Source organism: Oryx dammah, unplaced genomic scaffold, assembly GCF_014754425.2.
Source record: "Oryx dammah isolate SB20612 unplaced genomic scaffold, SCBI_Odam_1.1 HiC_scaffold_8, whole genome shotgun sequence".
NCBI lineage: Eukaryota > Metazoa > Chordata > Mammalia > Artiodactyla > Bovidae > Oryx > Oryx dammah.
The window spans coordinates 25,289,065-25,397,555 of NW_024070192.1; the positions used below are offsets into that span (position 1 = coordinate 25,289,065).

The 108,491-nt window shown below is 41.3% G+C and overlaps 1 protein-coding gene across 3 annotated transcripts; it reads right to left on the reverse strand.

Annotated features, from left to right (window-relative positions):
- Positions 1–12,191: 12,191 nt before the first annotated feature.
- On the reverse strand, positions 12,192–96,767 carry LOC120867312 (speckle type BTB/POZ protein). Of its 3 annotated transcripts, none has more exons than XM_040245648.1 (11): positions 96,496–96,767; positions 51,256–51,301; positions 34,210–34,353; positions 33,458–33,579; positions 31,413–31,564; positions 31,161–31,288; positions 23,440–23,617; positions 20,419–20,474; positions 19,793–19,915; positions 15,103–15,245; positions 12,192–13,849 (listed from the first exon to the last, which is right to left on the reverse strand). In XM_040245648.1, exons 3-11 carry the CDS (start codon positions 34,285–34,287, stop codon positions 13,705–13,707), a joined length of 1,125 nt encoding a protein of 374 aa, XP_040101582.1. In that variant the 5' UTR covers positions 34,288–34,353; positions 51,256–51,301; positions 96,496–96,767; the 3' UTR covers positions 12,192–13,704. The 3 variants fall into 3 exon arrangements, with proteins under 3 accessions (XP_040101582.1, XP_040101584.1, XP_040101585.1); XM_040245650.1 differs by lacking the exon at positions 96,496–96,767 and adding an exon at positions 53,722–53,750 and having other exon boundaries at positions 12,479–13,849; XM_040245651.1 differs by lacking the exon at positions 51,256–51,301 and having other exon boundaries at positions 12,479–13,849; positions 96,496–96,745.
- Positions 96,768–108,491: the final 11,724 nt, after the last annotated feature.

Here is a 108,491-nt window from a genome sequence, read left to right on the forward strand (position 1 = left end):
CCTGTATCCCTGTCTGAAAGGCCCCTCATCCCCAAATTTAGTCCCCATGTGTCTGAGTCCCTGTCCACATTCTGAGGTTGGTGACATACAATCGTCGTTAAGGGCCTGACTGGTCCCAGCCAGATGGGATCCTAATTTAATTAAAACCTTTTAATTACCTGCAACAACACAGCTCTGGAAGTCCAGTGCAGAAGGGGGCATGTAATGGTAGGGGGATTGTTGACAGAGTAGGGGCTGCCCTTTCATCACTCTGGGGACCTGGGCTTGTAGAGCGTTTCTCCCACAAGGGTGGGCACAAACTGGATGGAGCAGCCTGTGCAGCCCATGCTTCTGGCGTGGTGAGTTGACTGCCAAGCGGGGAGTGAGGCAAACCAGGCCCTTGGGGACAGAGTACCAGGCTCCTGATCCTGAAGCTGTCAGTGTTGGTTTTGTGTTTATACTGAGACCAGCACAGGCTGTATAAGCTCAGGTTTGAGCTCCCCAAACCAGTCTGGGTAGGAGCAGGCATGGTTCTAATTTCTCCTGAATTGGCCTGGCTTAAGAAACAGTGGCACTTCTGCTTCCACCCAGGAAAAGCAATGCCCCTGTGAACTCAAGAGGTGTTATTCACCTGGGGAGGGAGATGAAAGGGGGTGACTTTGGTAGGCTGCAGAGGGACCATGTGGTTTCTTGGGATCTAGCAAGGAGCCCCCTTCCCCCAACTTGGTGCTGGCCCTCAACTGGCTTCTCCCTGTGAAGGCAGAAGGCACTGGCCCAGGCCAGGCTGGAGCCTGCCAAGCCTTGGCGGGGCAGACTCAGAAACCTAGACTCCGTGAGTTGGGCTGTTTTTAAGCCTTGTGGATATAATACATTAATACCCTTCTGTTCTCCCTTAGTATTTATTCATTCAACAAATAATGTTTAATAAAGCCTCTGAAAGTTCCAGCTGGTCTCCATGGGGCCAGATCATCAGGGGAAGAGGTTTCAGTTCACACTTGAACCAGAGCCTTAAAGGACATATTCTACTGTGGTCAGCATGATGTCAATGGCTAGGACTGAAGCAAGAAACCTCAAGAAGAGGAAAAAACTCAAGGAAAAAAGTGGGAGCCATGAGTCCCCACCACTCCATACCCAAAAGTTCTCCTTTTGAAGCTGAAGCCAAGAGCACTGTCGTTGAACATGTTCCCCAGTACCCAGGCTCTGGCCTTCCCATCTTCCTCCTCCCGTCCAGCATCCAGCCTCAACTCTCCATTCCACCTTGCTTCCTCTCTTATCCCCCGGCATCCACGGTCCTCTCAAAAGAGCCTGCTTCTACCTTTGACTCAGGTTGAGTCTGGAGTGCTATGTAACTGCCAACTTGGGGACTGTCCCAGCAGGAAAGTAGGTGTCGGCCCAGGTTAACTGGAAACTGGACACAGGAGCTGTCGTTCCCCATCAGATTGGAGACTCGTGAGGGCAGGTGCTGTGTCCCTGTCCACCTGGCCTGGAGGCTCCCCAGAGGCAGGAAGGCCTTCCTTTGAGGCATATCTGCTCAAAAGTGTCCTGCACACATCCTCTCCCTGGGAGGTCATCCCTGAAGGCCCTCATTGGATGGTGCGCTGAGGCGTGATCACAGCCTTCGCTCTGCCAGCTTGGGAGAGGAAGTGACAACGGGGGGACAAGCTGCCGCACTGTTCTCACTCCAGCAGCCTGGGTCCTCCTGGCTGGGGGAGAGGGTATGCAGGGAAGGTGAGGCAGCATGTCAGTGCTGGCACACCCCTCCTCCCACCTGTCCCGTTAGCTTATGCTGTCTTCTCTAGAACGGTCTTCAGAGACCTGGGTTAGCTCCGGGGACTCAGTGAGGGGCATTGTGCGTCACAGGAAAAGCCAGGGTCTTTCAGCTCTTAACCCAGTACCTGCTCTTTCCTGACACCAGGCTTCTTCACCCCTGATCCTCTTCGTGACTTGAGGAGTGGTCCCACCTGGGGAAGGATGGCCTGTCCAGCCCTAGGGAGACTGGGCTCCCCCACCTTGGGGTCAGAGCAAGGCTATTCCCCAGTCAGGATGTGATTGGCTTGGTTGCCATGTGACCTTGTTCTGGTCCCCTCAGCCCTCTGGGCCTGATGGCAGTTCTTTCCCCCACCTGCTCACAAGGTTCCTTCAAGGAGCAGCTCTGGTGCAATTGATCTGGTTCATGTAGGACTGTTGCCATCTGGCTGGGCTCACAGGCATGGGGGAAAAGGGTTGATTTTTCGTCTGTCCAGGGAAGGCTGTGGAGGGCAGCACTTGAGCACACCAATGCTGGAATCAAGTTGCCTGGATTCAAGTCCTTGCTCTGCCACTTCCTAATTGTAGAATTTTGGCAAGTTATTGGACACCTTTTTGCCTCCTTTCCCCATCTGTAAAATGGGGGTGATCTTTACCTGTCAGAGGGCTGCTGTGAGCTGGAAGACGTAAAGCAGTTGAACTGTGTTTGGCACAGCTGCCCTGAGCACAGTCCAAGCCTGTAGCCCTCTTTGAGCCTGGCCAAGCGTGGGTATGAGGGAGGGAGAAGAATGGCCATGGGCAGGAATGTGCAGGAAGAAAGATCCACAGGGAAGGTCAGAAGTCTGTCATGTCTACAAAAGATGACACACACGAAGGCATCTACTGATTCTGGTTGGGAAGCAGAGCTCTTGGTTGCGTTCCTACTGCTCCTTGGGTCTCAAACCCCCCTTCCACACTCCTGAAGCCCTGGGGTATTTCCCCTGGGACTTCGATTGGTAGGTACAAGGCTTGGGGAATGCAGGTGGCCAAAGGGTCTTTATTTAGAAGCAGAGTTAAACTCCCAGAGCAGTCAGCCAAGCATGCTCCCAGGGCTGATGCAGCCTCCTTGGGCCTCTCCTACCTTACTTTGCCCCACCCCCATCTCATCTGTCTTGATCACCTCCACCCAGTGGATCAATTTCTCATCAGCTTGGATGGTGTGTGGTCCCTTGCTGGTACTCCCGGGAACTGGGTGTGTGAAACGTACCCATTTCAGACTGTACCCTGAGGGTGAGTCCCTGAGGACTGGGCCTGTGTGACCCCTTTCTTCCACACTTCGAGAAGGTCCAAGGGCATGGGGTAGACATGGGGCCTGGCCGTAAATCTTGTGCCTCACAGACAGCTCAGAACTCTATCATGGGAGTCTTTCACAGGAACAGAGAGGAGGAGAAGGGAAGACACAGGTCAAGAGGCAGCTGAAACCCTGCCCTGTGGCATCTGCAATAAATGAGGAGGATGCTGTTTGGGGAAATCAGGGGTAGGTGGAGGATACTGGAGTGTGGAAAGGTATATAAATGCCCCATTTACCAGTCTTGGCAGCTCCCAGGCCAGGGGTAGGAGGGAGCCTGCTCTGCTCAGTCAAGCTCTGCCATCTGCTGCATCTCAGTGGAGATCAGCACTCGAGGGCTCATTGTAGGCAGAGTTTCTTTTTTTTTTTTTAATGCGACAGGATCAGGCTCAAGATGTCACTCTAGTGAGTGGTACTGGAGACAGGGGAGAGAAATGTCTAGGAAAACAGGGGAGAAATAATAGAAGCTTCCATGCTCCAGGAGGAGGGAAGGTCAGAGCAGAAAAGGAAGGGAAAAAGAAAAGAAGCCAAAATGGAAAATTGTGTTAAAAAAAAAAAAAAAGGCGGGATTGGATTAGCAGGTACGCATCATCCATCACTCCCTGGCCCTCACGAGGCAGCAGCCATCCAAGACCAGGGCTCCAGGGGCCCCAGGTTACTGACATCCTCTCCCCAAGCCCTGTTTCACACCCCCAAGCTGAAGTGCTTCTGTCCTGCCTCTTCCCTTCCTCTCTGGAATGCCCAATATCAAGCACTCCTAGCTTTTGCAGTTATAACAATGACAGTGGTGACTGTAAACGAAGAATGGAAGAGCTGATCCAGGTGACTGAAAGGCTGGTGCCGGCAGGCTCTCCTGAGACTCCCCCCGTTACAACAGGTGAGGGCTTCAGAGCTTGCAGGATGTGGGGCTGGCCAGTCCACGCAGGATGCTCTTCCCACAGGTAATTCTCCCTCAGAAGATCCCCACACTCTCAAAGGGGCCCACTTCAGGGTCCCGCTGCAGACTGACATTCCATTTCAAGAAATCCTAAACAGCAATGGACTTAAAAGGCTACATATGGCTTAGGGTAGGACCAACAACAGTACCCAGCAATAACAACGACAGCAGCAGCAGTTTACTTTCCTGGAGCCCATGAATGGCAGTCCCCATGTTAAGGAGTTGATATATATTTAACTCATTAATTTCCCATGGGAACTGTATGAAATATACCCATTTCACAGATTAAAAACAACAACTAAGGCTTATACCTGCAGGTACTTTGGCCAAGATCATGAGTGGTGGCAAGAGATCAGAGCCAGGCTCCTGAACACCAACCCTGGCTGGACCCCCAGTGCTGCCTCGACTCTCACCAACTCCTCCCCAGCAACTAGTTCCAATCACACCCCCACCCCCTTCCCAGGAATTCTCCGCCACTAACCTTATCTCCTACTTAATACATGACAACATGTAAGTCACCAGATACCACCTTGCTCAACTTCCCACTATGAGACAAACCCCCTTTCTGCAGGACTCTCCTCCCACCCAGAAAGGGTGTCCCTAGTCTTCCTACCCGTGCCCACCAGCCTGCTTCTCCTCCCAGCTCTCTTGGACTTCCTGCCCAGATGATCCTTTCTCTGCTGGATCACAAAGCTTTAACTGCTTCCTCTCTACTGGATCCCTCCTGGCGACTTGAAACATGCTTCTCTCTCTCTTCCACACAATAGGAGAAATGGAACTCCTCCCTCTACTAATTTTCTTTTTTCAGTTTTGCCCCAACTTCTTTTTTCCATCACAGCCATACCTTGAAGACTTGCTGTACTCTCAGCTCCCCATGACCCACCACTTCTCACCTCGCCCCAGTCAGGTGCCTTCACTGAAATGGACCTGGCTGAAGTCACTAATGACTTCCATGTTGCTAGCTCCAACGGGCAATTTTATTCTTATTCTATAGCATTTGACACTTTTAACAGTTTTGTATTTGTCCCTTGACATGTATTTCAATTTCTAGCCAATTCTTCTCCTCCTTTGTGGTGTTATTTTTTTTTTTTTTTTTAAACCAGCCCTAAAATATAAGCGCTTCTTAGGGTTTACTCCTGGACCTCCTTCTCTCTTCACTCTGTACTCCTTGATGATCCAACACACCGAGGGCTTCACAACTACACCTCTAAACCAGTATATTCCAGAACCTTCTCTCCTCTGAATCCTAGGCTTGTAAATTCAATAGCTGGCAAGATACCTCCATTTGGATTTCTCAAGGCATCTCATGTGAAACTCGGGCTTCCCTGATAGCTCAGTTGGTAAAAAATCTGCCTGCAAAGCACAAAACCCCAGTTTGATTCCTGGGTTGGGATCTGCTGGAGAAGGTATAGGCTACCCACTCCAGTAGTCTGGAGCTTCCCTTGCGGCTCAGCTGGTAAAGAATTCGCCTGTAATGCGGGAGACCTTGGTTCCCAGAAACTTCTCTCCTTGGAATCCTAGGCTCACAAATTCAATAGCCTGCATGACACCGCCATTTGAATTTCTCAAGGCATCTCATAATCAAGTAAAATGAACTTGATCATCCAGTTTCCCTGCTTATTTTTCCACTGGTCTCTATTTGGGTTACCTAATCACCTTTGTCCTTTCTCTATCCAATCATCAAGTTCTGACAGATCTGTCCCCTAACCTCTCTCAAAAGTATCTCTTCTCCAGCTCTGCCATCTCTGTGGCTCAAGTTCTATTTCTTGCCTTCCTCCATCCCCACTCACATTGTTAACTTTTCTACACTCAAGCCAAAGTTCTATTAAAATGAAAATCTTATCATTCCCTCCTCCTTAATAAAGTGCTTCCAAGATTTCCCCACTGTTCTTAGCATAAACACCCAGACTCTGAATGTGACCTTTGAAGGTCCTGCCAAGGTCTGGCTTCTAACTTGCTGTCACACTTCTCCATATTCCAGCCACTCAGTCTTCCCTGGGTTCCCAGAGTGCAAGCACCATGCTCCCTCCTGACTCTGGGCTTCACATAGGTGACTTCTTGTGTGTGGAATGTCTCTCCAACTTTACCAAGTTGACAGCTCTTCATCCTGCTGCTCTCACTTTCAAAAGTCGTCGTAGGGAAGCCTTTCTGGATCCTCCAGAAGAGATTAACTGCCTACTCCAGGCTCTCACAGTGCCTATACATTTCTTTCAGAGCCCTCCCCGTGGGTTGGTGTTATGGATTTGTGAGATTATTAACGGCCTTCTCTCTCCATCAGACTGTTAGGTCCAATGAGGGCAGGGAGCAGTTAGTTTCCTACTGTTTATCCCTAGAAACTAGCATAGCTTCTGGCACATCACAGATCAAATTTTTAGCAAAGAAAACAAAAAGGGCTCTAAAAATTGATTTTTAAAAGGCCAAACCTATGCAAGGTTCTTAAATTTTGTGAGTGCAGAAGACCCTGGGGACTATCCATTGTATGCTGACCATGCTCAAATGCCTCTTTAACTTTTGTTCAGAGATAATGGAGACATGAAGGATACCGCGTGGAGACCACATCCCTGGAATGACTTAAAATTACATTGGAAAATTTATTGAGGGGTGTGTGTGCGCCTATTTTCCATTAGTGTGTCGATAAACACTTTCAATACCTCTGAGAGATAGAAATAAAAGTATTTATTTACCCAGAGAGATTAAAATGTGTAATATGACTATTGGTTCATGTATCAATGTCAATCTATCTATAAATTTCCAGAGGCAGTACTTCATTTTACCATTAAACTATTAAGTGCATTCTAGAGTGCTGCAGGATAACAGGAAATAAAGCACGTAGAAGTTGCAGGACAAGCTTGAAATCACACCAGTGGTATGCTGGGAGCTGGTTCACACTGGCTCTATAGAGCCAATTGTTGAGGGCTGGTTGTTAAACGGTCAATTAAAAATCAAATTGTATTAATGTACAACTAACAGCAAAAGTAGTGAATACTCAGAATTCATCTTATTTATCTTACACTTTACCATTGCCTATGGATTGAGGAGGAAGCACAAGCTGGAATCAAGATTGCCTGGAGAAATATCAATAACCTCAGATATGCAGATGACACCACCCTTATGGCAGAAAGTGAAGAAGTGAAGAGTCTCTTGATGAAAAGTGCAAGAGGAGAGTGAATAAGTTGGCTTAAAGCTCAACACTCAGAAAATGAAGATCATGGCATCTGGTCCCATCACTTCGTGGCAAATAGATGGGGAAACAATGGAAACAGTGGCAGACTTTGTTTTTCTGGGCTCCAAAATCACTGCAGATGGTGACTGCAGCCATGAAATTAAAAGACGCTTACTCCTTGGAAGGAAAGTTATGATCAACCTAGACAGCATATTAAAAAGCAGAGACATTACTTTGCCAACCAAGGTCCGTCCAGTCTAGGCTATGGTTTTTCCAGTAGTCATGCATGGATGTGAGAGTTGGACTATATAGAAAGCTGAGTGCCAAAGAATTGATGCTTTTGAACTGTGGTATTGGAGAAGACTCTTTGAGAGTCCCATGGACAGCAGGGAGATCAAACCAATCAATCCTAAAGGAAATCAGTCCTGAATATTCATTGGCAGGACTGATGCTGAAGCTGAAGCTCCAATACTTCGACCACCTGATGTGGACTCACTGGAAAGACCCTGATGCTGGGAAAGATTGAAGGTGGGAGAATGGGACGAGAGGATGAGATGGTTGGATGGCATCACTAACTCAATGGACACGGATTTGGGTAGACTCCGGAAGTTGGTGATGGACAGGGAGGCCTGGTGTGCTGCGGTTCATGGGGTCGCTAAGAGTCAGACACGACTGAGTGACTGAACTGAACTGATGGATTGAGGTTATATACATCTACCGTTATCTGTATGGTGGCAGTAACTGATAACAGGGAGCTGCACTTCCCCTTCCAAGTCTGCATCCAGCAGTATCACTTTGAAGCTTGAAATGGCCACAGTGGGAGTATTTACACTGGAAACTGGCAAGTGCTACCAACCAGGACCTGTATTTTGGGTAAGTAAATATTATACTTTTAGTAGCACACCACTGAACCAAACCGCTACCCACAGAAACATTTTAAGGGTCTATAATAAATGTGAAGCCAACTTTTACTTGGAGGATAGACAGGATAAAGTATAGAAACATCTGTCTTCAGGAAATCATTCTCAAAGCTGTGGGCTTCCCTGATAGCTCAGTTGGTAAAGAAACTACCTGCAATGCAGGAGACCTTGGTTAAATTCCTGGATTGGAAGGATCTTCCCAATCCCCTGAAGAAGGGATAGGCTACCCACTCCAGTATTCTTGGATTTCCCCCTGGTGGCTCAACTGGTAAAGAATCCACTTGTGATGCAGGAGACCCAGGTTCAATCCCTTGGTTGGGAAGATCCCTGGAGAAGGGACTGGCTACCCACACCAGTATTCTGGTCTGGAGAATTCCATGGACTATATAGTCCACAGGGTCACAAAGAGTCAGACACAATTGAGCAACTTTCACTTTTCCCGAAACTGTGTAAGGGTTGAAGGTAATTGTTTTCTCAATTTGAGGCTGTAATTATTCTACAGACATGATTTTTGTTATAAGCCATCAGCCACTAAAGTGTCTGTAATTTTATGGAACCTGTACACCATTACTTCTAGACAAAAGTGTTGACTAAATTGAGATGTAAGTTCTTTAGAGTGAGTGGGAGAGATTCCCTTCCTCTCCCCCTGTGGAACTTCTAGAAAGAGTAGCTTATACTCAAGCCACGTTTGCTTACCTTCTCATCAGTCTTGGCTTCTGCTTCCACTTGACAGACACTGCTCTAAGGGAACTGCTGGCCTTACTGCTAAATTCAGTAGTTTTTCAGTCCTCGGTGCTTTGACATTCCGGCTTTGTTTCTGTGGGCCATTCCCCTCTCTTCTCCGTTAGACTGGATTACTGTAGTGAAAATTCTACTCGCCCGCGAGCCTCGCCTAGCACAGTGTTTGGGACTTTCTAGATGCTTAGGCATCATTTGTTCAGTCAGTGGCTTCAGTATCTCACTTCTCTGGATATGTTTATCTCACACATGGAAAGAAGATGAATTACGTGGGGACCCCCTTTTATCCCAGCAGTTTGTCAAGAGCTCATCTTTTAGGGTCTTGAGTTGGCTAAAGCTCACCCCATTTCAACTGAGCATTATGAGCTGGTGTGTCCACTGAGGCAAATTCTTAGATTTTTCACTTTTTCTTTGGTCTGCAGGCCTATGCCCCAAAACTATTCCTTTGCCTTCTGCTGCTTCTTGGCCAAAAGCCAGGGAGAATGACCTTGAGGATGTTACATTATCACCTTGGGATGAATGAGAGCGGCACAAGACAACCCCCAAGGCAAGACGGCAAGTGCTCAGAACTCTGCTATTCCCATACTTGAGTAATGCTTATTTCATCTTAAAATGTTTTTCCCCCAGAGTTGATCCCCTTCAACTCCTTAGTCATTTCGGTTGCTTGTACTGAATTCCCTCAAGTCTAAGATTCTCTTTTCCTAGAGCTGCAGGAATCAGAACCAAACTATTTCAGATGCCACTTTCCACTCCAGCATTACAGGATTTACAGAGGGGGAGTGATTATCTTGCTAATGGCTTAGTGGCATAAAGATCCCATCAGTCAACAACATTCAAGTTTCTGCTCTCATCTGGAGGTGAAAGCTGCTCATTCTCCCAGCTCATTTCCCCAAATATTGATCATCCTACATTTGCTTCCACGCTCACTGTCTCCAGGAGGTGTCCACCTACTGGGTCAAAGGGCCCAATGTGGCACAGTCATTTCTGAAATCAAGAGGGGAAACACATCCACTTTGTGCATAAACATTCATAAAGAGCAATCTAACACTCACCTGAATGTTGGATTAGTCAGCTAGCCATTAGAAATGAATCTAAATGATCTAGGGCAGAGTTCAGGGAAAAGTCATGAGATAAAGGAAACACACAGGCCCAAGCTGATTAAAAAGATAATTAGTTGTGGAAAATAAGGTTGGGTTCCAGCCAAGAATGTTTCTTTGACAACGATAACCCAAAGGATCCAATATAGTCATGTTGGGGGGATTTAGCTGCTGTTCTTTTATAGGAGTTGAACAGCCAGAACAAAGCAACAGTCAGTTTCAAAGTGCAGCTCAACTCCCCACACCCCCACCCCCTGCCAGTTTGTTGTTTTGCTCATAAACATACAAGCTGTTTCCTTTCATCTGCACAGGCTCATACAATATGGAGAACCCACAATAGGTTTAAGCCAGAATTATACATGACTGTGCAGAGTGCTGGTCAAACCAAAGATCTTTTGGCCTAAGAAAGAATCTTGAGGTCCCTGGCTGGAATCTAAAAAAGAAGAGATAGAGAGAGAGGAACCTTTTAAAGACCTAAATAGGCCAGCAGACAAGTAAGTGATAAGGAAAAGCAAAACATCTCTTACCTAAATTATTAAATGCCATAAAGGTGCCTGAGATGCCTAATAATCAATACAGGTTTAACCTTCGCTTAAGGAACAAGAAAAATGTTTCGTGAATGGCCAGTTAGAGGGAGCTGACAACAAGGAAGGAGGGGAGCTGGGGAATGATGCCAGATAGTATTTGGACCTGAAACTGCAACTCCAAAGGTTCTGTGAAACTATGTGCTTGAAATACTGTTTTGATAAATAAGCCATATCCTAGTGGAATTTAAATCTCCAACTGTTCCACTGGCACGGACATCCCTGCAGTGACAGCACATGCCCCAGATTGTGGAGTTAACTTGAATTAAATTTCAGATGTGGGGGAGCTAAAGGAGAGGGTGGTGGCAGTGGGAGGTTTACAAACAGTATGCTGGGGCTCTGATGTTGTCATAACCAGATGGCTTCAACTGTATCATTTAAACAAAAACAAACACGTCCAGAAAGAATGATGACAGCAGAAGCATCGAACCACTTCACCTACACCCCAAATCCTAACCGCTCTGTTTCCATAGTAAAGCCCATAGTGGAAATCCCATAAATACTGGGAAATCTCAGAAGAGACCTTTATCTTGCCAGGAGCCTGGTGCCCAAATTGCTACCCTCCTGAAGACACAGTCCCTAAACCCACCAATCCCCCAATCCACAGCTTTCTGTGAATGGAGAAAAGCAAATCTGAAGCCTGGTTTGTCTTCCTGGATCCTCTGAGTAACAGGCCAGCTGAGGCACCTTTATATAGCTTTTGCTCTTGTTATTCCCACACAAAGCTTTACCTCAGATTTCAGATATGGAACTTTCCCCAGTTACTTACATAATCTTTTCAGGGTATCATTAGAACTCTTATTCAAGTTGTGTGACCTTAAGCATGTCCCTCAGGGCTTCAATTTCTCTCATCTATAAAATGGGAAGATGCTCTCTCTCACTTGTCCTACCAAACCCTTCAAGTTGTTGGGAAGTTCAAATGAGATGCGTTACAGGAAGGTTTGCTGAAACCTGAGCAGTGTTGAGCCAGTGCAGTTACCTGAGCGATAACGTGGGTAGAGGAGATCCTGGGTACACCTCAGCCCCCTGCTCCGTGTGCTCATCTGAAAAATGAGAACTCAGGAGGCACAGGAAGGCAGCCAGGACATGGAGAACTGGGCACTTGCTCACACAGGTGACACTTAGGAGGAAACCAAAAAGTGCAGAGGAGTGGTTTCTAATGAACAAATCCTGCCTTTGATTATACTGATAATATGAAGTGAAGTCGCGTTGCTCAGTCGTGTCCGACTCTTTGCGACCCTGTGGACTATAGCCTACCAGGCTCCTCTGTCCATGGGATTTTCCAAGCAAGAGTACTGGAGTGAGTTGCCATTTCCCTCTCCAGGGGATCTTCCTGACCCAGGGATCGAACCCAGGTCTCCTGCATTGTAGGCAGACGCTTTAAAGCCACCAGGGAAAGATATACTGATAATAGTCGTATCTATTTCATTCCAGGAGGGGCAAGATAAAATGAAAACTGGAAAGTTTTCGAAGGCTAAAGTCACTGGAGAACAATGGAAGGTGAAATGCTTTGAGTCTCCATCTAAGGTCAAATAATACACACCTTGGCCCAATGGCTAATGATTCTCCAGCGTACCCCTCTGCCCTTTCCAACACTGCCATATGAAAGCAGAGGGTGAGCTCCAGAGCACTCCTGTGAGCTCAGTGGGAATTCAGATACTAAGTTTTCTGAAAACACATTCAGTCAGTGACAGAACCAGTCAGAGATAAAAATTTCCCTTTATTAAATCTCCACATTCATGTCCCCTTGATATTCTATAGTTAGTTAAGGGAGATTGGGAGTTAGGTCTTAAAACACGTAGGGTGCAGAAAAGCCCACTTCTATTACTTGCCTTGGCAGTAGGAGCCTGATCCCTCATTAGGATGTGGACTGTGAGATACTCAGGAAAGACAAGGGACTGGCAGATGCCGGAAGCTCACAAAGGAAACTTGAGGTTAGGGACACACAATGAATCCCTATTGGTTAGACATTTTGAGCGTAACCTCTGCAAGTTAAAGGATCAAACTAGGCCTTCAAAATCCCTTAAGGAATTCGGACCCAAAAGACAAGCCAGGTGAGTCAAACAAAAGACCAGAGATACCACACAGTACAAAATAGTAATTATTTATATTTTCAAAAAGAAAAAAAAAATTAACATTTGGAAGTTCTCCCCTGCAGGAAGGGGGCTGAATTGGAAGGGACAGGACTGGCTCCTATGCAGGCGGCAAGTCAGGGACAAACAGCTGAGCAATCCTGGGCTGGGAGGCTTTTCACACAGCATTAATAATAAAATTTCCTTTTCTTTTCTCTTCTTTTTGCTCTGTTGTTGTTGTGTGTGTATTTGTGGTTTTTTTTTTTTTTAGAAAAAGGAGTGGGGGAGACGAAATAAAATCAGAGAAAAATGCCAAAAAACATTTTCCACAATATCTAAAAACAGAGAACCATAGTTCTTGTCAAGACAGTATGATTCTGGATAAACTATTTTTTCCAGTTTCAACACCAATAAAGATTTTTTTCCAAAAGCTACCACATCAGAACACTCATCTTCTAGATCAAATACTCTCCTTCCCCTTTCACCTCGGCTGGCCATTTTTCATCAAAGGGCAACAGGACACATTCTGTTCTTGCAAACAATAAGTGCTAACCACAAGAGAGCTCTTCTGATAACTTGCATGTGAGGAGTTTTCACAAATATCCAAGTTTTAGCACAGCTGGATGGACTAAAATTTCTCTCAACATAAATACTACTAGAATCCACAAACTGATTTTTTGAGAAATTCTGCAAAAATCCTTTCTTCTTTCCTTTTCCCTTCTCTTAAAACTACATGTCCTTTTTAAGTTTTCTTTTTGCTCCAGGCACCTGACGATTTGTTCTGCTCAGTCAGATGCAGACAGGTTTCTCCAAAGTACCACCACGGGGATGTCCTCAGGGCCAGCGCCTAAACTGAATCCCCACAGTATCAACCTTGGCCGGGCCAAAGGGGACACAGTGGCGCAGCAACAGGGTTTTCATTAGGTAGAACAGCCCAGAGTCTTGGGCCCTTCCCTCCCCCCACCCCCATTTCCCCCAAGTTTATTTAGTGCTGTATTAAAAGTCTGGGGCCACAATGCAGTCTTTTCCCCCCACAACAGAGTAAAAGCTCCACAGATTGCGCTGTCTACCTGGTGGTCAGTGGCAGCCATGATGGCTGCTGCTTCTGGAAAATAAACGGAGTCTTACAACGGGCAGGATCTTAGGACTGCTTCAGGCGTTTGCGTGGGGGTCCCAGAAACGGGCACTGTGCTGAAGCCAGAGAGCGGTACGCCTCAGCCACCAAATGGGGATGTGACACCACCATTGACTTCCACCCGGAGGTCTCCAAGACATCCGAAGCATGGCTAGGAGAAATGTGAGAGGTGGGTTACCAAAGGAGTACATGAAGGATGAACTCAACAGCCATCTAGAGAGCCCAGTTTCCCAGGGTTTGCTGTCTGGGTGTCAATGCAAGACACACTCAGAACCCTTAACATGCAAGAGAATTTGCTTGTTAGACAATAGGTAGAAGGTGACCAGGTTATGGCTCTTGTAAGTCTAAAAACCAGAACTTTGAGCCACTATATTCTCAATTACAAAAGAGGAAATGTTCTTCAGGCTTTTCTGTAAATCATCAAGGCTCTTTATATTCCTGATAAAGAGCAGGAGTTCTCTGGGTCAGACAGCTCTGAGTTTCCATCTGGCTTTGCCATTTACTAGTCCCATAACCACAAAGAAGATCACAGCCTGGGGTTTATTTGATTATTGAAAAAGAGAGGCCAATTCCCACACTTCATTGAATGGTTAACATCTAAAAAGCACCAAGCAAGTGTCCAGTACAGAGTGAGCACTCAGGATAAGGAACATTTTGCCTCCATTTGGTAACTCCTTCAAAATAGTCCTTCAGCCTTACAGAACATCTTTCCTTGTTTCAGGGCATTTTCTGTGTTAAATAATGTTTACTCATCTACCCTGCAACCTCTTAGACCTGTCTTACTCCAGTACAGCTATTGTGGGGGCTTCCCTTCTTGGGTGTTTTTTCCCCCAACTTTTGCCCCCCATTAGGCAAAGCAGAACGTAACCTACTGAGAATTACTTCCCACTGAGAAAGTAATATGGCCAGGTCACTTGTCATTTAAGAAGAAGGAACAGATGTACTGGAATGGATACGTCTTTCTCAAAACAGTATTCCACAACCTCATCTCCTAATTATGTTTTCTCTTTTCCCCATCCTGCAGTCAACCATTGGACACTCTTACTAATTCATAAAATCCATTTTTGTTTTCCCACAGATCTGCAAGTCTTTTTGTAATAAGCTGGTGAATGTGAAGTAAAGATGCTATTGCTTTGGGGAACAAAGGTTTTTCAGACTAGCGAGTTGTCATTTTCATCAATTCTCATCCTGCAAGGTAGTAAAACACTTCACTCACCAATCAGATTAGACTGATGAAAGCAAAACCATTTTTCACACTGTCAAGCTGAAGGAAAAGATAGACACTCTACTTACTCCTGAAAGCTTAAAGTTACTCATCTGTTTCACTCACCAATTCAAAGTCTTTCTTTTTTACTCGCTAGCTAACCCAACTATGCTGAAAGAACTTTGAAGATGGCAACTCACTAGTTGATGAAATCCACTGCCTGAGTTTTCAACTGATCTGCGCTGTGGAGGTCAGCCAGGATGAGAATTTCTGCGGCGTTCTCCACGGAGAGATTACTGCAGAGAGCATCCTCACACATGACCTTTAAACGCTCCAAGGCGTACTGTAAAACACAAGTGTGCTGCTGTCAGAACAGGAAAGGCTCTGGGCTGACTGCTACTGAAGTAGTTTTCTTCAACCATACCATCACGTAACTGGATACCGGAATAAAACTCCACAGACCATGAAAAGGCAATTATAAAACATAACCATACGCTGAAGGCTGAAATGAAGATGGCTAAAATAACTTGCAGAGCTGCCATTCAAGTTCTAAAGTCTATTAGAAAAACAGCAATATGGGACTATGCAACAGACCCACATCTTCAAGTTTTCCCTTACCCTGACTACGATTAAAGTCTCTCTTAAACAATCACCACCTACCCTTACAATGAGGCATTTCTCTGCTTCAAGTCAACAAGGACATTACATTTTAAATTTCTGCAATCCTTTTATTTAGAGCCAGACTAGGGTGCAGCACAGCCCTTTTTACTTAAGTACTGTCACCAGCCCAGCAGGATATCGGGCTGTGAAAAGGAGCCCTGTGGTGACTTTTACCAGCATCTCTGCCGGTAGTTGTTCCTGTCAACCAAAGGCCTCCTTTTCAATAGAAAAGGACAAATGGAGCCCTATTTTATTGGGGTTGAGGTTAAGATTCTGAGGGTAGAAGAACAAAGCAACAGAGAACCTGGATTTAGTTTCAGTCTTAAAAAACTTCCTATTTTTCAAGTAAAGGGTATAAGTAAATGTTCTAGAAATGAAGGTCTAGGTTAATATTGGGCACATCTAATCTACTTGATATGTTTTGATGCAACTGTACTACCTGCTCTCAAATATATCATGAACTTACTAAGGAACTTCAGGGCAAAGAGGGAAGACGGGGAAAAAAGGAGGCACAAAATAAAACTGTCACTAATTAGTTCACAGGAGAATGATTTGGTCTAAGGGAATCCACAGTCTCTGTACAGGTCCCATTTTAACGGCCTCAGAACTCAATGACACAATACTCCTCTGGGCTGAATCATGACAATCAAACCAGGACAATTTTATTTTTATGAGTTCTGGGTGAGGAGGCATATCTGCCGGCACTGTGATCTCCTGCAGCAAAAAGAGAGTTTTATTGGTTTTGGTGCAGCTTTAATTTCTTACATTTGAGTAACTGGAAAACAGTTTCCATGGAAAACAGGAATGACACTAGACAAGAAAGAAATTAGGTTGCCATTTTTGTTTTAGAAGACTGGAAAAAGTTGAGTAAATATTCAGTCTTCACTCAGTGCTGTGAAGAATATTCATCTTATCCTTTTTCTCAATATATTCTTTTAAAAGGACTTTTGCTGTGAATAGCTCTGATCCCTACTGCATAATTAGACAAAAGTAGCCATTTTTGTCCCTTGGGGACAGCTTTTTTTCCTTAATTATGCTTCTGAAAAACCTGCCTAATGGCAGTACTTACCCAAGAGGTTGAAATTTTGTCTCCTAGGCCTGGGCAACGTGTTTTGTTTTGTTTTTGGTCTAATTACACATGTCCCCAGGAGACTGGAAAAGCTCAGAAGAAGCTGTTTTAGTCTCTTGGGTAAATTCTAGATGTTTAGATCCTTCCGTGAAAATTTATTATTCTGTTTTCCTGAAGCTCACAAGGAGGTGTAAAGGTAAAAATGTTTTAAAATAAACTTAGAGCAAAGATTATCTTATCTAATGCGAAATTCTAAAAGGAACTTGAAAAATGAACTCTTCAGTTACTTCTCATTCATAAACTTAAAGCACTGCTGTGATTCAACTGCTTTTCTTACACATTGCACTGAAAATACCACCCTTGGAATGTCAGTTCTGGCTGATCCCATGCTCTCTATACTTACAGTAGGTTCCCAGTAGGCTCTCTGGCTGAGGAGCAGGAATGAAAGCCCAGGGACACAGCTGTCTAAACCTGGCTCTGAGAATGTACAACTCTTAGTACTTCTGTCTAAAAACTGGACCTTGTGCTACTATTCATCTTTACAGGAGCTGTTTAATGAGAGGGGTAAACGCCTGCTGTGTGTAAGCACAAGTGACTGCTTCACTGAAAATCAGAGGGCAGGGAATTCCTTGGTGGTCCAGTGGCTAGGACTCCAAGCTCTCAGGATGTGTCCAGTATTAATCCAGATGTTCAAACATTTATTTATACCCTCACCCAGAACTCTTCCTGAGGTCCTGGGTTCACAATCTGATTGGGGAACTAAAATCCCACAAACGGAGTGGTGTGGCCAAAAAACTGCTGCTGCTGCTGCTAAGTCCGATTCTGTGCGACCCTATAGACGGCAGCCCACCAGGCTCCCCCGTCCCTGGGATTCTCCAGGCAAGAACACTGGAGTGGGCTGCCATTTCCTTCTCCAATGCGTGAAAGTGAAGTCGCTCAGTCGTGCCTGACTCTTAGCGACCCCATGGACTGCAGCCTACCAGGCTCCTCCGTCCATAGCATTTTCCAGGCAAGAGTACTGGAGTGGGGTGCCATTAGAGGGGAAATGAGGCATAATCACTATAAACTCAGTTTATGAAAAACAGCCATTTGGGCCATGTGTTCTACTTTCCCAGACCTCACAGCGAATGTTTCCTTTCTGTTTCCACTGAAAGCCAAGTTTTCTCTGGTTAGAACTGAGCTAGCCTAGAAGGGTACAGGATGTTTGCAAATGCCTAATCATACTTAAAGTTTTGCAAGTTGATAAAACAATACAGTTATTATTCAATCCTCTCCACTGGAGGCACTGATTGGGTTTATATGCCTCATCCTCTATAAACACGGCAAAAAGATCATCAGTAAAGATAAAACCACCACTGTAAACACATTTTCCTCAGGCGTGCAGAGGGAGGAGGAAGGAGATGACTCCCCTGAGTGAATCCTGGGAAGGCTCTAGTGCCTTCAGGTCAGAGAAAGCTGGGACCCTCAGGCAGCTACTGCAGCAGCAGGGCAGGAAAAGGAGGCACTTGCAGCAGAGAACCACCTCTCAGAGTCTACTCCTGGCTGGGCTTATGCCCTTTAACACTCTTGCCTCAACTGCTCCCCAACAGAAGAAAAGTTTCCACAGGATAAACAGCAACTGTTTCCCCCACCCAATACCCCCATTTCCTCACACCACAGGGCCTTGGAGGAATAGGTCACTGCTCTCGCTGGTGCATCTACACAATGAAAGTCAGTTTCCCAAACTGTGTTTTGGGGAACACTAATCCCTGGAAGTGGTCCTTGAGAAAAGTGATTCTGGGTTAATGAAATTGGAGAAATCTGTTTACCGTATTCTTTTTTAGAAAACGCACAGTGCACACTAACATACTAAAGGTCCTGAGAAATCTGGTTGTAAAAGAGCAACATAAAAACCCCAGTTTGACTTAAGAGTTTCATTAACCTTTTCCCCACTCAATCTTGGGAATCACCTGCCTGTTGTTTTAGTAATTACTACAATTCATTAAGGCTAAGATCTACATTATTATTTTTACACTTTAACATTTCTCAAATCAAAAATGTGTCTCACCATGTACCCCAATGTTCATTGCAGCACTGTTTATAATAGCCAGGACATGGAAACAACCTAGATGTCCATCAGTAGACGAATGGATAAGAAAGCTGTGGTACATATACACAATGGAATATTACTCAGCCATTAAAAAGAATACATTTGAATCAGTTCTGCTGAGATGGATGAAACTGGAGCCGATTATACAGAGTGAAGTGAGCCAGAAAGAAAAACACCAATACAGTATACTAACACATATATATGGAATTTAGGAAGATGGCAATGATGACCCTGTGTGCAGGACAGCAAAAAAGACACAGATGTGTATAGCGGACTTTTGGACTCAGAGGGAGAGGGAGAGGGTGTGATGATTTGGGAGAATGGCATTGAAACATGTATAATATCATGTAAGAATCGAAATGCCAGTCTATGTCTGATGCAGGATATGACACGCTTGGGGCTGACGCGCGGGGATGACCCAGAGAGATGTTGTGGGGAGGGGGCTGGGAGGGGGGCTCATGTTTGGGAACGCATGTAAACCTGTGGTGGATTCATGTCAATCTATGCCAAAACCAATACAGAATTGTAAAGTAAAAATAAAAAAAAAATTATGACTCACAAAAAAAAAAAAGTGTCTCACAATCAAAGTGTATGTTTATGGTAGAAGTATCTCTCTTACAATTTTGAATATATTTCAATAACTTCTCAGGGAAAAGCTGCAAATGACCAGAACACTATGTAAAAGTTATTCTCTTATTGACAAAACTTAAGTAAAAGTTAATGAACTCAAGAACATTTTTGTAAACTACAAAGCCAAATCATAAATCCAAATGTTAATCTGAATCTTTCAAATCACTGAGTTAAATTTGAGATGGGCAAGAGAGAGAGGTAAACCTCACTTCTTTTCCATGGTGAGGGTGACCATATGATTTACCATTAAAAGGAGGACACTTTTGAAAATAAAAAGGGTGCTATCGATAACTGCTGGAACACGAGTATGAACCAGGATTGTTCTGACCATACTAAGATACATGCTCATCCTGCCCACAAAGCAACATAAAAGCGCAGTCACGAAGCTCAAGAGGCCACCAAAACTCCTAGTCTTGTTATTATTTTCCTATTCCTATCTCACCTTGTCAGCAGCTGCCAGCAAATCATCAGCCATTTTGTCGAGGTTTGGCGCCTTCCCCGTGTAAATGAAGCACATCATTTCCTTAAAAACTTCAGGCTCCACATCATTGATTTCAACCCGATTCTATGCCAAAAGAATTAAAAATGAGAAACATTCCAACAGAACAAACTTCCTAAACAATCTTCATGATTTTAAGTTCTGAGGAAGAGAGGAGTTCGTATCATTTTAAATCTAACATCAATAGAAATTCCTCTTTGCTCTATTTGATTCTTAATAGCCTTTTCTGCCATCTTATGTACTACCTCTGCTTTCTCAAATACACAGCAAGACAACTATATCTTTGATTTTTCACATTTCTTTTCAAAACACATGCCTAATACCCCAACTCAAGACTATCTGAATGATCTGCTTGGAACAGTGAGTCTGCTTTACCCGGAATGCTTCCAGACCACCTCTCTGCTTTTAGAAATTGTCTGTTCAGGGTACTGTACTCCATTTTAATCACATACTAAGGAAAAAAAAAAAAAAAAAAAAACCAACCAGGAAAATAAATCTGCTTCCAAATTGGGAAATAATCTGATTCTAGCCACCTAGCTAAAAAGACATATTTCTAACCTGTTACATACCTTTTTGCTTTCCTCCATTTCATGTTCAAACATGGCACTAAAAACTGGAGAACGAGCTACAAAGTGAAAGGAAAACAGACACAGATATGGTTATCACACCAAAAGCTCTTGGTTCATCTGTTATGAAGGAGAGATTTTTTTTTGGCCATGCAAAGTGGCTTGCAGGATCTTAGTTCCCCAAACAGGGACTGAACCCAGGCCCACAGCAGTGAAAGCATCAAGTCTAACCACCGGACAGCCACAGAACTCCAGGAGAAGAGACCATTTTCTTTCCTATCCCACCGCTACAGAAATGGTCTTTTATATTCATTATGCCAAAACTGTAAAATTCCTTTCTTTTTATATCAATGAGTGAATAATTATACATAGGGGAAAAAAAGAATCACTCCCTTCAAAGTAATTTATTAGCTCCACTGCAACTATGATATTTCAAAGAGATTACTCAAATTACCTATGTTAGATGACAATGATATCCTCTGGGTAGATCTGGGGGTTCAAATGGAAGGTCCTTCAGGGTCTAAGCAGGGTGTCCTGATACCTACGTTTTTGTTTGGAACAGTGATACCTACTTTCTTCAGTTCCAGAGTCCACACAGCAAGGAGGTCAAGAACAGGACTAAAAGGCATTCATTAACTACATGAAGTACAGACTTATTTATGACTGCTCCTTAAAGCCATGCATTATCAACAGAGATTATCACCCAAAAAGGTGAAAACCATCTCAGGTACCACAGTCATTTATGGCCCTTCAGATCTTAACCCAATAGGACAAAATCTTATTCCTTAATGTCTCTTAAATGTTTTCCTCAGGGGTGGGAATCACAAAGAAAGGTTCAGAAACAGTGTTCTAAACAGTGTGTTCTGATCCCTCTAGACATCCCTCTTTGGACACTTCCTCTTTATTAAAAGCACCAGCCCTTTAGTCTTCAGCTTCTGTATGTATTTATATAGTGTCTCACAGTACTATATATATATATATATATATATATATATATATATACACACACATATAAATGTATGTGTGTATATATATATAATACCATGCCCATTCTAGTCTAATGAACACTATGAAAAATAAATAAATGCAATTGCAACCATGAGAGTAATGAAATGGCTGGGAACTCAAATTTTATCACGTTGTCCAATAAATCAAGGATTTTGGTGAAAGTTGAGACTTTCCATCTCTACCTAAGAGAGAAGGAACAGATGAAATACAGGAGTTTCAGCTAACAGGTACCCAGAACTTTGACCTAATTTATGACAGAAAAGATTAATTTTAAATTTGCCATTTTCTAACCATATAATCTTAACCCTCTGAACCTAAGTATTTTAATCTAATTCCAAAAGAATATCAATTCTCACTGTTCTTATCTCTGAAAGGTTATAGACTATATGGTACTATATAAATACATCACAGAAGCTGAAGACTAAGGATTGGTGCTTTCTGGAAGGATCCAAAGCCAAGAGATGCCTATAGGGGTCAGTGGATAGACAGAAGCTGATGTTAATTCACCTAGGGAGATTAAGTAGAGTGAAAAGAGAACTAAGGCAGACTTTTAGGGAATAACAATATTTAAAGGGTGGGTGAAGAGGAACTGAACTGAACTGAAGAGGAAGGTCACACATTAGAAGCAGCCAGAGAGCCAGCAAGAGAAATCAGGCGTCAAATAATACAGAAACTGAAAAGTTCCTCAAATTTAGGAACTAGCAGGTCAATATAACTTTGGGAAACTGCTTTTGCGGCATGCAGGTGAACTGAGGATAAGTGTGAAGAAAGAGTTGAGAGAGGTAATATGCTAACTCAAGAAACTTAGCTCTGGAAAATAAGAGACTAACTAGAGGGAGAAACTTGAGCATGATTTAGCCTGAGGGCGAACAGGCAATAGGAGAAAGAGATGACGAAGATATCATATAACAAGGGTGTAACTGGCAGAGTAAGGCTTCTGGAAAGGCAGTGTGTGAAACACAACAGCCGCAGAAAGTGCAGTTTGCTTTGGACACTCCTCCTCCACTGAGAATGCAGAGAAAACGCAGGTAAGGGGAGAGCCAAGAGCCAAGAGATACAGGCCTCAATTTTCTCCTGGAAGAAGTGGCAAGGTCATTTTTCAGGAAGGGGAGACTAAAGGAGAGTGGTAAAGGTCTGAAGTGTCTATTGTTGAGAAAAAGAAAGGGAGCTGAATAATATCTGTGTAAAGAGGTCTTGGCAGTAATACGGGTCTGGCTGAGTGTGGAGACACTAACATAAGCGTTAATGACTTCCTTTAGCCATTCTCAGTACCATTCAGTTGAGAGGGGGCACAGCAGGATGGTCAGACTGAGCCAGACTCAGGTTTGGCCAGGTGTGCATTTTAGAATGACAAGGCCAGGGGTCTTGGTAAGAAATCTGTTGCCTGAAGGTTCATGCGATTTCCTCTCACTTGTTATGGCCTGAATATAAGTTTGAAAGCTATGCTTCCCTGTGAGGTAAAGGCCATCAGTCTGCTTTATCAGTTCCCTCCTGGGAGTCAGTCTTTCTGGTCTTAAAGACCAAGGGCCTATTATTAGAACAAGACCTGATGTTCCATGTCACTGGCAACATTCTCATTCTTCTATTGTTTGTATGGAAGAGACGGCTAAAACCTCCAGGGTTGGGGACTTGGCTATGTGGTGGTTTAGTCCTGAGTCTAGAATCTTCTCCATTACATCCTAAGTCCTTGTCTAGGGGCTAATACTTGCTCTTAACCAGTGTTTGGACATCTAACCTCGAGGTGCAAAGGCATCTAATACACATCATCATCCGTTCCTTGAAAATGGTGGTCTAAGTCCACTACAGAGAGAAAAGCAAGGTAGCACTTTTATGGAAAGCCTTTTTGGTTTTGACAAGTAATGTCACCACAATATAAAAATATGTTTAGCTGAAGTTTTTCTGTACTAGTTCAGAAAGTTCAAGTTCAAAAAGTTTAAGTTATTCAACAGGTGATTATGCAGTCTACTGTTTTTCCCTGTTTAACCAAAACGAAACTCCCCATGAATAAATACCAACCTGCTAAGATAGCTTTGTGAGCCTGGAATTCCTGGCCAGCAACACACAAACAACAGTCTGTGAACCGGGAGTTCTCCCACAGTCCTCCTAACTCATCTGCCAACCGGCACTCAGGAACCTTCACCATATTCATGGTATTCTGGCCAGAAATATTGACGGAATCTTGCACCACACTCACCTGCGAAAGACAAGAAAACACAGTCCAAAGCTTTTGTTACCAGGAATTTCCGTCCCAGCAGAAGAGATGACTTTCACCTTGCTGCCGCAGTACATTTAGAAACTAAATAAAAATTTAGTCATATTCTCTTGGTTTTTAATCACGGATTTATCCTATTGATGAAGTAGTTCTAAACTGTCATAATCATACTATCCTATAACATCTCAGGACAATGAGGAGAGAGCCCCACAAACTCCTCTCTCTTTCAAATGTCTCATAAGCTCTGCCTTCCCTGCCCTGAATGTGTGCTGGCCGCTCAGTCGTGTCCGACTCTTTGCAACTCCATGGACTGTAGCCTGCCAGGCTTTTCTGTTCATGGGATTCTCCAGGCGACAATACTGGAGTGGCTTGCCATTCCCTTCTCCAGGGGATCTTCCCAACCCAGGGATTGAACCCGGGTCTCCCGCATTGCAGGCGGATTCTTTACCATCTGAGCCAACAGGGAAGTACCTGGTCAAATCACCACAGGGAAAAAACAGACAGAAACAAATGTTAAGCCTTAAATATTTACCTTATTTTCCCTAAGCAACAGGTTAAATACAAAGAACTCCTATAGAAACTCCCATTTAAACTCTCTTATAAGCCTAAAAGCACTTCACTGATTTCCGCAGGGTCTAGAACATAAACATGAAGTACAGCTTCTGTTTTTGTTGCTGTTCAGTCGCTAAGTCGTGTCTGAGTCTTTGTGACGCCATGGACTGCAGAAAACCAGGCTCCTCTGTCCTCCACTATCTCCTCAAGTTTGCTCAAATTCATGTCCGCTGAGTCAATGGTGCGATCTAACCATCTCATCCTCTGCTGCCCCCTTCTTCTTTTGCCTTCTATCTTTCCCAGTATCAGAGTCCTTTCCAGTGAGTGGGCTCTTTGCATCAGGTGGCCAAAGTATTGGTGCTTCAGCACCAGTCCTTCCAATGAATATTCAGGGTTGATTTCCTTTAGGATTGACTAGTTTGATCTCCATGAAGTCCACAGGATTCTCAAGAGTCTTCTCCACTACCACGAATCAAAAGCATCAATTCTTTGGTGCTCAGCCTTCTTTATGGTCCAACGCTTACACAGGGCATAGTACATAACTGGTATTTCCTCACCAACGTTAGTTTAACGAACAGGACCGAGCTTGGAAGATCTTGGGTAGTGATAACTGGGTAGGTATCCCACATCATTTACACGCTTACTCAGTCACTTGTGACAATGACACATAAGGCGATTGGCTCCAACTAGGCACCCTCTCATAGCTTCGGAACAGAATGACGACGAGTTTACAGAGAAATCCAACTGGCCACTTGGCTTCAGCAGCAGCCCTGTTTTAACTGTTTGGTCTAAAGAATCTAAAACCCTGGCACTTCTAGATAGGTCAATGAAATTCAGATAAATGTGTTAGAATACAAAATACAAGGACTGAGGCTTCCCTGATGGTCCAGTGGTTAAGAATCTGTCTTGCCATGCAGGGAAAGTAGGTTCAATCCCTGGTCAAGGAACTAAGATCCAACATGCCACAGAGCAACCAGGCCTGCACGCCACAACCACAGAGACCATGTGCCGTGATGAAAGATCCTGTTTGTCACAGCTAAGACTCCACAAAGTCAGATTAATTAATTTAAAAAGCCACAGGAATTTATAAATGATATAACACATTATAAAATAAGTGTAAATTACCAAGCTGAAGATGAGACCCAACAGACCTCAGTCTTCTGCCTGACAGCCCTAGCTATGCTTCCTCTTCTACACCATATTAGGTTAGAAATGTTAAAAAGAAAGTAGAATTCACAAACCTTGAGAATTGGCTCCCCACTCTTGCTATTGCTATGAGTTAGATGAGAAAGACAGCTAAGGAACATCCTAGATGACTCAAATTTCTTTTAACCTTCAAGATGCAAGTCATCCTTTAAATGCAATCATAAACCCAGACATGGTTAACGCCCCATCCAAATGGATTGGTGGCCCCTTCTGTGTAAGAGTGAGATGTTTACTCTCAGGTCAAGAAGTTTATTCAATTGTTTCAAACTAGCTGTTAGGGTCCTGACAATGAAGCAGCTGAGTTAATCAATTATGAATGTGCTCAGCATTAGTAGCACATTTATCAGAGCCAGAATATAATATTATTTTAACAGCCCAGGACCCAACACAAACCACCCTAGAGATTGTCCCGTGTCAGACCTCTAATCTGGTTCAGCAACTTTCTCTTATTAACATCCTTACTTGTTTGATATAATATTAACACCAAAAGTAGAAGCAGCCTATTTCCAGTTTTAGCTTCAAAATACTGCTGATTTAAAAATGAACAAACAAAACACCAAGGACATGCCCAATTAAATCCAACTTCCTCAGGAAACGCAGGAATCTTACGGGATGCCCAATGAAAGGAATGGACAATACATCTGGCACTGGGCTCCTAAGCTTGAATTAAACCAGTCTTGACAGGAGCCCTACGTCATCAACACTTGATGGCAATTTACTAGACTGGGTAAAATGAACTGGCAAGAGCTAAGCTGATTTTCAAACTATGGTTACCAGTGGGCTCTGTGCTGGTTACATGTGTACTTGGTAATGAGTAGGGCCCAAAGACAGTGACTCCTCTCACGGGGGTAATTCCTCTTTCTAGACACAGACAGGAACACAGCAGGAAGGAGAATGTACCTTTACTGTCTGAGCCAGACTTGTTCTGCAGATATATGGATGCCTGGAGTCTCTAGAGCTCTGAATGTCTGGCACCTCTTACCAACATTAAATACGCTTAATTAAAAATAAATTTTAAATGGCATTCACAAATGAGTCTTCAGAGCCCAAACTTTTAACTTAGAAAGGGATTGTTTTCCTCTGCAAATGATGATACTAAAATGATACCATTTTGAGAAAAACTAAAGACTTTTTTTTTTTTAATGCTTATAAAGTTGACTATGGAGACTCATTCAGAATTGCAGCTGTGAAGATGACGTGACTATGACATTTATGTCGTCTTAGACATGATGCATGAAAATGTCTCAGGAAGGCTCTATAACCCTCTAAATTTCAAGTTGTAAAAGGGTCTCACTTTTAAAGTCAATTCTTTTCCTTAAAAAAAGAAAATCTCATGAAAGATATAAAATTTCATGAAAGATTATGTCATTTCTTGTATATTTTGTCCAAACATAGAAAGTCAAGGTAAAAAATAATGGAAATACATTTTTAACTTCCATATAACTGAAATAATCTAGAAAAATAGACTGTATATAGACTGTTTATAGCAGCAGCTGACACTTTGCCAAAAAAGGTCCATATAATCAAAGTTATGGTTTTTCCAACAGTCACGTATGGATGTGAGAGTTGGACCACAAAGAAGGCTAAGCACCAAAGAATTGATGCTTTCAAACTGTGGTGCTGGAGAAGACTCTTGAGAGTCCCTTGGACAGCAAGGAGACCAAACCATTCAATCCTTAAGGAAATCAACTCTGAATATTCATTGGAAGGACTGATACAATAACTGAAGCTTCAATACTCTGGCAACCTAATGCAAAGAGCCAACTCATTGGAAAAGACCCTGATGCTGGGCAAGATTGAGGGCAGGAGGAGAAAGGGGTGACAGAGGATGAGATGGCTGGATAGCATCACCAACTAGATAGACAAGAGTCTGAAAAAAATCCAGGAGATAGTGAAGGACAGGAAAGCCTGGTGTGCTGCAGTCCATGGGGTCACAAAGAGTTGGACACGACTTAGTGACTGAACACCACAGCAGCAGCACTGCTTCTAATCAAAAGTCTAGCAACTCTCTAAGCGTCTATCAGTAAGAAAGAGTAAACCAACCAATTAGATGGGGTGTGGATATACAACAGAATACCACACAGCATCAAAATCAATGAACTATGGTTACATTCACAATGTAAATAAATCTCAGAAACATAATGTGAAAACAGCAGGTCCTAGATGACTACATACATCCTGAGACCATCTTCATAAAGCTCAAAAACAAGCAAGCCTAAGCAATATATTGTTCAGGCATACAAATAATAAATAATGGAATGAATAATAAACAGCTCAAAAGAGCTATTTATTATCACTGTCTGAGTAGGGAGACAATAGGTTTAAGGGATAGGGGAGAAGCATATATAGGTCGGTTCTAAGTTACTGGGGGTAATGCTGGGTTGGGTAGTAGATTTACTACATTATCATGTTTTATAACCTATAATGACAGTACACATTGAATCACCATTTTTGTAGGTCAAGAACAATCAATTATTATTAGCATTTTCTTTCAACTAATATATACAAATAATCCATTAATAAATAGTAAAAGAAAAAATAGACCAACATATTTAAAATTTGGCAAAAATATATATTCCCAGGCTTTGAAGAGACATTGTTAAGGAAAGAGACATTTTAATAATTAACTAGTATCTAGATATTTCATATGGTATTTAATATTTAAACTTTAATTACAACATTACAAACAGGAACTGGAATCTTCTACCTGTCAGAGGCATATACAATGAAGATGGAATACATGGGTCTTTATTGCTAACAGCTACCTGCTTTCAGTATAAATAAAGAGGATCAACAAAAGTGAAGCATTTCAAGTAGATTTTCTGTGGTCCAAAGTATTAAAGAGAAAATTAAAAGTGTAAAGCTTTCATGATTCTTTCATTACCAAAGAAAACTCGGTAGAGCCCATGTTTCCTGGGGTGAATGGTGCTCAGTTCCATTTTAGCGTACCACTGCAGACTAGAGATGGAAAGTGGAGAGCTGCTACCACTTTGCTGCACAATGTAAGGAAAAATTACCTAACCTCCCTAGGCACTGCTTCTCCCCCCAATAACATAAAATGAATCAAAAAGAACTAACCCAACTCAAGACTGTGATAAAAGACAATTGAGGGAATGTGTTAACTAAGCAGTATCAACTTGGAAAACTCACCACATTTCCTAACAGTCAGAAAGAAAGATCAATAAGAACCGAAAGTGAACCCAGTGTGGCACATTACAAACAAGACTACCCATTCGGCATTTTTCAGTTTCATTAACGGTTATACAGTTATACTGAAATATAGCCGAAACACACAAATGTGTGATTCTCAGTCTTTCACCTTAGGATTCCCTCTTGTGGCCTCTGGGAACAGACCAAAAATATTCACAAAACAGCTGTACTTATTACATCAAGACAGGACAGAAGTACCTGAGCCAAAAACTGGGTAAGGACTAGAACAGTGCAGTACTCATAATTTAAATTTGTATGTGGACATCAACTTCATAAAGACCTCTAAATTTTAAGAAAATATAACTAGACCAATAATAAATAAAAATATAAATATGAACAAAATAGACTTTTTAATAAATATTCCATTGATAGAAGGGAGCAAAGGTCAAAGGGACAGAATTTTCACCAAAGGATGATCTAGCTCTGAAATGCACTAAGAACTTAGATGAGCTGCAGACATTTTTAAAACCCACACATCCAACACACACCCCTACGCAACTGTCTTGCAACGCTGAATGCTACTAAGTCCACAGAGAGTCTTGGAACAGAAACGAGTCTCACTAGGCACAAGCCCAAGAACGAGAAGCAACACTCAGCACCTGTGGCCAACAGAGAAGTGTGAGAGGAACAGATGGCACACCTGGTCCGATGGTAAGAAACCGATGGCATCAGCAGAACCCAGCCAGACGTTTCCCTGCTCAACATCTCCTCATTTCCAAAGTGTCATCTCACTTCCCTTCTAAGTCAGTAAGACATTTCTAAACTTAACCACAGAATTTCTCCTAAGAGAATTTCATATGGGGAAGCAAAGAGAGAGCACCTCAGACTCAACCACAGGATGAGAAATTGCCAAGTGAGGGCAGGTCAACTGGTTTCCAAATCAAGAATGTCAATACAAGGGCTGAAGCAGATGGCATGGATCTGGGTGGGGTGAGGTGCGGGGGAGAGCATGTAAGAAAATGCTGGACGCACTGTAGACTTAAAAATGTGGCAATAAAGGTTCTGGTATTGCCTAAGACACCAGATGCGTTGTTTAGAGGTGATTTCCTTCAGAGAATAGTTCAAAGATTGGCTTTCATTTCCAACAGAAATTAGAATACACTATTTTAAATTTTTTCTGAAATACAGGATCTCTAAGGTGGGTGAATATTCAATTGATAGTTTGTTTATATAACATTCAATCTCACATAAAACCACCCAATTGTTCTTGCTTTCATTTCTCCACCTGGGCAATTGAGTATGATCTCTAACTACTTGGATTTATGTAGAATTGATATTCCAAGATAAAAAATAACTGCAACATTTTATAAAACATAACTGCAACATTTTACGTATTTTTACAGACACCTTCACTCTAGTATTTTCTTATTTCTTTTCACTTAGCAATTAAAAAGGAGAAAAGGTAGCTATTATGCAAACTATATTTTATGTATTCAGTGTAGTATTTTAATAAAATATACCTCATAGGTTTACTAATCATCAGCAACTCTATGAAAATATTCAATGAGCTGTGACTTGGAAAAGAAGCCAGCTACTGCTGGCCAGGCCTCTTCTACAACAGGGCAAGACTCCTAAGGGACACCTTCCCCACTATGCAGGTGGTGACAAGCTATGCCTTTGGAGCTATTGTTAATGTTAACTTGCAATGTGGGCCTATTATTTGACAGAGTACACTGTTAGTTGGGAAACTTGCCCGCATCCTCCCCATGAAAGCACAGGAGACATTCTCTTGGTGATATTGATCAGGAATCAGGTCCTTGACCACACAATGTACAAGGAACACCAACATCCCAGCTGACTAGAGGTTTTATTCGTTTCTTACACTGTAAGCTTATTAGTATTTATAAATGCATTAATAACAGCATGAAATGACTAATTAGTATACACTCATTAAAGAAACCATTTTCCAACTCACTCTCCAGGAATTTTATCTCTAGGCTTCTCCTATAAACCTGAAAAGGCTCTTTAGGTCATTGGGGATCTTACAAGGCTTCTCCTAAATGACTACAGATAACCCTCTTCACTAACAATGACTTAGCTTTACATAACCTCCACTCTAAAAATAAATGGGTCTTACCTTCCTATTTCACAACTCCTTCAGCAAGACAAACCAAAGACCCTCAACAACCGATAAAAGTCATCTAGTTCAAAGAGCAAAAAGAAAGTGCTCTATCAAACACATGTGGACCTCATATTCAAGGAGGAGCCAGAAAGCTCAAGGAACAAATACGCTTATCCAGTTGCTGGTCATTCTCCTCAGTGTAAAGTAACAGTCCTTCCAAATGCTTTCTGAAAAATTTTGCAATGAAAAGCCAGAATCATGACCCAAGACAGTACGTACACAATCTTTCTTTTTCACAACAGTAACAAGTGGAAAACTGAGCTGCCCAACAACCTTGAAAGCATGGCACAGCGTTCAGTCAGTTGTGTCAATAATATTCGTGCAGCACCACTCCACTTGGGGATTTTCTCACTCTCCATCCTTGATAACAAGACATCTACCGATACCCATCAGGTCTGGGAACTGCTACTCTCACAGCAGGGAAAAAGGACTCACCTCACAGAAGAGGGTAAGCTTGTCATCAGGAAGAAGCCCATTGGCCTCATCCAAGAGAAAATCTCTACGGATGAATTTTTTGAATCCCCAGTCTTTCCCCTGCACAAACCTATATGCCCGTTGACTCTCTGGAGTGAAAAAAAAAAAAGTTATATTTAGGGTTACTCAAAAAAAGATCAAATCAAATCCACAACTTGTCAATGTATAAAGTTGCTGGATGTGAAAACAGAGTCAAACAAAGATAACATTTACCCATAGCTTTGGTTTCTTCTCCCTTGGCATTCAGGATGGAGAATTTGAATTTTGCTCGAACTTCACTCTTTGGACAGCTGACAAGTAACAGGTAAAGTGACAGGTAATCTTTGCTTTCTTCATCTAGTCCTTTTGGGTTTACCCGCAAACACCTGCCCAAAACAGAAGGAAAAAAAGTCAAAAGCATCCATGTTTGTATGCTCATGAAGTGATAGGAGGCAACTAGAACATAAGAATCAACAGGAGATGTTAAAAAACAAACCCAGGCCCCACAGCAGGATGTTCTGACTCAGTTAAAGGACTACTTAGAAATCACTTTTCTAGAGCAACCTGAGGCACCTTTTAAAAAGTAAACAATAAATGAATGGGCATCTTAGAATCTGACAACACATCCCTTGCATCTCCGCCTCTTTCCTCATAATCGCCCAAATCACTCTTTCCCCCTAAAATATTTTGAAATTCAGTCGAGTCTCAATCTATTTTAATCCTCAATCTCAGGAAAACCAGCCCCTTATTTTTTTGGGACTGCAATGAAACCAGGAGGAAAAAAGTCAGTGAGACTTTCAACACCAATTTGGGAGAGAAAAAGAACTCTAGAGAAGTAAGTAATCTTTTACAGATATTTTATCAATCTGGCGATAATACTCTAAGATTAAAATAAAAGAGGCAATATGGAGGAAGCACAGACAAAGGTAAACTTCCATTATGTGGGGCAGGGTTCCAAGTCAGAATTCTAAGTAGAGTTAGCGATGCCAATCTGTTACCAATGGATCAAAACAAAATTCAGACAGAATTTAACAGGTTGAACTCAGTTAACTTATAAATGTCATTAGCTGAACTGCATGTGGTTCAGACACTGTTTTACCATGTGTAATACATAGGCCATATGCATCCTTAGGCCTTGCCACTATTATGACACCTCTCTCAAACAGGTGGCCCAATTCACTGCTTCTCTGGAAAGTGCATACACCACAGATATCACAACACATTATGCTGAAGATGTGAATTTAAATACAATGCCTAAGAATGCTTAAATACAATGCCTAAGAATTCTCTCAGCACCTAGTAATTCACTACTTAATGTACATGGCCAACAAATACTAAATGAATGGAAAGTCACTGAACTTTTCAGCGGGTTAACAGAGGTCAAAATGGTGGTTCATAGACATGTATTCTGGTCTTTGTAGAGTACATGGTTGTATACATAACAGCCTGATGCTCAAGAGAAGACACGGTTTGGAAGGAACTGACCCACCCTCCCAGATCCTATTTCCCTTGCCACAGGGATCAACTGAGGGAACCTAGATCTAAACCAATCAGTGCACGTCTGATATATTCTTGGCCACACAGTTCGCAGCAAGTTTAAAGACTGTTGGATGGTAGTGGAAGATGCCCATTGCTACTGTCAGTAAACTTTTAACTACAAGGGAAGCTAATCTTGAGATGTCAAACAGTGTGGAGAGCAGGGCAGAGCAGAGAGTGCTGGGGTCCTTAATCTAACCATTGGGCTGGCTCTTGGATCAAATTACCTTAAAAGATATCCTATACCCTGGACATTCCAGTTATAAATAAATAAACCTCCTTTGTTTAAAAACAGGCAATCTAAAAATCAAGAGATATTACATTATAAAATCTAGATTTTCTGTTCTTCTTGAAAAATCAGAGAATCTGGCAATGGTCAGACCTTGTTCACATGTGGCTATCATCAGGGGGAGCTGTAGCCACCACTTCTTTTAGGACACTTAACTAGTTTGCAAAGTCGTCAACATTCACACCAGGTAAGTATATTGTTTACAGTACTGTCCGTCTTAACTCACTGACTTTACTCTACAGCCATTTGAGCTTGCTGACCTCGATACACTGACCGAACTAATTCAACAAACATACAGTGAGCATCTGTTATGTATCAGACACTGGGGAATAAATAAAGAACAAAACAAAGTCCCTGCCATCAAGGATCTTACGTTCCAGTCAGTCTTCCATGAAGCCAAGCAAAACAGGTAACTTTTAGAAAAATTTTTACAGCTAAATGTATTCTTCCTCACCATTTCAGTTTATCATTGGCTCCTGATGAAAAGGTTGAACTTTTAATGACTTCACCCATTTCCTCCCGGCAAAAGCTAAAGTTATTGATGGTCCACATGTAGGAGAACTTCACTACCTTGATCTGTTGATAGAAAACCAGGAAGTAATTACATAGGAAGTGAGCAACCTGAAAAACAGGCTGGAGATCAGATAATTTCCCCCTCCCTCCCTTTGCATAATCCCGTAGGAAGACAGCACTGTTCGGCCAGCAGGGAGGCTCAGCCTTTTCCATCCCTCATCTACATTTTAAGAAATCTCACAGTGATCAACTGCTTCCATTGCTTTTCTTTTCAGTTTCTGAGAAATACTGGATAGAAAGTGAGAAAAGCACAGACAATGTTGGGAAAGCATGTGATTAAGCCACTACTAAAATGAACCTCTGCTCAGAGCAGTGTTTAATGATTTAGATATTGATACCACTGCCTGGGGTTGCAAATCTCAAACCTAGTTTCCCCTTGAATTGCCCAACAAAGTCACTCGTTACCATCAAGGAAGATGTAGAGAGTAGATCTAGTTTCCAAGATTCCCCTCCTTCAACCTCCTGTGAAAAACAGCGGCCTAGGCCATTCAGATTCCTCGTAGAAAACCAAGGAACGGAAAGCTGACATGTACTTTATCTATTTGACATGTATGACAGACAAAGCAGGAAAGCCAACATAGAAAACAAACCTGATTCCTTTTGTCCACCGAAATCCCCCCAAGAAGCACCTACCTGTGTGTAGCACCAGCTCTCAGCCACAGGGCCACTCGACATTTCTGCCGGAGGTGGAGGACTTGGAACCCTTGACATCGCCAGTTTGAAGGTTAAACAAGATTTCCGAAGTCAGGGGACAAAAACTTCTATTGTTTCTTCACCCTGGCTGATGCAAGAAGCAAGAGAATTTTATTAGCATACTATCCTACTATTTCCATTTGACCTTCCAAAGACTGGAACCTTTGTCTCCTGCCTGGAATGCTTCACCGTTAGCGGTCAAATGACTCCTTCGCATTCAATGTTAACCTCAGAGAACATCACCTAACCTAAGGCAATCGCGCCTAACCTAAGGCAGTCTCCTCATCACAAGGATATAATCCTGTTTTAATTTTCTGCACAAAACTAATTTAATTATTTATATAACTTATATGTAATTTACATAATTATAAGATAATTAATATTATCTTACCAAATGAAGTTACTTAATGGGTACTTAAAGTAGGGTCTTCCTTGATGGCTCAACAGGTAAATATGCCTGCAATGCAGGAGTCACAGAAGACACTGAAGAAAATGGCAACCCACTCCAGTATTTTTGCCTAGAAAATCCCATGGACAGAGGAGCCTGGTGGGCTACAGACCATGGGGTCACAAAGAGTCAGACACAACTGAGCGACTTCCTGAAGAGGAGACCGCATGGTGAACACCACACACAGCTTTACTACTGGCTCCTTCCCTTGGGGGTACAAATACAAATACTCCTAAAGGAAAATAACCTTGTTACCTTGCCAACTACTGTCTATCTTCTACACATCAGTGCAAACTTATTAATAAGAACAGTCCTTGGGAGGAAGGTTCACAATGAGGGGACCTATGTATACCTATGGTTAATTTATGTTGATATATGGCAGAAACCAACACAGTATTGTCAAGCAATTATCCTCCAATTAAAAATAAATTTAAAAAGGAAAGAATAGTCTTCTATTTCTTAACCTATTGTTAGCTGCTCTCTCGAAGGGTAACATTTACCCGTCTTAGATGTGTTCCTTTCTATGTAGCATTAACGACCTCTCGTTACACTTCACCAGTATCTGATTTTCCAGATTCTTCTCCTTGCCTTCTGTTTTCTGATCATTTCTCAGTATCTTTTACTGGATTCTCTTACTTCACTGTTGTTCCCATGGTTTAACATTGAATCATTTTCTCAAACTACATTCTCTTTTGTGGTAATTTTATCCACAACAGTGTCAAATTTCTCTCTTTATATAAATGCTTTCCACATCTCCAACTCTGACCTCTCTCATAAGCCTCAGACCATTCCTAAATAATTGCTACACATCTCAACAGGGTGTCCCAGTAGCAAATCAAATCCAACTCAAAACTCTCCCCTTCAGGGTCTTTCTAAACATAAAAGACATTAAAAACAGTGGTGAATACAATCTTTAAGCACTATGAACAAAGCCAAAAACAAACAAAGCTTACAATACATGGCAAAGAGTTAGCTGTATTAACATAAGAAGTAATACATAAATTGCTTCTACAAAATAAATAAGAAAAAGACCAACTATCCTATGAAAATACCAGCCACAAAAAGTAAATAAAATAGCTCTTTGTTTAAACACTGTATATCTATCAGGTTTGGAATGGGTTCAAGAATTTCTATTTGTAACAAGTCTGGACATGGAACAACAGACTGGTTCCAAATAAGGGAAGGAGTATGTCAAGACTGTACATTGTCAGCCTGCTTATTTAACTTATATACAGAGTACATCATGAGAAACGCTGGGCTGGATGAAACACAGGCTGGAATCAAGATTGCTGAGAGAAATATCAATAACCTCAGACATACAGATGACACCACCCTTATGGCAGAAAGTGAAGAACAACTAAAGAGCTTCTTGATGAAGGTGAAAGAGGAGAGTGAAAAACTTGGCTTAAAGCTCAACAGTCAGAAAACTAAGATCATGGCATCTGGTCCCATCACTTCATGGCAAATAGATGGGGAACAGTGGAAACAGTGGCAACAGTGGCAGACTTTATTTTCTTGGGCTCCAAAATCACTGCACATGGTGACTGCAGCCATGAAATTAAAAGACACTTGCTCCTTGGAAGGAAAGTTATGACCAACCTAGACAGCATATTAAAAAGCAGAGACATTGCCAACAAAAGTCCATCTAGTCAAAGCTATGGTTTTTCCAGTAGTCATGTACGGATGTGAGAGCTGGACTATAAAGAAATCTGAGTGCCAAAGAATTGATGCTTTTGAACTGTGGTGTTGGAGAAGAGAGTCCCTTGGACTGCAAGGAGATCCAACCAGTCCATCCTAAAGGAGATCAGTTCGGAGTGTTCATTGGAAGGACTGATTTGCTCAAGCTGAAACTCCAATACTTTGGCCACCTGATGCGAAGGACTGACTCATTGGAAAAGACCCTGATGCTGGGAAAGATTGAAGGCAGGAGAAGAAGGGGACAGCAGAGGATGAGATGGTTGGATGGCATCACCGACTCAATGGACATGAGTTTGGGTAAATTCCAGGAGTTGGTGATGGACAGGGAGGCCTGGCGTGCTGTGGTCCATGGAGTCACAAAGAGTCGGACATGACTGAGTGGCTGAACTGAACAAGTTCCCAAGTGACCTTGATGTGCTGGTCCTGGAATGTTTTGAGAACCACTGCCCTAGAAGATCCTAGGGACGGGGGAGCCCGGTGGGCTGCCATCTGTGGGGTCGCACAGAGTCGGACACGACTGAAGTGACTTAGCAGCAGCAGCCCTAGAAAAACTGCCCAGAGGCACAAGAAGACATGGACAAGGTCATTCAATGTGGCAGTTATAAACAAACTAAAAATCCAGTAGGAGGGAAATGGGTAACTAAATGGGGTTATTTCCATACAATGGAAAACTATCTCAGGATTTAAAAGCAATGAACTGCACCAAGGAGATGAGATCAAACACAATACTAACGGAAAAAAGAGTTTTGGAATGTCTTGTTCAGTACATTATTTAACAAATTTAAGATTTATATATTATTTACAGATATTTGCATACACTTCAGTTCAGTTGCTCAGCTGTGTCTTGACTCTTTGCGACCCCATGGACTGCAGCACACCAGGCTTCCCTGTCCGTCACCAATTCCCGGAGTTTGCTCAAACTCATGTGCATCGAGTCGGTGATGCCATCCAACCATCTCATCCTCTGTCATCCCCTTCTCCTCCTGCCTTCAATCTTTCCCAGCATCATGGTTATTTTCAAATGTGTCAGTTATTCGCATCAGGTAGCCAAAGGATTGGAGTTTCAGCTTGAGCATCAATGAATATTTAGGACTGATTTCCTTTAGGATGGACTGGTTGGATCTCTGCAGTCCAAGGGACTCTCCAAGAGTCTTCTCCAACACCACAGTTCAAAAGCACCAATTCTTCGGTGTTCAGCTTTCTTTATGGTCCAACTCTCACATCCATACATGACTACTGGAAAAACCACAGCTCTGACTAGATGGACCTTTGTTGGCAAAGTAATGTCTCTGCTTTTTAATATGCTATCTAGGTTGGTCATAACTTTCCTTCCAAGGAGTAAGCGTCTTTTAATTTCATGGCTGCAGTCACCATGTGCAGTGATTTTGGAGCCCAAGAAAATAAAGTCTGTCACCGTTTCCATTGTTTCCCCATCTATTTGCCATGAAGTGATGGGACCGGATGTCATGATCTTAGTTTTTTGAAGAGTTGTAATGCATACAGCAGAAGTGAAAAAAATCAATGACAAGCTATGTAGCAGATTCAGGATGAGGGAGCAAGAAAGAATGAAGCTGGGAAAAGAATGCAAGACATTTCAAGTTGATCTCTCAAGTTTCTTTTAAAATTATGACGACCTAAGGCAAATATGACGATACAAATGTCATTTGAGATGACAGCTACTATTGTGTATAATATCCTTTGTACTGTTCTACTTTATCTTTAAAATATATTAATTGTAGAAATAATATAAAAAGGATATACTTATTTCATTATATCATATATTGTCTAGTTTATAATATTCAAGGGAGAAATTTCTTTCCTGAACTCCCGGTTTACTTTTAATTAGGGACTGACAATATGAATCTTCTAAATGTCTGTGTTGTCCTCTGTGCTTGACTACTATGAAGCTCTGAGACAAATCTGTCTTGAAACTACAGGCTCACATGCTCATTCTATATTCTATTATATGCTGCTGCTGCTGCTAAGTCGCTTCAGTCATGTCCGACTCTGTGCGACCCCACAGACGGCAGCCCACTAGGCTCCCCCGTCCCTGGGATTCTCCAGGCAAGAACACTGGAGTGGTTTCCATTTCCTTCTCCAGTGCATGAAAGTGAAGTCACTCAGTTGTGTCTGACTCTTAGCGACCTCATGGACTGCAGCCTACCAGGCTCCTCCGTCCATGGGATTTTCCAGGCAAGAGTACTGGAGTGGGTTGCCATTGCCTTCTCCGATATTCTATATAGCTCATATTACTGTTCAGTTCAGTCGCTCAGTCGTGTCCAACTCTTTGCGACCCCATGAATTGCAGCACGCCAGGCCTCCCTGTCCATCACCAACTCCCGGAGTTCACTCAGATTCATGTCCATCGAGTCCGTGATGCCATCCAGCCATCTCATCCTCTGTCGTCCCCTTCTCCTCCTGCCTCCAATCCCTCCCAGCATCAGTCTTTTCCAGTGAGTCAACTCTTCACGTGGGGTGGCCAAAGTACTGGAGCTTCAGCTTTAGCATCATTCCTTCCAAAGAAATCCCAGGGTTGATTTCCTTCAGAATGGACTGGTTGGATCTCCTTGCAGTCCAAGGGACTCTCAAGAGTCTTCTCCAACAACATAGTTCAAAAGCATCAATTCTTCGGCGCTCAGCCTTCTTCACAGTCCAACTCTCACATCCATACATGACCACAGGAAAAACCATAGCCTTGACTAGACGGACCTTAGTCGGCAAAGTAATGTCTCTGCTTTTGAATATACTATCTAGGTTGGTCATAACTTTTCTTCCAAGGAGTAAGCGTCTTTTAATTTCATGGCTGCAGTCACCATCTGCAGTGATTTTGGAGCCCCCAAAAATAAAATCTGACACTGTTTCTACTGTTTCCCCATCTATTTCCCATGAAGTGATGGGACCGGATGCCATGATCCTCGTATTCTGAATGTTGAGCTTTAAGCCAACTTTTTCGCTCTCCTCTTTCACTTTCATCAAGAGGCTTTTTAGCTCCTCTTCACTTTCTGCCATAAGGGTGGTGTCATCTGCATATCTGAGGTTATTGATATTTCTCCCAGCAATCTTGATTCCAGCTTGTGTTTCTTCCAGTCCAGCGCTTCTCATGATGTACTCTGCATATAAGTTAAATAAGCAGGGTGACAATATACAGCCTTGACGTACTCCTTTTCCTATTTGGAACCAGACTGTTGTTCCATGTCCACTTCTAACTGTTGCTTCCTGACCTGCATACAGATTTCTCAAGAGGCAGGTTAGGTGGTCTGGTATTCCCATCTCTTTCAGAATTTTCCAGTTTATTGTGATCCACACAGTCAAAGGCTTTGGCATAGTCAATAAAGCAGAAATAGATGTTTTTCTGGAACTCTTGCTTTTTTGATGATCCAGCGGATGTTGGCAATTTGATCTCTGGTTCCTCTGCCTTTTCTAAAACCAGGTTGGACATCAGGGAGTTCACGGTTCACGTATTGCTGAAGCCTGGCTTGGAAAATTTTGAGCATTACTTTACTAGCATGTGAGATGAGTGAAATTGTGCGGTAGTTTGAGCATTCTTTGGCACTGCCTTTCTTTGGGACTGGAATGAAAACTGACCTTTTCCAGTCCTGTGGCCACTGGTGAGTCTTCCAAATTTGCTGGCATATTGAGTGCAGCACTTTCACAGCATCATCTTTCAGGATTTGAAACAGCTCAACTGGAATTCCATCACCTCCACTAGCTTTGTTCGTAGTGATGCTTTTTAAGGCCCACTTGACTTCACATCCAAGATGTCTGGCTCTAGATTAGTGATCACATCATCATGATTATCTGGGTCGTGAAGATCTTTTTTGTACAGTTCTTCCGTGTATTCTTGCCACCTCTTCTTAATATCTTCTGCTTCTGTTAGGTCCAGACCATTTCTGTCTTTTATCGAGGCCATCTTTGCATGAAATGTTCCCTTGATATCTCTAATTTTCTTGAAGAGATCTCTAGTCTTTCCCATTCTGTTGTTTTCCTCTATTTCTTTGCATTGATCGCTGAGGAAGGCTTTCTTATCTCTTCTTGCTATTCTTTGGAACTCTGCATTCAGATTCTTATATCTTTCCTTTTCTCCTTTGCTTTTCACATCTCTTCTTTTCACAGCTATTTGTAAGGCCTCCCCAGACAGCCATTTTGCTTTTTTGCATTTCTTTTCCATGGAGATGGTCTTGATCCCTGTCTCCTGTACAATGTCACGAACCTCATTCCATAGTTCATCAGGCACTCTATCTATCAGATCTAGGCCCTTAAATCTATTTCTCACTTCCACTGTATAATCATAAGGGATTTGATTTAGGTCATACCTGAATGGTCTAGCGGTTTTCCCTACTTTCTTCAATTTGAGTCTGAATTATTACTGTACTATAGCTTTATTATTTTCTTAACACTGTAACTAATTTTGCTGTAAGTCCTTAAACTGTTTATTTTACTCTTTTGATATATTATGTATTTCTGGAAACATAATCACTCAACTCATACACATTCAATAGCTACTTAAGTAATAAGCATGGAAGAGTATTAATAAGATATAGGGTACCCTCACAGAGTAATACCACTAGTATTACGAGTCCCTACTGGTTTTAACACTATCCTACATGTGTTTATAATTAAAATATCCCCCCCTAAAAGCCAGCTTATTTTAATGGATTAACTGTTGCTACAGAGCTATGGTCCATTATCACAACCAGAAAATAAAATACAACTTGTCTTGGCCACTGTTTCCTATCTTTTTTGTTTCTCATTTATTCTGTACACAAGTCTTTGTGTTTTTTTTTAAATAATATCACCCACCCATCTTCCAATTGTTTAAAAATGTCCAACCCAGCAGTCAGTAGAACTAGAGAATCAGTTTTAGACTCTAAGGAGCTCTAACCACACAATCTGCTGGAAGGGAAATTGACTAGGATAGCACAACTCTAATTAATTTCACTCAGAGTAGGCGCCATGTGCAAACACATGTTCATCAGCAAAGTAGCCTGGTGGTACATGAACTCTTCAGCACTTCATGCCAACTGCCACAGATGCCCAGCAGAAAAACAGTTTCAGAAAAGAGGAGGTCTATTTGAGGGTCATGGTTTGAGAATCTTTAGGAGACAACAAGCATCAACATAGACTGTTCCTGGCTTCAAACAAGTTAAAACAAGACTTCCCAAGTTCTCTAACAAGAAATTTATTTTCCAAAGCTTAGCAAACTTCCCAGTATGCTGACAACTCGGAGGCTGAACATATCTGTTACATGCGTGCTGAGGGCTTCAGTTGTGTGCGACTCTTTGCGATCCTATGGACTGTACCCTACCAGGCTCCTCTGTCCGTGGATTTTCCAGGCAAGAATACTGGAGTGGGATGCCATTTCCTTATCCCAGGGGATTTTCCCGACCCAGGGATCCAACCCGAGTCTCTTATGTCTCCTGTGCTGGCAGCCGCGTTCTTTACCACTAGAGCCACCTGGGAAGCCCTATCTGTAATACACTACCATTTATTTTCCTGTTCACTCTATTAAATCCGGACCTGTGTGTACCTTTCTGAGTGTATCTTCATTCTATAAGATGAAAAAGATTGGTTATTTTTCCCTTCATTGTGAAAATATAAATCAGTAATTCAAACTGAACTCTTATGTAATCAGGATACTTCCAGGATAGAAGATGAATTCCCTGTACAATAGAGAGAAACATCCCAATAGTTTAACCTGTGGTATATGCTAGAGCTAGGCTAGACATTCTCTGCAAAATGTTATATACACAGCTTGTGTAGTTTTCTTTTTTTCCTTCTTTTTAGTGGAAAAGGGATTCAACCCTTAAGGATTTTTTAAAAAAAACTTTTTATTTTGTATTGGGGTTTAGCTGATTAACAAACAATACTAATAATTGAGAATTCCAGGTGAAATTATCAATGCTAATAAATGATAATTTCAGGTGAAGAGCAAAGAGAATCACCCATACATATACATATATCCATTCTCCTGACAGCTTGTGCAGTTTTTAAATCTTTTATTCTTTATAAGCATTCTTCCATCTTTAATCTAATCCAATCATCCAGAGAATTTAAAAAAAAAAAACAAATAATTAATACAGGCGTATCGCATATATGGTATCTTTATATCCATCAGTCTTAAAATTACAGGATAAAATTATGGAGATACTAGACTGAATCATTGTTTTTGTAGGCCAAAGACAGTCAAAAATTGGCAATTTCATATGGTTTAATACATAAATATGCACAAGCTAGAAGGCTGGGAATATGGCTTCTTGCCAAAGCATAGTTTTTTAGGGACTTTTTAAAAACCTGTAACTTTTTTTTTTTTCATGGTTTAAAGCCTGGTACAGTTTCCAAGTAAGGAAAAATACCAATGTCGTTAACTATTTTAAACTTGAGAGACGTCTGCATTTTCCAAAACAGAAGATGCCAAAAGACTGTTCACACACACACAAAACTATAGAAAGACTTGGGTATATTCATTTTTAAGAAACTGTTGGGACCTCAAAGGAGTGTCTGTTATTTCTTCTGTTACATATCCTCAATCATATACAGCCCAGGAGGTAGTATCTTCTTTCTCATTACCCTATAAATTACAGGTCATACTGATTTCCTCTGCTGCAAGGTTTGAATGACTTTTGAATATTTGTTATGAGTAAACTTTCTGCAGTTCAGTCTAGTCAGTGCCCTGCTTAGTCGTTCAGTCATGTCTGACTCTTTGTGACCCTATGGACTGTAGCCAGTCAGGCTCCTCTGTACACCAGGATTCTCCAGGCAAGAATACTGGAGTGGGTTGCCATGCTCTCCTAGAGTGAATCTTCCCAACTCAGGGATCGAGCCCAGGTCTCTCGCACTGCAGGTGGATTCTTTATCATCTGAGCCACCAGGGAAGCCCTCAATGTAGTCTAACAAAACACTAAATGTACTTAAAAAAAAAATTTAGAGACACTTCTTAAAATGAAACTACGGGCAATCAAGAGAGATTTCAATCAGCAAAGAAGACTGGGGTTTCTCATGTCTCATATTAGGTACATGTTTCCTAAAATTTACAAGTTAAAGATGTCTGCTTTTTAAAAAAACTGAGATATAACTGACATGTAACACTGTATTTTTTTTAATCCTATAACACAGGGATTTAGAATTGAGTGAATCTAAAGAGCAAGAAGAAAAAAATCAATAGCCTAACAGAAAAATAGGCAAAGAACAGCCAATGGTTTACAGATAAGTAAATATCAATGGCTCTTAAATATGTGAAAACAAGTTCAACTCTCATTTATAATGGATAAATGCAGAGTAAACCACACATTAATTCACCCAGTGACTCTGAAAAGATTAAAATGTTTGATAACACTTGCGGCTCAGGCGGTAATGCGTCTGCCTACAATGCGGGAGACCTGGGTTCAATCCTGGGTCGGGAAGATCTCCTGGAGAAGGAAATGGCACCCCACTCCAATATTCTTGCCTGGAAAATCCCATGGATGGAGGAGCCTGGTAGGCTACAGTTCATGGGGTCGCAAAGAGTCGGACACGACTGAGCGACTTCACTCATTCACTCACTCAGGGTAAGGAGAGAATTTCTGACTGGAGTATAAACTGTTATAAACTCCACAAAGAGAAATATATATCAAAATGAATAAGAAATGCATATACCCTTTGGTCTAACAGTCCCATATGGAAATTTATCCTACTGATATATTTAATATGATAAATATAAACGGTTTTTCAATGTGGCACTATTTGCAATCACAGTAACTTAAAAAAAGGAAATAATCTGAAAGTCCATCAACAGGGGATTGATTAAATAAATTATGGTATAGACAATGTAATAATAATATTTATTTTAAAAAGGAATGGGGAAGCTCCTTCTATCTAAACACGCAAAAATATTTAGTGTGTGTGTATAAAATATCTCTATAAAGCTACACAAGACTCTAGGGACACTAGCTACTTCCAAGGAAGGAAACTGGTACTTGGGTGGGAAGGAGAATTCCCATTAGTTCCTTTTTGTACTTACTGAATTTTGAACCATGTGACTATATTACCTTTTCAAATAGTGAATAAAAATATCTTAAGAGAATTAGCAGACTTTACAATTAATTCCTCTAAGGTACGAGACGGCTTATAAATCAGACCCTTATGAGAAACAAGACAGGAATTCTTCAGTGGCTTCCACTGTTATCCAAATAAAATCTGCCTTTTGTCATGACGGCCAAAGCTTCAGTGTATCTCTTGACCTCACCTAACACTTACTCTTCTCAGTCATCAGGCTTTGGTTACTCAGGCCTTTAGTGAACACATCAGGCTCTTTCCTCACTCTGGAAAGCTCTTTCTTCCCTCATATTTTTTCACAGCTGGCTTCTTCTCGTCATTTAGGTGTCCTGTCAAATGTAGTATCCACAGACAGGTCATCCCTGACCACGGGTTTAGAAGTAGTCCTCACTTATAGCCCCTTTCATCACATTACTCTGTTTACATTTCTTTTTTATTTTTTTAACTTTAAGTTTTTATTTTGTATTGGGAATACGGTCAATTAACAACGCTGTGGTAGTTTCAGGTGAACAGCGAAGGGACTCAACCATACATATACATGTATCCATTCTCCCCCAAAGCCCCTTCCCATCCAGGCTGGCATATAACATTGAGCAGAGCTGCATGTGTTATACAATAGATTTTGTTGGTTATCCATTTTAAATACTGCAGTGTGTAGATGACCCTCCCAAAGTCCCTAACTATCCCTTCCCCTGGCAACGATGAGTTTAATCAGACAGAGGAGAAATATCCTATGACACCCCTTACATGTGGAATCTAAAAAGAAATGATACAAATGAACTTACTTTACAAAACAAGAAAGACTCACAAATTCAGTAAATGAACTTACATTTTTTTAGTACCACTATCTGAAATTGCCTGTTTTTATATTTTCACTTGTCTACTATCGCTCCCACTAAGAAGTTAAAGCACAATGAGAGAACAGCATTCCCCTATGCCTAAAATGGTATCATAATAGGTATTCAATAAATATTTGTCCAATGAAATTGCTACCGACTAACTAGACTACTGTCTTTTGGGAACATATTTTTCTTTAATGAGCTCTAGTTAATAGGAGTTGCTGAATGAGTAACAGCTATAGGAATCCAAGCATACTTTTTAAAACAAAATATTTTAGGGACTTCCCTGGTGGTCCGGTGGTTAAGAATCTGCCTTCCAATGCAGGGGATAAGGGCTCACTCCCTGATGGGCAACCAAGATTCCACATGTCGCAGTGCAACTAAGCCTGGGCATATACTCTGAAAAAACCATAATTAAAAGTGACACGTGTAAAAAATATATATATGTACACGTACTCCACCAAATGACACACGCACCCCAATGTTCACTGCAGCACTATTTACAACAGCCAGGACACGGTGATTCAGATGGGCAAGAATCCGCCTGCAATGTGGGAGACCCAGGTTCAATCTCTGGGTCGGGAAGATCCCCTAGAGAAGGAACGGCAACCCACTGCATACCCTTGCCTGGAGAATCCCATGGACAGAGGAGCCTGATGGACTACAGTCCATGGGGTCGCGAGAGTCAGCAGAGACTAACACTTTTACTTTCAGGACAAGGAAACAACCTAAATGTCCATCTACAGATGAACAGATAAAGAAGATAAGGCACATATATACAAGGTAATATTACTCAGCTATAGAAAGGAACAAAACTGGGTGGCTGGTAGAAATGTGGATGGACCCAGAGTCTGTCATACAAAGTGAAGTTAAGTCAGAAAGAGAAAAATATCATATATTAATGCATATATGTGGAACCCAGAAAAAAATGGTACTGATGAACCTATTTCCAGGGCAAGACTAGAGGCACAGACACAGAGAATGGACACGTGGACACAGGGAGGTAAAAGGAGGGTGAGACGAATCAGAAGATTAGGACTGACACATATACACTACCATGTGTAAAAGAGCTAGTGGGAAGCTGCTGTATAGCACAGGAGTTCAGCTCAGTGATGATCTACAGGGGTGAGGTGGAGGGCGTGGGAGGGAGGTCCAGAGGGAGGGGATGTATGTATACACACAGCTGATTCATTTCATTGTGCTATAGAAACTAACACAGCAGTGTAAAACAATTATACTACAAAAAAAAAAAAACAACTAACGGTTCATCTTCAGTTTTTAAAGAACTAATTGAACACATTCCAAAACTACATTCTTCTTTGATTAAAAAAAAAATCCAAGAAAAGTTGAGAAAAAAGAGAAATGTGCAGGGCTAAATGGGAAGTTCCTGAACCCACAACAGTTAATTAAGATAAACATCTTCCAGTATAAGTCAATCCTGAAAGTATCATCATAGCAGCTGTCGCAAACTCATGCTAGACCTCTGTTATTCCAAGTTAAATTCTATATGGTAAAATTCCCATATATGGATAAAAATGAGGTAGATTATTAGCATTTACTTAGAACTGATCTATATTTTCATGTCTGACACAGGGCTTGATTCCCTTAAAACTGACATGTAGAGAAATGATAATTAATATTAAATATATGCATGTGCAAACATGTGTATAGAAACAAATATACAGAGAGAGACACGGAGATAGACACATCCACCTTTAAAACATGTCCAGACACATTACTAAGTTTTTTCTATACCAGGCTATGATGCAGAACATATTTTCTACCATAGTCAAATATTTATCTAACTAAGAGTTCAACTGTTTTTATATTTGTTGCATATAAGGAAAACTGTGTATAAGGAAAACTCAGAAACAAGTATAGTATTACATATGCATGTCAGTACCATTAAGGTTTTCCTAGTTTACAGATCTCTTCGGAGAAGGCAATGGCAACCCACTCCAGTACTCTTGCCTGGAAACTCCCATGGACGGAGGAGCCTGGAGGGCTGCAGTCCATGGGGTCACTGAGGGTCGGACTCAGGGTCAGACTGACTCAGCGACTTCACTTTCACTTTTCACTTTCATGCACTGGAGAAGGAAATGGCAACCCACTCCAGTGTTCTTGCCTGGAGAATCCCAGGCCTGGTGGGCTGCCATCTATGGGGTTGCACAGAGTCGGACATGACTTAGCAGCAGTAGCAGTAGGCAAGCATGGACTCTAAAATGACTGTGAGGATTATGTATGCTTTTGAACATAAAAAGGCTATTTTTTTTCCTTCTTCTCAATGTGTTATGAGATAAGAGTTTTATAGAAATAGCCTGGCTAGTAAGGCTCATCCAAAGTCAAAATGAAGATGAACAAGATATATGAAAGAATTTCAAGTCATTGAAAGCAAAGGAATAAACAGTAGACTGTTCCCACTGACTCCCAACCTCAGCATGTGCTGGCTGTTTACAGTCTTACTGCCCTTCTCTATAGGTTATAAATAACTACAAAGTATCCTTGTCCCCAAGGAGACCTCAGCAGCCAGCTCAAAGGTTAAAATATGGAATAATTCTCAATCTGGATGCAACTTTTCCAGTCAGGAAAAAAAAATCAAAGAGCAGAAAAATTTATTGCCAATTCAAGTTAAGGGCTAGGGAATCATTCCCTCTCCCCCAAAACTATCCATTATGTAAGAGAAGTTAATATAGACCTATTAGCATAATCCCCTACCCGAAAAATATGTCCAGGGAGAGCATGTGCGTGGGTGCATGCTAAGTTGCTTCAGTCATATCGGACTCTTTTCAACCCAATGGACCCATTAGGTTCCTCTGTCCACAGGATTATCCAGGTAAGAATACTGGAATGGGTTGCCATGCCCTCTAGGAGATCTTCCCCACCTAGGGACCGAACCCACATCTCTAATGTCTCCTGAATTGGTAGGTGGGTTCTTTACCATTAGCGTCACCTGGGAAGCCCCCCAGGGAGGGCATGCTCTGCTCCAAATGCAGAGGTCTGCCCTGGAAAGAGGCAGGTGCCACTCACCAGTCTTGTAGGACTGCATCTCCTTAGAACTTAAAAAGACTTCTTGGTTTTTTGTTTTGCTTTTTAATTCAGGCCCAAATAACTTATATCTACATAACAATGTAAAAGAAAAAAAATTCGTGTCTCCACTTGAATGGAGGATCCTGCAGAATAAACCATGAGTACAACAAGCACAGGTTTCACAAAGTCTGGGTTCTTTCATCAGGTGATATGCTGGTCTTGTTAATTACTAAACCTCTGCTAGGATAAAATACAAAACAAACAAACAAAAAGCCGACTTCCTCCAACTGCTTAAAAAAAAAAAAAGGCAGACAGTGTTCATCAGATTAAGCTTCTCCACACATCACTTTCAAAATCCATTATTTGGGAGATGGCTAAAATAGAAAGACATGAATTCAAATCAGCAAACAAATCTGACTATAAAGGGGCTATTTCACTTCAAAGCGGATCTCAGTTCCAAAGGTACTTTGGAAATGAAGTTAGATAGGCAGAATCAAACAATCAGCAACTTCTCTCTCTTCACAAATAATAATAATAATGTGTTGATTCCACTGATGGCTTGGGCAAAAATCTCTAGGGCCACAAAGAGCAAACTTAGGAAAAATGAAGATTTTAACACATCCCACATGTTATCAAAGACTTCTCCTCTAGGTTGAGAAAATTTATTCTAAAACAAGAGCTGGAACAGAATTTTAAAAAAAGAAGAAGGAAGAGGAAGAAGAAGACGGACAAAACCTTATGGTTAAGAGACTATTATATAATTATATAAAGTTTTTTGAGATTTGAGAAGTTATATTTTTTCACCTTCTCCCCTCAACCTCAACTATGAAGAACCTTATAAAATCAAACAGCAAACAGATGAGTGGCTTGGCCTTAATACAATTTAAGCATGTCCAATCTGTTATGAATTCAAAAACTAAAGAGTCATTTTATGCAACAAACAGGCAGAGGCTGCATAGCCTCGTAGGGTCCTCTGGCCTTTGGAGAAGCCAAATTCAACAAGCAGTTCTCTTTGCCCACCAATGTTTTAGTCAAACCGTTTAAAAATACTTCTTGCTAACACAATCTGGCTAGAGACGGGGCCCAAGAATGCATACCAAAGAAGAAATTCTACACTGGCCTTAGGGTATACAATTTGGGGTAACTTCATTAACTCAAGAGCTGAAAAGACCCACCTGCTCCAGAGGATTGGTCTACCACATGGGCAACCAATCCTCTTCAGCATTTACGGCTGCATACTATCCAGCACTGCAGACGGTGACCACAGCCATGAAATTAAAGGATCCTTGCTCTTTGGGAGGAAAGCTATGACAAACCTAGACAATGTATTAAAAAAGAGACATCACTTTGCCAACAAACGTCCACATAGCAAAGCTGTTTAGTCATGTACAGATGTGAGAGTTGGACCATAAAGAAGGTTGAATACCACAGAACTGATGCTTTGGAACTGTGGTGCCAGAGAAGACTCTTGAGAGTCCTCTGGACTGCAAGGACATCAAACAAGCCAATCCTAAAGGAAATCAACTCTGAATATTCATTGGATGGACTGATGCTGACACTCTAATACTGTGGCCACCTGATGCAAAAAGCCAACTCATTCGAAAAGATTCTGATGTTGAGAAAGACTTAAGGAAAAAGGAGAAGGGGATGGCAGAGGATATGGTGGTTAAATAGCCACCACCAACTCAATGAACATGGATTTGAACAAACTCTGGGAGATAATGAAGGACAAGGAACTCTGGTGTGCTACAGTCCATGAGTCTGCAAAGAGTTGGACACGACTTAGTGACTGAACAACAACTACTATCTAGTAGTATAGAATTCAGTATTCTCTGGAAACTTTTTATGAGAGACATCTAGACCTCTCTGTAACTACAAAAGCGATACTGAGGTATACGTGTGCTTTTATTTCCTTCAAGTGTGGTCTGAAGTAGAGAAATCTGATGACTGTTTACATTGGATCCATATTCCCTACCTAAACCCACCTGCAAAAAATAAATTCTCCTTTCCAAAGTTCTTAAAAATAAGCCAATCTCTAGGTTCTAACTAAACTAAATGGGACAAAGGATGAGCAGGAAGTTTTCGGTTTTAAGTGTTCATTCCAAAATTCATGATGCAAGGAAAAAGTAAAACCACACAGGCAGACAAAACAGGTCAAAGTTAAAATGTCTGTCTTAACACAATTTCCTGGCTCCTGATGACTTGGCAGAATTTAAAAGTTAAAACGCAATAACATATTTTTACCCAATAAAACTGTGTAAAAACATACATAAGCATTTAAGGTAAGAACCTCATGCCACAAGCAAAACTTTCAAGATGGTAGGTAGCGAGAATGGTAGAAATATCTAAGTTACACATAGAGAGAGGAATTCTAAGGTACATACACAAAGATAATTTGCTCAAAATCAAACTCCTTTTATATAGAGTAAAATGAAGCCCATGAATTGCTTTAAGGTATCTCCTTTTATAAGATAGAATACAAAATCCTCTGAAGATCTTTTCTAGGGAGAAAAATAATCTTACTCTAAAAATGTCCAGATCATGTATTATCAACCATTAATTAAAAATTAAAACATCTTTTCTCATCTCCATCATTAGTGTAAAGCCTTATCCTATCTATACACAGCAGTCACCAGAGAAGACCTGAATAAATAACTCTGATTTACTCCAGTAAAGAATATTTAGAATAAAACTTCTTTCCATAAACCAGTTATGAAAAATGTTTAATACTGACTGTAATGCTCATTATTAAAAAAAAAAAACTTAACATTCTCACCTTGTATGACTTCCAACTTTACATACTATTTGCACTGAAATGAGACAGTAGATTGCACTCAAGATGTGTACTTTTTAAAGTCATGATAAATACTTCTGTGCATTTCATTCCACTTCTGTCCTCATGATCTTAAACTATGTTTAAAATAAAACTATGTAAAAACTCACCAAGTCAGTAGGAAGACTCTAATTTGTCTTGTCTAACAGGAAATCTCTGTGGGAAATAGAGATGATGAATCAGACTTAAGATTCTCAATCTCATACAAGTCTTTACTTACTTAGGCTATTCTGAAAAGAGAAAATTTTACAAAAGCAAGTGATACATTAGGTAGGATTTACTAGTCAAAATTGCCATTCTTGTATCTATCTCATCACTAGTTCTGAGTGCTCTAGTTTCTAGTCATCTCTCAAAAAGGTTATACTTAGAAATTAAAGTCAGAAAAATTCAAGTTAATTCTTCTAATGAACTGGCCTATGAACACAGAAATAATGGAATAAGTGACTTGTCCCATGTCAACATTTATAAGAGGAGAGCAATCATTTTTGCCAGCAACTTCACAAAATGCTTTAAAAACTATCAAGTTTTTATGTAAAATACCCCTTATAAAAAGTGCTCTGTGGGTCAATTACACCAAAGCAAGATGCATTTAAACAAAGCTATGTATCCTATGGGTTTAATAAACAGCTGCCACACCGAGGTTGCTGTTGAAGACCAGTGAGATGTCTTAGCTAACCAACACCACCACCACCCTAAATAATTTACCATATCCTACAAAGTCACTCAAAACAAAAACAGGGATAAAAATGGTTGCTAGGCTTCTAGGAACATAAGATAGGCAGAAAATTCTGGTGCTATCTTCCTTTTTATGAGAAAAGGAAATTCTGCCTACATTGTGGGTAATCCCTAAAAAACAGAATCTTTTCCTGAAAATGTAAATGTTATCTTTAACTGCTACCCTGGTACAAATAAGCTCCTCTTATTTTGGTTAACCAAGTCTAGTTACTATCAGCAGTGGATTTGAGCCCTCACCAAAAACCACACTAAACTACTGAATCTAAACGAGGACAAGTCATGATTAGAAGATTTAAAGTAGCAAGAGTCGGGTCAAATTTATCTAGCAGATATTTACCGAACACCAACTGTGTTTAATGTTTTGGTTTCTCAGTTAATTAGAATGCAAACTTTTAGGCCTAGTGGACAGGCAAAACTTAAGAGTCCTTATCATAGTGATAAGGACTCGAAGGAACAGGAACACTTTCACCCTGTTCTGTGGGTAGAAAGACAAATCAGTACAATCATTTTGGAAATCAGTTTATTCTTACGCCACCTGGGAAGCCCCTAACTAAACTAAAGATCCAACAATTCCACCCCCAAATATGGCCCAGAGAAAGTCCTGCACATGTCCATCAGCAGATATAAATGAGAACATTCACAGCAGCAATGGTGCTAACAACTAAAAATATCAACAGAACAGATACACAAATTGTGATACATTCATGACAGGAATATATATACATGGCAATTAAATTACAGTTCTACGTAACAACACAGATGAACTTTACAAACATATAGTTAGGTTCTGAAAGAAGACATAAAAGAACACATGTAGTGTTATCCCGTTTAATCACATAAAGTTCAAAAACAGACAAAACTAAGTTATATTGGTCTGCAATGAATCCTACGTGGTGAAATCACAAAGAAGAATCTACTACCACAAATGTCAGGTCAGTGACACCTCTGAGCAGTGGCAGGGGCTATGATCTAAAAGGGGCTATGATCTAGAACACAACAAGCTTCTTCTAGGTGCTAGCAATGGTATTTATAGGTATAAACGGTGGTTATACAAGGCATTAACATAAAATAGAGTATATACGGTATGTATATATCTCCTCCAATGTCTAAGGGTGAATACAGTGTCTTCCACAGAATACATCCTTGACTTTTTTTGCAAGGCAATTCAGGATAAGAACTCAGTAATAAAGCAGGGCCACCCAGGAATGAATATCTATAGACAGGCTTTCCTATTATACTTCCTTTCTCTGAATTTAAATGTAATACTTAAGATCTGTATTTCTGGGAAATTTTCAGTACTGACACAAATGTTTAAATCTTTGTATGACTGCTCACCAGGAGCCATTAGTTAATACCCGAATTATAAGAAACAAAAACTTTTGAACGTAAGTATTTTTTGCCATTACCTTTTTAGTTTAATCATGGATGAAACCTCCAATGATTTCCATCTCACTCTGAGTAAAGGCCAAAGTCCTTAAAATAACTGAAAAGACCCTGCACAATCTGGACCTCATTACCTCTCTCGCCTCATCTCCAATTATGTTCTCTGGAGCTCTCTGTGTTCCAGCCACACTGCTCTTCTCTGCTGCTGTTTCTCAGACAGAATACGCTCGTTCCTGCCTTAGGGCTTTGTACTTGCCCTTTATCCTACCTGGATAACTCTTTCCCCAGATAGTCTCTTGGCACACAACCTCACCATTGTGGGGCTTTCCCTAATAATCACCAGCTCTGTGAGGCCTTCCCTGACACCTTTAAACATGTCATCCCCAGCCCCCACAGCCACAGTCTTATTTTTCCTTCATTTTTTTCTACAGCACATAAGGTCATCTACCATACTTTACCTGAGATGTAAGAAGGCAGATGTCTGTTTTGTTGCTATACCCAGACAGTGTCTGGCACATGGAAAATCAGAAATAAATACTTATTTAATAAATGATTGAATTAATCTGCTCTTTAGATTTCTATCCTTGAAAGATTAGACAGTAACGTTATACATTTGAAAAAAAGGTTTCCCCTCTCTATAAATCAAATTTATTAACAAAGTTTTACGAAAAAGATTCAGATTTCTGCTCTTATCACTACTGACTTATAGGTAAATAAAAAGTCAATATGAACTAAATTGTATCTTCCCCTAAAACAAATGTGCATGGCATGTTTTAATGATGACAGTGCTGGGAAACCCCAGAGAGACAAGAGCTCTCCAGTACTGCTTGTGCAGAACTAAGTCGCCATAACCACTAAGGGAGCTACTAAGACTGAGGGACTGCTCCCTTTAGTTATACTTTCTATTATTTTAAAGTTTGTTGTTTTTTTTTAGTGAGCATATTTTCATAAAATCAAGAAAAAGCTGTTTTAAATAAGAATTATGCAAACAAAATATAATTCAAGAAGATTCTTTATATTATATTTTGATGCCTACAGAAACAGTAAAGTCTTCCATTATGGATCCAGATGAAATATCCCAATACGGTAACTATGGTTCAAAGAACAAATTATTTTTGACTTAGGAACTACAACTTTTTATAGCAGAGTTTCTAGAGTGGAAGGAAAAACAAAACTTCATGGTGCTGGTGTTCCACATAAGAACATATTTTTATTCTAAAGAAAGATTTAAAATAGGAGCATTTCTCTGCAGCATAAAACCTTAGGACTAATATGATAAAGAGCAGGTAAGGAACTCCATTCAAACTTGGTGATTACAAGATAAGGAAGGTATAATTCACTGAACAAAACTGCCTACTGGGTGATCAGACAGATACTTCTGAACATACAGATAGAGGTTATACTTTCAGTGGAACACTCCACCTACAATAAAGTCAGAACAAGCCTAGATCCAAAGGTTACTTTCCAACCACAATAACTTGTGACTTGAACTATTTCTTAAGGATATAAACAAATCTGGAAGAAAATACACAGCCACCTGATACTCTAGTTATATTTATTACTAACATTTCCATTTTAAGGTCTTATCAACTGCTTTTAAACATACTTAGCACATAAATTCTTAAAGATATATATTGTGTCTTAAAACCATAAAGTTGATATATTCAAGAAAGGAAGTCCTACTAAAACACTTCAGCAGGCGGTAGGGGTTGCGGCGGGGCAGGGGGGCGGTATATTATTAGAGAAGAGAACCGGTTTTCCTTTATAACACTTTAGCATTCCAAGTGCTCAAAGCTCTGAATGGGAATCCAGCTTTTAAAAGGGGGTAAGAAACATGCAACATAAAAATTAAAAATACACCCAACCTCACAATAATGACTAAAGTATAGTGGATTAATGGAGAAGGAACTGGCAACCCACTCCAGTACTCTTGCCTGGGAAATTCCACGGACAGAGGAGTCTTGCAGGCTACAGGCATGTGGACACCACTGTGGGAGCACGCAACCACACAGTAGGTTAAAGATTCCAGAAAAAGATACAAGTGAAACACTGGTCACTGAATCATATGATCCCTAAACAAAATTTACCTGTAATAGTTCTAAGGTAAAGGCTTACACTTTTAAAATGTTTACTTTGGCTAAGAATGCTACAAGAAACTCTTTTGTAAGTATCAGCTACATTTGGATCATGCTGAATTTATAAGACAATACAAGAACTGCATGAACTGGATTGGAGATCATTAACTACTAGTCCTACATTTAATGCATGAGACATATTCTACTAGTTCTACATTTAATGCTTGAGACGTATTCTAGGAGTTAAAAAGTAATAAAACATATAATGTTTGAGAAAGGGAAAAGGTGAGTAGTCACCACTGATGTATATGAAAACCAGCTACTGGATATGAAACAATAAAAATACAGAACATTAAATGCAAAGGTTGCCATATTTATCCCAGTCCAGAGAGAATCCACAGGAAAAGAACATTTCAGAGCCTCTGGTCTTAGTAAAAGAAAACTGGCAAAACGGGAGAATTAAAATAAGATATTTTGGATAAAAATCAAACCAAAAAAGCAATAACAAGGAACGAGGAGGAAAACACTGAATGAGGTGGTTGTTCAATGAAGTTTTGTCTGTAATGGCAAAAAGAAAAATGGCAACGATTTAAAACTCCATCACGGAGGTTTGGGGATTTGGTAAACTAAAATATTCATACAGAAGGGTAAAAAGCTAAAACGAGGTACCTAGATCTCTGTGGATCCATGTGGATCTTGAAAAAATAGAATAAATTTAAAAAGTGACTGTGATAGAATTTATACGTTCACACACACACCCTGTACTGGATGGACACAAAATTCATGGTCAGAGATTAGAGACTGTCTCTTGGGAGTGGGAAAAAGAAACTGAGAAAGTCAATCAGGAGGACTTAAACTGAAGGTGTCACAATCTCTCTACTTCTTGTTAGGCTTCCTCCCCGCCCCCCAAAACAATAAATTCAGAGGGAGCAGTAGGTTAGAAAAGCTTTTAAAAAAAAATCAACATCACAGCAATATGTTAATAGACAATAACATAGTCTGAACCAAACCAAAAAAGCCGATGAATTCAGTCCAGTTCTTCTCAATAATAAATAACTTAGCTCTTGGTTAAATACTGCCCCCAGTTAATGGGAACAGAGCACTAGGGTTGCTTAAGCAGAGGGAGTAAAGGGACTGACTTTATACTTCAATAAGAATAACACACAGTAGCCCAGGACATGCTCAGTCAGCTCTCACGTTCCCACAGAGCACCTTCTGCTTACTCCTCACCATCTGCCTCTAACCTCCTGAAAACCTGTCCTCCATCTCTCCCTTTCACTCACTCTCCTCTAAGACCAACCCCTTCTTCAATCACCTCCAAGAACAGTACCTGAATTCAAAGACAGATTTTTAAAAACAAAACTTGAGCCTTTTGGAAAATGATTTAAATGCTTTTTCTTGAGCATGCCTTCAAATCTGTTTTTCCTCCCTCTTGCTTCACATTTTCCATTCCCCAACCTGTTTTTTCCCCCAGCTTTTCTCTTGCTGACCAACAGCTGCTTTCAACTGCCAGCAAGCCTCTGGCTTGTTTACACTTCTCCTTTCTTAAGAAAAAGATACTCCAAGTAAACCAAACAAAAGCCCACTCCATAGCCCAAAGAGCAAATAAAGGGGGAAAATTTTAAGTGAAAAATACTAACCACATTCTGCTGCCTTTCATTTTCATTATGGCAAGGAATAAAATTCTAACTACCAAATAAGAAAGCAAAACCAAACTTTCATTATCGTCCTCATCGCATTAATCTGGGGTTCTCTGTTTCACAAGTCATTTTGGTTAAGAATTACAAGGCCACATAGAATAGGTGTATAGAGTTGAGTACTACTACTGTTTAATGGAAATCATAACCTCAATATTCACAGTCAAGATATAGCTTGAACACTCCCACCACTACCTTCCTTGTCTTTTTTGTGGAGGAGGGGTATGCTAATCCTCTCTGTATCGCTGTATTGTTCAAATTTTAGTATTTGTGCTGCCAAACCAAGAACTTCTTTGTCGTCTTTAAAAGGACTTCTAAGGTCCTTTTGTGGTAAGTGCTTTAAGCTATATAACCATTCCCTTACAAGCAGTAGTCAGTGCTTCACTGTCTTCAAAGTACTCTCACATTCATGATTTTCTTTGGGATTTTTTTTAACAGAACTGTGAGGCATGCAGGGCAAGTATTTTACAAATAAGGAAACAAACAAAGAGAGACAATACAAACAAGGAAACAGAAATTAAGGGGTTTACAATCTATCATGGTTCAGTTCAGTTCAGTAGCTCAGTCGTGTCTGACTCTTTGCGACCCCATGGACCGCAGGATGCCAGGCTTCCCTGTCCATCACCAACTCCCGGAGTCTACCCAAACCCATGTCCATTGAGTCGATGATGCCATCCAACCATCTCATCCTCTGTCGTCCCCTTTTCCTCCTGCCCTCAATCTTTCCCAGCATCAGGATCTTTTCAAATGAGTCAGCTCTTCATATCAGGTGGCCAAAGTATTGGAGTTTCAGCTTCAACAACAGTCCTTCCAATGAACGTTCAGGACTGATCTCCTTTAGGATGGACTGGTTGGATCTCCTTGCAGTCCAAGGGACTCTCAAGAGTCTTCTCCAACACCACAGTTCAAAAGCATCAATTCTTCTGCGCTCAGCTTTCTTTACAGTCCAACTCTCACATCCATACGTGACCACTGGAAAAATCATAGCCTTGACTAGACGGACCTTGGTTGGCAAAGTAATGTCTCTGCTTTTTAATATGCTGTCTAGGTTGGTCATAACTTTCCTTCCAAGGAGTAAGCGCCTTTTAATTTCATGGCTGCAGTCACCATCTGCAGTGATTTTGGAGCCCCCAAAAATAAAATCTGACACTGTTTCCCCATCTATCTGCCATGACGTGATGGAACTGGATGCCATGATCTTCGTTTTCTGAATGTTGAGCTTTAAGCCAACTTTTTCACTCTCCTCTTTCACTTTCATCAAGAGGCTCTTTAGTTCTTCTTCACTTTCTGCCATAAGGGTGGTGTCACCTGCATATCTGAGGTTATTGATATTTCTCCCGGCAATCTTGATTTCAGCTTGTGCTTCTTCCAGCCCAGCATTTCTCATGATGTACTCTGCATAGAAGTTAAATAAGCAGGTGACATCATACAGTCTTGACATACTCCTTTTCCTATTTGGAACCAGTCTGTTGTTCCATGTTCAGTTCTAACTGTTGTTTCCTGACCTGCATACAAGTCTCTCAAGAGGCAGGTCAGATAGTCTGGTATTCCCATCTCTTGAAGAATTTTCCACAGTTTATTGTGATCCACACAGTCAAAGACTTTGACATAGTCAATAAAACAGAAATAGATGTTTTTTTGGAACTCTCTTGCTTTTTCCATGATCCAGCGGATGCTGGCAATTTGATGCCTGGTTCCTCTGCCTTTTCTAAAACTAGCTTGAACATTTTGAAGTTCACAGTTCACATATTGCAGAAGCCTGGCTTGGAGAATTTTGAGCATTACTTTACTAGCATGTGAGATGAGTGCAATTGTGCGGTAGTTTGAGCATTCTTTGGCACTGCCTTTCTTTGGGACTGGAATGAAAACTGACCTTTTCCAGTCCTGTGGCCACTGCTGAGTTTTCCAAATTTGCTGGCATATTGAGTACAGCATTTTCACAGCGTCATCTTTCAGGATTTGAAATAGCTATCATGGTTACATGACTATTAACAAAGTGGACTGAGTTCAGAACTCCAAGTCTTTCAGCTTCTAATCCAATACTTTAATTCCTGTGACCAGATGATTCTTAGATCAAGGATTATTCAACATGGAGGAATTGGATAAACACCCTGATAGAAGATACCTAACTATATATCCTAACTTTCAATTCTGATTTCATTTTCAAGCGGTAACTCTGTTGAAAATTATGCTCTTTTGTTCTAACAAATTCTGAGCACCATTATTAATGACACCTGGGCAAACCGTTGATAGGCTCAGGCCTACTTTCAAGACTAGAACCTGGGGAAAAAAATCCCATGTCCTAATACTTTTTAATAACTTTCTATATTTTAGCACCTAATCATCGTTAATTTTTTTAAATGCAATCTCTACTGTTCTAATATGTCCGAGTTTTCTGAGTTTACCAAAAACAAACACACACTGTCTTTTCCAGAGGAGATCTCTCCCCTTTGCCAGAAGCTTACAGAATTAAAAAGCACAATTTCTAACATTCCTTAATTATATTCATTTGAGAAGTCTAACATGACTCAAATACTAAATGGCACCATCTTCTATCCGGTTGCTCAAGCCAAAACTCCTATCTTTCCATATCCCATCTATCAACAAGTCTTGTCAGCTGAACTGCTTCCCTAATGTAATCTACATTAATCCATTTCAAAGTTCATCCATTTCTGTGCAGTTTTCTCTCAGTGGCACCAGTATTACCTGGTTTCTAATTGATCTTCCAATCTATTCACCACAGAGCAGCTACAATGAACTTAAAAAAGTAAACCAGTGTCAACAATCCACCTTGTAATGCAGGGGACACTGGTTCGACCCCTGGTTGGGGAACTAAGATCTCACATGCCGTGGAGCAGCCCAGAGCATGCGCTACAACTAAAGAGTCCTTCCACGGCAACGAAGATCCTGAATGATGCAGCGAGGATCCCACATGCTGGGACCTGACACAGGCAAAGAAATAAATACACATATTTTTTAAAGTAAATCAAATCATGTCACACTTCCATTTATCCACACTTAAAATTCTGTCTCATTTACCTGACCCTCAGTTCAGTTCAGTTCACTCAGTCGTGTTTGACTCTTTGCAACCCCATGGACCGCAGCACGCCAGGCCTCCCCGTCCATCACCAATTCCTGGAGTTTACTCAAACTCATGTCCAGTAAGTCAGTGATGCCATTCAACCATCTCATCCTCCATCATCCCCTTTTTCCTTCTGCCTTCAATCTTTCCCAGCATCAGGGTCTTTTCCAATGAGTCAGCTCTTTGCATCAGGTGGCCAAAGTATTGGAGTTTCAGCTTGAGCATCAGTCCTTCCAATGAATATTCAGGACTGATTTCCTTCAGGATGGACTGGTTGGATTTCCTTGCAGTCCAAGGGACTCTCAAGAGTCTTCTCCAACACCACAGTTCAAAAGCATCAATTCTTCGATGCTCAGCTTTCTTTATAGTCCAACTCACATCTATACATGACTGCTGGAAAAACCACAGCTTTGACTAGATGGACCTTTGTTGGCAAAGTAACATCTCTGCTTTTTAATATGCTGTCTAAGTTGGTCATAGCTTTTCCTCCAAGGAGCAAGCATCTTTTAATTTCATGGCGGCAGTCACCATCTGCAGTGATTTTGGAGCTCTATAGGGTCCTAATGGAAAAGGCAATGGCATCCCACTCCAGTACTCTTGCCTGGGAAATCCCATGGATGGAGGAGCCTGGTGGGCTGCAGTCCATGGGGTCGCTAAGAGTCGGACACGACTGAGTGACTTCACTTTCAGTTTTCACTCTCATGCATTGGAGAAGGAAATGGCAACCCACTCCAGTGTTCTTGCCTGGAGAATCCCAGGGACGGGGGAGCCTGGTGGGCTGCTGTCTATGGGGTCGCACAGAGTCGGACAGGACTGAAGCCACTTAGTAGTAGTAGTAATATAGGGTCCTAATAGAAACTGGCCCATTATACCAAAGTCATCACCTACCCCTTACTCCAAACACACTGGACTCTCTATAAATAAGCCAAGCCTGTTTTCCATCTCAGGACCTTAGCACTATCTTCCCTCAGCTTGGAAGACACTTCTAGATATTCATATTGCTTGGTTCTTGTTATTTACTTTTAGCTCAACAGTCACCTCTTTTTAAAAAGGCGTTCAGTGACCACAATCAAAGTAACAGCCCCATCCTCATTTGTCCATGGATTTGTTTTCTGTGAATTAATTCTCTACACTGTCTACAGTTTATATAGCCTGATCATCTTCTGAATGCACTTATAATACTGACATTCTGGTCCTGCAAATCTGAAACCAGAACCTAAACAGTGGGAGCTCTGGGGAGATAACACCCAGTTCAAAGTCAGAAGCAGTCCCCTTGCCTTGTCTTTCTCTTGTTCACGTCCAAAAGACAATTAAACCTTCTTTTTCTTTTGGGTGTAAAAATGTTTAACAACACCACCCTTGATCTTTGAAAATCATCTTATTGCATCCACTTAGGCTTCTCTTTTAAAAATGATAATATCAAGCCTGGATTCTATCTTGCCTAAAATAAATTATTAGTTTTTCTGACCACTAAGAAGGCTTCAAGTACACAGTTTATTTTCTACCAGTTAAGGAAAACAGCTGATCATAACGGGACTGACTAGGGGCTGAGATCTGTTTTTCCTGAAATGAGAAATTGGTTTACAAGTAGTAAAAGAAAAGGTACACATGAAAGCATTTTTGGAGATGTAGAAATAAATAATAACAAAAACTGTAACAAATCCCTTTTGAGTGATACTAAAAAACCAAGAGAACTTGTAATACTACTTGATTCAAGGGAGCCTGAATACTCTTTGCTATCAGCCTGAATACTGTTTGAGGGCAAGGGACATGCGCCCAGAGAATCCTGTATTGTGCCTGGCACATAGAAGGTGCTTCATAGACATCTGCTGAATAAAGGAATCAGGAAAATATTCTAGAGATAGAAAAGGATATAATGAATATCCAGTAAAATGACTGTTTTCCAGTCATACCTAATTCAACTGTTTAAGTCAACTGTCAGGCTACCCAATTCCACAGGTCAGTTTGCGTTTACAACACAATTAAAGTGGCTACAGAAACTGGATTTCTCACCAAGGATGTGAGGTTACAAAGATAAATTTGCAACTCTTTGTCCCTGGCCCTCTATAACATTTTCTTCCTTTCAATTCAACTGAACCTTAACTGATTAAAACTGATTAAGACTCCTTGATTTCTTGAAAGCCCTTTCCTTTCAAACAACAAGTCATCTTAGTGGCCGAATCAAATTATTATCAAATAGAGATCCCATCTGGGAGAGATCTATGGATTATTTAACTTTTGGAAGACTGTTTTTCCCACCTATACAACTAGTAAGAGTCACAGCAAAAATAGATTTTACTCGACGTCCAGCAACTACCCTTAGCATTAATAAATGTGTTTCCTGGAGAAGGAAATGGCAACCCACTTCACCATTCTTGCCTGGGGAATCTCATGGAGAGAAGAGACTGGTGGGACGTGACTTAGTGACAAAACATTGTTTGAACTTAGTGATGAAACAAAAAACCATTGCTTGAACCCTAAAGTCAATCAACCATAAAAAATATTCATTGACTGCAGTTTGGATGTCCAGTCTCAGGCTAAACCACCAGTCTCAGCACTACCAATTTCTTTGCTTGGTTTGAACTAAGAGAAAATGTTTCTGGCCCTGAAGAGCCCGGAAAAGACTCAACTTATAGTTAAAAGAAGAACTCACATTTTAAAGAACTGAGAATTCATCTTCAATATGTAAAATTCCTCCATTAAACAATTTCCCTATCATCTTTTTCAGTATACTTGATCTTTAAATAGCAAGCTTAGAAGACACAAAAAGTATTTCTCCTTCTATTCACTCCTGAAAATTAGGTGGAGCAAAACCTCATAAAATCATTTTAAAAATCTAGATAGTCAGCTAGTACTCAAATAAAAAAGAGAAGGTTTGAACTCATTTCAAATATTAAAAACTTACAGAACTCATAAATAAACTCTCTTTTAAGGATAACTTACAAATGTAGGTAAGAGTTAACACTACCACTTTACCTTTATTGCCAGAGGTAGTTACATTAAGATCTGTCTTACAAAGGTCAACATTTTACTGTGTCTTTCAAAATCAATTCTTCACAATGAGAAATGGACATCAGTTAAATAAACTGTCAGAATAAGAACAGAACATATCAATACGTTCATAAGCTCTTGAAGTCCTTTAGATCCGAATTCTAGTGTAGGTGTTGCTGATACTTTCCTAAATCTAAGTTTTCTTATACTTAAATTGAGGGCAACTATCCAAGGTTCTCTAAGGTCCCTGCCAGAGTTAGAGTTCTATGACCCTTTGGAAAAACTTAAAATTACATTTGCCTCTCTTCATGTATGCTTTTTAAAAACTAAAAGCAACATGTATTCAGTATAAATAATTTCAAGTCATAGGAAGCTAAAATTGAACAGTAAAAGTTACCTTCCAGACACTCAAATCCTCTTCCTAAGCCTAAAGACACCAATGTTTTCTTTTGGATCCTCAGAAATAAGTAAAAAACACACAAAACCAAAAAAGAAAGCATGTGCCAGCAAACACACACACACACACACACACACACACACACACACACACACACTCTTTCTTTCTCCCTGTCTCCTTGGAAGCACACATGTACCTTAATCTTTCCAAAGGTTGCAAAGAATCCCACTGTACCCTGATGTGTGGTTTCTGGGTTTTTGCTACTGCAATGTAGTACATAGGTGTATCTGAATATAAATGCAAGTAACCTCAAGTCTAAGCATTGTTTCTTTTGAGAGATAATGCCAAATTGCTCAATGAAATACTGTATCAGTATATACCCCCCACATGACTGACTGCCCAATTCTCCCACATCTTTGAGTACAAGGAAGCACAAAGAGTAGGTGAGACCCAAGTTCTATCTTAGATCAAAAGTGGATTTAATACCATGTATGGTTAAATTCCGCCACATATAATCCAGCAACTTTCACCCAAAGATTGTTATCAGTACACTGAGAATCAATTTAGTTCCTTATTATTTTGCACTGGCAAAGAATCCCTATTAATTCAGTTGTTTATCCCTCAATTAAATGGGATAGTACATGATCTCAGAGTTGATAAAAGCGTTAACAGAGCAAACAGAAATAACTCTTAGCGTATTTTTAACTGTTTTTTAAAAATTATTAAATAATTGGTACAATGTCTAGCATGGAGTAGATACCCAATAAAGTATCTGTTAATTAAGCTAATGAGTGTCATTCACTTTGAAACTATCGTCTTAGTTCAATAAGAAGTATTTACAAAGGACCATGTAAACATCCAATTTTCTTTTGATGGGCAGGGCTGTGTTCCCTCCCTGTTGTGTGACCTGAGACCAAGCTATGGTGGAGGTAATGAGGAAAAATGGCAACCTCCTTCAAAAGGTCCCGAGCACACACTGCCTCACTCAGTGCCCCTCACCCTGCAGCAGGCCGCTGCTGATCCATGCCTCCGCCAGAGATGCCTGCACACTCACAGGAAAGTCTGGCTCAGTCTCTTGTAGGTCACTGCTCCTTTCTCCTGGGTCCTGGTGCACACAAGGTTTGTTTGTGCCCTTCAAGAGTCTGTTTGCCCAGTCCTGTGTAAGCCCTGTAATCAAATCCCACTGCCTCCAAAGTCAAACTCCCTGGGGATTCTCAGTCCCTTTGCCAGATCCCCAGGCTGGGAAATCTGTTTTGTGATCAAGACCATCCACAAGAAAAAGAAATGCAAAAAGGCAAAATGGTCATTTGAGGAGGCCCTAACAAACAGCTGAGAAGAGAAGCTAAAGGCAAAGGAGAAAAGGAAAGATATAGCCATCTGAATGCAGAGTTCCAGAGAATAGCAAGGAGAGAGAAGAAAGCCCTCCTCAGTGATCACTGCAAAGAAATAGAGGAAAATAATAGAATATGAAAGACTAGATATCTCTTCAAGAAAATTAGAGATACCAAGGGAATATTTCATGCAAAGATGAGCACAATAAAGGACAGAAATGATATGGACCTAACAGAAGCAGAAGATATTAAGAAGAGGTGGCAAGAACACACAGAAGAACTGTATAAAAAAGATCTTCATTACCCAGATAACCACAATGGTGTGATCACTCACCTAGAGTCAGACATCCTAGAGACCAAAGTCAAGTGGGCCTTGGGAAGCATCACTACGAACAGAGCTAGTGGAAGTGACGGAATTCCAGCTGAACTATTTCAAATCCTAAAGGACAATGCTGTGGAAGTGCTGCACTCAATATGCCAGCAAATTTGGAAAACTCAGCAGTGACCACAGGACTAGAAAAGGTCAGTTTCATTCCAATCCCAAAGAAAGGCAATACCAAAGAATGCTCAAACTACTGCACAATTGCACTCTTCTCACATGCTAGCGAAGTAATGCTCAAAATTCTCCAAGCCAGGCTTCAGCAATATGTGATCTGTGAACTTCAAAATGTTCAAGCTGGTTTTAGAAAAGGCAGAGGAACCAGGCATCAAATTGCCAGCATCCGCTGGATCATGGAAAAAGCAAGAGAGTTTCAGAAAAACATCTACTTCAGCTTTATTGACTACACCAAAGCCTTTGACCATGTTGGTTACAACAAACTGTGGAAGAGATGGGAATACAAGACCACCTTACCTGCCTCCTGAGAAATCTGTATGCAGTGCAAGAAGGAACAGTTAGAACCGGCCACAGAACAACAGACTGGTTTCAAATAGGGAAAGGACTATGTCAAGGCTGTATATTGTCACCCTGCTTATTTAACTTATAGAGTACATCATGTGAAATGCTGGGCTGGATGAAGAACAAACTGGAATCAAGACTGCCTAGAGAAATATCAATAACCTCAGATATGTAGATAACACCACCCTTATGGCAGAAAGCGAAGAAGAACTAAAGAAACTCTTGATGAAAGTGAAAGAGGAGAGTGAAAAAGTTGGCTTAAAGCTCAACATTCAAAAAACTAAGATCAAGGCATCCGGTCCCATCACTTCCTGGCATATAGATGGGAAAACAATGGAAACAACAGACTTTATTTTCTTGGGCTCCAAAATCACTGCAGATGGTGACCGCAGCCATGAAATTAAAAAGCAGAGACATTACTTTGCCAACAAAGGTCTGTCTAGTCAAGGCTATGGTTTTTCCAGCAGTCATGTATGGATGTGAGAGTTGGACTATAGAGAAGGCTGGGTGCGGAAGAATTGATCCTTTTGAACTGTGGTATTGCAGAAGACTCTTGAGGGTCCCTTGGACTGCAAGGAGATCAAACCAGTCAATCCTAAAGGAAATAATTCCTAAATGTTCATTGGAAGGAATGATGCTGAAGCTCCAATACTTTGGCCACCTGATGAGAAGAACTGACTCATTGGAAAAGACCCTGATGCTAAGGAAGAATGAAGGCAGGAAAAGGGGGTGACATAGGATGAGATGGTTGGATTGTATGGCCAACTCAATGGACATGAGTTTGAGCAAGTTCTGGGAGTTGGTAATGGACAGGGAAGCCTGGCGTGCTGCAGTCCATGGGGTTGCAAAGAGTCTGATACAACTGAGGAACTGAACGGAACTGATGTAAACATCAGGGAACTCCAGAGGGAACACATGAGTTTCTAAAAACTGATATATATAAAAGTTTACTTTTCTATAATGTGCTATTTCAAATACTTATTACATCTGCAGTTGTAGTATGCTATCCCATAGGGGGAGAAACAACTTGGGTCTTTCACTGAAATGTAGAAAAAAATTTTTTTTAAATTTTAGAACCAGGAAAATGAGGTATATCTAATGCAGTATGTCTGTTTTCAACAGATGCTCCCTCTAATTTTATAAGAAAAGTGGGAAAACAATTTAGGAACATCCGCTATGAAATTACTCCCGACATATTTTTTCCTTTCCTCACCCAAGTAAATCAACCACACCCAATATTAAATCTCTTAAGAAAACTGCCATCAGTTTCTTCTTTTATCAGGGGATCTCTAAAATATAAAAAAGCATCATAGTTTTAAGCATCAACAAGAAGAACTCAAATCAAAGCCAACCTTACATACAGCTACACGTAAAACTCACCAAACATAGCAAGTCCCACACTAGGGCCAGAAGGATCTTTCAAAACAAGAGAAGTCTTCTTAGTACTTGCTCTGACTACACGACAAATTATCAGTGGGGTCCAACTCCAGACTCTGGGTTCAGAGCAGATAATCTAGGTATCCAACAAGGCATCAATTGGGAAAGGAAGGAGCAGTTAAACTAAATGGGACATGAAGTCAAATATAAGGGTTACTTGGTAAGGATCCTGCCCATGATATTATCAAAAAAATCATGTGGGAAGTCACAAAATGCCATCACTAACAACAACAATCGAAAAAAGAAAAAACCCTTACCGGTAGGCCCTTTAAGACTGGCTGCAACTGAAAAAAAGATTAGTCTTCCAGGTACTAGCAAAGTCTACCTATTGGAGTTCAATGTTCCATTTGAGAGAATGAACTCCACGAATTAGTAGATACAAATTTTAGGTTTAACAGTTTTCAAATAAAAATGATAAACCACAGAAAAAACAAATATTACAATCACATAATCAAAGAGGCAGGTCTCAGGTGGAGATGAAATTACACCCTTCAATACAGTCTACTGTCTCCAAGACACTTAAGAATCTGTTTCTTGGACTTGAGATTGGTATTAAGTGGCAATGGATCAAGAAGAGAAAAATGACTACTTGAAACTAAACCAAAAATCAAACCCAAAGACACTCAATTTAACACTGAGCTTGCACATACCGTCGAGAATAAACTAAAGCAATCATTAGTTGAGTTGCTATGTTAAATGGCAAACGACTATGATGTAAAAGAAAATAATGGTTCAAAATTGGCTGTAGACAATCTGACAACCAAAGGGCATATTTATTGGTTACTGTCCATACTTGCCAGAAAAGTTTATCCAATCCGATAATGCAATGCAAATTACTTCCAAAAGTAAGTAGTAATTTGTTTCTTTCCCCCATTTTATAAGTTTTTAACGACCACATAATCCCTACAAGGCAACATTGTCAAGGCACTGTCAACAGGGAGGTGTCTGAGTTTTCCATTGCTGCACAAGTTATTAAAAATCGAAACAAGTTCAGTGTCTTTAGGACTTCCATATAATTTAGAATCAACCCAATTACTCCTATAAATATCTCATGTCTATAAACTCTGACTTTCCCAACTGACGTTACTTTAGCTAATTCAAACTATTTTTATGAGAGGGACCTGGCAGAGTCGGGATCCACAGGGTCACAAAGAGTCGGACACAACTTAGTGACTAAACAACAACAACAACAACAACAACAACAACAAGTCCTCATTCTTTATTCTAGAATGAAATTATAACCTTATTTCAATTCCTACCACACATACCTGAAAGGAGAGAAAAATATTCAAAAAGAAATTTTAAAAAATACTATAGATATCTACAGTGAAAAATCATTCACAATTTTTTGGTGGGGAAAACGGCTGGGTAAGTACAATCTGTAGACTCTTTAGAGCCTTTCTTGCCTTCTGTATTCAAGGAGCAGTAAACAATGTAGGAGAAGGATGGGTACATTTAAATATACTCATTTTCTTATTTGTCAGCTAGGTCAAAGAACTGGTGAGAAAGATTAGAGAAATCTGTTAATATGAGATTCTGGCATTATGAAAAGTTCTCAACAGATTCCATTAAAAGGACACAAGAGAAAAGTATCCACAGAACTCTGGAATAAACTCTGGATGAATTTACTTATTTAGCAATTTTTAATACAATAAAAAAAATTACCTTTCCGTGTACAAAATTTTTGACAAAATTGACATGTAACCACCACAATCAACACACAACAGTTTTTGTGTGCATTTTAACATAACCACAAATAAGAATTACTAAAGCACTTACTTAAGCAGACAAAAAAGGACCTAAAAATTTAACAAGGATTTACTGAAAACAGAAGAATAATGGTCCCCCTTTTTTTTTTTTTGCCCCTGCCTTCTAGACAATCAAAATCACTATAATCACCCCCATTTCAGTAATTTCTATGGCTTTATAGTTACCACAGACACTCCTGCCTAGCTCTTCTGCAACACAAACCAACTTCCTGCCATGAGACGTCACATGGCTATCTGGTTGACATCTCAAACTAAGTAAGTCCAAAATGGAGGTCCATCCTTCCTCAAAAAATCTGCTGTCTTCCAGTGATCCCACCATTCACCTAAGTACTCAAGCTATAAACATTAGCTTCAACTTCCTACTCTCCCTCACTTCCCCACCTCCCCCCTCAACTTAATCATCGTGTCTTATCAGTTTTACCTCAGAAATACACCCCAAACTTGTCTGTTTCTCTTGATCTCCAGGAACAACCACCAGTTTAATTAATTCAGAACATGAGTATACTGCAATACTACCTTAACTGTAAGATTTTCTTATTTCACTCCTGCTGAGTAAGCTGTTTTGACCGTACCATCTCTGCATTAAGGTTTCCGCTACCTAGAATGCCTTTCTTTCTTCTTTGGAGAGGTAAACAGCTACCCTAATCTTTCCAAGTAGAATTAAATGCTTCCTTCCTATTTACTCTCAAAGTGTAGCTCTCTTGCTATTATAATTATATGTCTTTCCCACTAGACTGAGTGACCCAGGAGCGCACTTAACCTTAGTAAGCCAAGTATTTAGGCAGTGCCCAGCTAATAGTAGGTGCTCAGTAAATATTGAAAAAGCAATGAGTGAACAGATCATGATCCAGATAGAATAGCTTCAAGGATTTTTACTTCTCTTTGCTAAGTTTCATGCTTACCAAGTGATTTTTTGCTTAGAACAACACAGTAGTTACTAGTTATATGATCTCAGGCAAGTTACTAAAAAAAAAGCCTCTCTATACCTCAGGGGGAGCGGCCGAGAGGAGCTACCCCACATCCAAGGTAAGGGGCGGCGGCTGCGCTTTGCTGGAGCAGCAGTGAAGAGAGACCCCACATCCAAGGTAAGTGAAACCCAAGTAAGACAGAAGGCATTGAGAGAGGGGATCAGAGGGCAGACAGACTGAAACTACAAATCACAGACAACTAGCCAATCTGATCACATGGACCACAGCCTTGTCTAACTCAATGAAACTAAGCCATGCCATGTGGGGCCACCCAAGACAGACGGGTCATGGTGGAGAGGTCTGACAGAATGTGGTCCACTGGAGAAGGGAATGGCAAACCGCTTCAGTATTCTTGCCTTGAGAACCCCATGAACACTATGAAAAGGCAAAAAGACAGGATACTGAAAAAGGAACTCCGCAGGTCTGTAGGTGCCCAATATGCTACTGGAGATTAGTGGAGAATTAACTCCAGAAAGAATAAAGGAATGGAGCCAAAGCAAAAATACCACTCAGTTGTGAATGGGACTGGTGATAGAAGCAAGGTTCGATGCTGTAAAGAGCAATATTGCATAGGAACCTGGAATGTTAGGTCCATGAATCAAGGCAAATTGGAAGTGGTCAACAGGAGATGGCAAAAGTGAACATCAACATTCTAGGAATCAGCGAACTAAGATGGACTGGAATGGGTGAATTTAACGCAGATGACCATTATATCTACTACTGTGGGCAGGAATCCCTTAGAAGAAATGGAGTAGCCATCATGGTCAACAAAAGAGTCCAAATGCAGTACTTGGATGCAATCGCAAAAACGACAGAATGATCTCTGTTCGTTTCCAAGGCAAACCATTCAATATCACAGTAATCCAAGTCTATGCCCCAACCAGTAATGCTGAAGAAGCTGAAGTTGAACAGTTCTATGAAGACTACAAGACCTTCTAGAACACTCAAAAGAAATGTCCTTTTCATTATAGGGGACTGGAATGCAAAAGTAGGAAGTCAAGAAACACCTGGAGTAACAGGCAAATTTGGCCTTGGAGTACAGAATGAAGCAGGGCAAAGACTAATAGAGTTCTGCCAAGAGAAGGCACTGGTCATGGCAAACACCCTCTTCCAACAACACAAGAGAAGACACTACACATGGACATCACCAGATGGTTGACACCAAAATCAGACTGATTATATTCTTTGCAGCCAAAGATGGAGAAGCTCTATACAGTCAGCAAAAATAAGACTGGGAGCTGACTGTGGCTTGGATCATGAACTCCTTATTGCCAAATTCAGACTGAAATGGAAGAAAGTGGAGAAAACCACTAGACCATTCAGGTGTGACCTAAATCAAACCCCTTATGACTATACAGTGGAAGTGAGAAATAGATTTAAGGGACTAGATCTGATAGACAGAGCGCCTGATGAACTATGGATGGAGGTTCATGACATTGTACAGGAGACAGGAATCAAGACCATCCCCAAGAAAAAGAAATGCAAAAAAGCAAAATGGCTGTCTGAGGAGGTCTTACAAATAGCTGTGAAAAGAAGGGAAGCGAAAAGCAAAGGAGAAAAGGAAAGATATACCCATGTGAATGCAGAGTTCCAAAGAATAGCAAGGAGAGATAAGAAAGCCTTCCTCAGTGATCAATGCAAAGAAATAGAGGAAAACAACAGAATGAGAAAGACTAGAGATTTCTTCAAGAAAATTAGAGATACCAAAGGAACATTTCATGCAAAGATGGGCTCAATAAAGGACAGAAATGGTATGGACCTCATAGAAGCAGAAGATATTAAAAAGAGGTGGCAAGAATACACAGAACTGTACAAAAAAGATCTTCACGACCCAGAAAATCACGATGGTGTGATCACTCACCTAGAGTCAGACATCCTGGAATGTGAAGTCAAGTGGGCCTTAGGAAGCATCACTATGAACAAAGCTAGTGGAGGTGATGGAATTCCAGTTGAGCTATTTTAAATCCTGGAAGATGATGCTGTGAAAGTGCTACACTCAATATGCCAGGAAATTTGGAAAACTCAGCAGTGGCCACAGGACTGGAAAAGGTCAGTTTCGTTCCAATCCCACAGAAAGGCAATGCCAAAGAATGTTCAAACTACTGCACAATTGCCCTCATCTCACACGCTAGTAAAGTAATGCTCAAAATACTCCAAGCAAGGCTTCAACAATACATGAACCATGAACTTCAAGATGTTCAAGCTGGATTTAGAAAAGTCAGAGGAACCAGAGATCCAATTGCCAACATCTGCTGGATCATCGAAAAAGCAAGAGAGTTCCAGGAAAATATCTATTTCTGCTTTATTCACCATGCCAAAGTCTTTGACTGTGTGGATCACAATAAATTGTGGAAAATTCTGAAAGAGACTGGCATACCAGACCACCTGACCTGCCTCTTGAGAAACCTGTGTGCAGGTCAGGAACTGGACATAGAACAACAGACTGGTTCCAAATAGGAAAAGGAGTACATCAAGGCTGTATATTGTCACCCTGCTTATTTAACTTATATGCAGAGTACATCACGAGAAACGCTGGGCTGGAGGAAGCACAAGCTGGAAACAAGATTGATGGGAGAAATATCAATAATCTCAGATATGCAAATGACACCACCCTTATGGCAGAAAGTGAAGAAGAACTAAAGAGCTTGTTGATGAAAGTGAAAGACGAGAGTGAAAAAGTTGGCTTAAAGCTCAACATTCAGAAAATGAAGATCATGGCATTCGGTTCCATCACTTCATGGCAGATAGACGGGAAACAATGAAAACAGTGGCAGACTTTATTTTGTGGGGCTCCAAAATCACTGCAGATGGTGATTGCAGCCACGAAATTGAAAGACGCTCACTCCTTGGAAGGAAAGTTATGACCAACCTAGACAGCATATTAAAAAGCAAAGACACTACTTTGCCAACAAAGGTCCGTCTAGTCAAGGCTATGGTTTTTCCAGTGGTCATGTATGGATGTGAGAGTTGGACTGTAAAGAAAGCTGAGTGCCGAAGAATTGATGCTTTTGAACTGTGGCATTGGAGAAGACTCTTGAGAGTCCCTTGAACTGCAACCAGTCCATCCTAAAGGAGATCAGTCCTAGGTGTTCACTGGAAGGACTGATGTTGAAGCTGAAACTCCAATACTCTGGCCGCCTGATACCAAGAGCTGACTCACTGAAAAGACCCTGATGCTGGGAAAGACTGAGGGCAGGAGGAGAAGGGGATGACGGAGGATGACATGGCTGGATGGCATCACCAACTCGATGGACATGGGTTTGGATGGACTCGGGAGTTGCTAATGGACAGGGAGGCCTAGCATGCTGCAGTTCATGGGGTTGCAAAGAGCCAGACACAACTGAGCGACTGAACTGAACTGAATATCTCAGACTCCTCACCTGTAAAATACAGATGAATACCTCCCTCATAAGGTTACTGTGAAAATTAAATGAGCTAAATACAAGTAAAATGGGCTTCCTTAGTGGCTCAACAGTAAAGAATCCACCTGTGAAGCAGATGACTTGGTTTTGATCCCTGGTTTGGGAAGATCCCCTGGATAAAGAAATGGCAACCCCATCCAGTATTCTTCTCTGGGAAATCCCATGGACAGAGGAACCCAGTGGGCTACATACAGTTCATGGGGTCGCAAAAGAATCGGACATGACTCAGCAACCAAACAACAAGTAAAATGCTTAAAACAGAAGGTGACATATATTAAGTGCTCAGTAAACATTAGCTATTATTATTATTTTTTAAAATACTGTGACACTAGGAGGGGAAAGGACTGAGCAGACACACGTTTTCTAGATTATGGAAAGGACTTCACCTCAATGTACCCAAATAAAACCTGCACCATGTACCTTAATAAAATGGCATTCTGGGGCCTTCCCACGTGGTCCAGCAGTTAAGAATCTGCCTGCAACTGCAGGAGACATAGGTTCAATCCCTGATTTGGGAAGATTCCACATGCTGCAGGGAAATAAGACCAGGTACCCCAACTACTGAAGCCTAGTGCCTAGAGCCCCTGATCTGCAACAAAGCAGCCACTCCAGTGAGAAACCCGCACACCACAACTAGAAAGTAACCATAGAAAGTAACCACAACTAGAGAAAGCCTCTGCATAACAATGAAGACACAGAGCAGCCATGAATAAATAAATACGTCAGTTCAGTTCAGTTCAGTTCAGTCGCTCAGTTGCTCAGTCGCGTCCGACTCTTTGTGACCCCATGGACTGCAACATGCCAGGCCTCCCTGTCCATCACCAACTCCAGGAGTTTAATCAAATTCATGTCCACTGAGTCAGTGATGGCATTGAGCCATCTCATCCTCTGTCGTCCATTTCTCCCGCCTTCAATCTTTCCCAGCATCAGGGTCTTTTCAAATTAGTCAGCTCTTCGCATCAAGTGGCCAAAGGATTGGAGTTTCAGCTTCAACATCAGTCCTTCCAATAAACACTCAGGACACACCTCCTTTAGGATGGACTAATTGGATCTCCTTGCAGTCCAAGAGACTCTCAAAGTCTTCTCTAATACCACAGTTCAAAAGCATCAATTCTTTGGCGCTCAGCTTTCTTTATAGTCCAACTCTCACATCCATACATGACTACTGGAAAAACCATAGCCTTGACTAGACAGACCTTAGTCGGCAAAATAATGTCTCTGCTTTTTAATATGCTGTCTAGGTTGGTCATGGCTTTTCTTCCAAGGAGCAAGTGTTTTTTAATTTCATGGCTGCAGTCACCATCTGCAGTGATTCTGGAGCTCAAAAAATAAAGTCTGACACTGTTTCCCCATCTATTTGCCATGAAGTGATGGGACAGGATGCCTTGATCTTAGTTTTCTGAATGTTGAGCTTTAAGCCAACGTTTTCACTCTCCTCTTTCACTTTCATCAAGAGGCTCTCTAGTTCTTCTTTACTTTCTGCCATAAGGGTGGTGGTATCTGCATATCTGAGGTTATTGATATTTCTCCAGGCAATCTTGATTCCAGCTTGTGCTTCATCCAGCCCAGCGTTTCTCATGATGTACTCTGCATATAAGTTAAATAAGCAGGGTGACAATATACAGCCTTGATGTACTCCTTTTCCTATGTGGAACCAGTCTGTTGTTTCATGGCCAGTTCTAACTGTTGCTTCCTGACCTGCACACAGCTTTCTCAAGAGGCAGGTCAAGTGGTCTGGTATGCCAATCTCTTGAAGAATTTTCCACAGTTTGTTTTGATTCACCCAGTGAAGGGCTTTGGCATAGTGAATAAAGCAGAAATAGATATTTTTCTGGAACCCTCTTGTTTTTTCAATGATCCAACGGATGTTGGCAATTGGATCTCTGGTTCCTCTGCCTTTTCTAAATCCAGCTTGAACATCTTGAAGTTCATGGTTCATGTATTGTTGAAGCCTGGCTTGGAGAATTTTGAGCATTACTTTACTAGCATGTGAGATCAGTTTGAACATTCTTTGGCATTGCCTTTCTTTGGGATTGGAATGAAACTGACCTTTTCCAGTCCTGTGGCCAGTGCTGAGTTTTCCAAATTTGCTGGCATATTGAGTGTAGCACTTTCACAGCATCATCTTTTAGGATTTGAAATAGCTCAGCTGGAATTCCATCACTTCCACCTGCTTTGTTCGTAGTGATGCTTCCTAAGGCCCACTTGACTTTGCATTCCAGGATGTCTGGCTCTAGGTGAGTGATCACACCGCTGTGATTATCTGGGTCATGAAGATCTTTTTTGTACAGTTCTTCTGTGTATTCTTGCCACCTCTTCTTAGTATCTTCTGCTTCTGTTAGATCGTACCATTTCTGTCCTTTATTGAGCCCATCTTTGCATGAAATGTTCCCTTGGTATCTCTAATTTTCTTGAAGAGATCTCTAGTCTTTCCCATTCTATTGTCTTCCTCTATTTCTTTGCATTGATCACTGAGGAAGGCTTTCTTATTTATCCTTGATATTCTTTGGAACTCTAAGTACATAATTAAAAAAAAAAAAAGGCATTCTGGTTTATCCCTCAGCCCAATGTGAGCTTGGCTAGCCACTTTTCTCTGAGACCAATCAACTTTGGTGCACCAAAAAAAACAAGTGCACTTGAAAAACTAAGAAATGGATCCTAAATCCTGAAAACCCCACCAAAGTTAACAGCATCCTGATAAGGATTGTCAAAAAAGCTAGACAGTCAAACTTACAACCTGGGTTCCATCGAAAAGGCAACACTGGTCGAAAATGACTCAGTGAAAAGAATGTGATGCTATGCAGGAGATACTTAAAAGTATACCACAAATTAGTTTTAACATGGTTGTATACTTTAAAGAGAAAATCTTAGCATTAAGAAGCACTAGTCAGGGGCTTTCCTGGTGGTCTAGTGGTTAAGAATCCACCTTGCAACACTGGGACATCAGTTTGATCCCTGGTCTGGGAAGATCCCACATGCTGTGGGGCAACTAGGCCCCTATGCCACAATGACTGAGCCTGTGCTCTGGAGCCCATATGCAGCAACCACTGAAGCCCTGAGCACCCTAGAGCCTGTACTCCGCAACAAAAGAAGCCACCACAATGAGAAGCGCCTACAAAGAGGAGCCCGGCTCTTTGAAACGACAGAAAGTCTGCGCACAGCAACAAATACCCAGTGCAGCCAAAAAGTTAAATAAAAAATTTTTATAACTACAAGTTTTCAATTATCTATACTAAAGGAGGTGAAATGTCGTGTAAATAAGTCAAAACAGACAGTAAAAGAAGAAATCCTAAACATTTCACTTTGGAATGTATTATGTAATTTTTCCTATAGATGTATAACCAAAATTGCATATGAGCTGAATAATAAAATGTATTTACACAGCTTGGCCATATATTAAAGACATCATGGAAGTGAATTCAGAACAAAAGAAGAAAGCCAGCATGAGATAAATTCCTATAGATAATTTACATGAAGATCATTTAAAACAATTATTATGTAATAGTTCCTCTCAACCTCACAGCATCCTCTTGAGGCTCAATCTTAGGCCACAAATTCTTTCAAATGAAAATCTGTAATTGTCATTTAGAAATACAAGGTGAGAACAAGTGAGTTTCCAAAAGTGAAAGAATCTAGACCTGGGGAGCCATGAGACAATCATGCAACTGATGGGTTTTGCTCCCACAGATATGTAGGTGCATTATTGCGCCTACAGAGGTTGCCATTTCCTTCTCCAGGGGATCTTCCCCACCCAGGGATTGAACCCGGGTCTCCCGCCTTGCAGGCAAAGGCTTTAACCTCTGAGCCACTAGGGAAGCCCAAGTATCAATCTAACTGCAGGTCAATTTATTTCATAAAATCAAGCTATTCTTGTAAGTTTATGTAACAATTTCAAGTGCCAGAAAGGACTTCAGCAATCACCCTGTTTAAACCCTTTGATTTTCCAGAAGAAACTGAGATACACAAAAGCTGGAACATGTCTGTCAAGCTATATAATAAAGTGAATATTTAAGTATCACTTCTTTATTGAGATATAACATGTAACACTGTGTTAGTTTTAGCTGCACAACATAATGATTTGATATACACATATATAGTGAAATTATCACCACGATAAGTTTAGTTAATATCCATCATCACAGTGTCCAAAAAAACTGCGTGTGATAATAACTTTTAATATCTACAGGAAGTTCATTATCTAAATAATTCACTTATATAAATAAATAACCTATATTTCTTGTAAAAAGAGACTTTATTTTGCTTAAATTGGACTACATTATCTGCTTTATCTTAAAGTTCCCTATTGTACAACTTCAGATGTACCAAAAATAAAAGCAGTCCTCTGGAATAGAATGTTACTCCCATAACGCCTCTCCACTATAGCACAGCAGGAACCCCTCCTTTCCGATTAGTCTAACCACCTACTCTAGCCTATTTGTCAGCTCATACACACATTCCTCAAATTTGTTATTCCATTCTGAAGGCTAGGAGCGTTCTCCTACCTCGTATGTGAATACCACTCTTCTGGATCCAGGTCACACTTCACCTTGCCTTGAAGTGTTTCCTAATCACCTCCGTTCCCTCTGAATTCCCATCATGTTTACTGTCACTTTCTTGGCAGTTAACAAATGTTACTTAGAATCCCTTACCTGATCATTAATATAGGATGCCCAGAGCTATAATTGCATGTGTTTTTCCCTACCCTCAATTATCTTTTGGTAGGTGTAGTGAGAACTTGAAACAGGCACATAAAAACCAAAACAAAAACAGTTGGTGAAAAGATAAAATCGATTTTTTCCCCTTTACTAAAATGTCCTTTAATGCTGTTTATCTTTTCAATCATAAAGATATTAAAAGAATAATTATGGGAAATGGAGTATTATATAACACACCTTCAACACAGAAATTCCACTTCCACTTTAAGAGTCCATCCTAAGGAATCAATCTGATCAGTGTATAAAGATTCATCACAGCATAATTTATAAGCAAAAATTGGAGAAAAAGTTCATTAGTAGGGAATTCACCACATAAAATATGATGCACCCATATAACACTATTTTTATGTAGTTATTTTAAAAGCTTATTTTTAATGACATGAAAATTTTAAAGTTTTTTTCTATTTTTCTCTCCACGATTTAATAATCAGAAAAAAGCAAATCTTTTCACTCTGAAAAAATAGAGGGTAGATTTGAAATAACATCCAACTCTTTATCACTTAAGAAGTAAGACATTCGCTTAGGAAGAGAAATAGTCCCTAACAATGTATCAAAGTCAACATATAATTATTTTCATAACTAACATGTTGCTTCTTCATGCCAGAAGTTTCTGAAATAATTACCCACAATTTTCTCTGAAGGAAGTGTTCACCTATTCAGAGGACATCTCTGTAAGTGGTGACAGGACAGCAGTGAGTCATCAAGTCAAGTCAATAGCGACCACCACTATCATCCCATCGTCAGACAGAGGAGGCAGAGGGGAAACCCACTTATTTAGCACCTCTGATCAACAGGTTTGAATACTGAAGTACACGAAGACCAAGACAGTACTCGGCTGCCTTTTGCTGACTGGACTTCAACTTCAGTGGCTCCCACAGCCGTTCCATCTCAGGCCCTCGTTCACACTCTCATACATTAGCAAGAATCTCTTGGAATTGTTTCTAATTTCCAGATGCTAACTTCTGAATTTTTCTCTCTGAACTTCTATTCTGTTTACCAAGAGGAAGGGAAGACTCACGATGAGAAAACAAGTATGAAAGCCCTGAAGGAGGACCTAGCTGGGCATACTGGAGGAACAGAAGGAAAGCCTGTGTAGCTTGAACATGGTGCACAAAGGAAAACGTCACAAAAAATAGACAGGGACCCTATCACAGAGGGCCTGACAGCTCATGATAAAGACTCTGGATGTTGTATTTTCAAAATTTTGTACACTCCCATGGTGAACTAATTTCATGTAAATAAAACCATGTTGCAAAGCTCACCTGCTCTTCCAACAGATTAAATTGCCTGCCTGCTAAGCAGCCTCTCTTAAATGTCAATACATGCAAAGCCAAATGCTTTATTTATATCTGCTAACAGACTGGGCTTCCCAGGTGGCTCAGTGGTATAGAATCTGCCAAGCAAGAGCCATGGGATCGATCCCTGGGTCAGGAAGATCCCCTGGAGAAGGAAACAGCAAGCTGCTCCAGTATTCTTGCCTAGAAAATCCCATGGAGAGAGGACCCTGGTGGCCTACACAACTTAGTGACTAGGCAACAACAGACCACTACCCAGGCTTGACATCTCAAAGCTGTCTTTCATTCCTTGTCTACTGTCCACCCCCATCACCTACGGGCTTCAGAGGTTTCCAAGTCTCCAACCTACTCCTTTTCTAGTCCCAACGCCACCATGCTAGTTCACACCTGCACCATTTCTTGGTCAGATTGCTGGAACAGTAGCCACTTTCCAGACTTTCAGTTCCTTCCACATCAAATGTATCCTGTGTGATGTCGTTTAGATACTTTGAAGACCATCAGCAAGCAGGTTATATACAAATTTATTAACTGAAATCCTGACTTTACTTCAAGCTCCACTCATATTTCTGCCTACTTAATATATTTATACTCAGCCTCATTCACATCTCAAATTTTAACAGGTCTAAAACTAAAGAAATAGATGGGGAAACAGTAGAAACAGTGTCAGACTTTATTTTTTGGGCTCCAAAATCACTGCAGATGGTGACTGCAGCCATGAAATTAAGAGACACTTACTCCTTCGAAGAAAAGTTATGACCAACCTAGATAGTATATTCAAAAGCAGAGACATTACTTTGCCGACTAAGGTCTGTATAGTCAAGGCTATGATTTTTCCAGTAGTCATGTATGGATGTGAGAGTTGGACTGTGAAGAAGGCTGAGTGCCGAAGAATTGATGCGTCTGAACTGTGGTGTTGGAGGAGACTCTTGAGAGCCCCTTGGACTGCAAGGAGATCCAACCAGTCCATTCTGAAGGAAATCAACCCTGGGATTTCTTTGGAAGGAATGATGCTAAAGCTGAAGCTCCAGTACTTTGGCCACCTCATGCGAAGAGTTGACTCACTGGAAAAGACTCTGATGCTGGGAGAGATTGGGGGCAGGAGGAGAAGGGGACGACCGAGGATGAGATGGCTGGATGGCATCACGGACTCGATGGACGTGGGTCTGAGTGAACTTCAGGAGATGGTGATGGACAGGGAGGCCTGGCGTGCTGCGATTCATGGGGTCACAAAGAGTCGGACACGACTGAGCAACTGAACTGAACTGAACTGAAAACTGAAGATCCTGACTTCTGATCTTCCCTCTAAACCCTCACCTGCTCCTCCCATTCCTATCTCCTGCTTCCATCTCAGTAAGTGATACCTCTACCCACCCATATACTTGAGACAGAAACCTGGAAATCATCCTTGACACTTTCTTCTCCCAAACCCCCACATTCACTCTAAAATTTGATAGATTCTCTGACGTACTTCTCAAATACTTCTCTCCATCACCTCTGCCACTGAGTTCCACCTGCAAAGATTCTTATTTAGGTGTTATAAGGTGCAGCCCAGGCTTTATGAGCTTCAAAAGCTCCCCAGGTGATTCTAACATGCAGCTAAGGTCTCATCCACTGCTCTACAGGTCCCAGACTCCTACTAACCTCTCCAAGCTTATTTCTACCACTTTCTCCCTTGTTCACCTAACTCCAGCCACCCTGGCCTCCCTGCTTGTTTCTTGCACATGTCAGGCACATATATTCCTCCTGGCTTTTGCCCTTGCTACTCCCTCTGCCTGGAGTTTACTCCTCCACTTTCTACTTCTACAGATATTACTCAAATATTACCTTTGTAGTGATTTAATGACACGTTCCCTGGCCATTCTATCTAAACTTGCAATACCCAACTCCACCCAAACACTCAGTATCTTTCTCCAGCTTTATTTTTTTCCTTGGGATTTACCACCTTCTAACATAACCATATATTTTATTTATCTTGTTTACTGCCTGAATATGCACTTCATGAGAACAGAGATTTTTTATCTGTTTTGTTCCTTCACTATATCCCCAGCACCTAGAACATCATCTTGCACAAGGCAAGTACTCGATTAAAAATTTAACTCCTCAGCAAGGCCTTCCCAGATTCCTCAATTAAACTTAATTTCCCCAATTACCCCCCCCATAGTAATTTATTCCCTTCCTTCATAACATTTACAGTAATTTGTAATTATATTTTATTTATTGAAGTTCCTTTCCTAGAGTGGAAATTCTCAAATATGGATTTTCTGTTTGGTTCACCATTATATACAGCATTTCTCATGCTTAAGTGGCACAGAGCAACTATTTAAAATTTTTTTCATGAACGAACTAATAAATGATTGAGGTCAAATAAATTTTCTGAAAGCACATTCTGATCATATTATTTTTTCAAAACATTTCAAAGTCTCTCCATCCCTTACCACATTATACTCTAACTGCCTGGTCTTGGTAGAAAGTGAAAGTCACTCAGTTGTATCTGATTCTTTGCGACCCCATGGACTGTAGCCTGCCAGGCTTCTCCATCCATGTGTTTTTCCAGGCAAGAATACCGGAGTGCGTTGCCATTTCCTTCTCCAGGAGATCTTACCGCCCCAGGGATTGAACCCAGGTCTCCCATATTGTAGGCAGACGCTTTACCTTCTGAGCCACCAGGGAAGACTGCCCATATTCTGAGCCAATTTACTTTCCTTTTTTATCTCCTATTTTCCCATGTGTCTTTTCCTTCAGCTACACTACACTGCTCATTATTTCCAGTACACACCCTATACTAACAATGCATTTCCCCACCTCCACATTTTTGCTCTTGACATTCCTTCTGCCTGAACTAACTTTTTATTTCTGCCTATCAAAATTCCAGCCTTTAAAAAACCTACCCTTCAAAGCCCAGTTCAAATGCAACCTTTACAAAGACAGTCTTTCCACCCTAACTTTCCCAACTGAATGGTGTCTTCCTTTTGTTTTTTCTGGCTGCACCACACAGCATGGGGGACCGTAATTTCCTGGCCATGGGTCAAACCAGTGCCCCCTGTAGTGGAAACACTAAGTCTTAATCACTGGACAGCCAGGGAAGTCCCTCTTTCTCTTCTAAACACCAAAATACTGGGTTGGCCTAAAAGGTCATTCAGGTTTTTCCATAACATCTTACAGAAAAACTTGAACAACTTTATACAGTACTTTATATAATACCACAACAGAACATATAATATTGGTTTAATTCCCCACTCATTCCAGAACATACCTTTTACCAAACCTTTTGTTTACAGTCACTCAATAGGTATTTGTTGAAGTCAGTTAACACCACCAGTCCTGTCTCTGTCATAAAACATATTTAAATTTGGGGGGAAGGGTGTTTTCTTTCACAAGACTCTTAAATGACCAAAAGATTTAAAGGTGCAATAACAAATTCCTAGCCTTAACCTTCCCTTCTATGCCTTTTCTGGAAAGGTAAGATCTTCCCAAAAGCAATTTTTGCAGCTCAGATTTTCTCATTTTTACTTAAATTTATTTTTAATTGAAGGATAATTGCTTTACAATATTGTGTTGGTTTCTGTCATATATCAACACGAATCAGCGACAGGGTATATGGATGCCCCCTCCCTCTTAAACTTCCCTCCCACCCCACCCTACCACTCTAGGTTGTCACAGAGCACCAGCTTTGGCAGCTCCGATTTTTTTAATGTATTCAACTGCTTGAAAAAAAAGTGTTAAGCTACATGTGCTACTATGTGACTAAACTCCCACAGTGAGAAACTGAAAGTCACTCAGTTGTGTCTTACTCTCTGCGACCCCATGCACTGTAGTCCATGGAATTCCCCAGGCCAGAATACTGGAGTGGGTAGCCTTTCCCTTCTCCAGGGGATCTTCTCAACCCAGGGATAAAACCCAGGTCTCCCGAATTGCAGGCGGATTCCTCACGAGCTGGGCCACAAGGGAAACTCCATAAGCCATGTCAAAATTGGTTACCCTATGGTTATGACATGTTTGAAGGACTAGCTGAAAATCTGAATGCCTTAAATTCTGCTGTTTGAAAACAATAATTACTAGAAAACTACTTTTGTTCAACAAAAAATCTGAAACTTTTTAGAATCTTTCAAGTGTCCCATTACTTTGCCAACAAAGGTCCATCTAGTCAAGGCTATGGTTTTTCCAGTAGTCATGTGTGGATGACAGGGTTGGACTATAAAGAAAGCTGAGCACCGAAGAATTGATCCTTTTGAACTGTGGTGCTGGAGAAGACTCTTGAGAGTCCCTTGGACTGCAAGGAGATCCAACCAGTCCATCCTAAAGGAAATCAGTCCTGAATATTCACTGGAAGGACAGATGCTGAAGCTGAAACTCCAATGCTCTGGCCACCTGATGTGAAGAACTGACGCATCTGAAAAGACCCTGATGCTGGGAAAGACTGAATGTGGGAGGAGAAGGGGACGACAGAGGATGAGATGACTGGATGGCATCACCAACTCAATGGACATGAGTTTGAGCAAACTCCAGGAGTTGGTGATGGACAGGGAGGCCTGGCGTGTTACAATCTATGGGGTTGCAGGGTCGGACACAACTGAGCGACTGAACTGAAGTATCCCGTCATTTCTCCATCACATTAAATATTGTTAAGTAACAGCACCAGCAATCCAGTAAAATTCTACTGTGAAACACTTGTTGTACCTCAAATAATATACCTTTGTTACCCTACCCACTGTGGTTCCCAAAGTGTAGTTCATAAATCCCTGAAAGTCCCTTTCAGTGAGTTTGCTGAAACTATCTTCACAGTATTATGAAATTTTTGCCTTTTTCATTGTCTTGGCATTTGCACTGGTATACAACAAAATCGAAGCCTTAGTATAAAGAAAGGTAATGGCATCAAACTGTACTAGAGTCATGCGTGTCTTTTACCATCATGGACTATTCTTTTTAAAAAGTCAATTTCACTTGAAAATATTCCTGAGGAAGCAGTATTAATTTTATTAAATCTGAGCCCTTGTATGGGTCTTTTAAATATTCTGCATGATTAAACGGGAAGTACGTAGATAGCACTTCTATAGGATACTCAAGTACACTGGCAGTCTCCAGGAAAACCTCTTGTGACTCTTGATTTGTGAGCTAAAATAACTGCTTTTTTCATGGAATACTACTTTTACTTGGAACAAAGGGCAAACTGTGGTTATTCAGACATGAATATTTAGCAGACATTTTCTTGAAAATGAAGTGATTCTGTCACTTCAAGGAAGACAACTGACAGTATTTGTAACTAATGGCAAAATCAAACCTTTTAATCAAAAATTAAAATCTTGGAAATATTGTAGCTGCATAGATTCCCAATACTTAAAAATCTTTCTGATAAGGAGAATGATATTAGCTAATGTGGTTTTTTTTTTGGTATCATATTATGAAATGTGTCATTTGGAAGATGTGTAACTCAATGAACCAACATTTCCAAACAACCAATGCATGATATCATAAAATCAAGTATCAGTTAAAGATCTATTTAAAGTACAAGAAAAACCAATGAATTTTAATATAAAACATGACTTCAGATTCCACACTGCAACGTAACTCATGAAGAAACTACTGATTATCAAGTTTTGGTGTAGTATCAGAGAATATGCACAGCTGTCTGAAATGCTACTTCCTTTTCCAACTACAAGTACTTTGAGGACATATTTTCTTCATATATTTCAACCAAAACAATCTATCACATCAGGTTGAATATAGAAGCAGACATAATAGTTTAGCTGTCTTCTATTAAGCTGGATATTTAAGAGATTCGCAAAAATCTAAAAATGCCACTTCTAACTTTTTAGTTACTTTTCATAAAAATATATTATTTGTGTTAATATATTTAAAGTAATTGATATTTTAAAATGCTTTATGTTTTAATTTCTAATTTAGTAACTATGAATAGATATAAACTACACAAAGAAAAACTCAAAACTCAATTTTTAACAGTGTAAAGAGTCTGAGACCAAAAAGTTTTGAGAACCACTGCTTAAGAGAACTTGCTTCTGATTCCAGCCACCCTCAAAACTGCTTTGTGTATCCTCAACCAGAGTTGAACCTGAGGCAGATATCTGGTCCGGGGGAAGCCAAGCCTTAGACTGACGAAATCAAATATTGCTCAGGAATCTGAATTAAGCTTCATGGATCCTAAAGGTCTGTATGTGGTGGAACACTAGACTCTATTAAGTCTAACTGCTAAAATACCTGAACTGTTTCAGTGCCAGCCCCTTCTGAAGCCCTGGTCAGCTTTTCCTCGGATTCTATAACAGCTATTTCTTTTTGATAAATCTTTTATATGAGCTATTTTAAATAGGCTTATTTTCCTTATGATCAAGAGAGTCTTAATACCACAGAACCTTAATGTCATTACAAAAACTGTTTAATTTGGGTCCTTATATGAGACAACAAACTATAACAAGGCTCCCCTCCATTTGAAGATAATATTCCTATATAAAAGTAAATATCATTCCAACAAAATTAAAAACTGAATGGAAATTATTGGTTCATTCAGAATAAGAGACAAACTTAATAACCAGCTGTTACATAAGAGAGGCTTGATAATTTTCTTTCTCTTGGAGAAGGCCCTTATATATGTCAATATAATTTAGACAGCCTATGGTGTCATTAAACCACACCAATCTGACAGGGTTTTTCACAGAGACTGATGAACCAAAAAAGAACAAGGTAGTGAGACCTGCCCTACCAGACAGAACAACTATTATAAAGCTATGACAATTAAGACAGTGTAGTATCAGCACAAAATATGCAAACAGACCAATGGTACAGAATACAGAGAACACAAACACAAACCCTCATATATCTGGAAACATGTTAGTGGCATCATGGCATCCAGTCCCATCACTTCATGGCATCACTGAGACCATGGCATCAAATCCCATCACTTCATGGTAAATAGACAGGGAAACAATGGAAACAGTGACAGACTTTATTTTCTTGGACTCCAAAATCAATGCAGACGGTGACTGCATGAAATTAAAAGACACTTGCTCCTTGGAAAAGCTATGACCAACCTAGACAGCATATTAAAAAGCAGAGACATTACTTTGCCGACAAAGGTAAGTCTAGTCAAAGCTATGGTTTTCTCAGCAGTTATGTATGGATGTGAGAGTTGGACTACAAAGAAAGCTGAGCGCTGAAGAATTGATGCTTTTGAACTGTGGTGTGTTGAAGAAGACTCTTGAGAGTCCCTTGGACTGCAAGGAGATTAAACCAGTCAATCCTAAAGGAAATCAGTCCTGAAAATTCATTGGAAGGACTGATGCTGAAGCTCCAATACTATGGCCACCTGATGCAAATAACTGACTCATTGGAAAAGACCTGGATGCTGGGAAAGACTGAAGGCAGGGGGAGAAGGGGACGACAGAGGATGAGATGGCTGGATGCGACCACGGACTCAATGGACATGAGTCTGAGCAAACTCCAGGAGTGATTGGTGATGGACAGGAAAGCCTGGTATGCTGCAGTCCACGGAGTCTCAAAGAGTCAGACATGACTGAACTGAACTGAAATGTTATCATAAAGTTATAGCGGGCAAACATCACTATTCAACACATGATGGTGGCTTACCAGGTGATCTTTATGGAAAGAAAATTAACTCTATTTTGGGTTATCCTAATAAAAAAAATTAGATCTCTATGTAACACCAAACATCAAAATAAATTCTAGATGGATTAAAAACCTAAATGTGAAAAGTGTAACTTTAAAACTTGTAGAAGAAAACACAGGAAGTAACTATTACCTCACAAAAAACATACACCATAAAAGAAAAAAAAAATCTTTAAAGTTTAAACTTAGTTTCAAAAAAAGAAAAGGCTAAAAAACACATTAAAACATACCCATTAGGATGGCTACTATTTTTTTAAAAAAAAAAGCATAGGATAACAAGTACTGCCAAAGACAGAAAAACTGGAACCCTAGAATGTAACACGGTGCAGCCACTACATTAAACTGTGTGGAGGTTCCTCAAAAAATGTAAAAATAGAATTAACATATGATTCAGCAATCCCACTTCTGGGTATAAACCCGAAAGAACTGAAACCAGAGTCTCAAAGAGATATTTGTCCACCTATGTTCAGAGCAGCATTATTCACAAGAGTAAAAGGTGGCGGCAACCCAAGTATCCATTGGCGGATGAATGGATAAACAAAATGTAATTATATACAAACAAGGGAGTATTATGCAGTCTCCGAAAGGAAGGAAATTCTGACAGCATGGATGAACCTCATGGATATCATGCTAAGTGAAATAAGCCAGATATAAAGGACAAGTACTACATGATTCCACTCATATGAAGTATCTAAAGTAGTCAAAATCATAGAAACAGAAAGTAGTACCTGTTTTAAACACCAAGAAAAGCACTGTGTAAATCTCAAATCAAGGTGAATGATTACACATACATCTCTTTTTCCTTACAAATAAACAGACTGCTAGGAGGAATTAGAGGCCTTCAGATAACTACTGCAAGCTCTTCGTTGATATAGCTGGTGCCTCAGCCCGAAGATTTATGCCAACAGCTTCTTAGAAAGCAACACTAAAGAATAAAGGTCTTTGGGACCTGCCCTGGTGGTCCAGTGGTTAAGACTTCATGATTCCATCATAAGGGGTGCAGGTCTGATCCCTGGTTGGGGAACTAAGATCCCATATGCTGCACCGCACAGTAAAAAAAAATTTTTTTAATTTTTTGAATTGTTAAAAAAAAAAAAAGAATAAAGGTTTTCACAGCCAAGTAAGGGTTACTGTCCAACTGCATAATTCCCACTTTGAGGTCTGCATCCAGCATCCCCAAAGCTGCATGACCAACTCTGCCACACACAGCAACTGTACAGCCCCTGCCAATTCTATGAAAACGTGACCATAGTCGCAAGAACGAAGGGCCAAGTGCTTCCTAAAGAGGCTCAGCTTCAAAATCTTTTTATACTAGAACAGGAGCTTGTCAAAAACAAAAGTAAAGGAAGCTACTGGAATGACTCACCATAACTGAAAACAAACACAAGAAACAGGTGTGCTTCCCTGAATACACAAGCAAAATTTAATAAGGAGCCAGTACTGTTATGAAACCAGGTTGAGAATAAGCTTATAAAATCTGAAAGTAAATATGACATTCGGCAAAAAGAAAACTGAATTTCAGATAAATATCAGAATACTGTTATTGTCAGGCTTTGAGTAACCTGAAATCAGTAAGTTACTCAAAATATCAATAAATGGTTAAGAGTCTTATAAATCATTTTCTGCTAAGGCAGGAACGTTTCATGCAAAGATGGGAACAATAAAGGACAGAAATGGTATGGACCTAACAGAAGCAGAAGATATTAAGAAGAGGTGGCAAGAATACATGGAAGAACTATACAAAGAAGATCTTCATGACCCAGATAATCGTGATGGTGTGATCACCAACCTAGAGCCAGACATTCTGGAATGCAAAGTCAAGTGGGTCTTAGGAAGCATCACTATGAACAAAGCTAGTGGAGGTGATGGAATTCCAGTTGAGCTATTTTAAATCCTGAAAGATGATGCTGTGAAACTGCTGCACTCATTACGCCAGCAAATTTCGAAAACTCAGCAGTGACCACAGGACTGGAAAAGGTCAGTTTCATTCCAATCCCAAAGAAAGACAATGCCAAAGAATACTCAAACTTACCACACAATTGCACTCATCTCACATGCTAGTAAAGTAATGCTCAAAATTCTCCAAGTCAGGCTTCAACAATACATGAACCATGAATTTCCAGATGTTCAAGCTGGATTTAGAAAAGGCAGAGGAACCAGAGATCAAATTGCCAACATCAGTTGGATCATTGAAAAAGCAAGAGGGTTCCAGAAAAATATCTACTTCTGCTTTATTGACTATGCCAAAGTCTTTGACTGTGTGGATCAAAACAAACTGGAAAATTCTTTAAGAGATGGGCATACCAGACCACCTGACCTGCCTCTTGAGAAATCTGTATGCAGGTCAAGAAGCAACAGTTAGAACAGGCCACAGAACAACAGACTGGTTTCCAACAGGGAAAGGACTATGTCAAGGATTTATACTGTCACCTGCTTATTTAACTTTTATGCAGAGTACATGATGAGAAATGAGCTGGAATCAAGACTGCCTGGAGAAAAACCAATAACCTCAGATATGCAGATGAAACCACCCTTATGGCAGAAAGTGAAGAAGAACTAAAGAGCCTCTTGATGAAAGTGAAAAAAGAGAGTGAAAAAGTTGGCTTAAAGCTCAACATTCAGAAAACTAAGATCATGGCATCCGGTCCCATCACTTTACGGCAAATAGATGGGGAAATAGAGCAAACAGTGAGAGACTTTATTTTTTGGGGCTCCAAAATCACCACAGATGGTGACTGCAGCCATGAAATTAAAAGATGTTTGCTCCATGGAAGAAAAGTTATGACCAACCTAGACAGCATATTAAAAAGCAGAGACGTTACTTTGCCAACAAAGGTCCGTCTAGTCAAAGCTACGGTTTTCCAGTAGTCACGTATGGATGTGAGAGTTGGACTATAAAGAAAGCTGAGCGCCAAAGAATTGATGCTTTTGAACTGTGGTGTTGGAGAAGACTCTTGAGAGTCCCTTGGACTGCAAGGAGATCAAACCAGTCCATCATAAAGGAAATCAGTCTTGAATATTCACTGGAAGGACTGATGCTGAAGCTGAAGCTCCAATACTTTGGCCACCTGATGTGAAGAACCGACTCATTGGAAAAGACCCTGATGCTGGGAAAGATTGAAGGCAGGAGGAGAAGGGGACGACAGAGGACGAGATGGGTGGATGGCATCACCAACTCAATGGACATGAGTTTGAGTAAACTCCGGAAGTTGGTGATAGACAGAGAGGCCTGGCGTGCTGCAGTCCATGGGGTTGCAAAGAGTTGGACACGACTGAGTGACTGAACTGACTGACTGAGGAATTAGTTTAGACCCTAAAACAAGTTTAGAATATAGCTCCACTGGATCTTTCCCTTGTATTAACTTTTATTAGTGTGATTGGTTTTTAGGAAACACTGAGGATGCATCAACATTTCTGAGTCCACAGCACACAACAGAAATCCACAGGATTTAGTGCTGTTCCAGACCATGTGTTAAGACAGCTAGATATTAGAGCTCATGGCCTATCTGAAAATTTTCCTTAATTATGAACAATTTGTCACTTTTTCATGATGAAATCTAGTGATAATGAAAAATATATTACAGCATAATCTTACATAACACTCCAACTGTTGGAGAAATGCATGTAAATAAGGAAAAGGGAGGAAAGACAAACACACACTTATACATGTACACATAAAGGTATATAATGCTCAAAAACCCACATCTCGAAAATATTATATTCAAGTGGGTAGCCATGCCCTCCTCCAGGGGATCTTCCTAACTCAGGGATCGAACCCAGGTCTCCTGCATTGCAGGTGGATTCTTTTACTGTCTGAGCCACCAGGGAAGTCCAGTCTCTTCTATAGCTAACCTTATATTAATGGTGTGGGGTTGGGAAGCAATGCTCTCTTGAGAGATACTAGCTGTTTTTTCACAAAGAGTACTCAAGATAAGAAATCTGTGAGGTCTAAGATTCAGAATCCAACAATGCCAGTGATACAGAAATGAATCAAACACTAGGTGCACTGTGTTAAAAGGACACCTTTAATTGTTAGAATTTGGGGCCAGAAGCTCCATACGAAGATGAACAACACAGTTTATTAAAATAGAAGGGAGTGTACTATAGATATATAAGCATACAGACGTGAGGTGAGGGGACATCTGAGACAAGAAAAAAACAAAGTGATTCAGCAACTTCCTCTCCTAGAAGCTCATACAGCAAGTGTAAAAGGCTCCCAAAGGTCAAACATGGGACATTTTGAGCATTCCCAAAAAAAGTCTGTAATTATTGGTAAAACACAGAGTAAATTAAAATCCATGCGTTTATAGAGATACCAAAACAGAGCAGAAAAAAAAATCATTTCCTATCATTAGAGGTATACCAACTTCTTACTCAGAAAATTGCTAAAGGATTCTGAATAAATTAAGAATTTATCTGAAATTTTGGAAAGAAATTATAATCTATTCCTAACTGATGAGAGATATCTTCACAGATGATGGAAGGCTAATCAATGTAAAAGGAATGCTAGAATTAGAAAATTACCATTTTGTAATAACCAAAGAAATAGTAGATTGTTATCAGCAGGTGATAAAGGCTACTGAAGAAGCATAAGAGTACTGCGTCAAAGTGTCACTACTCTACAGATTACCTGTTAATTACAAAGTCTTTACAATGGAGAGATCTGGTATTTATCATCTTGAACAAACAAATCCATCACCATTAACAGTCAGACATTATGACATGATGTTTCTCTTATTGTGATGTGACATGAGGTACAGAGCATCACCTATGAAGTATTATTACCAAAAATGTTTAACTGAATCTAACCAAAACTTCACTGCCAGTTTGTAAGGAAATATAGGGATAAAGGAATAAATTAAATGAAACTAAGAGGAAATTCCAGCTTCTCAGAAAACTCTAGAAGTGATATATTATACAAGACAAATGGCCTGGTCTCTTCAAAAGGAAAGACTGCATCACTCCTAAATAAAGTGTTCTAGATTTAAAACGAGACTAAGGAAACATTTCTGGAGAAAAAATACCAATAGCTAACAAGTGTTGTGTTGGAGACAACTGAACATGAACTAGATATTAGATGGTACTGGGAAAGTATTGTTAATTACCTCCGCTGTGACAATGTATTGTAAGATCAATGAACTAAAACAATGTATATTTCAAAAAGATACACTAAAGTATTTGAAGTATTAACGTGTCATGACATCTACAATGTAAAGATTTATATATTATATATAAACACATATGCACATATAAAGTGGCTTCCCTCGCGGCTGAGCAGTAAAGAATCTGCCTGCAATGCAGGAGACCGGGGTTCGATCCCTGAGTTGGGAAGATCCCCTGAAGGAGGGCACAGCAACCCACTCCATTATTCTTGCCTGAAGAATCCCATGGACAGAGAAGTCTGGTGGGCTACAGTCCATAGGGCCACAAAGAGTTGGACACAACCAAAGTGACTGAGTATGCACGAATGCACATATATAGATAAAACAAATACAGTAAAACATGAAAACCTGCTGGAATCTACGGAGTAATTGGTATAAAGATGACAACTGTACTATTCTTTCAATTTTTCTGTATGTTTACAATTTTTTACCTAGACAGCTCAAAATGCACTTCCTTTCCTCCAGGATGGCCTCCCAAATGAATTCTCTACTTTTTCACAATTCATAGTGAAGCCACATTCTGCAACTATCATTAAGAGTACCAGTAGCAATATTCTGCGCAGGCACTCAGAAAAGAATCTTAAATAACTGGGTTAGTCTTTTAATTTCTCAACAGAGTAGCAGTTCACTTGCATAAACAATCTTGAGTCACAGCTCTCAAAGGGAGATCATCAAACATCACTTATGGGCTTACAGAATTTCCCATGGAGAAACAATCAGCAAGAGTGACAAGGAGAAATTAGAATACAGGTCCTACATGTCTTCCTAGCATTGCTTTTAAAAAGCCACGCTATCCAGGCATATGACTTTATTCTCATGAGATTATTCTTCAGTCCAACACTATCTTTCACCACCACCCCTGGTCTGCAAAACAGTGACAGTATTTATCCACAACTCCAGGGGATAATGAAGCTTAACAAGCTACATAATGAATTTTAAAATCTTACACAAGAGTGCACAAAGTTTTATTGTTTTCATTATTGTTTTGTTTTTTTGGCTGAATTGTGGGGCATGCAGGATCTTAGTTCCCTGACCAGGGATCAAACCCATGCCCACTGTACTGGAAGCATGGATTTTCCACATTGGACTGCCAGGGAAGTCTCCTGCAGGAAGATTTAAAAAATCAGATAGTACAGTGCTGGTGAAGAAAAGAGCCAGATTCACATTCCTGGCAGGAATATAAATTAATACAACTTTTATGAAAAGCAATTTAGCAATATTTAACAACATTAAAAATCCATATAGCTTTCCACCTGGAATTAATCCAACAGACACCGATGTACATAAAAAGGACATGTGAGGAATTAATTGTAGCACTGGAAACAACCTAACTATCCAATAAAAGCTGGCTGGATAACGGCACATCTATACAGCGGAATATCTGCCAGCTTTCAAAACGGAAGAGGTTAAAAAAAAAAAAAAAAAAAGAAAGAGGTACTCTATGTACTGTATGAAATGACAGCCAAGATATACTAAGTGAAAAAAGGAAAGTGCAGAATAGCAGGTATAGAATCTTACCATTTGTATAAACAACAATTAAAAACAAAAATACCAAAGAATATATAGTTGTATATGCATGTAAAAGTCTTATCTAGGGCAAGGTAAACAAGATACAGATAACAGTTTCCTTCGAGGGAGGTATCTAGAAGGATGAAAGGAGAACAGAAGAGGAAAGGAGGACATACTCTAGGTAGTTTCTGATTTTTGTATCGTATGTGTGTACATGTGTTATCCATTTTAAAGAGTCATTTTTTTTTTAAACAAGGCTCTACACCAATTTAGGGCTTCCCAGGTGGCGCTAGTGGTAAAGAATTCATCTGCCAATGCAGAAGACATAACAGATGTTGGTTCAATCCCTGGGTCAGGAAGATCCCCTGGAGTAGGAAACTGCAACATGCTCCAGTGTTCTTACCTGGAAAATTCCATGGACAGGGGAGCTACAGTTTATGGGGCAGCAAAGAGTTAGACAGAATTGAGCAACTGAACACACTGCACCAATCTGAATTATTTAATTAATACTTATCTTAACCTAAAAGCATTTCATGTCTTCACACCATACAACTTTTTTATGAGACTTCAGTAAATTCAACCAAATAAAAACAAAGCACCCTATATGACAGAAGTCTACTGAGAAGAAAAATGGACATTTATTGCCTCCATTTTACTTCAAAATTTTACCAGACTAGGGGACTTCCCTGGCGGCTCAGTGGTTAAGGCTGTGCTTCCACTGCAGGTGGCCCGGGTTCAATCCCTGCTCTGGGAATAAGATCCCGCATGCTGCATGCATGGCCAAAACTTTTAAAAATTAAAGAAATAAAAAAGATTTTACCAAACTACCTGACAGAAGTCTGGACACAGGCAACATTAAACATCTCCAAGCACTAAACTAACCACTACGAAGAGCTCTAAAAGGATAAGTCCCAAAGTATCAAATGGACATCAACCACCCCCAGCCTAAGCACGAGGTGGTCACAATAACTTATACTTCTCAGTCTTCACACAAGAAAAAAGATGAATGTCCAGCTCTTTCAAAGGATACAAGAAGATATATGCCCCTCAAATTCTTGTGCTTCCCGTGTCATTGCTGGGCTCCAGCTGTAACCATGACAACAGAAAACAGCACTAAAGACAGCTGAACCATGCAAAGGCCAGAGTAAAATGAGGAAGTAAAAAAAAATATATATATTTTAAAGCCCAAGAACTTAAGGCCCTAGAGTTAAGAATGACAGCCCCTTCTCCCCAAAAAAGCCTTGAGAGATGAGTATCAAAGAAAGAACACAAAGTAAAGAAAAGAGAAAATAAGGCTTCCTAATAATACGTCTGACTCAATGGACATGAGTTTGAGTGAGCTCCAGGAGTTGGTGATGGACAGGGAGGCCTGGCCTGCTGCAATTCATGGAGTTGCAAAGAGTCGGACATGACTGAGCGACTGAACTGAACTGAACTGAATAATATGTCCCATTCCTAAGTTATCCAGACAGGAAGCAAGGTTGGCAAAGACAACTAAAAGAACACAGAAAGTGTGCAGCACCACCACCACCCCCCAACAATTTAACTATTCACTTCAATGCTGTTCAGCAAACCTTTTGCTTGTAAGAGTTTATCATCTCTTCACCCTGTTCTGATGGCAGCAACTATTCAAGAGTGGCAACACAGGAGCAAATAAGGGACCATGTATAATCTGCCAACTGAAAACACAGGTTCTAGATCACTGAGCTATTACTGCATCTTAAAGTTCATTTTAAAAATTGCTCTTTGTTATTTGCAAATGTGAAAGAAACACCATTGTTGTTACTTAAAACTTCCACTCGCTAAGTTATTGTTCACCAGTAGTTTCAGATTGCTTTTTTCATGTGCTATTCAAAACATCAATAATGTACAGCTAAAAACGAAAGCACTAAAGAAGATCTTTTACCAAAAAAGAGGCAAATAGGTCACACCCAGGAGGGCTAGAGATCAGAGAACATAGATGTCTTGATTTACAGTTACTACTCTAAGCATTATACTCTTTGCTCTTTACTTTATCTGGTTCTGTGAGAATAAATAATTTTACTAAAAGGAATCTCCCCTTACTTTCTTTTTTATGGCCCTAGTCCTCCTTAGAAAGGCTACCAAAATCCCTTGCCAAAACAATTGCCACCTGCTCCTAAATATAGAGGAGGTTTGCATTAGCGATACAACATGACGATGGAAGAATCCGAGGAAAAAACAGGAATACTAGAACTCTAAGTTCCAATGACAGTTTCCAAAGAAGGGTCAGCGTGGGGAATGCTGGCTCTCGGAGGCGTTTGGAGCCTGGGAGTCCCTATGACAACACAAGACGTGAAAGGTGCTTTGTCATAAATTCCCTCAAATAATTTAAACCCTCCCTTTTGGAGAGAAGCAACAGGCCCACTATCTGGCCCCAAGTCTAGCCACTACTTAGGAAGAAGGCGGGCGTGCGGTCAAGTGGCTCTTTATCCCGCAGGTCCCTGCAACACTGCGATGCGCATGCGCCCCGAGGGCAGCGACCAAGCACCCCTAGCTCGTTCACACTCGAGCATGCGCAGTCACCCATCTCGCCGCAGGCGACAGCTCACTATTTAGCAAGGGGGATGGGACTGGGAAAATTATGGGGGGGGGGCCGAAGGCAGGGGGCGCGTTTGTGTCTCCTGAATGCTTGGAATTAGGAGAAGGCACGACTGCTGGCATTCGCGGGCCATGTAATCCGGGATGTGGGAAATGGGGCAGAAAAGAGTCTATGTGCGGCGCGGGGTGGTGGGGGGGAGAGTGGGGGGGGTCAGTCACCTCTTAAGGGAGACACCCCCCCCCACTCAGACAGGACAACCCTTTCCCTCGACTCTCCTCCCCCCACTCACCTGAGAGCGGCGGCGACAGCTGCTGGTCCCCGTCCCCCTGCGCTCGCCTCATACTGTCCGCAACATCCGGGACCTGCGAGACCGCCGATACACAAATACACACACACAAGGAGCGCGCACACTCACACACACACACACACCGAAACACACCGGCCGGGGCGTCATGGCGTCAGCACGTCGACGCAGCGAGCGCGTACCCGCCGGGGCCCCACCCCGCGCGGCCTCCGCCTCCTCTACTCCGCTCCCCTCCCCTTTTTAGATTCTCCAGCTCCTCCTCCCTCTGCCTCAAGACTCCGCCTACCTTCCCTAGTGCGCATGCGTCCCTTGTGTGGCCGGGGCCCGAAGCTTTGAAGGGAAGGAGGGGCTTGAGAAAAAAGAGGCGGGAACTCGCAGAGGGTCGCGTGTAGGGCGAGGCAGGCTGCGCAGAGGTGCGAGGACGAAACAGCGAGATCAGCGTAACAATAAAGGCATTTAACAACAGCACCTTATATTCGCTAGCAGCTTGTGGATTACTAAGGACGTTTACATATATTATCTCATTTTTCTAACCAGTTCTGTGTCAGTAAAATGTTTTGAACTTTTTGAAGATGTTAGACACTTTTAAGTAACTTAAAAACTTGAGCTTTCGGAAACAAAAACGAAAAGGCCCATTCTTTCGTGGTAAGGTGGGCATGTAGGTGGCTTCACTGATAGCAAGCTTATTCAGGGACAATTTATTTTCTTGGACACCTGGGTCCCCAGTTGGTCTCACATCCTGTCTCCTAGGGACTATCATTGATTGCTGAGTTGAGTAAAAGAAATATATCTCAGGGATTTCCCTGGCAGTCCAGCAGTTAAGAAAGACTCTGTGTTTCCGCTGCAGGGGGGCACTGGTTTGATCCCTGGTCAGGGAACTAAGATTCTGCTTGCATGTGCATAGTGCTGTTAAAAAACAACAACAACAAAAAAAGAGGTCTCAGAGCATGTGGGAGAAAGAAGTTACCTTCACCAGTGATGGAATATTTCATTTGTTATTGCTAAAATTCTTGCCTAAGCTTAAACTTTAAAAATTTTGTTCTTACTGAATCGAGCCAAATAATCTGGAGCAGGCATTGTCTCTTTTCCATACTGAGGTTGTATCATTATGTAGACACACAAACACAAACATGTGAGGAAGCATCTTATCCAAAAAAGCAACCAGATAAACCTGTGGGTCATGGGGTGACAAAGTATGAACCCCGCCTTGGGGATAGCTACTGGAAGCTCTGCTTCTGTGGGACTGTCTCCAGGACACAGTGCTCACTACGTCCTGCCACATGTGTCCTGGGGCCCCTTGGCTGGTGAGTCTGTTCAGCAGGGACAGCTGGAAGTACATGAGCCAAACCACATGGGAGGCTGTGACAGTGCCAGGCTGTTGTCCACTTTCAAATACACAAGCAGACCCTACAAAATATCCTTGGAATGACAGACAAAACACTCCTAAAGCTTCTTCAACCCATATTTTAGCCAAAATGATCAAGAAATGGAGATCCCAGACTTCCCTGGTAGTGTATGGATAGGAATCCACCTGCCAGTGCAGGAGATGTGGGTTCAATCCCTGGTCCAGGAAGATTCTACGTACCTGGGATCAACTAAGGCTGTGCACCACAACTACTGAAGCCTGTGCTCCTAAAGCCTTGTGTGCCACAAGAGAAATCCACCACAGTGAGAAGCCTGCACACCACAATGAAGAGTAGCCCCTGCTCACTGCAGCTAGAGAAAGCCCACACAAAGCAACAAAGACCCAGCACAGCCAAAAAAAATTTATTTTAAATGGAGATCCTAAATTCAACAATGGTGTGGTTACTATCCCTGCACCACTTAAAACAAGAAGTACTTTTGTCACCTATTAGGCTGATGCTTGAAACTTTCCAACTAGATTTCACTCACTCATCATAATCATCAACAAACATTTCATTCCATTATCTGAAGGCATCAAGGGTTTTGGTCCTTGAATAAATGTAGAGTGCCCCACAGGCAACCCAGTAACCAGTTACGAAGAGTCGATTCCTAGTGTCACTGAAGCTGTTAATTTCCTGTTCTCTTGACTTCAGATATCACAGGATAGCAGGGAAGAAAGAAAAAGTGTACCACTCCTTGGATGGAGAAGTATGGAAGTGGGGAAGGTGTGCTCAGAGGGTAACAAATCTTCCTGCAATGCCAGAGACCTGGCTTCAATCCCCGGGTTGGGAAGATCCCCTAGAGAAGGAAATGGCAACCCACTCCAGTATTCTGGCCTGGAGAATCCCATGGACAGAAGAGCCTGGTGAGCTACACTCCATGGGATTGCAGAGTCGGACACAACTGAGTGACTAACACTTTCACTTCTTTTCATTCTCACTTCTTGGAGGGGGAAGCATGGAGGTGGGGAAGGGGTGCAGGAGAGTACTGGAGGCATGGTCAACATTTTAGCTACCTCACAATTGGGGCTAATCATTACAGTTATTCTGCCTGGGACATGGGAAGTGACTCCTCAGAGCTGGTGAGTCTGCACCAGCAGCTTGTCCCTGCTGGCCCTGAATCTCTAGAGATCTGGAAGGACGTAAAAGTCCTATGCCCATCTGTGGCCTGGTGTGATGAGGCTCCCATTCTTCTGTGTGGACCATACCGCCCACCTGAGACGTGATCCCACCAGCCTCTGTACAAAGGGCTTTGATTTGGTGTGGATCTGATTAAATGACTGTAGATGTCCTTGGAAGCACTATGTGGAAGAATTTTAAACAGCTTCTCCTTTTTAATATGCACTTCCTCTTCGGTTTTAATTATTTTGTTCCTACATTTTCCCTTTCAATTTACTAAAATCTAGAAATGTAATTAGAGCAGAGGCTGGGCTCAGAGAAAGCTGCCAGGATTTCTACAGCATGATTAAATATACTAGGCATCCCTTTAGTGTGGGACTGAAAAATAGGATTCTCATTATTATCTTTCCTTATCCAGGAAAGAATCAGCACCATGTACAGATATGGATTTATTGAAAATGCAGCACTAATTAAAAACTCACCCAGTCTCTTGACGAGGATTGGTTGGGGCGGGGGGAGTGCAGTTATTTAAGTATTTCCTCCATTGACTGTTTTGTTGTTGTAACCACAAGCAAGAACCGCCCCCCCCCCATTCTTCTATCCTCAAAATAAAATTCTCTTCCTCATGAGGGACTTAATGAGGCTTTTATCTATGCCACAACAATCAAGCTTACAGTGGCACCAATTCAATTCACTGCTCTTTGTGATGGTAGGAAACACGCAGAACTCGTTTTCTTAATCCAAATCACAAATGACATAGTGTTCTTCGACCATCATGAGCCAGGTCTGGGCAAGGAATCTATCCCAAAGACCCCTAAGATGTCTGGTATTTATTCTGCCTACGAGGATCTTCAGTTCCATTTTACAGTCCAATAAGCAAAGGCATGGTTTTCGAAGGGGTAGGGGCAGTAGAGGCAGGCAAGAAGGCACAGCGGATGAGTAGAGGCGTAGGAGAGGGAAATGCAGGAAGGACGATCCTTCGTAGCAGCATGTGTGTGCTCTCAGTCTCTCAGTTGTGTCTGATTCTTTGTGACCCCATGAACCAGGCTTGTCTGTCCATGGAATTTTCCAAGCAAGAAGACTGGAGTGGGTTGCCAGCATAGTCCTGTCTAAAGAGGCAGACGACACCTCCTGAGATGCGGGTGTAAGACTACACTCAAGGAAGCATACCAACAAGAACACACTGATTAGGTCATGCTAGGGCTGCGATGGGGTTAATAGAAAATTGACAGCGACAAAATATTTATTGATTAAATTTCATAGTGGAACAGTTGTGGCTTAATGAATGAGCTCCAGGCGCTTCGCCTGGAGACTCAAGTTCAAACCCAGCACTAACGCTTACTAAATATAAACTTGGACAGACCTCATTGAGCTTCAGTTTTTCCATATGAGCAAAGGAGAAAATAATGTCCACCATATCATGTTGTTGTGAGAATTAACTGAAATCATATTTGAGCATATCACAATCACTATATACAGATTAAGATAGACCCCCACTTATTTTTAGATGTGTGACTGAATGTGGATTTGGGGTAAGTGTTCACATGCCTGCTGGTCTTCAAGCCTCACTCTAATTGGTGTGCCATCCTTGCTCATTCATTTCCACTATGCCCTTCTTTAGATTTGTTCTGGAAGCATGGAACCAAGGAAGCAGCATGGGCTTCTCGGCCAGAACACTGACACTTGCTAGGTGGGGCCCCTGACAAGCCCCTTGGAGTCTGTTTCCTCAGAGATAGTCAGGTTTCTTGTTGCAAGAACTCCCCGAATACTGGCTACATCAGCCCCAGCTGGAATTTACTGAAGACATATCTCTGGCTCCCAGGATGGTCAGGAGTGGAAGAATCGGAAATTCAGCAGAAACCAAGGACTAATAGAGGAAGAACAAAATCTTCTTTAGCAGGACCTTATGGCCAGGATGTCCAACCACTGAGCACTGCAAGTGCCACCACCAGACATGTTTGCCCGTGCTGCTGCTGTTGCAAAGGACATCTAACCTTTCCATCTGTGTGCCTCAGGCTGCAAACCCAAAGCCCCCTGTTGACTAATCCTAGACCACATCCCAGGCCCTTGACCACCTTGGTGGTGGCGGTGTTGGGGGTGAGGGGTGGGAAATGAAAAAGGCGTCGCTGCCAGTGTCCATGGCGTCACCTTCAGCACTCCTCTTCAGGATGCTGTCCACAGCAGGGTACTCACCCCAAGCAGGAAGAGAGTCAGATGCTGGACCACCAACCCTGCCACCTCATCTGTGAAATGGGCATTCATCATAGGGCAATAAGCAGCAGTGAATGACATGCTTGTTCAGAAATGCTTGGCATATAAAAGACATTGTTACTTTACTTCCCTCTTTTATAAAACAAAAGACTTCAAATAGTATACTTATTCGAGGACTTAATCAATGAGCTTATGGATATTGAAGTTCTGAGTTTTTAACCTGGAGAAATGGTTAGGAAAGATGATGTCTGAACAGTGGAGGATCAAGCAGAGCAGACGCAATGGGAAAGAGAGGAGAGGAAATGGCAAGTTTCAGTCCAGCCTGTCTTTGATTTTTATCCTGGACTGGCCACACTGCTCCATCTCCATCTTGTTCAGCTTTATTTATTATTGGCCATGTGGCATGTAGGATCTTATCCCTGACCAGGATTCTAATCCATGGCCCCTTCATTAGGAGCATGGAGTCTTAATCACTGGACCACCGTGAAAGGCCCTCCATCTTTAAAATGGTTCTAAGAATTACCTAGTCATTGTTTCAAAATAAGTTTTGAAGTGTCAATATTTGTTTTCAACAAAGAATATATATTAATAAAATATAGGTTATGTTCAGTGTTAAGAATTATTTTCAGTGGTTTCTTGGTTATATTCTGAACGGGCTTGATCCATTACCTGATGTTATTTGCCCTAAAATAACATTTACTTAAATCTAGATAATTTGTTTAGCAAAAACAATTTTTTCTCTGTCTCCACTCAAATAGAAGTTACTTCTGATTTTGTAATTTTAGGTTATCCTTGCCATGGCTCTACTTTATCAAGGTGAATTGATTTCAATTGAAAGTTTATTCTATGTTAGAATCCTATTTTAAAAGGAGAATTTAATCTAAAATTCAATTATGGAAGGTCTGTGCCCAAATGAACAGTCAACTAGCACTTACTGAATGCTCCCCAGGTATAGAGCTCTACCAAGGTAACTACAGGAGAAGTCAAAAGAATAGAAATATTGTCCCTAGTCACAAAGAGTTTTCAGTTTAGAATTTTAAAATTTCAAAACTAGAAGGGACCATACTGAGAGTCTCCAGCCCAGTGGTTTCTAAACAGGGCTTGCTTCTCAAGCTCTAGGCTTCCGAAGATTTGCCTCAGGGTTTCCAAGGAAGAGGGGAGCAGCCAAGGGAGCTGGGGCAGTCCAAGCCAAGCCAATCTGGCTCTCTTTTCACTCATTCAGGCCAAAAGTTGAGCATCATCCTTGAGTCCTCTTCTAATACCTCATGTGTAAACCATCAGGGATTCCCTTTAAATCTAGTTTCAAAGTATCCCTTGGATCTGTCCACCTCTCTCCATCTCCTCAGTCCCATTCAAGTTCTAGCCAACATCCTCTTTTGCCTTAACCCCAGTGATAGGGTCCTAATTGGACTTCTTAATTCTTTGCTTGTCCTTCAATCTATTCTTCACTCTGCAACTAGGGCAATCTAATTAAAACTTGTCAGATCATGCTGCCCCCCTGCTTAAAAACCTTGAATAACTTCCCATTGTACCCAGACTTTGTACCACTGCCTTTAAGAGTTTCCTGTTCAACTATGTGCCCTGTTTGCTCTTCTCTCCCATCTTCATTTTAGCAGCACTGGCCATCTATCAGTTCCTGGAGCCCATCAAGCTCTTTCCCTCCATGAGCATTTGTGGTTACTGTTCCCCCTGCCTTGAACACTTTCCCCCTAACTCTTCGCATTAGCTGGTTCTGCCTCTTATTTCAGGTCTCAGTTTAATTTTCACATCCTCAGAGAACGTTTTCTGATCACCAGCCTCAGTGGTCAGGACCTTCTTGGTGAAAGTGAAGTCGCTCAGTTGTGTCCGACTCTTTGCGACCCCATGGACTGTAGCCTATCAGGCTCCTCCGTCCATGGGATTCTCCAGGCAAGAGTGCTGGAGTGGATTGCCATTTCCCTGGTATCTTGGTACTAAGTTTACTTCTTTTACAGCACTAACAATAATTTGTAGCTGTGTGTTTCCTTTTTTACCATCAGTCTCCTCTAATCAGTTGTTGGCTCCGGCCTGTTTGTTTTGCTCTCTGTAATGTCCCAGAATTCAACACGGTACTGACACATAAGACAGAAGGTGCTTAGTATGTACTGAATGAGTGAACGTACAACAGAAATCCCTAGACGTGTATGGAATGTCAAAGAAGGTTGGAAGTACGTAAGGAAGCTTAGTAGGCAAAAAGTGTGCAGAAGGGGAATGAGGAAGGAAAGCAGACCAAACCAGATAAAGATCCTAAGGCCAGAAAAAGCATGGAGTTTTTTAGGAACGCAAGGAAAATTTGTGTGGCTGGAGTACAGAGAGCAAGTGGAAGGGCTGTGGGGAGGGGGTCAGGTGGGTGCAGAAGAGCCAGCCAGCATGTCTCCCCTATGATCCAAACCGTGGAACTGAGAACAGGGTAGGAGTGAATTCCCCAAAGGAAATTCAGGGCTCTCTTGGCAGAAGGAGGAAATGAATGCTGGAGGCCCACGACAGAAGACGGTTTCTCCTGGTTTTCCTTCTTTCTTGCTGGCTACTTCTTCTCAGCCTCTTTACAGGCTCCCCTTTTGGCCATCGTTTGAACATCAGCTTTCCTTGGATTATGTTCAGTTCCTCTCTTCTTCACACTGTCCTCACTTGCCTTGAGATGGCTCCTTTTTTCCCCTTCACAGCTCCACTGCCATCCATCTGCTAAAGAATATTCCAAATCTATCTTGAGCCAGGCCTTTCTTGAGCTCCAGACTTACATATCCAACTATCAGCCTATCTCCAGCTGAATGGACCATAGGCACATAATATCCAGCAGATGTAAAACCTGCTTCTCCTTCAGTGTTTTCTCATCTCACCAAATAGCTCAAGCCTAAGAGCTGGAAAGTATCCTTGACGTCTCAAGTCCATTTCTAATTCAGCACCAAGTTCTGAGAGTTTTATACTTTAGTTATCTCCCAGTTCTGCCTACTTCTTTCTATCTTCTCTGACACTTCCCTCATCCTTCCCAGGATCACAGCAGGCTCCTCCCTGGGCTCCCAACCTTTGGTCTTCACCCTTCCAGTTATTCTCTGCTCTGCAGCCAGACTGAGAGTTCTAAAAAACCAGTCTGATCAAGTAATTTCTTTGCATTCCACCCTTCATTGCCCTCAATATAAAAACCTTAACAGAGGTGAGAGGCTCTTTAGCAGTGACCTATGCCTCAGTCTCCAGGCTGTGTCTTATGCTTCCCACTGTACCCAGCAACTAAGTTTCCTGTCATACAAAGAACTGCTTTCATCTCTGAAAACACCAAGTTCTCTCATTTTGCACATACTATTACTTCTTCCCAGAACAGTCTTCTCCACACCTTTCCCTGATCTAACCTCTTCTCCTTGTTAATTCCCTGCTGATTCTCCAGCTTCAATTCATCTATCTATTCCTCCAGAAAGCTGTGCATGTTACCTAGCTCTGAGCTAGGCCTTTCCATATTTCTCTTCTCACTGCAACGCCTGTGTTGCTGTTGCCTGGTTCCTTCTCTGTTCCTCACTAGATGATAAGCTCCTTGGGGGCAAGAATTTCCTTTTTTTTTTCTCTATTGTGTTTCCAGTACAGGGAAGCATTCCTAGCACATAGTTGAGTATTCAGATAAGTGCTTGTGTGATGAATAAATGAACGAACAAGAGGAACAAACATTCCTTCCAGGAACTTGGATCCTATGGGTTCAGGCACAGACGCCTCCATCGGCTTCCTCTTCCTGCATCCACTGTTTGGCCACAGGCTGGTCATAAGCCTGTAAAAACTCTGAACATACGCAAGAGCAGCTCCTTGACTCACACCATCTACTGGGAACCCAGTCTTCCCTTAAAAGGCCACCTTATCAGAAAGTGCCTGGGATGGCATTTATGAGCTCTATTTTTATCTATGTTGGAAAAGTCTCAAAGTTAATTCCCAAGCCAATGACATTAAACTCAGGAACGTGGATGAGCAAGAAAGCATCTACGTGATGCCTTTGAGTCACGGCTTTGTCTTCCGTGGCAAGGCTTGCAGTTGTCCCAGTCACTGGGCCCTTGTTTTTCAGGACAGCTGACTCTAAAAAGCTTTTGATCTCCCATTCATTAAAACTAGATGTTGGAGTCCTTAAATGGTCGAGGGAAGGGTGTTCTCTTCCTTAAAGTTCTCTTACCTCTGCTGGGGCCCTCAACGAAGAACAAAGAATAGATTGCCAAACACATCCCAGGTTATTCAAACCAACTTTCTACCCCCATTCCCAAATGGAAATGAATAACAGGTGATGGCATTGCTAGCAGCAGGAAGGAAGGAGGCAGTGTGGCCAGAGGAAAGGGCTCCCGATGAGCTTGCCAGAGAGCTAATTGGACAGAAGCTACAAAAATGAGACGAGTAACCCAGCAGGGCTGGCAAGCATGCCGAGGGTCTGTGCCAGGGAAAAGATTCGCTGTCACAACTGGAGGAGAGTGAGAAAGAGAGAGAAGGAAGGAGATGGGGAGAGGAAAATGACATGAAGGACTGAAGGGGGAGGTGGCGGGAGGGTGGCAGGCAGTGGCAGAGATGAGAGGAATCTTAGGCAGTTTGCAGAGAAAGTGAAGAGAACCGAGGGAGCACACGTTTCCCTTTAATCCAAATGGGGTCCTTTGGGGAAAGGGGATGTTGGAGAGTCAGATGGAAGCCCCAGAGAGATGGTCAGTCACCCCTGACCCCAGGCAGATTACAAATGAGACAAGGAATGGTCTTACTTCCAGATTAAAGATATTAAATTTGCCATCATCCCTACCCCTGGGAATTGAGGAAAGATAGTTTTTGTCAAAGGATGCTGGAACCCAGAGGACTCAAGCCACTATTTGAGTCTCCGTCCCCTTATCCTTAGCAAAAGCTTAAGTAATTTAGGGTTCAAAGTTAGGGTTCAATTTGGGTGCAATTTAGTCTTGCACCCCCATCCCCCCTTCTAGGCAGCATCACACAACCCAGGGTCATAGCCCCCTGTGGTGCCCCTGCCCCTTCTGGCTACTCTGGGCCAGGGACCAGCCTGAGAGCTTGGAGTCTGGGCTGAGTCAGCACTGCCTGTGGGAGAAATTGCTTCCTGGAAGGTCTTGCTTCAAAGCTTCTGGCTGGCCAAGCTCTGGTAGGGTGCAAAAGGCACACTGGAGGCTGGATAGATCTTTGGCTTTCAAGATACTTCTCACCAGAGAGAGAAACGTGCGGCAAAAATTTCCATAATCCAGTTTAAAGAGTGGCTCCAATGTACTTCAGGCTGCCCCTCCACCCTCCATGATTCAGAAAATTACAGTTTTTTAGATCCCAGAAGAGATTTCGGGGCCAAGATGGAAATTCTGATTCCTGATAGATCTAGTTACTTCTCCTGTAAATCAGACAAAATATACTTTCTGAACCTCAGATTTCTGTTTTCTGGAGATATGTCCTTATTCACTGGGACAGCAAGAATGCTCCCTTGCGTGGGCACAAGGCAGCATCCTCTCTTGATAAAAAGGACAGCATACCATTAGCAGAATCAGCAGGCTGCTCCAGGGGTCAAGCTTCCTCTCTGTCTCTGGAGGCTGCGATGGGGAGTCGAGGCCATCCTCACGCTTCTCTTTAAGTTGGGAGTTTTGAACCCCCAATGTAGGATGAGAGGTCATTTTGATGATCTCACTTTGGACAAGTGAGAAGAGAAAGTGCTTTACTTTGACCCCCACAACTGCTTGCTATGCAGTGGGCACTCTAGCGGGCAGGCAGTGGGTGGCAGCAGCTGCCAGACACCTTCCCCCGAGGATGTATCAGTTTGTGCCAAAAACCTCTATAAGCTCTTTCTGATCTCTGTGCCAGTGACTACAGGTCCTGGAAGGAAGCCAGGAGTCTACCCTGAGCCCTGCATTCTTCTCCTCCCCCTCATCCGCCAAGAATGGGGGAAGATGGCTTGGGAGCTCACTGAGAAAGGAACTGATGGTTCTTAGACATATTTTCCAGCTATCACACCTGCTAACATGGGAACTCACACTCATGAGCACACACACACTCAGCAATGAATTGTTTCAGGTTTTCTTGTTCCATCTGTCCCGTGCCTAAAGCAGTGGGACCAAGAATTTCCATCAACAAACTTATTCCTAGTTTATCTCCTTCTTCCTCCCTTCTTTCTCCCAAAATTTCCAATAGACATTTATTGATGTTTCACTGGCACCTACCCTGTGTCAGTTACTATGTGTTAGGGGATAAAGAAACAAGGACACAGTCTTCGGGGAGAAAATTCATATAAATACTAACCAGATGTAAGACAGTGATATAGTGTTGCAATAAGGGAGGTGGCAAACTGGTGGCCATAGGCCAAGTCTGACTTGTAGTCACGTTTAGTTTAGTAGGCAAAGAATTTTAAAAATTGTCAGAGTTCACATAAAAATCAATATTGCCGTCTTTTTTTTTTTTTTTAATAACCAATCTGGCTACAATCCAGAGGAGGTGAAAAGCCACTGTCCCCTGTAGGTGGGATGTACTCTCAGTGCTCTCATAGGCCACATATAAACCCACCATATCCGCCCACCTCATCCGCTTCCTTGTCGAGTTAAATTTGTTCTTTTCATTCATCCATGTTCATCCACACGATTGGGCAGAATTTGGGACCCTTAAAATGAAAGCCATCAGAGGACCCAAAGCAGTTACCCCTCAAGCTAAGTCTGAGTACGCTGTTGATTTGATTGCTTGTGTGTTGTTTTTCCCTTGCCCCGATCATGAGATGTATAAGGGAAAGGCGCCAGTCAGCTGCCTCCTCCCAGTGTCTCCAGCCCACAGCAGAGTGCCTTGTACAGGACCAGTCTCAATGCACACTTGTAAAATGTGTTGAATGAATACAGTTGCTAGAAGCATCAAGTGGAAAACGGAATTCCAACCAGAGGGGACTGTGAGTACAAAGGCATGACAGCGAATACCGTAGTGGGAAGCTGCAAACAGCTCATGATGAATGGAGGTGGGGTGGCAGAAGTGTGAGGAGTGTGGGATCAGGTAGGGTGGAAGCAGCAGGAGATGAAGCAGGGAAAAGACTCCAGTGGGATCCCCAGGGGCTTTTTTCAGTGTATTAGGAAGTTAATCATGGAATCTTGGAAGTGATTTAAGGAGTGGAGTGACAGGATCAGATTCTTGTTTCACAGAGATAACTCTGGCAGGGTGGTGATGTACGGAGAAGTGGGAAGCTCCAGAGGGAAGACAGAAGCCACAGGAACTTCAAGTCCCTTTTCTGAGTCCCTAGAAATGTCACTGGGGATCTAT

What these genes read in the sequence shown, in the direction of transcription:
- LOC120867312 (XM_040245648.1), bottom strand. Translation starts at nt 34,287, where the DNA reads ATGTCAAGGGTTCCAAGTCCTCCACCTCCGGCAGAAATGTCGAGTGGC. An exon ending in TCACAAAGCTATCTTAGCAG is followed by an intron (nt 20,475 to 23,439) that starts GTTGGTATTTAT and finishes TTCACTTTGTAG; the next exon opens with CTCGTTCTCCAGTTTTTAGT. An exon ending in GCAGTGGATTTCATCAACTA is followed by an intron (nt 13,850 to 15,102) that starts GTGAGTTGCCAT and finishes CATTTCTCCTAG; the next exon opens with CCATGCTTCGGATGTCTTGG.